The 142069-nt window shown below is 43.1% G+C and overlaps 9 protein-coding genes across 10 annotated transcripts; 7 read left to right on the forward strand and 2 right to left on the reverse strand.

Moving 5' to 3' along the window:
- The first annotated feature begins 1340 nt into the window (after positions 1–1340).
- On the forward strand, positions 1341–19566 carry atp7a (ATPase copper transporting alpha). The gene is made up of 23 exons (XM_056296486.1): positions 1341–1607; positions 4013–4143; positions 5439–5943; positions 6815–7597; positions 7811–8023; positions 8156–8319; positions 8625–8786; positions 8983–9059; positions 9201–9423; positions 9591–9824; positions 9939–10030; positions 11543–11670; positions 11908–12062; positions 13417–13551; positions 13817–14011; positions 14475–14657; positions 15085–15298; positions 15468–15614; positions 15757–15899; positions 16365–16568; positions 17036–17153; positions 17310–17412; positions 17744–19566. The coding sequence occupies exons 2-23, from the start codon at positions 4024–4026 to the stop codon at positions 18015–18017; spliced, it is 4572 nt and encodes a 1523-aa protein (XP_056152461.1). The 5' UTR covers positions 1341–1607; positions 4013–4023; the 3' UTR covers positions 18018–19566.
- A 3008-nt stretch (positions 19567–22574) lies between these two features.
- On the reverse strand, positions 22575–29226 carry sfxn1 (sideroflexin 1). The gene is made up of 11 exons (XM_056287930.1): positions 29192–29226; positions 26983–27152; positions 26614–26784; positions 26268–26366; positions 26088–26163; positions 25613–25698; positions 25047–25174; positions 24800–24849; positions 24436–24485; positions 23232–23279; positions 22575–23069 (listed from the first exon to the last, which is right to left on the reverse strand). The coding sequence occupies exons 2-11, from the start codon at positions 27144–27146 to the stop codon at positions 22973–22975; spliced, it is 969 nt and encodes a 322-aa protein (XP_056143905.1). The 5' UTR covers positions 27147–27152; positions 29192–29226; the 3' UTR covers positions 22575–22972.
- A 798-nt stretch (positions 29227–30024) lies between these two features.
- Positions 30025–34312, reverse strand: LOC130121657 (serine/threonine-protein phosphatase 2A catalytic subunit alpha isoform). Its single transcript, XM_056290497.1, has 7 exons — positions 33852–34312; positions 32766–32975; positions 32421–32594; positions 32227–32316; positions 31704–31865; positions 30947–31065; positions 30025–30813 (listed from the first exon to the last, which is right to left on the reverse strand). The coding sequence occupies exons 1-7, from the start codon at positions 33951–33953 to the stop codon at positions 30741–30743; spliced, it is 930 nt and encodes a 309-aa protein (XP_056146472.1). The 5' UTR covers positions 33954–34312; the 3' UTR covers positions 30025–30740.
- Positions 34313–35359: 1047 nt separating this feature from the next.
- Positions 35360–40607, forward strand: LOC130121664 (ATP synthase subunit O, mitochondrial-like). The gene is made up of 7 exons (XM_056290509.1): positions 35360–35431; positions 35719–35769; positions 35920–36030; positions 36184–36313; positions 38604–38716; positions 40151–40237; positions 40346–40607. The coding sequence occupies exons 1-7, from the start codon at positions 35405–35407 to the stop codon at positions 40454–40456; spliced, it is 630 nt and encodes a 209-aa protein (XP_056146484.1). The 5' UTR covers positions 35360–35404; the 3' UTR covers positions 40457–40607.
- A 321-nt stretch (positions 40608–40928) lies between these two features.
- Positions 40929–42921, forward strand: si:ch1073-44g3.1 (uncharacterized protein LOC797133 homolog). 2 transcript variants are annotated; one of them, XM_056291300.1, is made up of 2 exons: positions 40929–41138; positions 41418–42921. In XM_056291300.1, the coding sequence occupies exon 2, from the start codon at positions 41445–41447 to the stop codon at positions 42117–42119; it is 675 nt and encodes a 224-aa protein (XP_056147275.1). In that variant the 5' UTR covers positions 40929–41138; positions 41418–41444; the 3' UTR covers positions 42120–42921. The 2 variants fall into 2 exon arrangements, with proteins under 2 accessions (XP_056147275.1, XP_056147283.1); XM_056291308.1 differs by having other exon boundaries at positions 41442–42921.
- A 2176-nt stretch (positions 42922–45097) lies between these two features.
- On the forward strand, positions 45098–66439 carry nsd1a (nuclear receptor binding SET domain protein 1a). Its single transcript, XM_056276714.1, has 23 exons — positions 45098–45958; positions 46387–46528; positions 46746–46918; positions 47001–48945; positions 49039–49160; positions 49322–49583; positions 52546–52643; positions 52788–52847; positions 53501–53716; positions 54331–54423; positions 56419–56542; positions 56688–56888; positions 58324–58503; positions 58742–58898; positions 59014–59219; positions 59348–59460; positions 63184–63453; positions 63609–63725; positions 63842–63983; positions 64135–64241; positions 64360–64564; positions 65700–66169; positions 66221–66439. Exons 1-23 carry the CDS (start codon positions 45098–45100, stop codon positions 66437–66439), a joined length of 6483 nt encoding a protein of 2160 aa, XP_056132689.1.
- Positions 66440–70845: 4406 nt separating this feature from the next.
- slu7 (SLU7 homolog, splicing factor) lies at positions 70846–90267 on the forward strand. The gene is made up of 15 exons (XM_056284172.1): positions 70846–70958; positions 71750–71931; positions 77651–77804; positions 77895–77975; positions 78118–78282; positions 80505–80573; positions 80977–81108; positions 84322–84419; positions 84503–84570; positions 88585–88724; positions 88830–88991; positions 89115–89219; positions 89347–89424; positions 89662–89784; positions 89875–90267. The coding sequence occupies exons 2-15, from the start codon at positions 71759–71761 to the stop codon at positions 90052–90054; spliced, it is 1728 nt and encodes a 575-aa protein (XP_056140147.1). The 5' UTR covers positions 70846–70958; positions 71750–71758; the 3' UTR covers positions 90055–90267.
- Positions 90268–91814: 1547 nt separating this feature from the next.
- Positions 91815–93722, forward strand: c1qtnf2 (C1q and TNF related 2). Its single transcript, XM_056285560.1, has 3 exons — positions 91815–91957; positions 92277–92534; positions 93066–93722. Exons 2-3 carry the CDS (start codon positions 92285–92287, stop codon positions 93704–93706), a joined length of 891 nt encoding a protein of 296 aa, XP_056141535.1. The 5' UTR covers positions 91815–91957; positions 92277–92284; the 3' UTR covers positions 93707–93722.
- An 827-nt stretch (positions 93723–94549) lies between these two features.
- On the forward strand, positions 94550–114467 carry ccnjl (cyclin J-like). The gene is made up of 6 exons (XM_056285559.1): positions 94550–94602; positions 95400–95487; positions 98296–98506; positions 112735–113034; positions 113172–113331; positions 113861–114467. Exons 2-6 carry the CDS (start codon positions 95410–95412, stop codon positions 114378–114380), a joined length of 1269 nt encoding a protein of 422 aa, XP_056141534.1. The 5' UTR covers positions 94550–94602; positions 95400–95409; the 3' UTR covers positions 114381–114467.
- Positions 114468–142069: the final 27602 nt, after the last annotated feature.

The raw sequence follows: 142069 nt of genomic DNA on the forward strand, positions 1-142069 counted from the left end.
GTGAGCTCATATATATGATGTTGTTTAGTATTGTTAGTATTAATGTTAGGTTTAGTATTGTTCTGATCCATCTATCTATCTATCTATCTATCTATCTATCTATCTATCTATCTATCTATCTATCTATCTATCTATCTATCTATCTATCTATCTATCTATCTACCTTTGTTACTCTACCCCGTGGATGTCTTTTTTTACCCTCTTTGCTGCTATCTACACCTGAATTTCCCTTCAGGATGAATAAAGGTTATCTTATCTTACCCTAAATGTCATTTAAGGGTGTCTGATAGCATGAGGAAAAATATTCTCTGGTCTGAGAGACAAAAATTGAACTCTTTGGGCAGAACTCCAAGCACTAATGTCTAGCAAACACCAGGCACTGTTCATCACCTGACTAATGCCATGCCTGCGATGAATTACAGTAAAATATAGCGTCATGCTATGGGGGTGCTTCTCGGCGGCAGGGACAGGGATATGGGTCAGAATTGAGGGAAGGCTGAATGCAGCCAAATACAGAGAGGTCCTTGAAGAAAATCTGCTCCAGAGTGCACGCAGCCTCAGACTGGGCGACAGGTTCACCTTTCAAAACTAAAGTGACCTGAAACATACATCCAAGACAACGCTGGAGAGGCTTCGGGACAAGTATCTTGACTGTCCTTGAGAGGCCCAGCCAAAACCCAGATTTAAATCCCATAGAGCATCTGTAGAGAGATCTACCTGAAAATGACAGTTCACAGACGCTTCCTATCCAATCTGACGGAGCTTGAGAGGATCTGCCATGAGGAATGGGATAAACTGCCCAAATGCAGGTGTGCAAAGCTTGTTGAGACTTACCCAAAAAGACCCGGAGCTCTAATTGCTGCCAAATGGGATTGAAAATCCAAAACTGAAATCTCTCATTTATACAGGTATTCAGACCCTTAATTCAGTATTTGATTTTTAATAAATTTACAGAAATTTGTCATCATGGGTTATTGAGTGTAGGCTGAAGGGGGGGAAATGACAGTTTCGTCCATTTCAAATTATATCTACAGCTCAATAAAGTGTGCAAAAAGTGAAGTGATGTGAATACTTTTTGAAGCCACTGTGTAAGCTTGAAGTGAAGTGCAACCCAACTGGCTCAGTAGAGCAATTTTGGCATTTTCACTGATCGGGTTTTCTGGATGCCTTTCTGTTCTCATATTTGCAAAAACTGGAAAACACCTGTCTCGGGTTCAGGGATGGAGAGAGGTCGGGGGCGGGGGGGGGGTTACTGGCTCTGGCTCCGCCCCCGCCGTCTTTGTGCGTGTCGAAACGCACAGACTCTTGCTCAGTCTGGTCAGCAGCAGTGTGAGAGGGGTGCCACTCGTCCGCTCGTTCTCATATGGAAGTCAACAACTCGGCTCTTCAGAGCCACGAAACAACGATTCACATCCGTTTTAGTTAAGCGTCTTTCCGCTAATGATTACATGTATACAAGGGTGTCAGATGTTTGTTTACTTCGCTTCCTGCGACGTAGGGCTGCTCATAGCCAATGATAGTTAACGCTAGCTTGTTAGCCTAGCTTAGCCTAGTCAGCCTGCCAGCCTGTCTGCCGAACCTCAGCGAGACCAACCAGCGCCGAGAGGGTAAGAGTCGTTTGCTGCGAATGTGTCTTACGTTGTGCAGGAAGGAAACCTTTTTTTTTTTTATCGCTCTCACAGCATCTGTCTCTTGCGTTTTTCTTTTAGCTTGCTTTATGTTAAGCAAACGAAGAAAACTTACGTCATTCTGTCAAAGAAAAGATTACGTCAAGCAGCTAACGCAGCAGTGTTAGCACCTGACAGATTTAACGCTAACTAGTTAGCGACAGTGTGTTCTGATTTTAACATATTTAGCTGACAGCACTTGCACTGGTTAACCTCTTCCTATGTTAATTGACCAGGAGCTGCTTTTAAAGTTCTCCCTTATCGGCTAACGTACGCGAATAAAATCATTTGTGTTTCATCGACAGTCGTTTTTTTCTGTTTGTATACCTGGTATATTCGACTATCCAAATAAGCTAATTGGCGTTAGATGACGGATGGTGGCATGAAAAGTAACGAACTTTAACCATGAGGGTGTTTTTTTCTGAAATGCCGCAAGTTTTGGCCCATTGATTAGTCTCTTCCAGCAGATAATGGTTGGGTGAAGAGCTTTAAAAATAGACGGGCAAGATGTTAGATGGCGCTCTCTCAAAGTTTAAAACCAAGAAACTACCCAAGATCAAGAAAATTTGGAACTCATCTGCTTCGTTTTAAATTCTTATAACCATAAGACATACATTTGTGTTTCTAACTGGTATGGACATGAACGTGTACCAAAATCTAGCCATGGGCTTCTGACACTGTCAGAAAAGGGGACATTCTAAAACGCTAAACGTGGGGAAAAAAAGCTTAACGTGGCCTTTTCTCTGACACGCCTTTTGTTATAAACGTATCAAAAATTCAAACCCGAAATCTTATGAGTATGGACATTATCTTACATTAAGCGTTTCTTCTCCGTTGACTCGGAGATGACTATATTCTGATTCTGACGCCCATTATATGGAAAAAGTTAACATGGGTTAATGAACCTAAACATCGATCAGTGATCAAATTCCTCTCACACACATCTTGTCTTGCCCTAGCTTACTTGAATGAGTGATGATTTATTTCGAACATGTAAATAAGCCGGATATAACACACAGATAAACCATTGCCAATAATCTGAAGCGATCATCAAATCCACAAATCAAACTCAGAGAACACATCTCCGTATGCATCAGATTATTTGTTACATGTTCGAAAAGGAGTAGGAGGAAGTATACACTTAATTTTTTCCTACCCCTTCTCACCTACTCTTAAGTTAACTTAGCTACTATACATTTCAAACTCAATTCCCCCTGTATAGTTCAATTTCAATGCAAGTTGTGCTTTACAATAAAAATTCAACTGCTATGAACAATAAGAGGGAAAAAACATTAAAACACATGAGAGAAAAAAGAAAAACATCCTAATTTCCTATACCAAGAATAAACATTTTAATGTACATCCCAATGTACAACCCAAATATCCATTCGGTGTCATAGAAAGAAAAAAAATGTAATAAATTTTTAGAGATAAATAAAACTTACAGTTAACACAACTCTTTGTCATCTCTATATCTCTTGGTAATGAGTCCTTTGTACTTCTTGAACTGCGTAGTTTGTACTTTGTCAGAGTTACATGCTCAGACTGTTCTACAATTTTACCCCACAGATTACTTCCTCTCGCATTAAACATATAGAAGAACATATTATTATTATACACTATTATTATAATTTAGAAGAACATTAGATGATATAGAAAGTCTTTTTGCACATCAGTTAAACGTTTTAAGATAGGAGAAAGCTCATAACGAGATGTGTGAGCAATTTGGTGATCTTTGATCGTAGTTTTGGAACATTCAGCCACGTTGAGCTTTTTCCTTACAATGGGTGTCAATGGAGAGGAAAACGCTTAATGTAATATAATGTCCATACTCAAGCTTTCGGTTTTGATTTTCTGACAGGTGGAAGTGTTTATAATGAGATGTGTGAGAGAAGTTTTGTTGTCTTTGATTGATGTTTTGGTACATTAAGCCATGTTAAGCTTTTTTCATGTTAAGCGTTTTAGAATGCCCCACAGAAAATAGTTGTCTGCAATTCATTTGTGGCCAGTAGTGAATCTCTTTGTCTCTTTAACATCTGCAAGAGAGTGTTAGCACTCATGTTTCTCTCTGGAACAGGGTTTGTTATATAAATAATTGAAGACTGGGCAATTCAAGATCAAAAGAAAAGGACAGTTTAGATTAAACAGAAAAATTTATTTATGTAAATGCACTCCATGGAGTTGTTTGCATTATTGGTGTTCATTTGGCTATTCATAAGACATTAACATTTAACTTAGTGTGTGCGCGTGTGCGTGCGTGCGTGTGTTTTTTGAAAAGGGGTGTGTTAGTTGCCATGCTTGAATGTCAGAATAATACCTACTTAATTTTTTCCTTGTCATTGTAGAGTGACTAACTATGACACAGAAAGCCGAACTGTGCTCGGTGTCCCTGGGAGTGGAAGGCATGACCTGTGGTTCATGTGTTCAGTCTATAGAGCAACGTATTGGAGGTCTGCCTGGAGTTATACATGTAAAGGTAAATGGCTCCAAAGATCACTTTAAATTACATTCTATAGAAGTTTTTTTTTTTAATTGACTGAAGTGTGTAATTTTTACAGTTAACAATGTTTCTGCTTAACATAAGCAATAAAGAGGAATACTGCCAAGAAACTAAATGGCTCTTGGATTTCAGGTACAATATTTTGTCAAGAATGGAATATCTTTCACAACATTTCACCAAACATTGCTTGGTTTAAATTACTTTATCCTGAGAAATAACAGACTTTACCTTTTACACTGTCTGATGGGTTTCATTTTGAAGGAAGTAGAAAAACAAAGAGGATGTAAAATTACAAAATAAGCATTACATTGTAACAATGATGTCTTGGTAATATACATTTGGCAGATCTCCGTTAAAGTTGATATGTTAACCTTTTTTTAATTCAGAAAAATGTCTGACTATATGAGGAAAAAAGATTTTGATTCGTCCCAGGCTCTTACTCCCTCAGGGGTGGCTGGTCTAACTGACAACATCGTCATTTGTGGAGCCATGAGAGATTCACAGATTGCAATAACTATGGGCTGCCCTTTTCCTTATTGTGTGTTTACCCCCCAGGCTGGGGTCAAATAAGAAGATAATGCAATACTGTTTTCCTGATAGAGCTGTGCCCTTTGCAGGGCTGTGTCTTATTGGGTCAATGAGTGGTCTGCATGCACAGGAAACATTATTAAGAGTCTTTAAAACATTTATCACCTACATAATGCATGTTAATCTAAACTGGCTTGTTTTAGGAGCAGTGAATTGATTTTTCTTATTGCGACAGTCTGTTTTTCCCTTTTGAAGCTCTCCGCTTATTTCTTACACTAAGAAATAGATAATCCTTCTCCAACATGCAAGCATGCACACTTTCTCCCTCATAACTCCCTAAAGTGGTTTGTAACTTGTGGTTTAGTCAGGTGACCCCATCACAGAGTCACGTGTTCCTTGCTATGGAAGAGGGAAAGCAAAGGGCTTTTATTTGAAACGGGTTGTAATCTCACCAAAGCCAATGGACTCATCTATGCCCTTTTTATATTGATGAACAACATTGTCAAGCTAGGAAAGCCAGTGTGCAATAGGACAGCAGAATGTATTATGTCACAATGTTTGTCTTAAATTGAAAAAGGTTGTCTGTTTGATGTAGAATTTATGAAAGAATGAAGGTCTCAAAATTGGCAAGCATATTTTTTACAACTCTGCTAAAGGGCTTCATAAATGGTATTCAGAAAAATTATTAGCTATACACCATAAGATGTTTGTTGTGAAACCATAATGAAAATGTTGTGTTGTAGGTGTCTTTAGAACTGAAGACTGCCACTGTCATCTTTGACCAAAGCCTTCAAAGTTCAGAGTCTCTGTCAGAGGCCGTTGAGGACATGGGGTTTGAATCCAGTCTATCAGAGTCCACAGCAACCACCCCTGTCCCAACTGATACCCAGCTGGTCCCAACCTCAGAACTAACTCCTGACTTCCAACATGAGGCCTTACTTCGGCTATCCCAGGTTCAGGGAGTTCTGGATGTAAGGGAAAGTCAAGACCAAAGCGGTCTCTCTGTCACCTTTGTCCCCTCCCTGACCACTGCGCTCCAGCTTAGAGAGGTGGTTGCTAGTGTGTCACCTCTGGAGTTCCACACACCCAGCAGCCCCGCACAGAAAACTCCAAACTCAGTTTCGACTCAAAGTACCGGTGGAGGGGTGGCTCTATTGAAGTTACGCATTGAGGGAATGACCTGTCACTCCTGCACCACCACCATTGAAGGGAAGATTGGCAAACTTAAAGGGATCGAAAAAGTCAAAGGTGCTGTACTTTCCTTGTTCCACAACCTTGCAGTTAGAGATTGTGTTTTCTCAGTGTTATAGAGGTAACGGGGTAAATAATGTCGAAAGATGACTGCGCAGCCATGTAAGACGTATAGCATATGAATGTATTGTCATTCTGCGCGTCAGCATTTCAACAGACTCAATGCTGGCAGATTGCTCATCAGGATTTGCCTATGACTCATGAAATCCTTCTCCAACACTGTTCACTGTTATGGGAGTGTTACAGAGATAGGGTTATGTGACTGAGAGTGAAATACCCTAAATGACCTCATCTTTTTAGGGATATTCAGTATGTATATTCCAAAATGGACTTTGAAAAAAATCTTGAGACTTAAAAATCATCAGTAATTTCAAAACTTAAATGACTATCTTCATGACATAACCATTTTGTTTGGTTTACAGTACCTCAAGTTTGTAAACATGCATATAATTAACTCTCATGCCAGCAATATTTTCTCTCATATGATTAACTATCATGCTGGCAATATTTTCTCATAAAAAATTGTCAAGCCGTGTGATGGCCTGGCGGCCTGTCCAGGGTGTCTCCCTGCCTGCCGCCCAATGACTGCTGGGATAGGCTCCAGCATACCTGTGACCCTGAAACCAGGATTAGCGGTTTGGATAATGGATGGATGAAAAAAATTGTCAAAAGAAGTTGGTCTAATTCTGAAATTAGATTAGAAACTCTTCATATATACATTTTGTATCTTTTTTGTCAACTTTTATTGTAGACATTAGAATTGTGGGTGCAGCTATTTTCTGTGCTCTTTAACATGTATCTTGAGAGTTTTTTGTTTATTATTATTGTGCTTTGTTTTTATAACAAGTTTTCAATTCCTTCTCTACAGTTGTTTTAGAATCTCAGGAAGCTACGGTAGTCTATTTACCAAACCTCATCACTATCCAAACAATCATCGATCAGATTGCTGTGGCTGGCTACAAGGCTTTTGTCAAGTCCAAACCCCACCCCCTGCAGCTATGCCCCAGTGAACTGGAGCGGTTTGTTAGCGTTCATCAGTCCAGTGTTTCTTCCCCATCTGAGACATCTGAAGAAAAAGAGATCTTCATAGACTCAGTCCTTGCCACTCTCAGGGTGACAGGCATGCACTGCCGCTCTTGTGTGGTTAATATCCAGGACAACATCTCCATGTTGCCTGGAGTGTCTTCTGTGGAGGTCTCCCTGGAGAAGGAGAAAGCATCCATCTGTTACGATCCCTTGAAGATCACAGTGCCTCAGCTGCAGCAGGCTATTGAGGCACTGCCACCAGGGAACTTCAAGACTCAACCCTGCGACTCTTCTGGCATTCTCAGTCTTGGATCCACATCACCCCCCCCTGCTTTACTACCAACCCCACCGCCAGTAGCTGTAGCAGTCCCTACTCTGCTCACCACCCCACAGCCTTGTTTCAGCCAGCCCCTTGCAGCTGTAGTTCATATCCATATTGAGGGGATGACATGTGGCTCTTGTGTGCAATCTATCGAGGGCATGATCTCCCATAGGAAGGGGGTGAAGTCAGCACAGGTCTCTCTGGCTAATCACAGGGGGACGTTTGAGTTCGATCCCCTCCTGACCACCCCAGAAGAGCTGAGAGAGGCCATAGAGGACATGGGTTTCGATGCCTTTTTACCAGGTGAGAAATTGGATGGTTTGACTTTTCTTAAGTCTGGAGTATGGTAGATAAATTTCCCAAACTATGTTGCCATGCATCCATGTAATTTGTTAACATGACCAATTTACATGAAATGAAAAAGGGCCTTCTTTTAATTTTAATCCAGTTTTCTTTGATAATCTATTTGCAGTTCTGGAGAAAAATATGTAATAATAATCGATTTACTGTCTCCAGAGACCAACTCCCTTGTGTCTGACTTGGGTAACAATCACTCCTTGTCCCTGAGCCCAGCCCATGTGAAAGAAAAGGAGGTAGACAGTGACCCAGAGAGGGAGACTCTGCAGCAAAGTGAAGGGAGCATGCACTCAAAATGCTTCATCCAGATAGGAGGAATGACCTGTGCTTCCTGTGTGGCCAACATTGAGCGAAACCTCAAGAATGAATCTGGTTCGTCAAAAGTTTTGAATGTTCTGTTCCTCCACTCGTGGCGGCCCAACTGCATCACTTTCCTTTGACCTAAAGCAGTATTTTATTAGATTTTGTATTTTTTTTAGTTGCTATTCCTTTTTTGTTGTGTAGGTATCTACTCAGTTCTAGTGGCGTTAATGGCCAGTAAGGCTGAGGTGCGCTACAATCCTGAAGTCATCGATCCCCAGAAGGTTGCCGAGTGTGTGAGGGAGTTGGGCTTCACCGCATCAGTGATGGAGAACTATGAAGGTTCAGATGGCAGTCTAGAACTAGTGGTAAACAAACGGCTTTGCTGAAACATTTGATCTATATATATATATATACTATATAAATCAAGACAATTCTGTGAAGAGCTTTATCACACAAATGACTCAACGCATTTTATATCAAAATAAAAGAAACAATTAACAAGATACTCAGAGCCGCACCCAAATAGGTTACGGTTAGTTTATAGCTCAGCAGCCCCTGTCAGCGGCTCAAAAGGAAATTTGCCACATCTTAACTGCTTTCAGATGACTTGCATAGTTAATTTTAGACCCTTTTTAGCTATAATTTTGATTCTCTTTTCATCATCTTTCAGGTCAGGGGAATGACATGTGCCTCTTGTGTACACAAAATCGAATCAAGCCTTATGAAAGACAAGGGGATTATTTATGTCTCTGTTGCCCTGGCAACAAACAAAGCGCACATTAAGTATGACCCAGAGGTAACTGGACCACGAGATGTCATCAAGCTAATAGAGGTACTCATTGCCGTTCCTTTGTTTATCCATGCATTTCTTACGCATTCTTCACCTGAAACCACGCATTATATGTTGTGGGTAATTTATATCACACAGCATATATTATACCATGAATCAGAATTTTTAATCTATATTTTAATATAATACATCACCATCGGGACACATTAATTTTACTAAAAGTGTGACTTATTTGTAGAATCTGGGATTTGAAGCATCTCTTGTAAAGAGGGATCGGACCGGCAGTCACCTTGACCACAGCGTGGAGATAAAACAGTAAGAATCTTTTTGGTCAAGTGTGTTTGTCTGTATGTCTCTCACTCGCTCTCAGTTACAGTGCACACAATGCACCTGTCTACACTGTGTCTGTTGATCTGGATCCACTTCTTAAACACAAAGTACCTCCCTTTGTCTTAGGTGGAAGAAGTCCTTTCTGGTGAGTTTGATTTTCTGCGTCCCTGTGATGGGCATGATGATCTACATGATCATTGTGGACCACCAGATCAGCATGTCCCACCACCATAATGCCACAGCCGAAGACCGGGAACGCTACCACTCCACCATGTTTTTGGAGAGACAACTGCTCCCAGGCCTCTCCATCATGAATCTGCTCTCCTTTCTCTTCTGTGTGCCTGTGCAGGTAGATTAGGGAGATTAGGTGTACCCTCAGTGAACATTATATGTACAAGAAACAAGCATTTCTTTATCTAAAAGGAGGGAAGGGGTGGAGGGTGGCAAGTGAAACCTGAATCTAAATTGAAATGTGTGTGGTCCAGTGAATACAAGCCTTCATTTTCTTTTCTTCAGTTTATTGGAGGACGCTACTTCTACATTCAAGCCTACAAAGCAGTCAAGCACCGGTCAGCCAACATGGATGTGCTGATCGTGCTGGCCACTTCCATAGCTTTTACCTACTCGTTGATTATTCTAGTGGTGGCCATGGTGGAGAGGGCCAAAGTCAACCCCATCACCTTCTTCGACACCCCCCCAATGCTCTTTGTCTTCATCTCCCTGGGACGGTGGCTGGAACAGATAGCAAAAGTATATGAATAGATATTAGTAGTTATTTACTCATAGGACCTAACTGCATGGTACCTTTGGTAGACTTTGTGTTCATTAGCCTCAACCAACCATGTGTCTGTCTCTCCAATCCAGAGCAAGACATCCGAGGCTTTGTCCAAGCTGATGTCCTTACAAGCTACTGAGGCCACAGTGGTCACCCTTAACAGCAATATGTCTGTGCTCAGGTATTACCTGTCCCTTATAATTCATTTGTTTACAAACCCTAGTTGCAGTTAGGTTACAACGAATCTGAATGGTTAGCAGTTGAAAAATCACGTGTTACATTGATGAGGAAGGACTGTGAAGGAAGGGCACTGCATAAACAAGCTACTACTGTGAAACAAGTCTGAAGCTGTTTGTTTTAGGGTGAGATACAAGTGAAGCATTCTCATTACAATTTATCTTAAGATTTAACTGTAAATTATGTCTCCCTTCATTCTGACTTCCACTTTACTATAAACATACTGATGAGCCAAAACATCATGACCACTTGCCTAATATGCTGTCGACTGTCCATGTGCTGCCAAAACAGTGCTGACCCACTGAGGCAAGGATTTTACAAGACCCCTGAAAGTGTCCTGTGGTATCTGGCACCACAACATTAGCAGCAGATCCTTCAAGTCCTGTAAGTTGCGAGGTGGAGCCGCCATGGATTGGACTTGTCGATCCAGCACACCCACAGGTGCTCAATTGGTTTGAGATCTGGAGAATTTGGAGACCAGGGCAACACCTTAAACACTTCATCATGTTACTCAAGCCATTCCCGAACAACATGTGCAGTGTGGCAGGGTGTGTTATTCTGCTGAAAGAGCCCACTGCCATCAGGGAATACCATTGCCATGAAGGGGTGTACCTGGTCTGCAATGATGTTTAGGTAGGTGGCACATGTCAAATTGATGTCCACATGAATGGCTGGACCTAGGGTTTCCCAGCAGAACATTGCCAAGAGCATCACACTCCCTCCACTGGCTTGTGGTCTACCCACAGTGCATCCTGGTGCCATCCCTTCCCCAGGTAAACTGCACACACATACACGGCCATCCACGTGATCTAAAAGAAAATGGTACTCATCGGACCAGGCAACCTTCTTCCATTGCGCCAAGGTCCAGCTCTGATACTCGTGTACCTAGGCACTTTCGATGATGGACAGGGGTCATCATGGGCACTGACTGATCTGTGGCTATGCAGTTCCATACGCAGCAGGGTGCGATGCACTGTGTTGTGACATATTCCTTCCGTAACCATCATTAAAATTTTCTGTGACTTGTGCTACTGTAGACCTTCTGTCGGTTTGGACCATACAGGATAACCTTTATTGCCCTCGTGCATCAATGAGCCTTGGGCACCCAACACCCTGTTGACAGTTTGTGGTTTGTCCCTCTTCAGACCACTGTCGGTAGGTACTTGCCACTGCTGACCAGGAGCACCCCATAAGCCTTACCTTTTTATGCAATTCTCTGACCCAGTCATCTGGCCATAAAAATTTGGCCCTTGTCAAAGTCGCTCAGGTCTTTATTCCTGTCTATTTCTCCTGCGTTCAACACGTTGACTACGAGAACGGATTGTTCGCTTACCATCTAATCTACCCAGTCCTTGACATGTGCACTTATTTGGAGATGATCAATGTTATTCGGTTCACCTGTCAGTGGTCATAATGTTTTGGATCATTAGTGTATGTCCATCTGTGTTTATTTCAGTGAGGAACAGGTGGATGTTGAACTAGTGCAGAGGGGTGATGTGGTGAAGGTGGTGCCTGGAGGAAAGTTCCCTGTGGATGGAAGGGTCATCGAGGGACACTCCATGGCTGATGAGTCACTCATCACAGGTTGGTTACAGTGGCCCGAGGGTTCAGTTTAGTACTTGTTCTCACATTGCAATGCTGAAAATATAAAAGGATGGTGACACAAAGGAAATAAAGCTTTAGTACATGTATGTAGAAAGTACATATGTGTGTATGTACGTTATTGTCTGAACTGTGTTCTCAAAGGAGCTAATCGCCTTTCCCCACTGCCCTGGTCACTTGTTTTATACTGACTTGCTGTTTGATGCTTGGTATCCCAAGGTGAGGCTATGCCAGTGACTAAAAAGCCTGGCAGCACAGTGATTGCTGGGTCCATCAACCAGAACGGCTCGCTGCTGATCAGTGCTACACATGTTGGTATGGACACCACCCTGTCTCAGATTGTCAAACTGGTTGAGGAGGCTCAGACTTCAAAGGTTAGTTATGAGGTTTAGCGTGCTGATGTTGCTACTTATTATTTCTCGGTGAAGTGTCTTGAGGCATGCTCAATAATCCAGGAAAGAAAATCAAAGAAAGTTGGATCAGTTCATCTGGATACAACGTTTATTGACAGATATGTTTCGTCACTCATCAAAGAGACCTCTTCAGTCTCAACTGACTGCAGGTAATCCCTGCCCTTATAAACAATACAGTTGCATAACGACCAAAACCAGTGATCAGTTTCATATGCAAATATGGGCGTGGCCGTTATCAGTTGTCTCTAGGTAATGGTCACGCCCATATTTGCATATGAAACTGATCGTTGGTTTCGATCGTTATGCAATTGTATTGTTTATAATGGTGGGGATACCTGCTGTCAGTTTAGACTGAAGAGGTCACTTAGTAGATGAGTGATGAAATGTTGTGTCCAGATGAACTGATTCAACTTTCTTCGATTCTCTCAAGAATTTTCCACTCATTTTATACCCTGCTGTGCACCACAGATGCTTGTGACTTGTCGTCATGTATGTTTTATGCACTAGTCTTACACGATTGATTTACATTCATATTAATGGTTTTACACAGGGAATATTCATCGGTGCATTGAACCCATTTAAGCTGTCTGATTTAATATTTTATTAATCTCATCATGCCCTGCACTCAGGAAGATTGGTTATTTGCTTAAAACCAGCTGATATAAAGTTACAGAGAATTTTTTTGATTTTTTTTTTTTCAAAGCATAATTTATATAATCTAGATATTGCTCCTCTTTCCTACCTAAACCGGGGCAACTAAAACTGTCAGTCGGGCGAAACTTTTTTTGGGGGGGTAAGAGTTATTGCCATCTTCTCTTTCTCAGGGCCCCTATCTTCCTCCAAAGCGCCCCCATTTGTTGGCCCTGTGTCTTTTTTCTTTTTAAAGAACGGCATTTTGGACAACTTAATTACAATCACAAGGTTGCTAGGTTTGTTTGCTAGCTAAGATATATATAATTTTTTTGGCGTTTTCCAAATTTATTTCATAGCGATAGTCAAGAGAGACAGGAAAGGCAGGGGAGAGAGAGGAGATGACATGCAGCAAAGGGCCTGGGCCAGATTGGAACCCAGGGCGTTGCAGTAAGGACTTGGCCTTATGTGGTATGCACTCTACCAGGTCCGCCACCGGAGTGCCCAAGCAAGATATATTTTGAAACACATTGTCAAGGTGTAACCTTGGCACTTCACTCAACAGGACGGGGCGGGTGAAACAAGCAAAGGAGATAAGAATAGAATGCAGGAGTTATTTTTAGTTTGTTGTATTTCCAATTTTCTGTTTGTTATATTTTTAAGCATCTGGTCGTTTCAATTTTAGGCTCCCATCCAGCAGTATGCTGATAAGATCAGCGGCTACTTTGTGCCATTTATTGTTGGCATTTCTCTCCTCACCTTGTTCGCCTGGATCCTTATTGGCTTTTTGGATTTTTCTCTAGTTGAAAAGTACTTCCCTGTGAGTCTTCTTTCCCTCAATATCTTTATCTGTCAAAAAGTCTTGATTATTTTATTGAATAGCCTCAGTTCTTTTCAATTTCCTTTTACTATGAATGAAAGGTTGTTCTTTCAAAGTGATCAATAATAAAATCTATGATGATGACTTTTATTAATGCCTTGGATTAATTAGTCTTTATATGACAATTCAAGTTGTGCAAGTGAGGGTGAAAGTAAGTAATGTAAAAGCTAAGCTAAAGTAATACTTGTGAATTTGCTTCTTATAGGGTTATGATAAAAGCATTTCCAAGGCAGAGGCAGTGATTCGCTTTGCCTTTCAGGCCTCCATAACAGTGTTATGTATTGCCTGCCCCTGCTCCCTTGGCTTGGCAACCCCAACAGCTGTCATGGTGGGCACGGGGGTGGGTGCACAGAACGGCATCCTCATCAAGGGAGGGGAGCCACTTGAGATGGCCCATAAGGTGCGTGAGAGGGAGCTGTGATATCCTGGCATCCGTTTATGTTGCCATCATTTTATGTAATTCACCAACTGCCATAGTCATCTGTTGGGAAATCAGTTTATCAAAGTCATTTTTGCTTTTTGTTAGTATTTCCTTGTTTATAAAACCACACTAGTCCTTGTATCACTCTGAAATACCCTGAATTTTTTTTGTAATATATTATTTCTGTTTGATTTTTGATTTATGCTTTCTAACATGTTGCTGTAAATTGTGATTAATAAATGAGTAATTGTGCTCTTAAAAGCACTTATAACACACTAGTTCAGATTATCAAATGCTTGAAAATAATAACTTGTAATATTTAAATAATTGTTGATAATAGCATTGCAAGAAAAACTAGAAAATTTAATACCATTAAATTACAATTTAGACCTATTTAAAGCTGCTCATTTTAAAGCTCTACTGTTCATTTTTATGTCTGTAGGTCCAGTCTGTAGTGTTTGATAAGACTGGGACTATTACATACGGTGCACCCAAAGTTGTACAAGTCAAGATTGTAGTGGAAGGGAACAAGATGCCCCGTTCTCGACTGCTGGCCATAGTAGGGACAGCTGAAAATAACAGTGAACACCCACTGGGGGCGGCTATCACCAAGTACTGCAAACAGGTTTGTCCTTAGTCAAGTTATCACGCTGGAATTGTGAAGCTTGTAATCTCTACAGTAATCAACACTGGGGCTTCTATCATTTCTATACAACAGTAAAATATGGGTGGTTTTGGTGAAGGAGGCACAAATCTGGCGTTTTTTAGCAAAAAAAGTCAGTTTTGGTATTAAGCCAAGGCTTTTGGGATGGTGTGTCCTTGTGTTCTTTGTCATTGTGTCCCTTGTGTTAAGGCAGAGAGAGCCAGAGCACAAGAATGTCATTGTATTCTAGTACATGACAGTTAATCTGAAGTTGAATTTCTTGTTCAAGGACAGGACGGATTGAACATATTAAACATATACCAAATATCAGACTCAAGTCTTTTATACAAATTTTTCATAATTGTGGAGTGTGTTATCAAACATCTATCCCTATCCTACCTACACACAGGAGTTGGGCACAGAGTCTCTTGGTACATGTACAGACTTCCAGGCGGTTCCAGGCTGTGGCATCAAATGCCAGGTTAGCAACACAGAGACCCTTTTGAGGCAGGAGGACAGTGACAGCGAGGACAACAACCAACGCAACAGCATCCTGGTCCAAATTAGTGATTCCAGGACCTCAACTGGCTCCCATCCACTCATCATGGACCCGCAGCCACTCAGTATGTTTATTCCAAGGACTGTCATCCCATAGCATTGTAGTGGTTTATTCAGATTTAGTAAACCACACTACCTAAGACATTGCTGTGGGCTTGAATCAGAAGGTCTCTATATGTCTACAGCAGCTCTCTACTCATAGGCAAGTCTAACACCTGTCTTTCCTGAATTTAGCCCTGGTCCAGACGTCATCCTACGTCGTTCTGATTGGGAACAGGGAGTGGATGAGTAGGAATTGCCTCCAGATCAAACCCGATATAGATGAAGCCATGACTGAGCATGAGCGCAGGGGACGCACTGCCGTTCTGGTTGCTGTAGATGGTGAGTGCTCCTAGGGATTGGAATTGACTCTGGTAGCCATTACTACAAGGCTGTTTCCGTCATTTTAATTGTGTTCCTTAGTACGCACTGTTAAGAAAGAATACTTTTGTCTTCACTGTCAAACATTTCCATTTGTGTACAGGTCTTCTGTGTGCAATGATAGCTATAGCAGACACGGTGAAGCCGGAGGCTGAGCTGGCAGTCCATACTTTGACCAACATGGGTCTAGAGGTGGTGCTGATGACCGGAGACAATAGCAAGACTGCAAGGGCCATTGCTGCTCAGGTATTGGATGGTGCTCAGACATCAGACCATAGTTTTGAGTTAAGATTGTTCTGTTCAGGGATTGGAGCAGTTTTACCAAATTGCCAGTACAGCTGTGAGTAGAAGAGACATATAAACCATAGAAGTGGAGAGAGCTGGCTTCTGTGAATCACACCTTTGTGGCTATGATTAATGCTATATGTTCATTAACGCTGTAGTTTCGTCTGAGTGACATGATCTGCTAATGTACATTTTACATTTTGTGGGGCCTGATCAACTTGCAGCATACCGCCACCTACCGGTATGACTTAACTATGATCTTTTTAGTCAGTTGTCAGTAACCACCAAGTAGCTGTAATCTTCCAGCATTAGGGCATCAACCTGGCCTGGAAACAGACTGATTAGGACCAGTCCTTATAATCCTTATTTTTATTATGTTTGACCTCCTGAGTAGCTCCATGTCTATATCTCTGCCCCACAACACAGGTGGGGATCAGGAAGGTGTTTGCAGAAGTGCTGCCCTCCCACAAGGTGGCAAAGGTGGAACAACTGCAGCTGGCAGGAAAGAGGGTGGCCATGGTGGGTGACGGGGTCAACGACTCACCTGCTCTGGCCATGGCTGATGTGGGAATTGCCATAGGAACAGGCACAGATGTGGCCATAGAGGCAGCAGATGTGGTGTTGATCAGGGTAAGAATGTAGTCCAGGAGGAAAGGCTGACACTCTCTGTATGGATGAATTGATTAAATATGACACTGTCTCTCAAAGTATACTGGCTCTCTCCAAAACCGTTTTTGTTTTTAGTTATTGTTTTTTCCAAACCTTTAACTCTTTTTGTTGTTAAATAAGATTTGGACTTAACACTTTTAGTCTGTTCATGTCATCTATTCTTTTAATGTCACAAACATTGAACATGTAAATAACCATTTACACCCTCTGGAAAAGTTCAGGTTTGCACCTGCTGATCCTTTAGAGCTCTTCAATCAATTTGGGAATTCAAAATGTATCCAATTCATGTTTAGCTGTCCTATATTGCAGCCATTTTGTCTATTGTTGGATTACAGATTGAGGCTTTACAGAAATTAACCCAATTTCAATCTGATTTCTCAAAATGTTCTATTGCTTGCCTTTCATGTAGTCTTATGCTGTGTCTGTAGAATGACCTTTTGGATGTGGTGAGCAGTATTGACTTGTCCAAGAAGACAGTCAAGAGGATCAGGATTAATTTTGTCTTTGCCCTCATCTACAACCTTGTTGGCATTCCTATAGCTGCGGGTAAGTGATCACAGAAAATTAAGAGGATTTTGGCTAACTAACTAATATCTTTAGCTGTTGTCAATGGCATCACAACAAACAGAAGACGTCAAAAGCCTTCAGTACAGAGTTTTGTTAGCATTGACCCATTACTTGTATGACTGCCTTTATCCTTAGGTGTGTTTCTTCCCGTTGGTCTGGTTCTACAGCCTTGGATGGGCTCTGCTGCAATGGCTCTATCATCAGTCTCTGTTGTTATGTCCTCTCTTCTACTGAAATGGTAATTTGCTATTATTAGAAGATTGTAGAAGTGTTTATCTCATTGGGATAATATGCTGCTGTACAAAGGCAAACAACAGTAGCCATATGTTGTGTTCCAGTGCTCCTGCCAAAGTTTTAATTTGATTATACCCATAAATGACATTAATGGATAAACATTATTTTGTTGTTGCAGACAACAATAAGTTGTTTTTCAGTTTCACTGCTTAGCTTTGGCTCTTTGGCTTTGTAGGAAGTGAATATCACTGTATACAAGTTTATTTTGTGTTTCTGCCTCTCACCCCCTTTCCTTCCTTATTTTCTTCTTTCTTTCCCATTGCACCTGTCATTAGTTACACTAAGCCCAGTGCTGAGAAGCTGGAGGCCCAACTGGGCTACCACAGGAGGCAGGGTAGTTTGTCTGATGTCAGCGTCCACATTGGTATGGGTGACCTACGACGGCCCTCCCCAAAACTCAGCCTGCTGGACCGCATTGTTAACTACAGCCGCGCCTCTATCAACTCCCTGCGCTCCGATAAGAACTCCCTCAACAGCATGGCACTCAGCGAGCCTGACAAACACTCACTGCTGGTGGGGGAGGCCCTGTGTGAGGAGGAATTTGTCTGAGGCTAGGTTATTGAGGGTAGCTTGGGGCAGCAGAGGCTTTTGTATGCTGAAAAGGATGTACGGAATATGGAAGTCAATGCCAGGCTAACATAAACTAAAATGATCACATGGGTTTAATGGCCTGCCCCTCCATCAGCAGGTACCCCCAGGGCAGCACTGCTGATTGGGTGAAAAGAAAAGCATACATGCTCCTTTTCTCTGACGCTCCTCCAACCAACTACATGCACTTCAAAGGATGCTGGGAAGAGGTCCACTCTCACTGAGTTTTATGTTTATGAATATCCACAGCGAACAGTCAAGTAAAATAGAAACCTGGCTGACATTCTTTGTCCTTGAAGAATATAACACAGGAGCGTTGATGCAGGTGCCCACATCCACAGCGACTGGCGCACATCTGCCAAGACAATCTCAAAACGTCCATCCAAAGACATTTTAACCCCCCCCCTTTCCCCTTTGTAAGAGTGGACGTGTCAGAGTAAACTTAAGATGCACTTCTCTTTGGAGAATTATAACACTGCTGTATATTATAATTATGTTACAGAGTATTTATATCAGCCTTATTTATCACTGTTTTCATTTTATCAATTGAGTAAAATGAAGTAATGTTTTACAGTGAAAATGCCGTTACTGATTGTCAGGATTCCAAAATGTGTAATCGGCGAGAAATGTATAAACACCAATTCAAAAAAATCCTGAACTTTCAATTGAACTCATTCTCTACAGATAATGTGTGATGAGTTGTAAATGTTACCTAAGTGCCAATCTTTATGCCACATTGGCATAGTCCAAGTCCAACACATTCCAAAGATAGTGCAATACCGAACAGGAGAAGCAGGTTACCTGGAACTGAATGTGCACAGAGTGGAGAGAGTGATGGCATCAGTGACTGACAGATGCTGATATTCACATGTACATGGTAAGACAGCAAGCCCATAGGTTTCTCACAGTACTTTGAAAGCTTCATCTATATAGTGTCACAGGCCTTTACTTCCAGCAACTCAGTTTGGATCACTTAATTAATTTCTTTATTATCTTTGTGGGTTTAAAAAAAACCCATTTTACATCAATTTTTCATATAATCACAATACATTATGTGATCCATCAATGAATGTGAACATTATTCACTGTGAATAAAACAGTAGTTGTTACGTGTGAGGAAAATGAATGTGGTGACTTGTGTTTGGACAATGCTTACTATTTGCTTTTGGCTTTGTGGTTAAGTGTCTTATGAGAAAGCCTAACTATGAATGCATTCGTGTTTCTTTTCTGTTTGAATTGGCAAAATATTGTTGCATTTTCTGAGCATGCTACTCGCTGTTCATTTCTCCATTTTTCACAACAGTTAACCTTGTTGCACTTGAAGGAAGAAATGTCTTAAGCCAAGGAAAGCAAGAAATTTGTACCAAGGTCAATATATAAAGTATACAGCTGTATCCTTATTCTGACAGTTACACCAAACAATTAAGTGAAAGTCAAAACCTGTGTTAGCATTAACGGGTTGTTTGTTCATGTAATGGTATTTTGGAGTCATTAAAAAAAAACTCATTCTCGTGGCTTCAGTCTTCAGTTTTCTGTACCATTTTTGTTATTTGTTCTATAACAGCTACTTATATTCCATATGTATCTCCTGTCATGTGCATTTAAGTGCAGCTGACCTTTGGTTTGTGACGCCTGGATAGTTATTAAAAATCATATTCCTTTGCGTTGCTTTTCACGTCTATACTCAAATATTTTGTGGATTTGAACATGGCTGTTGTGTGGGCCTGGAAAAGTTTCACATTCGTGTATGTTTCCACTTGCAAACCTGTTGAGGATCGACTGCATTAGATACCTACTGGTTTTGTTTGTGATTTCAGAGGTGTGACGTTTGTCTTTGGAACTGTGTTTAGATGAATTATTCTTGTGTGCCTTGGAATAAACAGCTTCTACGGATTCATGTATTGAGTTCAGTCCACCAGAGGGTGGCGCTATAAGAGCCACTTTGCTCTGCAGGTACTTCAACACTGACAGTCTCGCCATCCATCCATCATCTTAACCGCTTATCCTGCTCTCAGGGTCATGGGGATGCTGGAGTCTATTCCAGCAGTCATTGGACGGCAGGCGGGGAGACACCCTGGACAGGCCATCACAGGGCCGACGCACACACTAACCCATTCATTCCTCGGGACAATTTAGTATGGCCAATTCACCTGACTTGCATGTTTTTGGACTGGGAGGAAACCGGAGCCCCCGGAGGAAACTCACGCAGACACGGGGAGAACATGCAAACTCCACACAGAGGATGACCCACCAAGTTAGAACTACCCCGGGGCTCGAACCCAGGACCTTCTTGCTGTGAAGCGGCTGCGCTATAACCACTGCGCCACCGTGCCGCCCCTGACAGTCTCCCATCATCAAAAAACCAGATGCTTGTTCCAAGAGTCCATCAACTTTATTTCATCCAGTTATTCTAAACATTACATCATCCCAAAGTACTGCAAAAGAAATACATTTTTTTCTTATTAAAAAAAAAATACTCGTTTCAATTAATGTAAACTGTAAATGATTTATTCCTCAATTTTTGTATCGCTTTGGCTAGAGTGATCTTTCGGGTGATTTGGCAGAGATCAAAGGCTTGTTATTTATTAAAGAGTTAGTTGTTCACCATTCATTTAACTAGGCTTATCAGGAACTAGTTGCGATTAGATGGAAGTCAAAAAAGATAAAAAGGACACCAGTAAATATAAGCCTGATGACAACAAAGGTCCAGTGTCCACTGAGAATAATTTCCTCTTCGGCCACTTTATCAAGGACGTACTTCAGAGCAATGTGCTTAAGAACACAAATAAAGCTGACATGAGATTTGAAAATGCGCAGTATTTGTTATTTGTCACGACATTGTGCTTTCATTGATGTACAGTCTAATACACGCTAGCATGAAAACAGCAGTGCTGTGTGTAGGAATAGTGATTCTGAATGAAAATGCTACATTCATTTTACCAATGACACTAGAATAACTTCACTTTAAACCATTTACTATACGGTAACAGATTCAATGCTGCGGGATCTCTGTGTGAGAGCACTGACGACCTAAAATCAAACTCACTTTTACAGCAATATATGTAGATAGATATATTAAACATTAAACACTTTACAAAAACCACAGACTGTGATAGGCAAAAGAAGCAATGCAATCAACGAAATGTTCACAAGTACCTTAACATATTTGTAATTCAAATTTAAACCTTGCATATTAATAGAATTGCAAATATTTTCCTCACCGATCTAAATCATTGAATTTACTTTCGAGGGCAGATCTGCCAGAGATTAGCAAAAAAAATTTAAATAATTTTTTTTTAACTTGTGGCTTTTATGGCTTGTGGTTTAGCTTTTACGTCATGGTCTACAAGTGTCCAAAATAGTTTAAGTGAACTCCTTGCCCATTCTTTATCAGCACGGGAGTAAGCCTGATTCCAAAGTTCTCTAAACAATAGGTGGCACAATTGTAACGCACCAACAGAGCAAGTGAATAGAAAAGATAAATCCGATGAGGTTGCACTCAGAAATATTGGAGTTCTGCTGTTGGCTGAAGTGCTTATTCTTTAACTGAAAAACACTTGACCTGTGCACCAAGAGTTCATATCTAAAAAAAACTAAAAAAACATGCATGATGCAGTATCTTTTACTTTAACTGGAAAAATACGGGGACCACCATGTGTGGATCCATAACTGCAATGGGCTTCCACTGCATATGGACATTTCCACTGTACCTTGAAAATGCAATGTTAAGTTCTGTAGTACTCTGTTGTGCTGTGCAGCCTCCGAGGCCTCTTCTCTACAGTGGGTGTGCTTTCAGAAGAAAGGATACCAGACAGCAGCCTGAGGTATCAACTCCTATTGAGTTGTTCAAAAACAGTACCAAAACGAAACAAGTGAAATCGCAAATTGCTAGATTAGCCATCTAATTCATGAAAACATGGTAGTGAGACAGGGTACTGAGGAAATCAACGCCAGACTGTTTTGTTGAACAAATAAATCCCCTGAAGCCTTAATGTGACACATGGAAATACAAAAAGATTTCCTAACTTTGAAACATAGATTTCCATGGGCCAAGCGCCATAATGTCATACCTATGAGTGGTTTGTTTGTTCATGCATGTTTGGCAAGCAGAATAAATAGCATGATGAACCATTTATTACAGTAAGGTATCAGAGAGCACCATGTTGGCCTACCACTAGTCCTCGCCATCATAATCTTGGTGGCACATCACGTCATCACATTTAAAGGGAGGATCCCTGGATATTTATCTATCTCTTTTCAGACTCATAGTAATCAGTAGTTAAAATATCTCAAGGCTTGTTGAGTGTCAGTCATTTGACAAAATGAAACTGTGCTTTTGTCTACAACAGTTCTACTGTGAGTAGGAGGTTTTAATCTATGAGCGGTCTCATAAAACCATTGTGGAAATTTGGCAGATATGTAAATTGCAGAGTAGACCATCTTTAAGAAATGAAGATTGACTGACTACCTCTGCAGCAATACTGGTCAGGAATAAAATAGCCACCAGTTTGTTCCCTATTGTGTGCAATACTATGTTGGAGAGTATAAACATGGTTTGGCAGCTACAAATGACTAAAAAGTCAATGTCTTAACAAATAATGCACGGAAAATAAAATCAATGTCCATGTAAGCGCTGACTTACATGGACCGCTATAACCGCTGTGATTAAACATTGCCATTTTCATCAGGTCCATGGAGAGAAGATCTTTAGCAATTGAAGTGAATCAACAATCACAGTGTGAAAGCAAACATCTCGTGGAGAGGAAATCCTGGGATGTCCATCTGAAGAGGAGAGATGAGGAGGAGAAAACTTAACTTTGGCACACTGGGCGAAGAGGATTGGTAGAGAGGCAGGATGGCGATGAGGCTACTGCGATGTGGTGGTATGGCGGCAGGTAGAGGACGGGGCTGGACACTCATAGCCCTTTGTTGAAGTAGACCCGCTCCACTCCTGGGTGGTTCACCCGGATTCTCTCCTGCAGCTCCGGCTCCAAACGGCTCACTGACATGGAGCTGTGTGAGGTGTAGAGAGAGGTATGGGAGGGGTATAGGGGAGGTGCATTCAGGCAGAAAGATCACACCAATACGGATTGGGAAAATATACGGGTTGTTTGTGGAGAGTTGCTACTTTTGGGCTGCAAAAATTGTTCATGTTCTTATAAGCCTTTCACTCACCTCTTTTGTGGGAACAATGCACAGCAGAGTGGAGTGGCAAACACAAGGCTGAAAAATAATCAAACGACAAGATGACACTTCCACACAGTTAATCCCCCCCCTTTTTCTCCCCAATTGTATCCGTCCAATTACCCCACTCTTCCGAGCGGTCCCGGTCGTTGCTCCACCCGCTCTGCCAATCCAGGGAGGATTGCAGACTACCACATGCCTCCTCTGATACATGTGAAGTCGCCAGCTGCTTCTTTTCACCTGACCGTGAGGAGTTTCACCGGGGGGACGTGGCACATGGGAGGATCACGCTATTCCCCCCACAGCCCCCCCCCCGAACAGGCGCCCCAACTGACCAGAGGAGGCGCTAGTGCAGCGACCAGGACACATATCCACATCCAGCTTCCCACCCGCAGACACGGCCAATTGTGTCTGTAGGGACGCACGACCAAGCCGGAGGTAACACGGGGATTCGAACTGGCGATCCCCGTGTTGGTAGGCAACGGAATAGACCGCTTCACTACCCGGACGCCCTTGAATATTACCTTTTTTGGCGGAATTGGCACGCACACAGAGAAAAACTATATTCAAAGATACATCCCGAAGCTGTTCAAACATCTACAATGATAGCCAAACGTCTTCAGCCTAATGGCTAATCTTGTTAGCATTCCAACTCCACCCAGTCAGATTTATCTTTCCTCAGACTTCTTCAACTCACCACATTCTTTTCATACATGTAAATTTATGTAATTTTGCAGGCATTAATATACATGCAAAATATAAAGCATAAAATTGCTGCAGATAAAAACACCTCTCCTCTTCCCTTTGTGTTATCCTAAAATCTAAGCTTGTAATTCACTGCAGTCATTTTTTTCCCTTTGCTGTAAAGCGTCTTTAATGATTCATCAAACAAAACTTAAGGCATTGCTATGAATGAAGTAATGCTCACATTTTATGAGCCCATGGCATGAATAACACACCATAAAAAGTACATTCAAAATCAAATCATATCACTAAAACAACAAATGGGTTTTCAATACGAAAGTAAAACTTGCAATTACATCGAGGACATCATTGTAGCTTGGATATGAAACTGAAAACTGATATCAGACTGGGATAACATGACTTTAATATGTGTGTCAAACAAAATTAACCCAAAAAGAGTCAAAAGAATTATAAATGGTGGCTTATCGGTGGACCATCTTTGACTACTCACCAAAATCCCACCAGGCTGACTTGAATGGGTGCACTCATCCATGGGAACTTCTGAAAGGCCCAGGAAGGAAAACCGATGAGGAACACAAAAGCAGGGGTGAATTCCAACAGCAGAGTGGCCTCACATCCTAGGGTCTATTCATTCATCTGATCTATGATCACTAAAAGTAGCTGCATGGTGCAAGCAGTACAGCACAACTAATAACTCGTTCGCTTTAGTTTGTCACCATCTCGCTTAAGCTGAGACGGTTACTGTTAATCGGCGAGAGTAAAGAAATGCATCAAGAGGTAACTGAGGACAATGCTGTCCTTATGGTCTCTTTATGGATTTGAGAGTTTTTTAAAAAAAAGAAAAAAAGGTTCACCTTCAGGAAGGCCTTCTTTTCCAAATGGTTCATTAAAAACGGAGGAATGGCTAAAACAGAGAATTACAAAAATACCGTTACACATGTGCACAACGCGAACATTTCCAACAAATGATATCTTGCTATCAAAATGGTAAAGTGGCAGTTCGAAGATTTTAATTAGCTGCTTTGGCTACTTCTATTAGCAAAAGTGGCATTTATATGAATCCGTCGCTAGGCAGAACTGGTCACACGGGATTATTTGTACCCATTCCAGGAGAGGCCATGAGGATTCTTGAGACCACCACCTGAGAGATGGCTTGTTGGGCTGCTTTTGTTGACTCTCCTAACCTGTTGTCGTTCTCGTCTGTTATGGGAATGCCATGTTTAAGTTCCCTGAAGAGAGGTGGAAAACAGAATTAAGTCAGGAAATAGAGGCACTGATCATTTATTCAGATAGATAGCTCGATTGATCAATCGATCAATAGATAGATAGAGAAAGAGAGAGCTAGACCGATAGGCTGATAGACCAACACACAGATGGACCGACAGACCAACAGACAGATAGATAGATAGATAGATAGATAGATAGATAGATAGATAGATAGATAGATAGATAGATAGATAGATAGATAGATAGATAGATAGATAGATAGATAGATAGATAGATAGATAGATAGATAGATAGATAGATAGATAGATAGATAGATAGATTGATCAATAGATAGATCGATCAATATCGGTTATAGATGGATGGATGTTTATTAGCCACATGACCAAGGCCGGTGGAATTAGTTTTAGTTGGCCGTGCCAAATGCTGTATGTTTAACTCACCTTTGTCTCATCAATGGGATGTTGATACAGTTGGCAGCAGCTACAGCAGCAAATGGAACAAATCGGCCAATCAGGGGCGAGACGTGCTGCAGCGGGAGAAAACAGATTTAGAAGCAGTGCGGCATCAGTGAAACAAAATCCATTCAGCTCTTTGAATACACCATTATCACGACAGCCCCAACATCTTTCAGACCGATGCGGTACTTGATGACCCCGTTCGTTAATTGTAAGGTGCTGGGATTTATTCAAAAAATATTTCATAGTAATAATTAGGGTATAAAACACAGAGCCAGCATGGAAGCAGCTAGGGCAGCTACTGTACGCCAGGCCCCTATGAATGACTCTTTTTTGATTAAATGGCCACAGTAATGACACAGAGGGCTGTTTATGCTTTGCTAATTTCACATCAGAAATCCCATGCAGCTGATGTCAATACATTAAATGAGAACGGGAATGGGGTTACATGAACTGATACCTTTGTTAGTGCATTTAGTCCTAGAGCAGTGGCAACTGCCCCTGTGGTGGCAGACACATAAGCTGTGCCAAGCTGACTGCAAACAAAAAAGTCATTGGTCACACAAACTGTCCACGCCACAACCGTTAGATTAAAGGGTTAATACATTCTGATGCTTTTGCCAAAATGTCCATCTCTTACCTCACTGTGATGGGGGCATCCCCACTCCTGTTTGTGTAATTAACTATTGCATTAAAGGACTGATTGATCCACTGCCAAAGCACTACTGCTGGGGTTGTTCTGCCAACGGGAAACATTGCACTTACAATGAGGGACAAGGTACAAGTGAGATATCACACAGGGGAAGGATTTCTGTTTTTTTGGGTGTTTTCCTTTTTTCGTTAGCGCTGTTATCCAAAAATAGAATCGTTACATAACCCCCATACAGACCATAGTATATGTGACCAACCCCCCCCAAAAAAGAAAAAATTATGGCATTTTGTTCAATCCCCGCCTTCATTATTGATGTTTGAGAAGAAAGACTTACTTGTAGAATGTCATCATGCATCCGGTGATAGTCATGTTCATAGGGACCTGAGCTGACATGCGGCCAATCAGGATCATCTTCTCCCCGGTATCTGGGTGGAACGCCGAGTCAAAAATATATTTGGCCCTCCACAGTTCATCCTCCGTCAGTCCTGGGGAGACAATGCCTTGTCTAGGAGAAAAGGAAGGCAACAATAAAAGGCAAAATAATTCGATGAATCGCTCAATCACAGCTATACATCGATCTATATATTCAGCATTTTTATACGCAGTTCCTAGTGAATTTTGGTCTACTATACAGTGACACATAAAAATATGGATACAGATGGAAGAATATCTTAGGGAATCCCCCCCTTATAGACCAGCTTACTTATAATCACTGATGATTTTGTGTGCGTTTTCAAGTTGTTCATTGGTTAGCAGGATGTTCCTGGGGTCTGTGACTGTAAAGAAGTGCTTCGCTCGACCCACAAAGGTGCTCTGGTCCCACCGAGGCTCCTTGATGTTTATGGAGGTGGATATCTCTGCTGCCATGTTTATCTGGGCAAAAAAATGTACCGGCAATGTTTGTCCCAGGTTTTCAAAAGTGCACGATAATTGTAGAAGTGACTTTTTCCGGGTGAGAGATATTCACCGCACCATCACCGATTCACAGGAATAGGAATCTGAGATAAATTTGTCCATGATTGCCTGAGTACCTGGTACTGTACCTCACGTTCTCTCTCTATTACTGAGGGATTAGCTATCTAGAACCAATGCCATTGTTCCATGAATAAAGATAAGGACACGCCTAGACAATTGCTTAAATTGCCTTGTTATAAACTCTGAATGAGAAGTCATAAAACAGGATTGAGTTAAAATAACTGTGACATTGTTTCTGCGACCACCAAGCCTTGGCACACACTACAATGGAGCTGCTACACAAACCAAAGTTACAGTTCTTCAGCTGCTTCTTTTCCTGTCTCAATCACTTGTAGGTGAAGAAGGACCCATGAAAGCAAACCTACCTATTCTGGATTGTCACGATACTGATTCAGCATAATGGTGCTATGGGAAAGGGCTGACGGATACAACACCTCTGAAGCATTAAATGCGCTATTATGGGAGCACACCAATCCCCTCCAAAACTGACTGCCAAAAAAAGAAACCCCACCTCTTTATTTCTAAGCTAGTGTATGTGCATGGACTATGAGTGACTGCTTGATAATATTATTTATGAAGACTATCAATATGCTACAAATAATAACGGTTATGGGTACAGGAGGCAAGTGCACTATATGGGCTGTTATCAGTGTTGCTGAATATTTCATGGATAAGCTTAAATGGGTATTACATGAACAAGATAAGAATGGGTAAATGGGTTGACAGAATGAAAAAAAGTCCGCAGCTGGACTATCAAGGGCTTCAACTGTGTGTAAGTGCATGCATGGTCCTTCTTATCAGTGGAAACAAGAAAAAGTGAAAGACTTTTTTTGTTAACCCAGTCACATGGCCCAGGCCATTCCATGTCCCATTCCCTGAAAAACGAACCCGGGGTGGGGGAGTGGGTACGCTGAGGAATTAGGGATGGGTCTCACTTAAAAGGAATCATTATATGATACGCTAATGTCTGCAGGATGATGAAATTCCCCCCCCGAAATTGCACCAAAGATGGCTGCTGGATTGACAATAAAAGCCAAAGTCTGTCCTCGGCTAGCGGCTGGAGCATGCGAGGGGGCGGTGCTGCCGCTCCTTTAAACCGAATTAAAGTCCATGAGGTTCTCACGGGACAGTCCTCTGTGCAGGCACCCCCCCCCCCCATCCCCACCGCGGATTCACCACGTTAGTGTATTTGGCACAAATTCGGTTGTTTGTTTTGAGTTTGCTGACCTACCCCCGGTGATCTTAAAGCCTTATTTTTTCTTTTTTTTTTCGTTGCATAATTCAATGTCAGTGCAGGTGGCATTAAAAGGAATGAACTTTGGACGTTGACGGCCTTTGATCTGGAGACCTTCAGCTGCTCCAGCCCCACTCTCAACCAATCAAAGACGGCCTGCGTGGCTGCACATTACCAGTGAATTCACACCGGTGCAATTCACAACTGTTTCCAACCACAGACGGCAAGCACATCAAACGCGTGTATTGTACTCCATCTGTGACCTATTAATGATATTCACCAGATAGGCAGCCGAGGTCACTGTCATTGAAAGACAACGAAATACAAGATGTGGCAAATGGTCGAACATTCACAGGCTGCCTTGTTAATTGCCCCCCCCCCCCGACGCAGACCAGTCAAATCTGGACCAAATCACTGCAACTGGAAGATGTCTCAGCATCAGGTTCGTAGGCAACCGGCGCAAACCTGCTCGCGTTTAAAGCATACGTAATACCGCTGTCAAATGACCAAGATAGGCTTGACATCTGTCCACCCCGTTTGCCCAGCTGTGCTCCCAAATTCAACTAGTATCAGCCAGCCACATACACAAATCCAGTTGGCAGCGGCTTTCTCCAGCAACCAGAATGCATCAAATGAATATCGCCGAGGCGGGAAGTGCATGTTCGTCAGTGTCACAATTTTCTGTTAAAAATCAGTCACTTACTGCACCGGGCTCTGTGCCTGCCACAGCTCTAGCGATCCGCCGATGGTGTTCCCCGACAGGTTCAACGAAGCTAATTTTACAGTCAGCGAGCGTCAGCACACAATCATTAAGCAAACACGGGGCACATCCTCCAGTTGAGGAACTTTCACTTTGAAAATAAAAGTCCTACCAGCAGCGCTTTTAAATGTTAAGATTGATTTTTTTTTCTTAAGCATACTGCAGCTCTATAGAAAATAAATCCTAACTAACTCGAGCTAAAAGTGGAAGTAGAGACGGAGACTATGTTAAATCTTAGTTGCTGAAGAGCCTTCGAGGCCGCTTTTATTTTGGAGAGTAGACAAGTTTTCATATCCGTTGGCGCTTTGGCATTATCGGTCACTTGATTTATAAGCAGCAGTAAATGAACAATAACTGGACGATCACGGTTTTCAGTTTGCTGGCATATATAAAACCCGAATATATATAGCACAGAAATTCCGTGTGAAAATCCAAACCACATAAAAGCTTTGCCTCATCTCGCTTGACGTTACACTTAGGCTGAAAGTTTGTTCCCAACAAAAAAAAATTTTGCGGGGAAAAAAAATAGCAATGCCCCATCTGGCCTACTGCAGGGGAAAAGGTAGTTTATTTTTTTGTCGTGCTAAAATCCATAACTATGATAAACATCAATTGATTCACAACATTGCACACAACCATGTGCAACATAGCCACCTCTTCAGTCTCTCATCTCTTATTCGTGACAGCGGTAATGCTCGTCTTGAGTGCACGTTGTTTTTACCAGTTAGACATTTGAAGAGATGGTGGAATGACTGGGACCACAAATTTGTCGAACCAAGTTCTATCTTTATTCCATATACGTGGGTCAGCAAAACATTAAGTTATTATACAATGGATATCTTTTTTGTACCAATATTGCCTATTGAAATGAAATACATTAATCCCATGAGACAGCGGAGCGAAAAGAGGGCTACTTATAAAAAGAATGCAGTTTGTCAGTGCCATGTGTTAAAAATCAAATACAAAAGTGCAAAGAGAACAAAGTCATTTCTGACATCTAACCCTATCATCTCACTTCACAAAATAAATCATTGCGCTTCAGTTACAAAAAAAGTTCACATTATATTTACTGCAACCTTTGATTTGAGGCCATGCCAAGTGAAAGATGCTGCTTATATACTTGTAGTATATGGCAACACGTTCCGGTCATCATTAACATCCTAACACAAAAGTTACTTACATTTAGGCATTAATCTCAGCATTTTTTGATTCATTGCAGATATTTTTTCCTGACAAAACCAGCAGGTGTTGTGACTGTAATTTTCATGACAATCATTTCCAGCAATAAAAACATCATGCAGAGAAGAAAAGGGTTGGAGGGATGGTGGTGGTCTTAGCTAGATGTAATATTTTCCATATCTTGTGATTATGGCACACATTTTTTTGGTCCATGGGGTAATGAATGCTTTATTTCTCAAACCTATGTATATCCTGTTGCCCTTATCCATTCCTCCACTTGACCTGCAACAACATTTTTCAGGCAACAAGATCTTTACAGGAAGTAGTCGGGAGTACGCCGGGTCACATGGGGTTCTCCTCTGCGCGGAGCTGGGTCAAACTGTAGGCTGAGAAGCAAAAACAGCGTTACTCAACTCAGATTTTGAGTTTTGAAGAATTACCTTCAAGATTCATGGCAACTGTGCATGATAGATGAACACATAATTTACCTCTGCATTTATATCATAGGACTTTACTTACAAGGAATACTTCAGCGTGTCATCAAGCTCCATGATTGCTGCCTGGTTTCCACAACGGTAACAATAGTTTGGTGCGCTGAAGATCGTAACTACATTACGGTCATGGCACCAATTATAACCCTGTGTAAAAGAGATTAAAGGCAAGCTTTGAAATACTGGCACATAAGTTTAAAAGCAAGAGACTCAAATGTAGCCTTGTGCCTCAAGAAAAAAATATGCATACTGTCCTAAAACAAAGACTGTTGAGCTTGCAATCCTTGTAGATTTACATGCAAACAAATGTCTTTTTAGGGATCATCTCTCTCGTATATGCAAGGCAAATCCATGAATTTCAAATCATGAACTCTTTTGTACTTGCTCAATTGAAGTTACTGTTGGTGATAGGACTTTCCTGGGAAAATCAATATGGTGCACATCATTTTACGTTTTCTCCACAGCAGACGAATGCAAAAAAATAAGCCATGCACTAGTAAGTTTGAAAAATATGCAAAGTTATTCTGAGTGGCTAACACGGAGATATGGCAGACAAAATTTGTAGAAAACGTTATCAATAGATACTACAACATCAATAGCCAAAATCCAAATTAACCATTTCTTTTTTGTTCGGCAGAGGAGAATACACTTGCACAACAGCACTGGCAACTCTTGTTTCAAATTAAATGAATCTGTTAATTGGAATGTTCAAACACCACTGCCATTGCCAGAATCAAAATAGATATCAGAACGTTTGAACAAAACGACGATCTTCAGGACTGTACCTCCATCACCAGCTGGTGGGCTCTTGAGACCAGAGTTAGGCCATTTGCATGGTTGAAGGTCTCAGAAATGTCTTGCCCGAAGGTGTAGCCTGCACCACGGGGAGAGATGCCCCAACCACCACGGTCATCTGGGTCTGACCATAACAAGTCACACATTGGGCCCTTACACATAGAGAAAACAGTTATATTAGTGTAATTACTATTGCTGTCATTCATAGTCACATATCACATTTGGGAGAGGTATCACAGTGGCATACCATAAAGACCTAGATCTTAGAAGAAACTCAGGAGGGTTCAACAAGCAGGCATAAAGAGCAGAATGTGTATTGATGGAAAATGTGTGATTGTTGGAATAATCTTGTAGACACATACAAATCAAATTATTTTAACAGCAATTAAATCAACAATGGCATTGAATTCATATCATGTTTTAAACAAAATGGCTACATAATAAGACAGTGGCGGTGAAACATCCAGTAATGCATAATAGCATTTGTGCTATTGTGCTTCTAATTGCATGTACCTCATGAGGAACTTCTTGCAAGCGATCCAGCGCTCTGATGTGTTCCAGTGTGTCTATTGAAGGAGACAGTCCTCCATGGAGGCAGAAAATCTAAAAAAGAAGAAAGGAAGAAGAAATGTGATGCCTGTGTTATCCATGAGCAGCAATGCATGCGTTCTATTGATGGAAAGCCACATTTGAATGCATCGCCTCACCTGGTTATCTACCAGCGCAGTAAGAGGCAGATAATCGAAAAGGTCTGTGAAGTACTTCCAAACATTGGCATTTCCATATTTCCTTAGGCACTCATCGTAGAAGCCATATACTTGTGTAATCTGTCTGCTTTCATGGTTCCCTCTCAGAATTGTGATTCGCTCACGATATCTTACCTGAAAATATATTTTCATTTATAAAAAATAAAATATGCAAGGGTAATGTGCCTGTGTTAACAACTTACCTATGCCTTCATTCAATGATCAAATTATGGACTTGCAGTTCTATCTGGTTCACTTAGAGCAAAATTTTAGCATTGGGAGTTTAAAAATGAAAATGTCTGTTACCTTCAGAGATACCAAGAGTGTAACTGTTTCCACAGAATAGTAGCCTCGGTCTACATAGTCTCCCATGAAGAGGTAGTTGGTGTCTGGAGACTTCCCCCCAATCTTGAACAGCTCCATTAGGTCGTGGAACTGACCATGGACATCTCCACACACAGTAACTGGACATCTCACCTCTTGCACATTGGACTCCTTTGTTAGGATTTCCTTAGCCTGAAGATGAGGACCAATAATAATATAAACACTGCATTTTGCCCTTTTCTAAAAAAAAAAATGTTTACAACGTTTCACTGTCAACAGTAACAAAAGACACAGACATAACATTAACCAAAAAAGGACTTTAACAATAACAGATCGAGCCATCATAGTTGGGTTGAGAACTTTCCCCTGTGCATAAGTGAAAATGTCAGATTGGGAGTGAGGTATGTATGGACACCGGATACAAGGGGGGGTACAAGGGAGGATAAGGATGAAGTTGAGATTCCCTACCAACATAACCAAGAATTCACAAGATGAAAGCACTCAGCAGGTAGGAGAGGTATAGCGGTGTCTGGATTTGTGCTGTTGGCAGGGCTGTTTCAAAGACGCAATAAATCGGAAAATCGCTGCTGTTTAAAAAAAAAAAGTTCATCTGCTCCAAGGTAATGCCAGGGCACTTAAGTGGCGCACACAGTGAAAAGGTACACGGAGTGGGCGTAGCTACTGACAGCATAATTGCTCCTTCATCTCCATCTTCGTGGCAAGTGGCTTCTTTAATTCATACAACGGCATTGCGTTCTAGGTAGAAATATGTCCTCCAAAGATTACGGTTTAACACCGATCTCACACAAGTGTTCAAACCAAATTAACAACCATCCCATTCAATTAGCATACATTGGCCGGTGTTCTGACGATTTGTCGAAAAATGCTAGCGTAGCGTGAACCGATAGCAGAGTCTAACCCTAACGTCGCCACCATGTGCAGAACCGCTATGTAGCACATCTCGATAGGTAGTACATATCGACGGAACACCGGCGTTAGGTAACCCTCGGACCGTGTGGCGTTAGCTTGCTAGCATTAGCCAACTAGGGATATCACGTTAACCCTTACCTTTTCACAGAGCACCTTCACTTGGTTTTCCGAGAGCTGCTTGCATTCGTTGAGTTGCTCGATCCATCCGTCCAGCTCCTTGGTGAATGATTTGTCGTCCATGCCCGGTTCGGCGTAAGCTAGCGAGCCAGCTTGCTATACAAACTCAACGGGAACCACTCGCAGGGCTTTACTTTACAGCACAGCACAGCACAGCACAGCACAGCACAGCACAGCTCAGCTCAGCTCAGCTCAGCGGGCGCTGGCTACGTGCTGGTCGCTGGCTCTTTGAATGCGTCAACCCCCTTGGACAAAATCCGTACCAGGGAAGAAAAAAAAAATATCGTCCGGAACCGAGTGCCTTAATTTACATGATACAGAAAGGATTCGCTTCTCGACTCCCCCCCCCCCCACGTCAGCTGATGTGTTTGTAAAGAAACGCCGAAGCCTAGAAAGTCCGCAGACCCTGCCCTGACGCTTCTCAGTCGAGCGACGAAGTGTGCTTACGTCATTTCATCTCCGTCAGGGTCCGGGAGCCTCTTGTGGAAAGCACGCGCTGGTGGAAAGGGCCCTGTGCTGCCGTCTGCCGGAATCGAAACGAGAGAAATGTTATTTGTGGATTCAAAAACAAAACAAGACTAGGTTAAAACCTAGGATATGGCTGGACCACGACTACATTTAGAAAGAGGCTGTTTTTGCGCGACTACGTTTAAACAGCGGCTGTGCTGGACAGCAATTTTCAAACCCTGATTATCTATCCAGTTGAATAGCGCGAATTTATTTTTTAATATGAAATAATTACCTGGCTACAATCACTGCTGCCATGATCACTGAAAAGTCTGGGCGCGACACTCCTTATAAATGCGCTTCAGTTACCACCAACTGTCTGAAGACGCAATCATTTTCAGTCTAACTGCGTGTGGCGCTGGTGTTTGTGATGCAGTATGCAAGTCATATTTTTTGTCCGTTTTTCAATTGTTTTTATTTTTTTTATCTAAAACAGTAAAAAGCACCAAAAGAGATAACGTAACAAATATGTAAAAATTGCATTGTTACTTGTGATATGACATAATGACACCAGAACAAATGTGCGAGGAGATTCTTCCATCATGAATGAATAAATAAATTGAAAAGCAAAATGAAAAATAATATTAATTCAATGAGAATACATTATTTCTCAAAATTAAGGATGCTTTAGCTGCCTTTTTTATTTGTACTTAGACTCTTCAAAGAATTGAAAAGTACCAGTCAATAGAACATCTAAAGCTTGGTTTGGTTCCAATTACAATGAACATTTATTAATATGGAATTTGTCATGAAGGCGTAAAAGTTTGATATCATCCAGAGAAAATGTGTCTGTGTCGCATTACAGAAGCAACACCATCTAATCAATTATTTCTTCTAACCTGCAGAATGCACTAAGAATGAACAGAGATTTGAAATGTCCAAAAGTGAAAACGGGATGTCTACAGAAGTGAACCAGTTCTCCCCCTGAAAACTACATTGCCCAGAACAGAAGATTCACACTTATGCACATGCGCATTATGCTCGCCCCTGTACAGCTGTAGGAGAAAATGGCAGCGTTCACGCTAGGACAGCAGGTAAAGACGTTCAATGATTTTTGTTATTTGATCACATGAAATGCCGTATGCTGTTATGTTTACGCTGTAAAAACTTGATTTTTATTGTTGGTATCAAGTTGAAGATAATATCGCGACGCTTGATGTCCACCTAAATGTCTACGAGGCTTTGCGCTTGAATGACATCTAGCTCCATAGCTAGCTAGGCTGATACGATAAACTTGACGGCGCACTCTCGGTAAATTATTCGCTATCTGAAGATCTGCTTTCTGTGCGTTGAAATTATACGTATTTATTCAACTTTCCAGGTCCGCCAGTTCAGCACTTCTGTGATCAGACCTGTATCAAAGTTGGTTAAAGTAAGTAAGCAAGTAGCATAGCTTTCACGTTTTGATAACAAGAGCAGAAAATAATTTCCTGTGTGTAACATGCGAACTACAGTTTGTAACAGTAGTCGTTTTTAAGCAGTAATTTAGTTGACTTCCCTCTCCACAACCCTTTTCTTTTAGCCACCAATACAGGTATATGGAGTGGAGGGCCGCTATGCAACTGCGCTGTTCTCAGCAGCTAGCAAGCAGAACAAATTGGATCAGGTGGAGCAAGAACTGGGAAAAGTGTTTGTAAGTCAAAAAGAATACGACACAACATAAGCTGTCAACATCTCTGCGAGTGGGCGTCAGGTTAAAATTGTAGATTTGATTGAACAAATGACAGATGCATTGTTTCCTTCAAGTTAAAAAATGATAGTAACAAGACTTAACCTTTCCCTTTAGGGCCTTATCAAGGATCCCAAGCTATCGGGCATTGTAATGAATCCCCATGTGAAGCGCAGCATCAAACAGAAGACCTTCACTGATGTTCTTATAAAGGCTAAGCTGTCCCCCATTACCATCAACCTCATCAGTGAGTCCACTTGTTGCTCATGGCTTAGCGCTCTCATTGTTGGTTTCTTGTGAATAATTGCTTTAACAAGTGGAGACTCTTGGTCTCCATTACTTCTGTATGGCCTTTTGGATGCCCACTTGAACTTATCTACAGGTATTCTATCACTGCATAGTATGGGTACATGTTTAAGTGTTTTGGTCCTGTGAAGATTGGGGTCTTAGTGGAATAGGAATAATATAAAATGTTCACTTAGGCTCAAAACAAATATTTTACACTAACACCACACATTCACAGAATCAGCCTAAAAATGTTGTTTATGTGGCACCTCTGGAGCAGGTAGGACTTGCAGTTTTTGACATACAAGATGTTCTTAGTCATCCTCAGTTTGGTGAAACCTGCATCCATCAAGTTTAACCCAGGTTTTCTTTTACAGTCAACAAACCTCCTGACACTTGGTCCTTATACGTAAATGAGATTTCTATTATTTGTGTACACCAAATGCCTATTCAAAGTGCAACATTTCCTAAAAATAGTTATTCGAATCAAGGTACCCTTTTTTAATAGTTCTTACTTATGTCATTCTTTCTAATGCTGGGCAATACATCACAATATCTGCTTTTGCTCACGAACAATTACCATATTCAAGAATCCAATGGAGGTTAATCAAATTAAAATTTCTGGTAATGTGAAGTACAGCTGTCAAACCAAAAATTGTTGTTTTTTTTCTGCCATTTTAAAATAATACCGCCTCAATCATTTCAGACATAATTTTATGAGGAAATTTAAGTTATATATTCTTGTTATTATTAACGTAGACAACAAAATTGTTTGTCACAATATATCTACTACTACTACTTTCGGCTGCTCCCATTAGGGGTCACCACAGCAGATCATCCATTTCCATTTCTTCCTGTCTTCTGCATCTTCCCTTGTCACACCAGCCACCTGCATGTCTTCCCTCACCACATCCATAAACCTCCTCTTTGGCCTTCCTCTTTTCCTCTCCCCTGGCAGCTCCATATTCAGCATCCTTCTCGGAGAAGGATTCAGCATCCCCATATTCTCCCCACATTCAGCATCCTTCTCCCAATACTGTTTGTCACAATATATAAATAGCCAAAGTTCACCTCGACACAATACCATTGAAAGACAATAAATAACAATATTAAGTCATTGCCCGGCCCTAATTCTTACTTCCTATGATGAGTCTGTGCTCCCCATCCCTGTTGGGGCTTTCTTGCCTCTGTCCAAAGCTGTCTCCTTAAACAGTCTGATCTGATTTTATTCATAATGCCAAACTGAAATCTAAACAAATGTTGGTATACCGACACTAGCTTACTGCAGGACAATACAGTTTTTGCAATGTTTTGGTAAGCTAGGTTGGTTTGTTGGTTTCTGAAGATTGCCTCGCGACTCAAGGGCCTGGGTTCAATCCCCAATGTGACCGTCCGTCCTCAAGTGACATACATAATTCCTTTCTGCCATTCCCTAGTAACAAGCAGTACAAAAAAAAAAAAATCTTGTTAAACAGAGTTTATGTAGACTGAAATGGCAAATACAAAGCCGGACTATACACCTATTCTACATGTCTAATAACAGGATTTTGCAATGCCTACATTTAAAAATTAACAAACAGAATAATGCCGGCACATACAACTGCCATAACCCACCAGTGGCGCCGGCAGCCGTAATCCTGTACGCACCATGCGCTATAAGCCAGTGACGTTAATACCAATCATTAGCCTTCAAATGTATTTGTGTCAAATGGCGTGAGTGGCAAAAAACGAACAAAATCGTAAAAACAAATGTACGCACGGTGCGAGCAAGATTACGGCTGCTGGCGCCACTGTAACCCACCATCAGAGATGTCAAAGTAGCAGAATGTTGATCTGAAATGTATTTTTTAACCAACAAGTGGTAGAGCTGGAGGAAATAACCATTTTAATTTTTGGTGGACTTTTCTTATGTTCTAGTGTGTCTAGTCCTTTATATGTTTGCTGTTAGACAAACAGCTGAGAAAAAAGTGTGTGGACCACTTGGAAACATTAATAAGAATTGACATTGCTGAAATTTATCTCCATTTACAGACAAAATACACATTTTGATTCTTTAAATGTGGTATCTTATGCAAGTTAAAACAATTTGTGAACAACTTTGCTATAAGAATGTGGAACAGTCTTCTACGAGTGCTTGTACACTTTGCTCCATTAGGCTACCGCTGCCAAAGATGTCTCCTGGACTAGTATACAACTTGTACCACCCCCAAACCCCTAACCTAAAAAAATTGTGCACATTTATTGTTCTGCAGATGTTTTGGCTGACAATGGTCGTCTGACTTTAACTGCCGATGTCATCACTGCCTTTGGCAAGATGATGAGTGCTCACCGTGGAGAGGTCATCTGCTCTGTCACTACTGCTAAGGTAGGAAGCAAATGGTTGTGGACAAACATACATACCACTATATACCAATCAGCCAAAACATCAAAACTACTGACAGGTAAGTGAATAACATTGATTATTTCATTATAATGGCACCTGTCAAGGGGTGGGATATAATTGCAGCAAGTGAACAGTCAGTTCTTGAAGTTAATGTGTCGGTAGCAGGAAAAATGGGCAAGTGTAAGGATCTGAGCGACTTTGACGAGGGCCCAATTGTGATTGGCTAGATGACTGGGTCAGAGCATCTTCAAAACAGCAGGTGTTGTGGGCTGTTCCTGGTATGCAGTTGTCAGTACCTACCAAAAGTGGCCCAAAGAAGGACAACCGATGAACCAGTGACAGGGTCATGGGCGCCCAAGGCTCACTGATAGGTGTGGGGAGTGAAGGCTAGCCCGTCTGGTCCAATCCCACAGAAGAGCAACTGTAGCTCAAATTGCTGAAAAAGTTAATGCTGGCTATGATAGACAGCTGTCAGGATGCACAGATTACTGCATACGGGGCTGCATAGCCACAGAGCAGTCAGAGTGCCCATAATGACCCCTGTCTACTGCCGAAGGCACCTACAATGGGCACATGAGCATCAGAACAGGACCATGGAGCAGTGGAAGAAGGTGGCTTGGTCTGATGAATCATGTTTTCTTTTGCATCAGGTAGATAGCCAGATGTGTGTGTGTGTGTGTGTGTGTGTGTGTGTGTGTGTGTGTGTGTGTGTGTGTGTGTGTGTGTGTGTGTGTGTGTGTGTGTGTTGTCTCATTTACCTGGGGAAGAGATGGCACCAGGATGCACTATGGGAAGAAGACAAGCCGGCAGAGCCAATTTGATGCTCTGGGCCATGTTCTGCTGGGAAACCCTGGGTCCTGGCACTCATGTGGATGTTACTTTGACACGTGCCACCTACCTAAACATTGTTGCAGACCAGGTACACCCCTTCATGACAGCAGTATCCCCAGTGGCTTCTTTCAGCAGGATAATGTGCCCTGCCACTGCAAAAAATTGTTCAGGAATGGTTTGAGGAACATGACAAAGAGTTCAAGGTGTTGCCTTGGCCTTCAGATTCCCCAGATCTCAATTTGATCGAGCATCTGTGGGATGTGCTGGAAAAACAAGTTCGATCCATGGTGGCCCCACCGCGCAACTTACAGGACTTGAAGGATCTGGTGCTAAAGTCTTGGTACCAGATACCATAGGACACCTTCAGAGGTCTTGTGAAGTTCATGTCTCAATGGGTCAGAGCTGTTTTGGCAGCACAAGGGGGACCTACACAATATTAGGCAGGTGGTTTCAGTGTTTTGGCTGATCGGTGTGTGATCATGTAGAAATGTTTTCGCACACTAAAGGGTAAGAGACACACTTGGATACATCAGCCTAGTTATTCACTTTATGTATTTTTCATCATTGTTATTTTGTCTTTTGCAGCCTTTGGATGAGGCCAATCTTGCTGAGCTGAAAGTTGCCCTCAAGGATTTCCTTCAAAGGGGTGAAACCATTAAGCTGGAAACAAAGGTAGATAAGTACAGGAATTTAGAAATGTGCACAAAAACTATTTTAAGTGTTTTTGCTGAAAGGTAATCATTTTAAATGTTTATGGTCTCAAATATTCTCTCTTTGCAGTCCGATCCCTCCATCCTCGGCGGCATGATCGTCAGTATCGGAGACAAGTATGTGGACATGTCCACAAAATCCAAGATTCAGAAGCTGACTAAACTCATTAGGGAAACCTAAGTCCTATGGACTTACAGATGGAATGGATCGGAGGAGAGCATGGGAACTTCTCATAAATGTACATTGCTTCCTATTCTAGCACTGCGATCACTAAAAAGCCAGTGTTGCTGTCAAGTTCATATTAATGTAATAAAAATACGAGAAAAATGGAGAGTGCCCCTCTTATTTACATTTTATTCGCGCACATCTTTTGTTTGAAACGACCAATGATTGTGGAATTGAGATAGACTTGCTTGAATCAAGACCCAAGGTCAAAATATGTTTGTGGTGAACGTTGCTATTGCCGTTATGTGGAGTTTGGGCAACGTTTTTCGAAAAGTGGGCTAAATTTGCCCATTGTTGGTTATTTGAGGTAACGCGTTGATCATAAAGGATGATTGTTCCCAAGGAGCTGCTACGTTTCCTCGAGGCCCTATGGCGCATGCGCGTCGCATGAATCTAGTTTACTAAAAAAAAAAATTCAGGAGAAAATGGCTGCCTCTCATCTAAAACCCCTCTGCCGAATTTAATAAGTAAACACCAAAAATCCATCGCGAATCGGAATCCTGCCTCGACACGACACTGAAGGGGCACCAGGCGTGGTTTGTATGCATTATTGCGAAGATGTTGTGGCTGCCAAAGGTGGAAAATGTATCGGATTCGAAATTAACCATTTCGACTCCACGATCCGCCTACAAATGAGGTACGAGCAATTCTCTTTTACGTCTTCAAAATAGCCTCACATATTTTGGAACAGACTTAATTACATTTGATAATTTGTGGTATCTCCGTGCAAACAATCGCTATTTTCTGCTTTGTTTTACTTGGTGTAGTGATTGTGTATTGTGCTATATAGGTTGCTTAGTTGTCTCACTGTAGGAGCCTAAGCAATTCAGATTACCCTTATTGTTGCCTTAGGTGCTTATTTGTGTATGTCTAGAGAGATTATTTACATTTGTTTTCCTCCTTACAATGTATATAGAAGTTTTCCTCTGCACCCCGACAGAAAATGATGCACCAAGTGACCAGCGCAAGCAGTGACTATTGTATGAGTGGATTGGCAGAGGACTGTCAGCGTCCTTCTAGCCACTTTGACTTATGCAGCGCACAATCCAACAAATTCTACCCCTCTCCTTCAAACCCCACTCTACAGCTGTCCATCCCCAACATAACCCCTTTGCCACAGGGCATGCATAAATCCATGGCATGTCAAGTTCAAGAGACCCAGAATGAGTTTCAGCCTCAAACAGTGAGAATCAGGAGCAACGAGGCTGCTGGGACTGATGGCTCCAAGAAAAAGAAAGGTATTGTAAAATCTGGCAGAAGAGGGAGACCATCGGGGACCACAAAATCAGCCGGTTATCGCACAAGTACTGGACGTCCACTGGGAACCACTAGAGCTGCTGGGTTCAAAACCAGCCCGGGAAGGCCCCTGGGCACCACCAGAGCAGCAGGATATAAAGTCAGTCCTGGCAGGCCCCCCGGCAGCATAAAGAGTCTAGCCCGGCTAAAGAAACTCGAGTATGCCAGTTGTGATGGTACCAAGAAAGTAGACTTCAGCAACTGCAGTGGCCCGAAGAAACTGGACTACACTAGCTGTGATGTTGCACCCTTTCCATACACCATGATGGAGAAAAGAGACCTCTGTGAACCCAGTGGGAAAGTAGAAGAAACAAATGAATAGCTATGCAGCTTGCTCCTAATTACCTTGGAACACATTTTGGTCCATGTACAAAAGGAGGTCCAGTTCAATATATCTCTTAAGAGGTTGAAAGACAGAACTTTTTGTCACTAAAAATCAGCAATGAATTACTTTTCACTGTACATTGTTAACATCACCGTCATGTTGTCATAAAAGACTGTGGTCATTCCTATTTACAAAGTATGTTATCCTGTTTGACAGAGATGCATGCATAGGAATACAATCAGATCAATGTAGGATTGAAAGTATGTATACTTCTTAATATGTGGTTCAATGCTCACTGGAGAGTGGATGTTTGTTGTTTTTTTTTTGTTTTTTTTTATGGATTCGAGATGCTACAAACTGTTACAAGGCTTTAACATAATGCTACTATGTACTTTCCATTGCCTGATTCACGTGGCATTTTATACGTTCCTAAAAATTGCATTTTACTAAAAACATAGACAATTCAGCATTTTCCTGAGTGTGTGTAGATATAGTTGTCCTTTTTGTATTGTCCAGTGCGATGTTTTACTTTGTATTTACAGCGGCATAAGGGAATGAGATGACAGTGATACAAGTTTTTGTTTCATTAGCTTTAAAAATTTTCAACACATAGTTATATCCTTTTTAACATAAATGTTCTTTCTACACTTTGTGACTATGGTTTTGACTGTATTGTAATAGCCTTTTTGTCCTCTCAAACTCACCTGAGAAGCTTGAGACCATGTTGAGATGTATGTTATTATGCTGTCCATGCAAAAACAAAAACAAAATAATAATAATGATTTCAACCACCAAACAACTGCTTCGTGGACTATGTAGTAAACGCCAATGTACTGTGTGTGAAACCAAAATAAAGACAAGAAATTGTCTGGGTCAATGATGTGGTCACTATCGCCTCAGCTCCAAGCATGTAATTCTTCCAGTTAACACAAGAGGTCCCGTGTCCCTAGACAATAATACCTTGTAATAATGTATTTACCCCACTTTTAAGCCTGCTGCAATGCACTTTATGCATATATTCACGTTGTGTCAAGTCGGTTACGCAAGTGCAATATTAATGAATCTGATAAGGGAATAAGTGGCAGCAAGGCAACTAGGGGTGATTAAGGAAATCCACGCATGTGTCGTCTTGGGTTAATGTGTTTGCCCGCCCGTGACGAAGGTTAGGACAAAATCCGAAGCAGGGAAGTCCGAGCCATTAGCCGCATACCTGCGTTTGCCGCACAGATTGCGGCACAGTGGAGGAGCGTTTTTCCTGTTGTCAGTGCGATCTAACCATTGCCTGGCGGGCTTTGTCTGATCGTCGAGGACCGGGCCACCCCTGCCCGTCTATTGTGTGCTGTGTGCGCCGCTGGAGGGATAAATTTGATTCATCATTTGCGCATGGTGTCACACGAGAACAGGGCGAAACGGAGACACTGGGTCATATTTCGGAACAAAAAAGGTCCCACTAACATTTTTTTGTTTTGTTACTTAAGTCTTTCAGATGAGCAGCCTAGCGGCCTGTTTCCTCATGTCAGGACGGTCAACATGGCGCATGAAGTTCTACCAGACAGACGGCTCTATGCGCATTGCCATCATATTGTTTGCGGACTCGCGTACCTAGGCCTAGTCTTCACTCACCGCGCTAAATTTACAGCTTTATGAAACGATGAACAAAACAAAAAAACAACATCGTGGAACTAATTTCTAAAATTGGCCGTTCAGTCAGTGGTCGCCACCTAAAGTTGAACATTGAGACTTAAAGATACACAGTATCTTATTTGGTGACTTTGTATCTACCTTGAATCGTCTCGGACTAAAAGCAGCGATTGTGTTGTGTGTGTGTGTGTGTGTGTGTATGTGTGTGTGTGTGCGCGCGCGCGCGCGTATGAGAGAGCGAGATAGAAAGAGAAAGAGGGAGGGAGAGAGAGAGGGGAGTGTGAGTGCCACGGCCCTCTGCAGACGGGGGGTTGGGTAGCCGTGCCGATTGGTTGCTGCTCACCAACATAGTCAGTCTAGGCTTGTTTTAACATAACCAGGGGCACTTCGATAGCAAGCTCAAAAAATCATGTAGTAAATGAGCTCAAGTCATCGTCAGGGACCAATCTGTGGCACACTGAATGACGGCGCGTTTGGTGTTACAACACAATGGACATATTGAATTCTCGTTTTCTGTTAAATGTGTCAGTTTTTGAAGGGCCGCCGCTGATGAGGCGATGAAGTGGAGAGAATGAGAGCTCTGCTTTGGCCTACTGCTGCTGCAGCTGGGATTGTGCAGATCCGCTTTCACAAATCGAGAAATTTACTCGCTTTGAGACAAATTATCAAACATTCGCTGTTGGTTTCATGGTGACCGACCACCAAATGGTAAGTTTTTCGCGGTTTTTAACATTTTGACATTTTTAAACTTGTTTCGCTCAGACCCCCCACCCCCCCTCCCCTTGTGAGTTGGTAGTAGCTTCCTATGTCGGTGTGCGGCTGTAGCTTATTTGTGTGGGACTATTTCTGATGGCACAGTGTCACCACCTCTCTTGCAGCCTGTGCACTCCTACATTGACTAGAATAATCGGCGATCGTTTTGACCCACTATTGACTAAGTGATACTTTTTCTGATAGTTAATGAATTAAGTTTGTAAGCGGAGGAGGTCAGTGTTGTGTGCTGTGTTTTGGTTTGTGGTGTCTGACGGCCTATAGAATCGAGGCCGGCAATGTCGGGTTATGAAGTGTGCCTTCAGTACATGGCTTGTAGGCTCCGTGATTGTCTTTCGTCGCAATAGACATGATTGACGATCTATTTTCAGCGATATTAGATCGGCCTTTTTCCTTATGTTGTTTGTCGGTTGTTTGGTTACATTGCCCAGTGCTTTAGCCGCAGCAGTAATTCCATGGTCACATTTGGTCGTTTGAAAATCTATCTCATTGCAACATTTTAATTGGCTTTACGTGCATCTTTTTTTTTCTTTTTTGACCTAACAGGAAAGAGCCATGACAACATGAATCGCTCATATAGACGGGCTGTTAGGGGAGGCTCAGGGTTTGGCTCAGGCCAGACAGATCTGAGGCCCCCCAATGGCCTGACCACCATTTCCTATGGAAACCAATGTGGCAGTGCAAAGCGTGGGTCAGACCAACCGTCAGCCACACAACTGCCATCCTCCAGTTTAAAACACACACCTGTCCAGGGGTACAATAAGCCTGAGCTGTCCCATTGTTACAGCCAGCTGAGGAGGCTACCAGACCTGAACACTCCTATCTGCAAGCCTGACCTGGGGAGCTACCAGAGGGACACTGATGCCAGGAACCGTTTGCACTCTTTGGACCCAATTAGCAATGATGATGATGAGTTTGATGCTTTGTCAATCCGATTGCCTTCCTCTCCAGGTAGTAATGAAATGGAGCATTTCAGACCTCTCCAGGACCTTAATAAAAATGGTTTTTCCCCCTGCAGTCCTGATAGCGTGGAACGCTGTTCCCCCATCCCCAATGGTTACCTGCATTTTGAGTCCACCTTGTTTGACAGTACAGATGTCAAAGAGGGAGCGAACAATAATAATGAACCCTTGACACCTTTTCACCACTCTTCGAAATTGAAACTGAGTCGGGACCGAACTTTGACAGACTGTAAGATGACCACTTCCAGTTCAAGAGTGAATAATCTGAGCACATACAAACCAGCTGTCTTTAATCTGATGGCTAAGACTATATCTGAACTCAACCCTACCCTAAGTCCAAGTGCGCTGCCTGAAATCAGTATGGGAGACGGTTGGAGTATGGGTGAGGAATCTGACAGTGATGGCGAACTCACCTCTACTCCTGATCACAGTCTCGTTTCACCAACAGGGACAAACTCTAATGTGAGTCTGATAATGCTGGAACACTTGAGTGAGATTTAATGAAACTAAATCTTGCTGTTGTGTGCTAGGAAGATTTAAACTTGCTTTTATTGTACTTCAAGATACTACCTGTACAACTTTCATAAATCACACAATTTATTGGAAGCAACAATGGCTGGAAAATATATTTCAATAGATAGCACTGTAGATGTATTGCTGAATAGAAGACAACATAATTGTTCAGAATCAGTGCTGTTTATAAAGCCCAGTTTCTGGAATTCATCATTATGGTATCATTCTATATAATATTATTCAGTACTTAACGTTTAAGTTCTGCAGAACATCTACACTGAGCTATACTATGTATTATATTATGTAAACAAACTTTTTTTAAGGTCTCGCATTTCCTCTGCATGTTGTAGTGATGAATTTTAATTTGTTCCGTTTAGTCCAACAGCCCAAAGAAAAAGACTCTACCAGCAGTGAAGTTCGTGGAGGGAGATTTAGTGTGGGCTAAATTCAACAGACGGCCGTGGTGGCCCTGCCAAATCACTTGTGACCTGCAGCAGGGGAGCCACACAAAGATGAAAGGTGAGACTGAAATCATGAAGAGTTGTGGTGGTAAGAGTTGTATTTGTATGATAAACCAATCATACAATTTGTCAAGTGACCTTTTCAATCATTTGCATATTGACTACTAAACTACATTTGTATTCTGTTTATAAGGACACAACATTTTTCAAGATCCTTACCTTCAAGTACTATACCTTTGTTTCAGCTTACCACTCTTATTGTGTTGTCGTTGCAGTGCCCAGTCAACGTCCTTGTCGTATGTATTTTCTGGAGACAATTGGGGAGATAGTGGAAAGTGCCTGGGTCCCAGGAAAGGTCATTCTTCCTTTCAAGGGCGGCCATCAGTTTGAAGAACTACCAGTGCTTAGACGAAGAGGGAAACAGAAGGAAAAAGACTACAAATACACTGTAAAATATTTTTATTTGATTTCAATGTCCTTAAAGTCTTATTTTTGTCATTTCTAAATTATGTGTGCTCTATTTTCTGCAGATACCCAAGAGTTTATTTACTGCATGGAAAGTCAGTGTGGCAGAAGCTGAGTATCTGATCCCAGATCGACAACGAAATACTGAAAGTACTCTCACTATATCTTTCAACGGGGAAGAAGAAATAGCCAATCCACTGCCTAGTGAAAAACCAGAAGAGGCCCCCTCTCTTTCTAAGGATGCTGGTAAAACTTCCTCACCTAGCACTGCTCCCAATGAAGATGAGCTCCACGTTAGCCCCATCTCCACTAACAATCAAGCCCACAAAAAGAATGCTTGCAAAAAGAGAAAAAAATGCTTGTCTGACATATTTGGTCATATAGTTGGTGGATCTGAGGATACATCTGCTGTTATGGATGTGGTCAGCCAGAGTCATACAACAGCTGATGCTTTGAAAGATGATCCCAAGGCCTCCCCTTACTCAGACCTGGATTCAGTACCGATGCTCCATCGCCCAAAACGGACAGTAAAACCACCAACGATAGAATCAAAAAAATTGGTCACAAAAGAGCAAGGTTCGAAAAATGCAAAGGGCAAGTGCAGTAAAAAATTGACTGCCTCTAAGAATTTAGATTCCGGTGTTCCCTCTGGTGTTTTGGGGAAAAAAACAGTTGCTAATTCTAAACATACAAGTAATACAACTTTTAAGAAGTCTTCAGGCTGCAGCAATGAATTACCAGACAGTTCTGTTGATAATCACTCTCTGCGTCTTCCTGCTAGCAGGCGTCTGATGACAAGGGCCCTGAAAACAGAGGAAGAGACAGATCTCAAAGATGCACTGGCCTCAAGCCAAAACTCTACAGATGACAGCATCAGTGATGATCATGATAATATCCTCAATAATACCACCAGAATAATATCCCCAGAGATCAAAACAGATATGTCCCCTAAGAGGGAATCACCAAGTAATATGTTATCTTCCTCAAGCCATAGTTCTCCAAAAAGGCATGCAAGAAAGCCTGATAAAACACAAATTCGCAGTGGTTCATCGATAAAGTCCAAGTCTCAGTCTTCGAGCTCTAGTTTTCCTGTTGTGGAACCTGTTAAAATCAAGACAGAGATTATTGTCTCAGACCTATCTCCCTGTTCCTCCTCTTCTGCCTCACTCTCTCCCATGGATGCTTTCCAGGATATCAAGGAGCTGACATTCAAATCCCTTGTGAAAGATGAGAGCAGTAATTCTGAGTTGAGTACATTCCGGCCCGACTCCAATTATAAGTTCAGCACCTTACTGATGCTACTGAAGGACATGCATGATACCAGAGAAAAAGAGGGTAAACCCCTTACTGTACCCCCTTCACCAGTCCTAATCAAAGAGGAGCCAATGGTCATCCCTAACTCTCTAGGAGATGACCAGCTTAAGGGTTCTGGCAATGGTCATACTCATGAGCAATGGACATCAGGTGTCAAAATAGAGAATGGTGGGCTAGGAAAACCCCCAACATTCAAAACAGTGGTCAAAGCCAAGAACAGAACAAAAGCTATAATGAAAAACAATACATACCAAATTGAAGGGATGCCCGTTCTTAGTCCTTTCTTTGACAAGCAGCGTAGAAAGCAACAGCTGCCTGCCAAACTGAAAGTTAGCATACCTGGCCTATCTCCTGAACTGGCTGACCTAGCCTATGGCAGGGAGTTTGTTAGTGGCCATGCTGACTTGGCAGAAGCTGGATCTTGCTGTCCTGTCACAACTGACCCCACGGCAAGCAACATCGACAAGAGCTCTGATTCTAAAGTGGCTCCAAAGAAGCGCTGGCAGGTGGTTGAGGAGGTCCCTGATAAGGTGGCAGTGGCTGGGGATGTGAGCGGGGTTTCTGCTGAAGTGAATGGGGCCTGTAGAGACACCCTGGAAGGAGCAGCAAATATTGCCAAATCTCCTGATCCAAACCTGCGAGCTGAGAGGCCAGGAGAGAGTTATTCAGCTCTCTCAGACAAGCGTGACACAGTCGGTAAGTGTCTGGTTACTATAGTTTACATCTAGTCAAATGTGATAACTGTAATTAAGGATTCAATTACACATTTTATGTGTTTTTGTCACACAGTACATTCAGAAAACAAACGTCTGCGGAAACCAAGTAAAAGGCTTCTGGAGTCAACTGAGGAGTATGAACAAATATTTGCCCCAAAGAAGAAGTCAAAGAAAAACACTGAACCCTCTAAGATGGTAAAATATACCTTTTCCCTCTTTCCCTAAATTTCAAACCATAAATCTGAAATGGTCGGTGCCTTTCAATTACTGTTTTTATTTCCATTGTAATTAATATCAGTATTCCTTGACCTTGTTTCTGTTTGCTTTTGTATGGCGTTTGCATGTTTGTTCCTCAGGGTGCTGATTCAACCAATGATAATCTCACACAGCAGACATCAGGGATGACATCGCCGCCCCATCCCAGCACCTCACCTGGGTTTGCTACCTCAACCTTAGCCTTGGCTTCTAAGGAGCCAGCCAAGGCTCCAGCAGCAGCACTGGAACAGCATCTGTCTCAGGATGGGCTCCCTCCTGTAGCACACTCCTTAACCCCAGCCCCAAATCAGCCCTCCCCTTCCACAGAGAAAGCAGAAGGCTTGAATCTACCTCTTGACCCTGGTAAATTGATGTTTGTTTATGTGCTTTTTTGGCCTTGCGAAATCAGCCTAAATCTCATGAGCTCAGTTATGTTAGCTATGAGATATTAGCCTGGAAAGGATCAATTGCAAGATCCATTTAGAAGTGATTGTGCCTGGCGGCTGGAAGCCGGACCAATTGGCAAACTATGGGACCAGTTTAGATGATGACAACAACGAACAGCACCATATTTTGAAAATAACCGCAGTGGCTGTGCTAGGAGAGGTTAGCATCAACGTTGCAATTGAATTAGTTTTATCAAAGACATTTACAAAGGCCGCAATAATTGAATGAATGGTTATTTATTTCAAACATGTAATAAGCATAATAATGTAATAAGCATAAGCAGGATATAACATACAGATAAACAATTGCCAATAATCTGAAGTCATCAACAAATCCACACATCAAACTCAGTGAACAAACCTCCATATACATCAGATTATATGGAGGAAGTATACACTTTTCCCTATACCTTCTTACCTACTCTTAAGTCAATTGAACTGCTATACATTTCAAACTCAATTCCCACTGTACTGTATGGTTCAACTTCAATGCAGGTTGTGCTGCACAATACAAACTCAACTACTGTGAACAATAAGAGAAAAGGGGGGGGGGGATGCATCAAAAACACAAAAGGAAAAAAAAGAAGAAAAACACATCCTAATGTCATGTACCAAGAATAAACATCTCAGTGCTACATACAACCCAAATATCCACTCCGGTGTCATAGAAAGAAAAATGATAAAATGTAATAAGAAATGTTTAGAGATAAATTAAACTTAGACAGTTAACACAACTCTCCATCGTCCCTATATCTCTTGATAACCAGTCCTTTGTTCTTCTAGAACTGCAGAATGTTTGTACTTTGTTTGAGTTCCATGCTCGGACTGTTCCACAATTTTACCCCACAGATTAAAATACCCATGCTCTTCAAAGTTGTATGAACACATAATTTCTTGAAGTTTAATTTCCCTCTCAAATTATATTCCCCTTCTTGGTAGTAGCTTGTGTCTTGCTTTGAACATTATTTGTGCTGTGGTAAATTCTATTAAATCACTGAACATCAAAGCTCTTGACTTTAAAAAAAATAGCTTGTTGGTGTGTTCACAATATCCTACATTATTAACTATCCTAATGGCTCTTTTTTGTAGTATACATAATGGCTGTAGGTTGGTTTTGTAGGTGTTACCCTATACCTCCACACAGTTGATCAGATATGGTCAAATACATGAACCATACAAAGTGTACGAGGATTTATGATGAATGTGACTTGCTTTTCTAATGACTTCAATGCTCCTTGCCAGCTTTGCTCACACATACTATGTTATGTGAGATTTCCAGCAGATTTTGTGGTCTAGTATCACACCGAGAAATTTATTTTCATATACTCTTTCTAGTTGGACATTGTCTATCACTACTTTTACTTTGGTGTTTATTTTGTAATTTCCAAACAACAAACTTTGTCCAGATTTAAGGATAATTTGTTTTTGTCAAATCACTGTTTTAATTTTTCCATTTCTATTGTGGTCACCACCACCAAAAGCTGCTGTAATTTCTCACCAGAAAAAAAAATATTCGTGTCATCCACAACCAACACAAACAAAACAAAGCAAATTTTAGTATTTTTGATATCTCATATATATGTCATTTAAGTACAGAATGAACAGTTTTGGACCTAAAACCGACCCCTGGGGTACACCACAAGTAATATCCATGCATGACGATTTATGTTCACCTATCTTTACAAACTGCCGCCTGTTAACTTAAATAAAATTAAATTGTGTACAGACATAACTGTCAACATGGACTGACTTACTACAGTTAGCGGCGTTTACTTCTGGCAGACTAGTGTGTGTACGTGTGTGGAAATGGGCTGCTCTGGTTCTGCATCATGGGGTTTGCGGCTCCGACTGATAAAAGGCAGATCCAGTCACCTGCAGAGTAATTTTTGTCCGCTCACAAATGATGCCCCTAACAAGCTAATGCCTTTTGAGCCTTGCCCAACCATGAGCAAGGTGAGATTTGTGGGCTGGCTTTGCAATGCTTACTTTCTACTTGGTAATACTATATCAGTTTGATACAGATATGGTGATATGAGACTAGATATCATCTGGGATTTTGGTTGTTATAATATCTTGATATAACTTAAATATGGCAATTTTTAGTCTTAAGGGCTGCATTACAGTAAAACAATACAATTTTCAAAACTTATTAGATTGTTTTAGCTGGGAGAAATGAACAATGAATGAACTCTGTTTGATCATCATTATCTGCATTATCTATGAAAATTTTTCAAAATTTTCTTGTGTTTAAATATCCTATGAAAGCACTGATGGTCAGCCCCAAAATATAATCACATTATTGATATTGAGGTATTCAGTCAAAAATATTGTGATATTTAGGCATTCGGGTAGCGTGGCGGTCTATTCCATTGCCTACCAACACGGGGATCGCCAGTTCGAATGCCCGTGTTTCCTCCGGCTTGGTCGGACGTCCCTACAGACACAATTGGCTGTGTCTGCAGGTGGGAAGCCGGATGTAGTTATGTGTCCTGGTCGCTGCACTAGCGCATCCTCTGGTCAGTCGGGGCTGGGGGGAATAGTGTGATCCTCCCACGTGCTACGTCCCCCTGGCGAAACTCCTCAATGTCAGGTGAAAAGAAGCGGCTGGCGACGCCACATGTATCGGAGGAGGCATGTGGTTGTCGGTGGCCCTCCCTGCATCGACAGAGGGGTTGGAGCAGCGACCGTGATGGCTCGGAAGAGTGGGGTAATTGGCCGGATACAACTTGGGAGAAAAAAGCAGGAAAAAATTAAAAAATTGTGATATTTGATTTTGTCGATGCTCTAGTCCTCAGTGTTGAAGATTACCTGTTTTTGTTATTTTGAGATATTTTTGTGAGTAAATAGAATTTTTTTTTTTTTTTTTACTTTTTCCAAAGCGTCAGCAAACCTTGAGAGAAAGAGGCCCAGGAAGTTGTCACACAAAGTCCTGGAATGCACCATAGAAGAAGTGTTTGTTAATGCCACAAAGAAGAAGGTATAATGGGAGTGAGAAGAAGCTGGTTTTGGAGAGCTACTTTTGTGAAAATATGAAAACCAAACAAACCGTAAAATACTTAATATATTTCACTGGGCTACTGTTGGGGTGCATTTTCTCATTTGTTCTTTCTCTTATTTTTAGGAGGCCAAGAAACACAGTGGGTCTACCTTAAATGTCAAGACTGCAGTCACAGATGCTCAGGTATTACCGAAGACAGTAACTTAATATCGGCACCCTCACACATCCTTAACAATACCAAGCTGCTGGCGTGTCCTATTAAATCAACCAGTCTGTTTATTATATGGACTAATGTACAAATGCAACATCCTACATTATGTTCTGGCTCAGGAACTATATTATATGTAAGCCCTTCTTTCTCCACCCTGATTGCGCGATCACTCTGATATTGTGTATCTAATATACCAAAAATGAAAATTTTAATCTCCGCAAGTACAGTTCTGAAGATTTACATGTTAACAATTGTCCTTTATTGCTGGCATATTTAGGCAAACACTAATGGATGAATATCCACATCATCTATGCTTTTGTAGTTGCTCTGTTGAATGATGATTCGGCACATAGGATTTTACATCTTACAGGGTAGCAGAGAAACGTGGAAGGTGGAGATAGCAAATTTGCGTGTTTATAGAAGAAGGGATGTTTTTTGTTTGTTTGCTGGTAGTGAAGGTGCTGACGTAACAGCATTGGCATCTTTCATGTTTGAAAAGATTCCTGGGATTTAGAGTGGTCAGCCACTTAAGTTGAACATGAACTGTTTTTAGGACTGTAACTTGAAGCAATGCAGTTCGACATAATTGACTGTTCTCAACCCAGTGTAATCTTGATTTGGGCAGGTTAAATCTGTGAAGAAAGAAATTCCCCTATCTGACGCATCTGCTGCCCCTGTCATGGCTACGTCGCCCTCAGGAAGGAGCAGCCTCCAGGGGGTCTTCACCCCCACCAAACCTCTCAATCCCCCAACATCTAAAATCCCCAAGCAGGATGCAGAAGGCAGCAGCCTTGGGGAGGGACAAAACCTTGCCAATGGAACACTAACACCCAAACCTGAGGTCAGCATTTTTTAAATTGTCAGTCAATTCAGTTCAACATGCATAAATACTTACATGGTGACGATCCATCCATAGAAAGATACTAACTTTAGTTTTAAACCTCACAACTAAACCTTCTGTAAAAACTTTTGGGCTAGGGGCATCCGGGTAGTGTAGCGGTCTCTATTCCGTTGCCTACCAACACAGGGATCACCGGTTCGAATCCCCGTGTTGCCGCCAGCTTGGTCGGGCGTCCCCTACAGACACAATTTGCCATGTCTGCGGGTGGGAAGCTGGATGTGGGTATGTGTCCTGGTCACTGCACTAGTGCCTCCTCTGGTCAGTCGGGTGCCTGTTCGGTAGGGAGGGCGAACTAGGGGGAAAAGCGTGATCCTCCCGCGCATTGCGTCCCCCTGGCGAAACTCCTCACTGTCAGGTGAAAAGAAGCGGCTGGCGACTCCATATGTATCGGAGGCATGTGGTAGTCTGCAGCCCTCCTCGGATTGGCAGAGGGGTTAGAGCAGCGACCGGAAAAGTTCGGAAGAGTGGGGCAATTGGCTGGGCACAATTTGGGGAAAAAAATCCACAAAAAAAATCACATTTGGGAATTAACTGCTCATTTCTTGTCTCTTCAGGTGTTCACTCCTAGTCCGAACGATAGCTTCTCCTCACAGGTGGAGGTAAAAGGGAAAATGGGGGCCACAACTTTGAAGGAGAATGTCTGTCAGGTAACACAATATGCTTAGCTTGAAGTTTTTCTTTCACTCACTCAAAGAACGTTTAATCAGTTCATCTGGACACAACTTTTATTGACAGATACGTTTCATCACTCAACTAAGTGACATCTTCAGTCTAAACTGACTGCAGGTATCCCCACCTTTATAAACAATGCAGTACCTAACGACAGAAACCAACGACCAGTTTCATATGCAAATATGGGTGTGATCATTGACCATGTGTACTATTCACGGAGGATTAGCGATTGTTGCAATCACATCATTGTAAAATGGCGACAGATGTATAACGACCGAAAGCAACGACCAGGAACGACAGGAACGCACTGTTGATGAAGCAGTCGGGGGTAGGCCATATGAAATTACAAAACGACCTCAACTTTAGCAGTAGGACCACGCTTAACACTGACCAAGTGCTAAGTGCTCCTGAAACTGTCTTCAGTCCATGTGCTTCACATACAGGGGCAGTACTACAGGCAGAGGCATGGGTGTGCTATGGGTTCCCCAATCTGATGTGTAGTGGCCAACTTGTATATGGAGGAAGTTGAAAAAAGAGCTCAGATGTCCTATCCAGGGACACCACCTAGCTATTGGGTCTGATTTTTGGATGACACCTGGGTTAAAATTAAATCTCAGGATGTACTACGTTTCACTGTCCACGTTAACTCTTTGGACAACCACATCAAGTTCACCAGGGAAGATGTGAAAAATGACTGTGAAATTGCAATTGATAACGGAGGACACTTGATTGTTGATTTTTACCACAAACCTACACATACTGGTCAGTACTTAGGGTTTGACTCTCATCATCCACTGGAGCACAAACTAGGAGTCATCAGGACGCTGTACCACCGAGCTGACAACTGACACAGCGGCCGGGGAAGGGGAGAAATCCCACATTAAACAGGCCCAGGTTAAGTGTAGTTATCCTAACTGCGCATTTGTCAAAGCCAGGAAGATGCCGAAACAGTGCACCAGCCAATCGAAGAGAGGAGAAAGACAACTGCTGCCTAAGCGTAAACCAGTGGTGATTCTATATGTGGCGGGAGTGTCGGAAAAGCTGAGACGTGTATTTTCAAAACACTGTCTCGGTGGCTTTCAAACCCCAAAACACGCTGTGCCAGAAGTTGGTCCACCCCAAGGATCAGGTCCCCTGGCACAAACAGAGTAATATATTGTCAGCTAAATGACTGTAATGTAAATGTAATGTGTACACTGCTAAGTGCCAGGAGGATTGCAGTGACTTATACATTGGGGAAACAAAACGAACGCTGGCCAAAAAAATGGGACAACACAGGAGAGCTAACACATCAGACCACAACTCCACAGTCTACACCCATCTATAGGCCAGTGACCATTCTTTCAGGGATGAGGATGTGCATGTCCTTGATAGAGAGGAACGATGGTTTGAACGGGGAGTCAAAGAGGCCATCTATGTTAAGAGGGAACGACCGTCCATGAACCGAGGGGGTGGTCTAAGAGTACATCTGTCGCCATCTTACAATGCTGTGATTGCAACTCTTCCTCAACCCACTGTGAATGGTACACATGGCCATCGAAACTCTAGTTAATGGGCACACCCATATTTGATCATGAAACTGGTCCTTGGTTTCGGTCGTTACACAACTGTCGCCATCTTACAATGCTGTGATTGCAACAATCCCTAATCCTGATCAATGGTCACACCCATATTTGCATATGAAACTGGTCGTGGGTTTCGGTCGTTAGGCACTGTATTGTACTGTATTGTTTATAAGGGGTGGGGACACCTGCAGTCAGTTTAGACAGAAGATGTCACTGAGTTGAATGATGAAATGTATCTGTCAATAAACGTTGTATCCTGATGAACTGATTCAACCTTCTTCGATTTTCTTACCTGGAGTATTGAGCATGCATCAAGACATTTTTCTTTCAATCTATGGGTAGGCATGGCAAGGCATTCTGACACTCTCCTCATTTAGGCCTTTCTTATATTCTGTCCTCCTGCAGGTGTGTGAGAGAACAGGGGACCTTCTGGTTTGTGAAGGGCAATGCTATGGAGCTTTTCACCCACAATGTATTGGACTGTCAGAGGCCCCCAAGGGGAAATTCCTCTGCCGCGAATGCACTACAGGTGGGTACATCTTGCACTTTTCATGGAGGTGTGAAAGTACTGCATATTATCAGGAATTATTTTATTTTAATTAGCAGTCTTACATAAAGCTGTACTAAAACATTAGAAATGGCATAAAGAGCTGTTTTTCTCCTATTATTTACAGGCGTTCACACATGCTTTGTGTGTAAACAGTCAGGTAATGGGGTGAAGCGTTGCATGATCCCTGTGTGTGGGAAGTTCTACCATACAGATTGCATTTCGGCCCACTCGGCCACCCAGCCACAGAACAAAGGTTTCCGCTGCTCCCTCCATGTCTGTTTGTCCTGCCACATCACCAACCCGCTCAACCTCGGCAGCTCCAAAGGTAACCCCTATGTTGCCCGCAGAGTTCAATAATTTGATCATTGTGGCTGATGATTGTTTTGTCCGTTTTTATATTCATTTCTTTCATTTTGTTGGTTTTAATCCCAAGTACAAGTACAAGATTGCGGCACGGTGGCCCAGTGGTTAGCACTGTTGTCTCACAGCAAGAAGGTCCTGGGTTTGAACCCCGGGGTTGTCCAACCTTGGAGGTCATCCCAGGTTGTCCTCTGTGTGGAGTTTGCATGTTCTTTCCATGTCTGCGGTGGGTTTTCTCTAGGTGCTGCAGTTTCCCCCACCATCAGAAAGACATGCATGTTAGGGTTAATACTTCTGTCTGTGCCCCTGACCGAGGCATGGCAAGACGAACTGGAGTTGGTCCCCGGGTGCTGCACAGCGGCTGCCCACTGCTCTTAGCTACACAGCTAGGTTAGGTTAAATGCAGAGCAGAATTTCCCCACGGGGATCAATAAAGTATCTCAAATCTCAAAGATGGTGTGGAGAGGTACAAGCCATGCAGGCTCTAAATAACACAGACATAACTTTGTCGAGTCTGTGGGGAGAGGGTTTTAGAGGGGGAGGTTCCAGGAAGCTGGAATAGATTGTTGAACCTTCTCGCGGTGTCGTGGGAAACAAAACAACACTAAAGGACGATGCCCATTTGTTGCAATGCCCACTCTTGTACACTCAGTCTTATAATAGACACTGTTGATTATTTAGCACATGATGCTGCCTGTGAGATGGGCCAGGAGGTTCAAAATGGAATACCCTGATGTCCACTACAGTTAACAGTAATAACTTAGAGCAGGGATATTAGCTTTTTGTCAGAATTTATCTTCTGTCTAAATGCTCTATATAGTGTGGCACAGGTCATATACTGTGTATAGGTAACTGCTCACAACTGAAAAAACAGGGTCTGTGGCGGTGTAGCGGTCTAAGCATCGGCTTTGTGTCAATGCAGTTGCCCACTGGGGACTGGGGTTCTCACCTTGGTCTCGTCAGATCCGACTATGGCCGGATTCGATGAAGCAGCGATAATTGGCAACGCTGTCTTCGGGAGGGGGGCGAAGTCGGCTTGTGTTCGTCACATGAATGCGTCTCTGTGTGTGACGGAAAAAGCAGTGGTTCGGCCTGGATTCGCCTTGTCATGAAAGTGGCGAGGCGTCTCCTTCGAGACTGCCAGCCGGAGAGATGCAGTTGGCGAACGCATGCAGTATAAGGGTGGGTGTTTGAACTAGAATAGGGAGCGATTGGCCACTAAATTGGGAGAAAAAAGGAAAAATCAGAAATAAACTTAGAAAACGAAAAAAAAACCCCACACAGAGTTGAAAAGTGTATGATTAAGCTAATAAAAAGGTCAACGCAAAGCTTAGACAAAATATCCAAATGGGAGTTTTTCAGCTGACAGCCTGGGTATCCTCTACTGTATTTTGGTGCAGGTCGACTGGCACGCTGTGTGCGCTGCCCTGTAGCCTATCATGCCAATGACAACTGTATGCCAGCTGGAAGCTTGGTGCTGGCTAACAACAGCTTCCTCTGTCCAAACCACTTCACCCCTCGCAAGGGGTGTAAGAACCACGAGCACATCAATGTCAGCTGGTGCTTCGTCTGCTCTGAAGGTCAGTCTGGTCCTGTTTCATAATTTCTGTATCTTGCCAAAATCATGGTAGCTGACCTTTCAGCATTAGTATACCCCAAGGAGCATCTACTAACAATTATGGATCTTAATACTTTTGTGTTTTGGAAAAAGTATTATGTTAAAATTATTTTTAAAAAAAAAAGATCTTGAACGTGGGAAGTTGTTTTAGAGATGTGGTTTGCAGTGTCTTAAGTGTGTGTGGCGTTGTGGCCCTGTAGGGGGCAGTCTGCTGTGCTGTGAGGCCTGTCCTGCTGCTTTCCATCGGGAGTGTCTGAACATTGAGATGCCTCAGGGCAGCTGGTTCTGCAATGACTGCAAAGCTGGAAAAAAGCCTCGCATCAAGGACATTCTGTGGGTCAAATGGGGCCGTTACAGGTGAGGCAATTAAAATAAAAAATGTATTCCTTGATAATGAAAGTGGTTTTCCAAAAACAAAATAAACCTTTCGTATCGAATGCATATTCTTATCTCCTTATGTTGTATTGTTTAGGTGGTGGCCTGCAGAGGTCTGTCTTGCCAGAGATGTCCCAACTAACATCTTGAGGATGAAGCATGAGGTGGGAGAGTTCCCAGTACAATTCTTTGGCTCCAAAGACTTTGTGTGGACATACCAGGCCAGAGTCTTCCCCTACATGGAAGGTGACACGCACAGCATAGAGAAGATGGGCAAGGGTGCTGACGCAATCTACAAGAAAGGTGTATTGCCTGTTGACTATCACTCATAGCCTGTGTATTACATTGTAAATGCTTTAATACATTTCTGCATTTGGGTCAATTTTGAATTTTGACAACAGTTTATGTAATGCATAATATCTGTGCATTAGCTCTGACAGAGGCAGCTGATCGGTTCAGGGAGTTGCAGGCAGAGAAGGAGATGAGGCAGCTTCAGGAGGACAGAAAGAATGACAAGAAACCTCCTCCATACAGACACATCAAGGTACTGCGCGCGCGCGCACACACACACACACACACACACACACACACACACATACACACACACACACACACACAAAAAGGGTCTTTTTAAAGGTTGATTCAGAAACAGATTAGTTTATTTGATTAAAAAACCTTGCATTGACTATTTACATGCGCACAATCCACCAATTAAGGTTGCTGCACTAAATAATGTTTACATTTCTTGATGCATGCACAATAATCCAGGTAAGGAAGTCCCAGAAAGTTGAATCAGTTCACCTTGGACACAAAGTTAGGTGGGAGAAACGTTTCATCACTCATCTTAAGTGACCTCGTCAGTTTCAGCTGACTGCAGGCGCCCCTAACCTTATAAACTGCATAGTTGCATAACAACTGAAACAAGTGATCAGTTTCATATGCAAATGCTGTGACCATTAATTAGAGCTACAATTGCCATGTGTACTATTCACAGAGGATTGAGGAATAGCAGCAATCACAGCATTGTAAAATGGCGAAAGACGTATTCTTAGTCCCCCTCGTCATTTCAGGGATGGTCGTTCCCTCTTCACATAGATGGTCTCTTTGACTCCCCATTCAAACTAGTGTTCCTCCCTATCAAGGATGTGCACATTCCCATCCTTGAAAGAGTGGCCACTGGCCTGTAGATGAGTGTAGACCACGGAGTCCTGGCCTGATGAGGTAGCTTACTGTGTTGAGCCATTTGCTTTGCCAGAGTCTGTTTGGTTTCCCCGATGTACAATTCATGGCAATCCTTCCAGTACTTAACAGAGTGTACAGGATATTGCTCTGTTTGTGCTGGGGAATCAAATCCTTGAGGTGGACCAATTTCTGGCACAGCATGTTTTGGGATTTGAAAGCAACCGAGACACGGTGTTTGGTTAATATACGTGTCAGCTCTTCTGACACTTCGGCCACATACAGAATCACCAGCGGTTTTCGCTTAGTTTTCCTTCTCTTCTCGAGACAGAGATGCAATCTCATCAGGGGGGGAAAAGGTGGCAAAAATGCGAACCCCTAGGGGGGTCTGGGGGCAGGCCACTTCTGTGAAGACAATTTTTTTAAACATCAGCTTTAAATTGTGGATTCACATTCGATTTTAGCATGAGGATATAGGTAAAATCTTGTCATAGAATTAATGTAATCTTACTGCTACAAAAGTAACGTAAGGGGGACATCAGTTCAGGGCACTTATGAAAAAGAACAATCAAGAAAGTGCAGAGCCAGGTCCAAAATTGTTTTTGGCCCGATCAGACAGAGTACTTTTTAGGAGCCTGGGGCAGCTTTTTGTAATTGTTTTCAATGAGCGAGAATCCTTTTGCTCGCTGCTTTTGTGTCGCTGAGTGCCTCATGTTTTTCTGCTCTGTGCACTTCGCATTTTTTGCAGGAGCACCCAGAATGCCTCGAGTTGAAAAACTTCAATTCAGAGCAGAAAAGTGCCCGACATCATTTGTATTTTTTCCTGTTGTCCAATCAAATTAATTGAGAGGTGGGCTTTCTGTGGTGGTGACAACAACAAGTAGAGACAACATGGAGGACAAATTAGTGGTAGCTCTTGCTGGATACCCGTAGTTACCATGATGTGGGAAGATGGTGGCGCGAGTTCAGATTTGCAGTGGCCTCACCCAGTACCAGTGTGGGAAGATGGCGGTGCAAACTTACGTTTGTGGCGGCCTCACCCAGTGCTGTCCATGCAGTGTCTTTGTCCATGTCTGCGTCTAAGTGTGTGTCTTTGTTTGATGGCTGGGAGAGTTAGCATTGGATCGGCTGGGAGAGCTTGGTCTGTTGCGTCCTGTGGGCCCAGGGCCCTGCCCGGAGTTGCGCCCGAAGAGGAAACACCGAGGGAGGTCTGACAGGACGTGGAAGCGGGGCAGGCTAAGCCCATGCAGACTAGCAGTTCTGATAACACCGAGGGCAGTCTGGCGGTGGCCTCACGTAGCATTGACTGTGTCTTTGGTGTCGTCATGTGGAGTGCGGGGAGGTGTGTCGAAGGTGTCTGGCTGGGAGAGCTGGTGTTGGATCGGCTGGGGAAGCCTGGTCTGCTGCGGCCGGTGGGCCCAGGGACCACGGCCCTGCCTGGATCTGTGCCCAAGGAGGAAACACCGAAGGCAGTCTGACAGGACACAGAAGTGGGGCAGGCTAAGCTAACTGCTAGCCCATGCAGATCGGCAGTTCTGACAGTCATCCTGGCATTCGTTCTCCTGGACAGTGATTTTTTTTTATATGCATGTTATATATGTTTGTTTCGATATATGTGTTCTTGTAGTTTTCAGATATGTGTTTTTGTCTTTGTGTTGCACTGCTGTGGGCTGGGGGAAATTTCATGTACGCAAATACATGAAATGAAAGGATAAAGTGTTCTTGATCTGAACAAAAAAACCTCTGAAGTTAACTACTTTTAGCTAGCCAAAATAAAAAGTACAGATGTGTGAGTTTACTTCACAGCAAAATAACGGTTAGACTACGGACAAGTGATTTGGTTGTTGTCTAGCAAAAAAAGGAAAATAAAATGCAGTGCGAGGCACACGGCATTGCCTTGTTTGTTTTTTAACAAAAAAAGTGCAGTGGGCCTTGCATTTTGCAACCTGCAAAAAGCATTCTGTCTAATTGGGGCCTTAAAGTGCATTGCATCCACTATACAATAAAGTTCATCAAAGAAAACAGCAACACAATATGCACAACTGAAAAATCAAATGGAAAATACAGCTTATTTTATATTTTGGTAGAGAGAGGGACAAGAATATTTGCATTGTGTGTGAGTTGTGTGGGGAAAAAAAATTCCACTTTTCATGTTGTCCCTTCTCACCTCAAAGCTCACCTCACTGCAGCTTTGGACACCAACAACCACACCAATCTGCCCCATAACGGATCCAAATCAAAGTCCTTCTCCTCACTCACAAAGCCCTCCATAACCAGGCCCCTCCTAACTCACTGACCTGCTCCACTACCATAGTCCTTCCCGCAGCCTTAGCTCCTCCAATGCCAACCTCCTGTCTCCACCACACAGGACCAAGCACTGGACCTGGGGTGACAGAGCCTTCTCGATAGCTGCCCCCTCCCTCTGGAACTCCCTCACCAAATACGCCAGAGACTGCACCCATCTAGCCACGTTCAAATTGTTAATTAAATCTCACTTTTTCAGAATTGCTTTTAAAATATGATTAATGTTGTGTTACATGTTTTGGTGTTGCTTTTTATGTTTATTTCATCTTATGTAAAGCGTCTTTGTGTACCGTGAAAAGCACTATACAAATGAAATGTATTATTTATTATTTTATTCCACCTTACGTGCAACAAAGCGCAGTCTGAATATTGATTATTCATGTCAAGCACCCCTTACACAATGTGTAATTTTCCACCTGTAAAGCCACAGCCAGGGTTTCCATTACAGCCACAACAAATTAAGTCAGAAAAAGCATGAGGACAATTTCAGACTTGCCCTAAAAATGCTGGGAGTTCTTTCTTGTTTCAATCATTTTCCTCCGTAAATGATAACGCTACACCAGATAAATGCTGTCTATCTGGCTCTTGTCACTTGTCATCAGATCAAGTGTTGCAAAGTGTCACAAAAACTCTTGATTGAGAGCAGTGTTGTACAAGGCTAAGTACTTCCTATTTTATTTGAAATTACTTCGATCAGCTAAGTTTGTGGCAACAGAAAAAAAAAGGTTGACATAGTTGCATCTTGATCAGAATATTTGATTCTTTTTCCTTTTTTTTCACTCAGGTAAACCGGCCAATAGGGAAGGTGCAGATCATCACGGCTGACCTGTCAGAAATCCCACGCTGCAACTGCAAGGCGACGGATGAGAACCCTTGTGGCATAGACTCGGAGTGCATCAATCGCATGCTGATGTATGAGTGCCACCCACAGGTTTGTGTGGCAAGGGAGCGCTGTCAGAACCAGGCCTTCACAAAACGTCAGTACACTCCCGTGGAGATCTTCAGGACACTGTCTCGGGGCTGGGGCTTACGCAGCGTCTGTGACATTAAGAAGGTAGGTGGTGTGTAAAAATTGGTGAGATGTTTTGGTAATTAATATATTTTTTTCTCTCCTCTCCCATGTATGATTACCATGTCTTCTCTACTCTATCTATTGCTTTCTCTGTCTGTGATTGTTTCTCTCTTTCTGATTGTTTCTCTTCATCTCAGGGGGCCTTTGTAAATGAGTATGTGGGAGAAGTGATAGATGAGGAGGAATGTCGAGCCAGGATTAGACATGCTCAGGAAAATGACATCTGCAACTTCTACATGCTTACTTTGGATAAGGTGATTCTTTGCCAATTTAGCATAACACAGATTCAATTTAAACAAAAAAAATTAACAAATTAGCAACACACTTTATTTATAATGCAAATAAGCATATCTATGTGTTATTGTATTAGGATCGGATCATTGATGCTGGGCCAAAGGGGAACCAGGCTCGTTTCATGAACCACAGTTGCAAGCCCAATTGTGAGACCCAGAAGTGGACAGTGAACGGGGATACTAGGGTTGGACTATTTGCTCTGCAAGACATCCCAAAAGGTCTGCAGGAATTAGAAAAAAATTTGACTTGGTGGTCTTTTTTGGGTTGTGTATGAAGAGGCCTCATCTGTATGTGATTGGTATATGGATGATGATTCTGTGAGGCTGAGTGGCTGAGTACAGTTTGGTGCTCGTTTTGTTTATTAAACAGGTATAGAGCTGACCTTTAACTACAACCTGGAGTGTCTTGGCAATGGAAAGACTGTCTGCAAATGTGGAGCGCCCAACTGTAGCGGTTTCTTGGGTGTCCGACCAAAGGTAGGATACTTTTATTTCAACAGTTTTGGGTTCAGAGCACACTCCACCAACTGTCTTTATCCAACTTTGGAACACAACAGCAGAGCTGGACCTATAATATCTCAACCATTTTTTCCAGAACCAGCCGTCAGCTGAGAAAGTGAAGCTGAAAGAAGGGAAGAAAAAGGTCCCTGTGAAGAAGAAGACCAAGCCACAGCTGACCAAGGAGCGAGAGGACGAGTGTTTCAGCTGTGGCGACGGAGGACAGATAGTGTCCTGTAAAAAGCCAGGGTGCCCCAAGGTCTACCATGCTGACTGTCTCAACCTTGCTAAGAGGCCTGCAGGCAAGTGAGGGGAGGGCATGATGTGTCCTTGTTTCTGAAATATAGCTTCATAAAGATCGCAGGCCCCAACATCCTGGTAATCTCAAAATGCCTAAGTCAGCATGCCTGGAATGAGTTGAATGGTTGTATACTCACTGTCCTGGGATCAATACCGCTAGAATTGTCTTTCTTGTGTCTCCTTTACTCTTGTCTCCTCTACTTTCCCATTGTCAAAAAAACAAAAAACAAATTGCACAATGTATCCACTGTCTAAATCACAAATAACACTATGAACAAATAACACCTTGAGACTAAATATACCTCAGTTGATTAAAGCTGCTGCAAGGAGTTTGGGATTTTTGCTGACTTTGTGGACAAAAGCGGTATTGTTTTATAGAAGCACAACCTCATTTCACATAAGCATTGCCTCTTGTTGCAAAGATCTTCATTCACCCTCTGGTAGTTCATGCATTTGTTTTGGAGAGAAATAGTGGTGTTTTGGAAAAACTGCTGTTTGCAAGATGTACAGTGATGAGGTAATGCATCTCTAATTGTGGCTTTGTATCCTGTCTGTGTGCCGTAAATCATAAGTCAGGTTTTGCAAGAAATCTGACCTGTGGATAAACATTCGGAATTGTTATATAGCAATATCTAACCTCCCTGATAGTCTCATTTGCTTATGTTGGTCATATAGAGGCATTAAAATTAAATTGACACTGAAAAATAATCATTGAAAAACTCATTGTAGCAGCTTTAAAGTGGCAATCTTGGAAGAGTCTGGTTGAGTTCTTTTTTGGCATACATTTCCCAGGATTCATTTTGGAGCTGTTAATTAGTTTGTCCACCGCAACACCAGATCCTCTCTTGTGGACCAACTGCTGCTAGGTGATATAAAACACGTCACTACCTTTGTGACGCTTAAGAGTTTTGGTGGGAATGTCCCCACAGACACATTTATATTTCTTCATATTACTACAGATGCAAGGGTTTCAGTCAGTGGCTGAAATGCTGAATGTCATTCTGTCATCTTGTTTGGCAAAATATAGTAAATTAATGAACATTTATTTAAGTGAGAATCTTTGAGATTGCCAATTTAAATAAAACGAGTAATTATACTGACAGAAGATTAGCATTAATAACAAATTTGTGTCCTCAGGGCGATGGGAGTGCCCCTGGCACCAATGTGACGTCTGTGGAAAGGAGGCAGCCTCCTTCTGTGAGATGTGCCCCAGCTCCTACTGCAAGGAGCATCGTGAAGGGATGCTCTTCATTTCCAAGCTGGATGGCAAGCTGTCATGCAGTGAACATGACCCATGTGGGCCTGACCCCCTAGAGCCAGGAGAGATTCGCGAATATGCCCCCACTGCGACCTCTGTGAAGGCTGGAGGCATGCTTCCCCCTCGTTCCCTGGTCCCAGATCCAGACTGTAGTACCCACTCCGCTGCTGCCCTGTCCTCTCCTCAGTTCAAGCACGAGGCCCCTCCCCGTCTCTACATCAACACAAAGACTGCCACCTCCAGCTTCATTCCCCCTAGGAGGTCCTGCCTCGAAAACAGAACAAGGGTGATCTCCCCTCCCAGCTCCTACAGTGATGAGAAGCAGGAGGGTGTAGGAGAGGATGGTGAGGTGGAGGATGAAGAGGCAGAGGATTTAGAAGTGGAGGAGGAGGAGGACGAGGAAGATGAGGACGAGGAGGAAGAGGAGATGGAAATAGTGGAAGAGGAGGACGATGAACAGGAGTATGGAGATGAACATGAGGGAGAGGAGGAGAATGATGCTGAAGGGGGGTGTGTATATGACACTTGGGGGGACTACGTTGATGAAGACGTTGAGGATGGAGAGGTAGAGGGGGATGATATAGAGGACTGGGGGAGAGTGGAGGATGATGACAAGTGAATCCCACCCTGGGATCTGCCCATCCATTCCTACAAAACTGTAAATACTTGGCAGAGAACTTTCAATAGACCAATAGGAAAAAATGTAGGAAAAGACATAAGAGTTTGACCATTTGGTACCTTGTTGAACGCAACACTGCCTTCATTTTTTGGTACTGCATTGCCTTCCCATCCCTAGGGCCATGTTCTGGTGATGGGGATGTGCACTGGTGCTAAGGCTCAAGGACTGATCCACTCGACTCTTTCTTTCTGTTGACATGTTTGTTTTTGTCTGGTGCTGTTATGTTATGTTTCTTTTTTTTCAAAATTGTTTACATTTTTGTTTTGTTTTATTATTTTTTTGTTGCCTTTTTTAATGTTTGGAATACTAAAAAAAAAAGTTTAAAAACCTCAGCTGGCCGCTGTCATCACATGGTCATTTTATCATGTTGTCATCATCTTAATCATGAATTTCTGATTACAGGAGTGATCAAAATAATGTTCTCACTGGTCATTATTGTAAAAGAGACAAATGACCACCACCTTGATGCTTCTAACGATGGCAACAATAAATCTTTTCAAATAACTGAAATTGCAGAGCCTCTCACAAAAGAAATGTTTGTGATTTCTGTTTCTTCTTAAAGGAAAACTGGTATTTTTTTTAATCGAAGCCCTATTTTCATGTCATTAGGAGTTAAACCAAGTAATGGGAAGCAGAATCTTCTGAAGTGATTCAGCATCAGCTGACTGCTATGCACAGAACTATGCAATCCCTATAATAGCAACAGCACAACATCAACTAAAAGCTTTTTTTTGCCACTAACAGGTTCAGAATGTCATGAGAGGAGTCTAAAGAGCCTTAGCCATTATATCAGTCATGGAATTTTGTAGAGATCAATAAATTTTTAACTTGGAGCATAAGTCTCGCTCTGTAATCCCTGTAAGGAGTCAGTAGTTGCAGGAAGACAACAGTGGAAGCATGAGGGAGTTAGAGATAAGTGCTAAAAAGAAAATGCAAAAAACAGTCATCACTGCGCTGGTTGACTATAATGGGACCGTCTTCATAATGGAAGGTGTTTCCAGATGTCTCCCAAAACATTGAGCCTGTTGGTGCCAAAACATAGCTTTTTTTCTTTTCCCCCTTTGTCTCCCCAATTTTATCCGGCCAATTTCCCCACTTTTTCGAGCCGTCCTGGTCACTGCTCCACCCCCTCTGCTGATCAGGGGAGGGCTACAGACTACCACATGTCTCCTCCGATACATGTGGAGTCGCCAGCCGCTTCTTTTCACCTGACAGTGAGGAGTTTCGTCAGGGGGACGTAGTGCGTGGGAGGATCACACTATCCCCCCCCCCGAACAGGTGCCCCGACCGACCAGAGGAGGCGCTAGTGCAGCGACCTGGACACATACCCACATCCGGCTTCCCACCCGTAGACACGGCCAATTGTGTCTGTAGGGACACCCGACCAAGCTGGCGGTTAACACGGAGATTGGAACAGGTGATCCCCGTGTTGGTAGGCAACGGAATAGACCACTACACTACCTGGATGCCCAAAGATAGCTCTTTTAATGGAAGTTATTGGGCCAAAGGATTATGTTACACCTTGGTGCAGCAGTCGGCTGACACTAGTTTGCTTAATGTTGAATAAATTTGAAAGATTATGCTACTCGTCACTTGGTTTGACTCCAAGCAATTAGAAAATAGGGCTTAAGTTATTAAGTGATACCAGAGTCCTCCTTTAAATCCTCTTCATGTCCACTTTACAGGTAGGTCAGAGCAAAGGGCCAGCCACAAAGCTTATGGCCCTGAAACTGGCAGGGAACAATTGTCTTGCACAAGCACACTTCCACCGGGTGGGTACGTGAAGTGATGGCCGCTGAAACCTGTGAACCTGCGGCTGTGAGAGTCTCTAAATTGCAAGGTTGTCCTGCTGTCTGGAAAAAAAAACTGAATTCATAGTATTATATGCAGTAACATTCCTCGACTTGGGAATGCGCCTTAGCTGTCCCAAACACTGTTTGCCCATACATGATCTGTGTTCTAGCCATCGAATTCGAGTAAAATCAAAATACTTGATTATTTGGATCCAACGTTTTGCTCCCCAGTAGGTCACATCTGGTAAAATGTCTGTGATAGAATTGGCATATTTGATCGCAAGGCCAGATTTAAAGTGAGCTATTTAGCATAATGCGTTCTCATGTTTTTTATATTTTAGTGCGTGTATCTGGTAAATAAATCAAGCAATACATGTCATATATTGATTTATGGCATTAAGAACAGTGCTTTTTAGAGTTTTCAGAAGTAGAGTTTTATACCGCCAAAATGAGTGTTGGGATTCTGTAATAATTCTGGCATATCCTCAATCCAGACAATTCAGTCTGAAGTTGCCATCTGCTTACACCAATGAAGTTTATTGTTGGTTACAGAAAAACAATCGAATGCAATGTCGGTGTTGTTAAATTATGTCAGGCAGCTTCTGAGCCAGTGGTTCTCATGTGAGCTGTCAAGTTCCAGGTTCCCCTCAATGTGAGTGTTCCCATGCAATGTAAAAATGACTTAAGTTCCCCTCCGTTGAGATCCTAACATGTTTTGATATTCTGTTTAATTGTGGTGGTTTGATTTGCCACTGTGATATTTCCTCAGTTTTGGAAATTCACTGTATGTCCTCTTACCAGTTTTATAGTCCTGTGTAAAACTGCACACCAATTCAGGTGGCAAGATTGACTATGTTTTGAGTATGGGCTGGTGATGTCTATGATGTAATTTCTTAATTCGCCTGCGATCTTTTCATATATTTCTATTCACACTGTTCACACAATTCTTGTGTGAATGTTGCATTGTCTAAGAAAGAATGGCATTTAACTAGCGAAATCATTTCTCAAATATCCTGTACGAATTAGAAAATATGCTATGAAATCAGCCGAGCATTTCTGTAACTGATTACTACAGGGGTCAAAGGAACATTAGGTAAAATGAATGTTTTCAAAAAAAGTAAGGATGACAGACAAGAATGTGTTCATTTTGCAGATAGGTTTGTGTGCCATTTTTTTTAATCGATGACTTACAGTTTGTGTGAAAAATATCTCAGTACTGTGTAGTGAGCCACTTCACTTAGGAAGTGAATCTTCGAGCCACTGTATTCTCAAACACTGAGCATTACCATTTTACAGTACACTGTCCACCTGTCCTTTCTCATTAGATATGTGCTGTTGATTATACGCCTTGATGCCTAATTTTGTATTTAAATGTTAAAAGAAACACTCAGCGGTAGGGAAAGTACTCAACAAATAAGGAGCAAAAATAATCCAGTGAGTCAAGTAAATTCTATATTTTTTTTAATAATTTTGTATTTAGCAATCTTTTAGACTATTACAGTGTCACGTTTTGTGTTTTTCAACTGGGTCTCGTACAGAACTCTGACTTGTCGGATTGGGAAAAACATTTTGACACTACGTTAAGTTCTGCTCCACAGCTGGGGACAAATTCAGTATCATTTATGGTCTTTCAGTGGTATTGTATCAGGATGAAATGCAGATATTGTCACACCGTGATACTCAATTTTGTTGTCTACATTAATATCGAAAATTTATTACCTAAAATTCCTCAAAAAAACTGAGGTTAGAGATATTTCAGGGAGTAGCGTTTAAAAACTACTTTTTTTATTTGATATCATGGGCCTACTTGAAATTCCCAAACAATTAAATTGTGATGAACCTCAGTTGGACTCTTAAGATATGGTGTTTTTACATATATGCAAGCCGATTGTGATGCGTATCGATATCGTTTAAAATCCCCGAATATCGTGGTATTATGTTCCATATTACCCAGCACTATTCATGTACAGTGAGTGCAGTTTTGCAAGCGGGGCATTCCCATTCCCAGGCCCTATTGCTCATCTACTGTCTCTGAATGATGTCTACACTTTAGAGATGTAAGATTAGATACAAATTATAGATTTGGTTTTTGTTGTGCTCGATCCAATACACCACAATTTTACCTGTAACCACTGAAATAAATGGATTGCATGTGTATAGCGCTTTTCTAGCTGTAACAGCCATTCAAAGCGCTTTAAAATGAATGAATGCCTCACACTCATGCACAAACACACTTATACACGGACGGCGGCGTCAGCCATGCAAGCTCACAATCAGCTCATCGGGAGCGGCTAGGGGTCAAGTATCTTGTTTAAGGACACATCGACATTTTTGCAAGGAGGAGCCGAGGATCGAACTGTCAACCCTCCAGTTACCAGCCGACCTGCTCTACCTCCACAGCCACAGTCACCCTACATTTTATCAAAGTAGTGACATCGAATGTCCGCACTTGAATATTGGGCCTTCGGCAGGCCCATCCGCTAGGTGTCGCACTAATACCAATCGTTCTAGCGACGGCGCTCTTTTACAACCACAAAAGAAGAAATCGTGTGACGCAGTAGTCAATGTAAAATGGCGACGGCTTCCGTGTATTGAAGAGGATAAAAAATTTGAGCGAATAAACGTTTTTACGAAGAAAACCAACGTTTTACTTTTGGTTTGACAAGGTAACTAAAAAATCATTAGTAGAGGTTCTATCTTGGCTCATGAAAATAAGGTTGATTTATAAATTCAAGGGTAATGTTAGCCTCTATTTTCAAACGTCACAGCTAGCGTAATTTTATTTCTAACAGAAACCGTACAGAATCACTTTTATTGACCATGGAAGTTTGCACATACCTTTGACTCCCGTTTCGTGGCTCTGTCAGTGTACTTCACATAGAATAACAACACGACAATCTTCAGATATTTACACAAGTATTGACTATAAACAGGCGAAATAAGAGGCGATAAAGTGCAGCGGTGCAGAGAATATATCAGAGTTGCTGAAATAGTTAACAGGTTACTTACATGCCTGAGGTAGATGGATATGACAGCGTACTAGTATACGTACAATGTACAGTACAGTATATACAAAATGATTGGATTTGCAGCTACACGGTATTAGCGTTCTCTTTACTTGCTATGAAAATCATGGCTTTTAATTATAAATATTTTCCCTGCTGTGAACTTCTGGTACGCTTCACGTCAATTTTTTGCATCAAAGCATCTGTCGCAGCAGTGGTGAGTGAGAACTCAATATAATAATAAAAGCAGCCATTTCCAGAATCCCGATAAAGCTTAAATGTGTGCGTTCTGTCAGAGCTAACGAAAGGCCAACGTGTTGTGGAAAGCACCGAGTAGGGTAACGAACAGGGAGAGAGAGAGAGAGAGAGAGAAAAACCCTTAAAACTCATTGTAACATCAATATTAACATATTGTTATATTGCTGCTATCAAGTAACAAGTCACCGTTTCAGATTAAGATAATGCCCGAGGAAGGGACGACGCAGGCTGGCTCCGAGGGAATAGTGGGCTCCGAGGGAATAGTGGGGCTTGATGAGCCCAAGAAGATGACCAGAGAGGACTGGAGGAAGAAGAAGGAGCTAGAGGAACAAAGAAAATTGGGAAATGCTCCAGCTGAGGTGGATGAGGAAGGAAAGTAAGTGTGAAACCATCATAGCATGTCTCAAAGCTAGTCCAATGTTGGGCAGAGTGGCTCAGATTTGGGCTGTGTATGGGTTGGTTAGTCTTACAAAAGGATGAAACTAGATACTGTAAGAGCCAAAATGGGAGGACACTCCCTTTAATAGTGAGTGACGTCATGTTCAGTGACTAAGTTAGAGAGAAAGCTGCGTTAGGCACAGGAGCATAAAGTTTTTCTACTGTGTGACACGATGTAATTGAAAACATTTTTAAACTGGATTACATCTGTCATTCGCATCAGACTGAAGTTGCTGTGCCTACAGCTTATTAGTGGCTTAACTTGACATCCAGAAGGAATGCCACTACATTTAGTAGAAAAACTGCTTGGAGGAAATTAACATGAACAAACTACGAAGGAGAGCTGGATGTTAGCTAATGCAACGCGTGGAAGACCTCAACGCAACGTGTGTAGTATGCCCTTGTTAAAAGAAAACTTCGGAAAGGTAAAAGAAAGGATTGAGAACCTTTAAAAGACTCACATTTCTGAAGATAGACGGCCAGACCCTCTGAAGTGATTGCTGAATGATGAAGCTAATTTGATTCAAGATCCTAGCCACTCAGTGGATACTCTTGAGTGCAAATACGAAAGCTTGTCTTCGTAAAAGCCATTGAAGTTTCTGCGTGTTTTAGAAGTTGTGCTGCACTTGTTTGATGAGAAAAGTGGAAATACCTTTTAATCATTTACAAACAATTTACACATTGCTTTGCTGATATGATGGCTGAAGATGAAGGATTTGACACTGTAGAGATGGAATCTAAAAGAAGGATCAAGCTAACTGAGAAAGCATTGGCGAATAAATTGCACAAACTCCTTGGAGCCAGAAGAGGGGTATTAGCTCGGATAACTGGTAAAAAGAAAGAAGTTGAAAGTTTGATGAGTGAGGCTGGCAGTTTGCAAAAAGTGCAAGAGTGCATGCACCATGACATATACACGCTTGTCATTAAGTTTGAAGAGCTCAGCCAGCAAGTAGCAGATCATCTGCCTGAAGATGAAAAGGCTGTTGATCTAAGCAATTGGTTTAAACCTAAGATGATGACTATCAGACAGTTTGCAGAAAAAAATGAAAATTGGGTAGATGCTTTGTGTGAAAGCAAAACAAACAAAGAAAGTGGAACAGCTGAGGATAATGAGGTATATAGTTTTCATAATAAAGACTAGGGGTGCAACGGTCCAGTTAGCCCACGGTTCGGTTCGTACCTCGGTTTTTGGGTCACGGTTTCGGTTCGGTTCGGTTTCGAATTACATGGTGAAATAAGTTCGGGAGGGAATAACGTAGCGCGGATCGAGCGTATGCATTAGCAGATGAAAGCCCACATCTCCAACCACCGAAAAGGGCTGCATGTCTTTAGCAATGAACACCCCCCGCTGCACGGGTTATTTTTTTGTGTTTCTCTGAGTTGGCGCGATAGGTTTGTTGGAAAGCATCTCTGATAGATGTTTGTTTTTTCACTGGTGCGGTTACCTGTGCGTCTGTCTTGCTTCCAGAGAGCGAGACATCTGGGTGGTGACGGCGGAGATGCTGGCTCATATTGGAAGTGTTTCCACTTGCGTAGTACGGGGCATGGGTCAAACAATGCTTGCAACACACAGTGTTATTTCTGTCCACTGTTTTGTCTCCCTCATCGTTGTATTCAATGATTCAGTGATTGGATATTTACTCGTGGGGCGGGGTTTTCTGCAGCAGGCTGTCTCAGCCTGCCTGCACACAGGCACACAGTGAAAAATCCATTCTCCGGCAGTAAGAAACGCCTGTCAACTATTCACGCACATTTTAACTGCAAAACCGAAAACCCACGGCCCATAAGGGCGGATTGAACCGTACAGGGTGGACCGCACGGTTCGGTTTTAAACCGAAAACCGTTGCAAGCCTAATAAAGACCTAGATAATGGTGTAGGCCCTGAAAATAGTGCACCACAAGTGACAGTTGGTAATATCACACCGGCACGAAAAAAGGGTTCATTTGTCGGACGCTGATCTGTGATGTCTGCCAGATCATCAACTTGTGCTAATGAAGAAACAAAGCTAGCTGGATTAGTTGCACGTGCTGCAGCTTTACAGGAAGAACAGAAGCTTGAATTGGAGGAAGCACGTGTTAAAGTCAAGATCGAAAGGCTGAATTTAGAGACAGCCACTGCAGAAAAGAGAGCTCAAGTGAGAGTACTGAAAGAGTATGAGAGATCAGAAGATGGCCTGAACAACTATGTCCGATCATACGTGGCAGGTGGAGTTCGAGTGAAAGAAGAAGAAAGAGATATAATCCGCTCACTAACATGCCTGTATCTGGAGGAACGAAAGCATCCAGGTCACTGCAATTTACAGAGCCACAGGTTGTGAGGCCAAGACACACAGACAACACTGACAGGCAACAGTGTGACAGAAGCAGTGATGGCATTCTTCAAGTAATTCTGAAGCAAAATATGATAACGGAGATGCTCGTTAATCAATAGAAACAGGCTCAGCTGCTAGTTAAAGACGTTGCAGTGTTCAAGGGGGATCCACTTACATATAGATCTTTTATCAGAGCTTTCAAACAAGCCATTGCACAGAGAGCTGATAGTAATCAGGACAAATTGTACTACTTGCAACAGTACACTGCAGGAGAACCGCAAGAATTTGTGCATAGCTGTGAACACATGCCACTGCACAGAGGATTCAAGGAAGCAAAACAACTGCTTCAGAAGCACTACAGAGATGAGCTAACGATAGCTAGCGCTTATATTGATAAAGCCCTGAAGTGGCCGCAAATAAAGTCCGAAGACGGAAAAACGCTGAATGCTTATGCCATATTTTTGACTGGCAATGGAAGATGTGGACTTCATGGAGGAAATGGATAACCCTTCAAATATGAGGATAGTGGTATCCAAATTGAGGGAATACAAAATCAGGGAAAGGTGGTGCAATGCAGCATTTGAAATCAAGGAAAGGGGAGGACACAGAGCAAGATTTGCTGACCTTGTTATCTGTTGACCATCAGGCAAAAATAGCTATGGATCCACTCTTTGGCGACCTCCAAGACAGCTGCACATCTGCAGCAGGGAAAAACAAAGAAAAGGGTAAACCCATCAAAAGTGGGCTGAAAGGAAGCAGCTTCGCAACCAGTGTGATGGTGGCGAGAAAAAGACCAGATGTAGCAGCAAAGCAGGCTAGCCAATTCAAAGTGTCTAATGCCTTCGAAACACTGTGTCTTTTCTGTCAAAAGAATCACACGCTGGAGTCTTGTTTCAAATTTAAAGAGGGCGTCTTGTTTCAAATTTAAAGAGCTGGCACAAGGAGCATATTGAAGTCCCAAAGACAAAGGGGATATTTTTTGGGTGTTTGACACAAGGCCATCTTAGCAAGATCTGCAAGAAGAGAATGGTGTGCAAAAATTGCTCACAGAGACACCCAGACATTCTTCATGAGGAGAAAGAAGCCAACAAGAAAACGCCTGTGTCGACGAATGATGACAGCACTCTAAATGAAAAGGTCACAGGTACTCGGAAGTCTTTTGCACAAGAAATAGTTGGCTACACTGGGGCCGGAGAGATAGAGTGTACATTATCAATTGTGCCAGTGAAAATTAGATCCCATAAGGGTGGGAGGCTTATAGAGACATATGCTTTTCTGGACCCTGGAAGTACAGCCACTTTCTAGTCAGAGGAGCTCTGAAAGAAACTGAATGTGAAAGGGAAGCCCACTCAGATCTTGTTAAGCACAGTGGGCCAAAAGGAGCCTGGTGAACAGAAGCTGATTAGCAGCTATATGCTCTCAGACCTGGAAGTGTGTAGCCTGGAGGACATGAAGTGCATTTAGTTACCAAAGGTCTTCACACACAGCAACATCCCTGTACAGAGAGAAAACATCCCCAGTCAACAACATCTGCAAAAGTGGCCATATCTAAGTGAAGTAAGTTTACCACACATTGATGCTGATGTGGGCCTTCTCATAGGTGCCAACAACTCAAAGGCAATGGAGCCGTGGCACATAATCAGTAGTGAAGATGATGGGCCCTACACTGTGAAGACCGTTCTGGGTTGGATGGTGTGCGGACCTGTAAAGAATGAGGGCGTACATTCCACGGATAAGAATTCATTACAGTGTCAACCGAATCTCAGTGGAGGAAATGGAACAGCTACTGGTTCAGCAGTACAACACAGACTTTCCGGAACATCATAATGATGGCAAGGAAGAGATGTCTCAGGAAGACAAACAGTTTATGCTGTCAGTGCAAAAGACAACAAGGTTCATGGATGGGCATTATTGTGTGGGGCTTCCGCTGAGATATGAAGCAGCTCAAATGCCAAACCACCGCTGTGTGGCTGAACAGCGAGCTGCTAGTCTGAAGAGAAAACTGAGAAAGAATGTGTTTCTTGATGCTTGCAAGGCCTTAATGGAGAGGCTATTTGATAAAGGCTATGCTATTGAAGTTCTTCAAGAACTGATTGACCCCGATGACAACAGGGTCTGGTACATCCCACATCATGGAGTATACCACTCAAAGAAAAAGAAAATCTGTGTCGTGTTTGACTGCACGGCTTCATATCAGGATGTGTCATTGAATGGTCAATTACTGCAGGGACCTGACCTCACCAATACGCTATTGGTGTCTTAGTTAGGTTTCGGGAAGATCTCAGGTGAGGTTGAAAATATAATTAATGACCGACCGATCACAAGCCCGTCAGGTGATCCACATGTAATTGAGCTTTTAACACCCAACCATTTGCTACTGATGAAAGTACAGCCCAACATGCCACCGGGAATCTTCAGCAAGGATGATCAGTATGCTAGGAGACAGTGGATGCAAGTCCAATAACTTGCGGCTTTATTCTGGACCAGATGGATTCGTGAATACTTGCCTCTTCTCCAGGAGCACCAGAAGTGGCCAAGACTGAAAAGAAACTTCAAGCCTGGAGACGTGGTGTTAGTAGTCGACAGTGTATCCCCATGAAACACATGGATAATGAGAAGAATAATCCAAACCATACCTGCCTCCAGTGGAATAGTATGCTGAGTGAAGCTGCAGACCAAAACCAGCACCCTGGAGAGACCTGTAAAGTATCTGTGCTTGCTGCAAGAAGCAGTGTGAACACAAAATGACCACATGATGAAAAAACATGAAGAAATAAAAAGGGACTTTAAAATAGTTAATTGCAGTCTATTGATGGCTGATGACTCTCTGCATTTGAGTTGAGTTTGATAATTGTTTTAAGTTTGACAGCTCTTACTATTTGAGTTAGTTTGTTAATGTTTCTTCCTGCTTAACCATTAGGGGCCAGATACGTAAGAGCCAAAATGTGAGGACGCTTCCTTTAATATTGAGTGACCTCATGTTCAGTGATTGAGTCAGAGAGAAAGCTGGGTTAGGCACAGGAGCATAAAGTTTTTCTACCGTGTGACACGATGTAATTGAAAACTTGTTCAGTAAACGTTTTTAAACAGGATTACATCTCCTGTCATTCGCGTCAGACTGAAGTTACTGTGCCTATAGCTCATTAGTGGCTTAACTTGACATCCAGAAGAAATGCCATTACAGATACCAAGTGAGAGCTCATTAGTCATGTTGGTGGGTTAAACCAGAAAACCACATTTACAACAGAAATATAAAGACAGAATGTGATTTCATCATTAAATCATAAATATACACTTGCTGTTGAACCTTACAGCTTTCTCGTGATTTCTATTTCCATTTTCCAGGGATATTAATCCTCATATACCACAGTATATTTCATCAGTGCCATGGTATATCGACCCTTCAAAGAGGCCTACACTAAAGCATCAGAGGCCACAGGACGAAAAACAACCGCAGTACTCTTTCATTGGAGAATGGTACAAGAGAGGGGTGCAAGACGTGAGTTTTCCAACATATATTAATCAGGATCAAATATGTAAACATAAACATGGAACTATTAATCCTTAGTCTTTTTTCCTTTATGAACAGACACCTTTGACTACAAAATTCCGTAAGGGAGCTTGTGAAAACTGTGGTGCCATGACACACAAGAAGAAAGACTGTTTGGAGGTACAACAAATGTAACATTTAAAACAATCTTTAATCTGCCATTTAAGAACACACATATCAATATTTTATGTTAAATTACCCTCTGCCGCATAATTTCATCTGTTACTGATAAACATTTGCCTAAAATCTCTGTCTCTTTCAGCGGCCCAGAAAGGTGGGGGCAAAGTTCACAGGCATAAGCATTGCACCAGATGAACACAGTCAGGTGCAGCTGTCATTGGACTATGATGGGAAGAGGGATCGCTGGAATGGGTATGATCCTGAAGATCACCAGCGCATCGTGGAGGAGTATGCCAAAGTCGATTTGGTAAGCACACGAGTCAAAATGTTGCAGTGCAAGTTATATGGTTAAAGCTACAACACCGAAGACCAAGAAACAAAATGTCTTTTTTGTGATACCTTCTATTTCTGGCATATTTAAGACACTAGCTAGTTCATAAATATCCAGTTCATTAATGCTTTTGGATTTTTTTTCTTTTTTTCTTTTTAATGGCTACTGTAGTAGACATTTTAATGGCTACTGTAGTAGACATTTGAATAAATGTAGTAGAACTTTTTATGGGCAATCTGACATGAAACCTAGCATTATACGTATGTCTTCACCATAGCAGCCACATGCAAAAGAAAAAGGCAGGAAGCAACAAATTTAAAGAGGTAAAGTTGCTACGGTTAAGAGGCAGATATGGCAGGCCGAGCTAATGGAGTTTTACACGCAGATACTATAGCATGGATAGCTTCAATAGGGTCAGCTGTGTGGTTTTTTTTTTTTTGGCTGGACCGGCTGGCGGGCCAGCCCTAAAAACGCGAATGTCACTGACTGACTGAGCGACCACGTTAGAGTGACAGAGTGATCAGTTTGACATGATTGGGCTGCTGGATCAGGTGACCAACAATGTCATTGAAGTTACACGATTGGTTGGCTGAGCGTCAAGAGGATTGAGGAAGAGTGCACAGTTAAAGCACCCCAAATAACAATCACTGACAAAACACTCAGTGGGGAATTCCCAAAAGGATTGTGCGGCTTTTGCGGCCTCTAAACCTGCACAAATGAGACAAAAAGAAACCGTGTAAGTCTCAAAGCACCCGCAAAGGGTGAAATGCACCCCTAACTGTGCTGCCAAGCAAATAGTGTCTCGGTGCTCTGGCGCTATTTGCACGTATTTCCATTAGGTAATATGCATATATTTGGTGTAAAATATGCCCCTTTCTGTGCAAATGAGCCTCATTGCAAAAAAAATGTCCAGTTCACAAACACCAGCACTAATAGCCACATGCAGTTAGAGTGAAAATTATTAGCGTCGCATTTATAAGGGTTGTCACGCCCAGACTTTCCACTGATCATGGCTGCAGTGATTGCCTCATTGCAAAAAAAAAATATCCAGTTCACAAACACCAGCACTAATAGCCACATGGAGTTAGAGTGAAAATTATTAGTGTCGCATTTATAAGGGGTGTCACGCCCAGACTTTCCAGGGATCATGGCTGCAGTGATTGTAGCCAGGTGAAGGCATCGTCATGCCAGTTGTGCTCATGAGCAGATATTTCGAAGGAGAATATCACTTTTTGATTTAACTGAGACCGAAATCATCCGCAGATACAGGTTGCCAGGTCAAACAATTCGTGCTATACTTGATGACATCAAGGATGATTTGAACCTGCACACTTTGTTCTTGGTGTAAAGCCATTATTTATACTTTGCCACATGGATAATTGAAATCGGATGCAAAACAAGGGCAAATTTCCCTTGGCTGCACAACTTTGTGGGTGTGTTCGCGCTGAAATATCATTAGCGCAATATCTTTTGTGAATTGAACCTTGAGACAGGACAGATAGCGGTTGCAAGTGATGTGCAATTCAAGGCGCTATGAGCGGCGGCAATCCATTCTTTGTGTATTTGCCTGTCAGTACAGAGTGAGTCTTAGAAAAATGAGAGACATCCGCAGATAGAAACAGATGCAAGAGGAGGGGGAATTAATAGATAATGAGAATAGTTATAATTACAGTTAAATTAAGTTCTCTTTCAAATCAAACATCCCAAGATATGAGTAGAAAGTATTGTTCTTGCAAATGCATTAATAGCTTTTTTTTTACGCGAACATCATTTAACCATGTCATGTCATATGCTACTTCAGTACGCTTTAACAACCAATATAACTGAGACTACTACAGAAAATTGCAGATGAACAATTAATATCCACGAATTCACATTATAGACACTACCACTGACTATCCCTCTAACAAATTGAATTTCAAACATTGACCATATACTGTCCAGCAATATACTAGGTTTTGACCTAATCTTATTTATTCAGCAGAGGGGACGGCGCTAACACTGGCACTGGTGACCGTTTTATTTTGAATGGAACTCTGGTAATTGGAGTGGTCAAACACCAATGCATTTGTCAGTATCACCACAGGTGTCAGTAAGATAAAAAAAAAAGGACATTTTTCAGGATTTTAGCTTTATGATGGCTTTATTAAAGATTTAATACACAACTCTTGACTTTGTGTTTCTATAACTCATGTCAGGCCAAGAGGACGCTGAAGGCCCAGAGGCTTCAGGATGAGTTGGCTTCAGGGAAACTGATGGACCAAGCTGTAAGTGCTCCCCAGTTCCAACTGTCAACATAATGAAAATATTTTTCTCATTTGAAATGAAAGCAGACAGTTGGGACATTTTCATTGTTTAGTTTTGATGTCAGCAAATCTTCAAAATAGATGGTAGGAATGGTTGAGTTGAATTTGAATTTGGATGTATGCAAAACAGCTTTTATTTTTTATTTTGAAATGCCCCCTGTATTTAGTAGGAGTCCTTTACAAATCAGTAGAGATAAGAGAATTATTTAATTTTGAGTGTTACTTAACTCATCGACAGTCTTTGACTACATCAGCCAAGATTGCGATATTTTTGTCCAGAAGACTTAGGTTTTTGTCCATCTAATAGGATCTTAAGCAACCAAAGACTTTTTGAATGTGCCCAGTAACGAGCCTCTCCATACAGGAGCGGGAACATGACAGTGAGGATGAGGATGAAGATAAATATGCTGATGACATCGACATGCCTGGTCAAAACTTCGACTCCAAAAGACGTATCACTGTCAGGAATCTGCGTATCAGAGAAGATATTGCAAAGGTAAGGGGGAAGGAGTTGTGCAGACAAGTTTTTTGTTTTTGTTTTTGGCGGGGTGGGGGTTCAGTGTTTGGTGCTTTTTATAGCATTGGTGCATTTGGGTCCAGATCTGTCCCCGTGTTGCACCCAGTCCATGATTCAGTTGCAGGGAGTTTTTAAGACAACTTTTTTTTACAGACCCAATCATAATGATAACATAATTTGTAAACATTTACACTGGAGTTATCAGTTTTTCAAGGAAGAATATTTAACTATTATTTTACTATATTACACATAAAGTATTATTTAACCAATATTTTACTACTTTTTTTTCAGTTACTCTCAAATGTGGGTCATTTTTATTGCTTACACTGAGTGCCATTCCTGAATGAACATTGGGAAAACACTGGTGGATCCATTCAAACTAGGGGTCGACAGATTGTCAGCCTGGCTTGGATCCGATTTTCATGATTATCAGAATTTTTTTTTTAATCCGATCGCCAATAAAATAAATTCATTTAAAAATGTGCTACTTTGGCTCTGATGCAGCCACCTCTGTAGTCACCACTGTGTGTTCTCGAGCAATGTCCCGCCCACAGTACTATCTGATTGGTTACACGTCACGAGTAATAGTCTATCAACACACATTTGCGGACTAGAGCAGCTCCAGTGAGCGACCGAAGCTGTTTCGAATTTAATGCAGCAGATATTGCCGAAGTTCCAATAAACATCACAATCATCTACACTGAAGTTGCAAAAACACCACAATCTTGTGATCTATTTCTATGAAAAGCATGCCCAGTTTCCCAGTTACACAACTGAAAATTCCCGAATAATGCACTTTCTTGCAGTGATGTACAGTTAACTATTATGAGATGAGAGTTCATTTATGTAGCGATAGCTTTATCTTAATGTTGACAATATAGCTTAACGAGTAACGTTGGTGCCAAGTTCAACTGGAACTTGTTTTAGCTACCATATTGCAAACATAACATTATTTGACCGTATGAGTTGGTGTTTTTACATGTTACTAGTGCAGTGCCCATTCATCCAAACGTCACACTCGACAATTGAAGGAATACAAATGTAATTTCCCCTCTGACCACAGTGTGGGTTTATAAGTTGTTTGCATATGACGTCACGAATTACAGATGGAGGGCAGGAAGTGATTTTCTACATAGGAAGCACTAGCAGAAACTTTCGAAATGCCTATGTTTGGCGTCATTAACTGAGAAACCACAAGGAGTTTTTATTGAGTACCAAAAGTTGTTGTTCATGAGGGGGGAAATTGACCGAAAACACCAGAAAAAATGGCTTGCGAACCGTTGTCTGCGGTCGGGAGGAGTGGAGTCGGATAATGCGCGTGTGTGCAGTGACCACTTCATCAAAAAAAAAAAATCACTCTTCATAACATAAGGATCATGTCCAACATATCTTAGTTTCTGTTTATACTTTTCTCTCATAATATCATCTAAACTAGCACAGTTCGGGCTAAACTAGCTCCATCTCCTCCATTCTGCTTTTCACTTCCTGCCCTCCATCTGAAACTTGCGCGTTATCAGAATCACGTGACTACAAACAAGCTATAGCAGAGGGGCGCTGTTTATGTTTGTGCTTTTTGACTCCACAGCAAGTGAAGAAGCAGAAGGACTACGGGTGTAATCCCCTCTCCGACCACAGCGGTACTTGCAAAGGCAGAGTGGCGCTGTTGATATTACCACTCGTTGACTTCACAGGAAGTGAAGAGGCAGAATTTATTCATGACTAACGTCATAATAAGTGTGTGTGTCGTCAGCCCTGTGATGGCCTGGCGGCCTGTCCAAAGTGTCTCCTCGCCTGCCGCCCAGTGACTACTGGGATAGGCTCCAGCATCCCCGCAACCCTGAGAGCAGGATAAGCGGTTTGAATAATGGTTGGAGGGATAACTCCCCTGAAAACTTTACTGCTTGCAGCTTTCTCGAGAACCACTCATCCTAACAATTTCACACTCGGCACTTCTCTTCCTTGGGTCCTCGGCAGTTCATCCACCAAGTGTGAAGTTGATCGGATTAATGGTTATCGAGAAAATCACGTCCTTTAATACGGAGTCCTCCTGTATTGGAAAATAAAGTGCTGTGTCCATATTGAGATAATAAGGGACACGATTTGTCCTGTATTTTCGTACGTGTATTTTTATATATACACTAGGTCTTCAGTGCTGATAATAACATAACATCAAGTAAAATGAAACTAGTTATACAAATGGAGTGGAGAAGTTTAATTTCAGTGGTGAGCTACAGACCGACAAGCTCTGTGTGCTGTGAGAGAATGCGCGTCAGTGTCATGCCGTCATTGTTGCCATTAGGCCTAACTCTGGTTGCCTTGCACAGTTAAAAATAGCACCGTCAGTTGCTTGCAGTTACTGATGGTTTACATTTGTTTGAGATGAAAACAATGTTATGTTTGATGTTTCAGTTTTGTTTGTGTCAAACCAATCAATATTACAAATTCAAAGTATAATGCAAATATTTTTGTCATGCTTATAATTCCGAGTTCCTTTGTTATTTTGTTCTGCATTAAAGCACTTCACACCATATGTATCGACGTATTGGATTCCCAATACATCTGTACGTTCGGGGGGGGGGGCTTTGGGGGATTCCCTTATTTCTCTACATAGAAGGTGGCAACCCTAGGACAGACATACATACAGACTCCTTCCATTTTAGTTAGGTAGCCGATGGTCATAATAACGTAACCTCATGTTGAGTCTCGTAAAGCTAACTTGAATGCGATAGTGAACGTCAAGTTCTTTTGTTGGTCCATAATTTAGCCAGCTGACTAGCAGAAAATTTGATGGGCTACAACATTATTTCTTGCTGCTTGGAGCTCCCTGCACTTTTTGTTTTAAGATAATGAAAAGTTCTCTTTTAATTAAACATATGCTTAAGGCATTTCAACGAAGTTTTGTGTTGGAGTTTGTGTTATTCTAAATATTGACACCAAGATTTTCATTTTTACAGCAAATGTATATCAGTTCCAAATATTGGTTATCATCTCCTTGATTACTAATAATCGGTATCGGCCCTGAAAAAAAAATCCTTTGACCCCCTAATTCAAATGCAGCACACCGTCAATCACCACAGTGTATGCCCACGATATGTACTGAGCTCAAGATGCTGGTAGAGTAGATGAGTACTGTTGTCATGTAGTGCAATATTGTGATGTCCAGTAATCTGAAGATTTACCTTCACTCCATAGTACTTGAGGAACTTGGATCCCAACTCGGCCTACTATGACCCCAAGACTCGCGCTATGAGGGAGAACCCATATTTCAACACTGGCATGAATCCTGATGAGTGAGTTATCGTTTTGTTTGTTTGGTTTTTCATACTTAACCCTGATCTTCTCTCTAAAACATTTGGCTATTAATTTTTTACAGGGTGGGATATGCTGGAGACAACTTTGTACGTTACACAGGGGACACCATAACCATGGCCCAAACACAGTGTAAGTTTCTGAGAGCTATTTCCTAGTTTCTGTTCCTTCACTTACTCACTTTCCACAGATTTGGAATTCATCATACTATTCCATAGTTGGAGTAATAGAACCTGTATTTGCTTTTTCAAATGGTAGAGCAGCATGGAAACCAGACAGGGCATTTGCACCTGTCATAATAAATAATGGGCACAATAGTGATGCATTTGGTATGAGGCACAATAAGGTAACACCAATCACAATAAAAAAACAACATGATATTGGCATTTTATAAAAGCCAGGTATGTTGTCAGTAGTTCTTTTTTATGTGGATTAGATATCTAAAATAGAACATTGCTTGCGAGTTCCCTAGTTATCACTATTGTTGGCATAGCTTTATTGAAATCATAAAGAATGCATCTTTTGCTACTCAGATTACTTTTCTTTAATCCCTCTGTTGTCTGGAGAGGTGATCTGCCCAAAGAGAAAATATCGGTGAAATTTATGAACACATGACAGGATTATGGAAATAGTTTTGCATAGCTAGATAAAAGAAGGTAAATGATCTGTTGATTTTTGTATTTTGTAAATATTTCTCAAGTCCATTGCTTTTAACGTTCAAGTTCAACTTTGTCATGTGTATTAGAATACAATGAAATTCTTGTGCTCTGGCTCTCTCTGCCTTAACACAAGGACAAAGGACACAAGGACACACCCACCCCCCCCCTCCAAAAAAAAAGACAACACTACAGACCTCCATAGACTGTACACGATGAATTCATACATTATATATACAGTACACGATAACACAATGTAAGGTACATATGGATGTGTCAGCTGTTCAGCAACCTGACTGCCTGTGGAAAGAAACTACTACTGAGATGGGTGGTGTGTGATTTGATGCTCCGGTAATGTTTTTTAGATGGAAGGTGCGAGATCAGAACATGAGCAGGGTGGCTGGTGTCCTTAATCTTATTTTGGGCTTTACTTTTGCAGCAAGTGGTGTAAATATTATGAGGTTGTGGTAGTTCCATGCCAATGATTTTTGCTGCTGTCTTTACAGTCCTTTGAAGCAGTCTGTAGTCCTGAGCAGTCAGATTGCTGTACCACACTGTGGTACAGCCTGTCAAGACACTCTTGATGGTACTGCAATAAAAATTCACAAGAATTTTGGTGCTCGTACCAAAACTCTTTAGACGCCTCAGAAAATACAGTCTCTGCTGTGCCTTGAGGATGCAATTGATGCTGAGGGACCGTGTGAGGGTGTCTGTGAAGTGCAAACTGAGAAATCTTACTCTTTTCACAATTTCAACAGATAACCCATTGATTGAAATAGGAATGTGATTTCCTCTGATCCTTCTAAAGTCAACAATGATTTCTTTTGTCTTATTGGCATTTAGAGATAGGGTGTTGTCATGGCACCATATGGTTAAATCTTCCACTTTCCTCCTATAGGGCCTCTCATCACTGTCGCTTATTAGTCCAGTCACTGTGGTGTCATCTGCGAATTTAATGATGCTGTTGTTGCCATATTTGGCAACACAGTTGTGTGTAAACAGACTGTGCAATAGGGGACTGAGTCAGCAGCCCTGAGGCACACCGGTCCTAAGAACTAAAGTAGATGAGTATGTTTTAACTATTCTCACAGTCTGGGGCCTGTCTGTCAGGAAATCAAATAGCCAATTACAGATAAAGTTGCCCAGACCAAGACCTCTGAGTTTCAACACCAGTTTGGATGGTACAATTGTATTACAAGCAGAGCTCTAATCAATAAACAACATTCTGACATTGGTATTTTTCTTTTCAAGGTGTACTAAAGCTGTATGCAGAGTAAGTGAGATGGCTTATCTACAGATCTGTTGGAACAAACTGTAATGGGCCAAGGGTAACAGGAGTGTTATATTTTATGTATGACATTACCAATCTTTCCAGGCACTTCATAATAACAGGTCAAAGCAATTGGTTGTTTATCATTTAGGCAAGAGACAGGTGTTTTCATCGGTACAGGCACAATGGTGGTTTTCTTAAAACACAGAGGAACCACACACAGTGACAGAGACAGTTAAAAATATGAGTAAAATCCTTAGATAGCTGAGTGCAACATGCCTGAGGACACAGGAAAGGATGCCATCTGGGCCAGCAGCTTTACGAGCCTTAACCCTTTTAAAAGTTTTACTGACATCAGCCTCTGTCACTTGTAGATTGACTTCATCATGTGGGCACTATGCTGCTGTCACTGGGTCCAAGTTGTGAGCTTCAAAGCAGGCATAAAAGTTGCTAAGCTCATCCGGGAGAGAGGCAGAGGTGTTGATAGCCACACTGGGTTTAGATTTATAGTCCATAATCGGCTGCAGCTCCCTCCACGTGTGCCGTGAGTCACCACCAGTGTAATAATTTTCCAGTTTGTCCCTATATTGTCTTGTAGCGGCTTTGATGGTTCTCCTTAAGTCATACCTGGGGTTTTTTTTGTAGCATTCCTTGTCCCCCAATTTAAAAGCAGTGGTATGCTCCCTCAACCTCAGGTGAATGTCATTGTTAATCCAGGGTTTCTGGTTGGGGTAGAAGCAAGTAGTCCGTGTTGGGATGGTTATCCACACAGAATCTAATATTGCCAGTGACCAATTCAGCATTCCCATCCTAACTTGAGTTTGAATCCTTTAAGACTGACCCGTCTGTTGATTCAAAACATCCCTGAAGTTTTGATTTGTGTTCTGTTGTCCAGCACTGTACTGTCCTCGCAGTGGGCTGCACGCACTTCACTTTCTGCTTGTAGGCAGGAAGCAAGAGCACTGACAGGTGGTCGGATTTCCCAAAGTGAGGTCGTGGGATAGACCTGTAAGCTGCTTTGATGGTGGAGTAACAGTGGTTGAGAGTCTTATTGCCTCTGGTTGGGCAGGTGACATGTTGGTAAAATTTTGGTAGCACAGATTTCAGGATACAGTGGTTAAAGTCCCCTGCCACAATTGAAATGGCCTCAGGGTACATGTTCTCCTGCCTGCTAAAGGCTCCATATAGTTAATCCAGCGCCACTGCAGCAGTAGCTTACGGCAATATATGGAGACAGCTGTTAAAAACACACGGGAATTCCCTTGGGAGATAGAATGGTCTGCACCTTATTGTTAGTTGTTCCAACACTGTCAAATAGGACTGAGAGGCTATTTCCACATCAGTGCACCATGAATTGTTAAGAAAGGAGCATACACCACCTCCCTTTACCTTGCCAGTAATCGTCATGGAACGGTCCATGTGGTGCACAGAAAAACCCTCCGATTGTATTAGGCCCTAGCCAAGTGTCTATAAAACAGAACATACAACAGTCCTTCATGCCCATTTGAGAGCTTGTTTGACAGTGACGTTCGTCCAGCTTGTTGTCAAGGGACTGGACTTTAGACCGTATGCTGGGAATCGGGGGGCCGGGTAGGACGCCATCGTAGCCTCACCAGGGTGCCACCTTGTTTACCTCGGATCCAGCAGCGCTGTCTGCAGCCATTACTCGATGGTGGTACCTGTTTATAGGTAATCTCTCTTGGCCAATCCCATGGCTTCCAGTAGTTCAGAAAGTCTAATTTCATGTTAGTAAAGTCTGGCAATCATAGGTAATTGTGCAAGATGTGTTTTGTGCAACAAAAGCGACATATAACATGAAAACAAACAACAAAGTGAGACCAGCTTGCAGCGAGTCACCATAGTATGGCACCATCTTCAATCTCATCACGTGATTACAGATAAGGGCCTTCAAGGAATCGATTAAAAAATTCCTTTCTCCTGAAAAAAACCCCAACACAAATGCAGTCAAGTGCACATGCCCTAGTATGTGTAGGTAAAAGCATGTGTTAAAAAAAATACACAATGTAATCACAGGATGTGAAAAGTTTGAAAAATTATGTCCACAATTCTCATACAAACCTACACCCATGAAACTAATATTTTGCATTTGCCATTACTACAATGGTTGCTCATCATAGATTATGTCAAGTCCCAAACAGCTGATCCAAACAGCTGATCATAATGTAGCATATATTTCCAATTTCTTTTTCTATCTGTCAGTGTTTGCCTGGGAGGCCTATGAGAAAGGCTCTGAGGTGCACCTGCAGGCTGATCCTACAAAGCTGGAGCTGCTGCACCAGTCCTTCAAGGTTAAGAAGGAGGATTTCAAAGAAAAACAGAAGGAGAGCATCCTAGAGAAGGTATGCAGATCTACTGTTCCTCTGCAGGCAGCACATTGATGAGTTTTATTTGAATTTGTTGATGGGCCCTCATTATGTTTGTGTGTTTCTGCATGCATCAAACAGTATGGAGGCCAGGAGCATCTAGATGCACCTCCTCGGGAGTTGCTGTTGGCCCAGACAGAGGACTACATGGAGTATTCCCGCCATGGTGCTGTACTAAAAGGACTTGAGAAGGCGGTGGCCAGGTCCAAGTATGAAGAAGATGTGCTTATCAACAATCACACAGTAAGGAATGCTCTAAAATAAGGAGTACGGAGTGGTTAACTTGTACTCACTAAGAAATCTTTATTTACTTTGTCAATGTTCTGATTTATTGTCAATCTTTAATTTTAATTGTTCTGTGTGTAGTGTATTTGGGGGTCTTACTGGAAGGATGGCTTCTGGGGTTTCAAGTGCTGCTATTCCATGGTCAAGCAGAGTTACTGCACTGGAAAGGCTGGAATCGAAACAGCTGTAAGTAGATCCAGATCCACTTATAATATTTAGAGAAACAGACCTTTTACTTTGTTTCAGCGCGTACCAGACCATTTATTGTCATTTTCATTGATGACCTACTTGTGTCTTTTCACTTTATTTATAGAGCAGTTCGGCCTGCGTCCCATTTGAAGAGGGATTAGAGGAGCCTAAGGAGGAAGAACAACCAAAGTCTTTACTGGAAGTAAGTGATGTTGGAGGGATAAAAACCTATATATTAAAATTATGTCTAAACCCAAATGGGGGTTTCACAATCAAAAATTCTTAGTCATGTCTGTCTGAAACATGGAAGACAATGTATATTTAGAAAGATCAATTAAAATTAATAATTAATATATACTGGAGGTGACCTTCAATCGTATTTTATTTTTTGGCATCTTAAATTATGTGCCTCATCCCTTCATTGTTTTTCAACAATCAGATGCACCAAGAGAAGATGAAAGAGAAAAAGAAGAAAAAGAAAAGCAAAAAGAACAAGAAGAAACACAGCTCTGATAGCAGTGAGTCAGAGGATGAAGAGAAAAAGAAAGAGAAACTGAGAAAGGTAACGTGTCTGACATGGCTGTGTGTCAGTTTCTGTTTATTCTCCTTTGGCCTTGCTAAAATGTCTCACCCCTCCTCCTCTTCCTTTCAGGCCCTAGATGCAGAGGACAAGCGTCTGAGGCAGGTGGAAGCGATAATGCAGCTGGATGAGAGAAAGAGGCCCTACAGCAGCCTGCAGGAGGTGAAGGAGCCCACTGAGGAGGAGATGGAGGCCTTCCGCATGAAGCGCAGCCGGCCAGATGACCCAATGGCCTCCTTCCTGGGACAGTGACCTCCTTCCAGCCCTGTAGACTTTAAGTCATTTGGTGCCGCAGCACACTATACTGATGTGTCTTTTGGCAATCACTGCCACAGGTTTTTTTTTTAGATATATATCTGTTGTAAATACTGAATAGATCTGCAGTAAAAAGCAAGCTTGGGACTAATGTAACATATTTACTTGGGTGTAATAAATGCCTTCATGGCTCAATACACTTTTTACACATTTGTGTGTGTGTGTACATTTTTTTTCTTTTCATCAACTACCTGTGTGGCATGCAGTAATGATAAAATGGCTTTAAAATACTCGAGTATGTGCAACAACCTTTCCTGTACCATGAACCTACAGAGGGAATGAGACATACTCCTCAAATTCCATTGCAGCATTTCAGGCTTTCTACTTAGTGGCTTATTGTCTATACCCACTTAATCCAATTCAGGGTGGCGGGGGGCTGGAGCCTATCTCAGCAGGCATTGGGCAGAAGGCACGGAAACACCCTGTATAGATTGCCAGTCCATTGCAGGGCCCATACACACAGTCACACAATTCATCTAAAGTCTTGTGCTGTGGAAGGAAACCTACACAAACAGGGAGAACATGCAAACTCCATAGGGACTGGAATTGAATTGCTGTTGGGTGACCACTAAGCCACTGCAACACCCCAATTTGGGGGTTGTTAGAAGGACAGGTTCCCCTTGTGTGTAAGAATGTATTTAGCCTCCAAGGTGGTGTGATTTACTTTCAATCATAACTTTTGATGGAGCATATAAGAGAACGTTTGCACACAACATTAAAGGTTTGCACAAAACATTAAATTATCTTAAAAGTTGGAATTCTGTCATGATATAGTTAAACTTGAAGAGGACAAAATATCAGCTCTTAATTGCTTTGAAATTATGAAAATATTTTTAAGGATTACCCCTCATTGGCTTTTGTGTGGCTTCATGTGTGCAGCATGTGTGCCGCACACATGAAGCTCCTCATTAAATCTCCATAAAGTGATCTCATTTTATATTTTATGAATTGGAATTGTTGTCCCTGACAGTGTGAGCAGTAATTTCACATACAGGGCACTCCCTAATCTTACAGCTGGGATATTTTTACTGGTTTTTGAGTTCTTGGCAGTGCATATCCGCACTATACAGAAACATCTGGTAACCCTCATACGCAGTTTTTCCATGATTAATTTCAAGGTCTTCATGCTATTTGGTTATATTTGTTTTTGAGATGTAGCTTGACAAATCTGTGGGACCTGAGTCCCGTCCTTGTATGTATTGTGTATATGTATTTATCGAGATATACCCTCTGTATACTACCCAGATATATATATATATTTTTCTTTTTAAATTTGTATTATATCTTTAGTTTATTCTCATTTTATTATTGTTGTTCCATTTCTCTTACTGCAGTTTTGGAGTTTGCAAAAAAAAAAATTTTTTTTTAAATCACTGCTTATTGTACTTGTACGTGAAGTATGTGAAAAACCCTAGAATCTTGAATCCTATCAGCTTAAAACCTAATCAGGCGAGCCACAAAATGTCACCTAGTATTTGTTATCTAAGTCTCATGATTATTTCATAGTATTATTCAATAGCCTTTTTCCTTCCTCACTATTATCTTGATTTTGTGGACAAATAATCATGTGTCACTGCTGTGATTGTGCAGCACCATTGCTCTGGGTTGAATTTAATGACATCACTGTTAAAGTATTTGTTGGCAGAGTGTGCTTGCTTGAGCAGGGTGGATGTTATGGATTGTGTGATTCCCTGCACTAGATTTCTTTGCTGTGCTTCTCGTCAAGAACACTGTCTTGTCTTGCAATCATAGAATCATGTTAACTAGTCCGTTTGCTCTTGTATAGAGAAAGGAGTTGAGTAGTACTGAAGAAAGCCCACTGGTCATAATTCATCAGCTGGTGAGTCCTTTTTTTTGTTGCATATCCAGCCTCCTCTTTTCAAGCACGTAGGCTGCCTTCTTTAGCTAGCTAGATAGCTCAGTAGGATGTTTCTAGTTTAAATATTGACACACGTGGATACATTTTATGTGATTTGTGTCTGGGCTGATACTTCAAAAGTGTTACTAAACTGTATACATAGCAGATTTTTTTGAATGTATATTTTTAACAGATATCTGAACAGTATTGTGACTTGCAAACTAAAGCCTAATCCATCGCCATCTATGAAGCAAGCAAATATTAATACCAGTCTGTCCTTTTTTCTCTCCTGACTTTCCAGTGGCCATCATGTTCCAGATTTGCCTTATGATCCATTTGTTGTCACTCATCTCTGCCCAGTCAACATATTCCTCATTCAAGAAAGGTCACAACATCACAATCCATTCCTCCCAGCTTGTCTGCAGTCTACCAGGGCCACAGGGGCCTGCAGGGAACCCTGGACATCCTGGATCACAAGGGACGATTGGATCCATGGGGCCTCCAGGGAAGGATGGCCTGGATGGGAAAGATGGAGAAAAGGGACAAAAGGGAGATAGAGGTAAACATCTGTGTCACCTCATGTACTCTTGTTTAAATTATGAACGTTACCTTGCATTGCCATTGCATTTGCACAGTCCAAAGACATGTAGGTCAGGTGAATCGGCCATACTAAATTGTCCCTAGGTATGAATGTGTATTTGTGCGTGTGTGTGCGTGGGGGGGGCTGTGTGATGGCCTGGCGGCCTGTCCAGGGTGTCTCCCTGCCTACCGCCCGATGACTGCTGGGATAGGCTCCAGCATCCCCACAACCCTGAGAGCAGGATAAGCGGTTCGGATAATGAATGGATGGATGGACCTTACATTGCTTGCATATGTTAATATGATTTCCCCTATAGACACTTACTGTATCAGAAGGCAACAGATTCTAATCAGAGGCAAATTACATCGAGCTGTTTATCAAACTAGACTTGCTATTAAGACTTTTTGGTTATAAGTATATGTGATAAGTACAATGTGTACAGCTTTAATATGGGATACCTTTTCTTGTATGTGCACTGCCATCCTGTAATCATCTTATCACTCTCATTAGGTGAGCCAGGGAGACCTGGGAACCCTGGAAAGCCAGGTATGAAAGGTCGCGAGGGGGTTATCGGGAAAGCAGGACCTAGGGGACTGAAAGGGCCACGTGGGCCAACAGGGCTGGCCGGAAAAAAGGGACAAAAGAGTGAGAAAGGTGACATAGGTGAGGAAGGAGCTGCAGGGCGCTGTAACTGCAATACAGCAGCCCGCTCAGCCTTCTCTGTGGCGATGACCAAGAGCTACCCTAAAGAACGTCTGCCCATCCGCTTCAGCCGCATTCTGCTGAACGAGGGAAATCACTACAACGCCAGCAGTGGAAAGTTTGTCTGTGCCATCCCTGGGGTCTACTTCTTTACTTATGACATCACCCTGTCCAACAAGCACCTGGCTATTGGACTGGTCCACAATGGGCAGTACAAGATCAAGACATTTGATGCGAACACAGGGAATCATGACGTCGCATCCGGTTCCACTGTTCTTCACCTGCAGCGTTCAGACCAGATCTGGCTGCAGATCTTCTACTCAGAACAGAACGGATTGTTTTTCGACCCCTTTTGGACGGACAGTATGTTCACTGGCTTCCTTATCTACGCTGATGAAGAACATCCCAATGAAGCTGACAAAAAAGCTAATACTGAAGCTGAAAGTTGATCCTTAAGTCCAGAAGTGTGCTCTTTTAACTTCTTGCAATGTACATAATAGGATGTGTGAACCGTCTTTGATGACACTTTGTATTTTGTGGGTGGTTTACTCAAATGTAGGCTAAAAACAAAAGTTTGAGGAATATAGAATTGTATATGTAAAATATGAGTATAAAATATAAAGTTCCGACACCAGGTGGCACTTAGTCGTCTCGTCTTGGGGACGAGTCTTTTCGATTTGCAAAACACTTTGAAGGTGAACTGAAATTATGATCTGATACGACCATAATTCACGTTTAAAAAAAACGTGCATTCGGAAAAAGAAAGAAGACAGAAAATGCTGTGTTTACACACTGCTAATTGCGCAAATAAAATAAAAATAGAGAGCTCTGTTCGGCTTACATGTAGACCCCTCAATTTATTTGTATGTATTTGTTAAATTTGTTCACTTACCGGCATCCTTTTCCAAAATGCGCTAATTAATCCAATTTGAGGATTTACAGAACAGATCGACGTTGGACCGACCCGCCTTCTCTTCCCCGCCCCTCGGCTCAAACGCACGTTTGTAGTCCTCGCCACGCGGGACTACAAGTCCCGAGCTCCCCGAGGTACTCACGTCTCGCGCACACCGCAACAGCAGCTGGTGCAGCCGAGGCGATTTTGTTAACGCGGTGTCTGCCGGAGGAAACGGCTGAGAGGGGGGTAAAAGTATGAACAGTTAAAATAAAGCGGGGAATCAAAAGTTGCGGCGGTGAAGTTATTTTGTCAAGCCGTCAGAGGATCGAATTATCTCGTTTAAGCGAAATCCTGAAAAGAGGGTAATTACAAACTTCCCCCGGAGAGGAATTCTCACGTTAAGGATGTCGGACTGAGACAAAGGGGTCCGGGGGCATTCCCGTTGGAGTGGTGAGTGGCACATGCAATAGCCATTGCAATGAAAAGTTTCTCAGATCATCCTTGTGTGAAAATAAAAATAAGTGCATCAGTGTAAATGCCGTGTTTGTTTTTCTGCCAGTGTTTTGTTTGTGTTTTGTTGTTTTTTTTAAAATTCTTATTCGATGCAAATGTTTCTGTAGTCTGGCTAGTCAACTTATGTCGCCTCGAAATGGTTAGCCGACTCGTGGTACAAGACGTTGCATGAATGAAAATCAATAGGTCAGTGTATTTATCGTTTACTATGTAAGGTTGTACTTGTAAAACGCCCTTAGTCAAACAGCGCTAACCTCCGTTGATGAAGCTAATCTTAATTTATCCGAGCCATCGTGCGCCGATATCATGGATGTCAGGGGGAAAGAGCCATTCGAGGCGAAGAGCAAAACGTAAACTTTCTCACAAGCAAACTTTTGATATCTTTCAGACGCTCTTCTTGAATAACTGCTCGCTCTTTCCGCTTTTGGTGTACAAGTCAAAACTTGGATGTGCATTCGTTTATATCTTACTCGTAATCAAGCTTGCCAATTCGAATTCAAGAGGGATTTTATAGAACATGCACGAGTTGATGTGCACCGACAGCTAATCCTGTTATCTTCGACTGGGGTAGCGAATGAATTTACTATTGGCATCCTCTGTTGGTTCATACTTTTTTTCCTTTTTTTTTAAACTAGCACTGAGCACCGTTTTGTTTTCTCTGCCATCACATAGCACATCACATAAGTGAAGGGACTCGAGCTTTCCTTAAATTGACCGCATCATTGTGTCTGTAGGAATAACTGGATGGGAAAGATGGAAAGGGAGTTGCAATGGTGGAAGGGCCAGCTAGCAGCAGATATCCATCAATCACTGCGCATCAAGGTGAGTCTATCCAGTCCTGTACTCAAGTCCTCATGGTCACCATGTGTCCAATCTCCAGCAGTGATACTACCACTGTGTTTGCATTCATTTTTTGATATCGAGATGGTAGGTTGTTATTCAGTTGACAGGGTGAACCCGCTGTCTCTTCACAGGGTCTCTTAATGACTGGAGATGCAAACGGTGATACCTGCTTAAAAGCTGAACTTGACACTTGATAAACAAGCTATTTCATCCATCACCATGTGTAAACTAATACCCTCAAGAGTTATTTCCAAGCAGCTCCCCAGCACATCGGTAGTACGGTGAAACGCTGTCTACGCTGGGAGGAAATTTTGATTACATAGTCGTCTTGTCTATTCCATAATGATTTAATCCAGATCACTCAGAAGGGATAAGGCTCATTAATTGCCTAGTGTCTTAATTAACCTTGGAGCTTGAGCATATTTCTTCCCCTGTGTCACTTTAATGGAGACATCTGTCACTTGACTGGCATTTTCGTGTTTGGAAGCCAGGATTCTTGTGCCAACATCACTCTGTCAGAGGAAAGAACAGAGAAGAAAAGGGATGAGGTTTAACATTCCAGCGGCTGCTCTATGTATAGAGGACTGAAGTAGAGCAGCTGCCCATGCCAGCCTTATTATGAGTCATTCACTTATATTATTTGATGTAGTTTATTCATGCTGGCCTATGCCTGACTCAGAATGAGCTGTCTGTCAGTTAGCCTTAAAGTCTGTATGCAGAGCTGGAAATTAAACAGTACCCCCCTCCCCCTTTTCGTTGCTTTTGTCTACTGCAGCTGGCACAATATGTTCCATGTCAGAACTAGCTTCTAAAAAGAGGATACTGAGTCAAGTCGAGAGTGCAGAAAAAAAAATCAGTTGTGTTTCGGAGAGAATAAATTATAACAGCATCCGGAGTTCTTAGTGAAAGAGCTCCATGTTAGGCCTCCCCACCGTTTTCACAGATTCCCTGCATGGTGCCCCCCACCCCACAGACATATCCAGCCTTAATGACGTTTGCTGCAGTGGTGATACCCTGATGTGGGCGATAGCGGTGGTGTGTAGCATGTGGCAAATTATCAGACATGCAAATCAGGGGGAGGCAGCTGTGGAATCCTTAATTACGGTCGGTGTGAGTCCCCACCCCCCATAGACTCCGACAGCGCCCTGCACCCCTTAGTTTCCTGCAGCCCTCCAACCCCTCGACAGACAGATGGACCAAAGGCCGAAGCTCCCAGGCAGTAGGCGGGGAGGAGAGATTGAGGAGGATTTGGTGGGATGGGTGGTTGCAGCACAGTGGGTGGGAGTGCTGTGTGAATTTGGAAGGGTGTGTGTTGGTGTGTATCTAACTGTTTGTATTTGAATTCCATTGAAGTGTCATTCTGGTGATCACCATTGTTTTTAGTTTCAGTCACAACAAACAGTTGGCTGTTTGTGTAAGCCAAACTGCAACAGTGCATTAAATAGTGTTGTACAAACCAATGACACAAGCATGCATGCAGCGCTCCAGATTTTTTTGTTATGACTTCGTCTTTTAAACACAGGACTTAAAAGCGAGGGCAGGGTTGTTTGATCTATCCTAAGGGCTGGAAATTTCCTAAACAACAGTCTTTACGTGATGCTGATGTTTTCTGTGCTTCTCATCTAATGTACAGACAGACCCTTTACTGGTTGAAACTAAGGAGATTATTTCGACAATCCTCAATCAGTTATGATTTAAATCAAAAGCCCTTGTTTTGATTCAGACTCTCAGAGAAAGAAAACCCACACACACATATATATATATAGGCAGTTGATGAGTGCTTGACACACGAAACAAGCTTGTACTGAAATGTATTAAAGTTTTTTTTCTTATATGTGTGTATGTGTGTATATATATATATATATATATATATATATATATATATATATATATAATATAAATTCAAATTGAAATGGCTTTATTGCCATGATGTAACAATGTACATATTGCCTCTATATACGTGTGTGTGTGTGTGTGTATATATATATATATATATATATATATATATATATATATATATATATACACACACATACACAGAATTCGGCCCCTACAGGATGACTAAATGGTCCTTGTTGCTGCAATGAACGAACAACATTTTTAATATATATATATATATATATATATATATATATATATATATATATATATATAATGATAAACAATCCATTGCTTTAGAGTTTAGAGCCTGTTAAAATCTTTGCAGCCCGGTGTTCCTCTATTTTCTCCAGTTGGCTAGGAAGAGATTTGGCTCATTCAATGGTAATGCCCTCCAGTGTCTTCCTCTCTCCTTTGAAACACTGGCAGCTAATTGAACATGAATAGGAGATGTGCTAGGGGCGAAACCTAATCCTATCTACCGCTCAACTGCTGTAGAGGGACCCCCCCCCCACTCCCTGAATCAGAGACCCATGCAGTGACCCAAATTAGCATGTCTTCTATGCAATGACCAAAAATTGAAATGGAAGTGAACTGAAGCTGAATCATGAATCCAGATTTGAAAATCGAGGTGTTTTTTCCCCCCCATTTACGATAAGAGCTTCTACACCCACAGCACCTTTCCTGACGCCAGCTAAAAACCCAGTCAGCAGGAGACACGGATGGCTGACTATTATTATGCATAGTCTTTACAACCCAATCTGTTTCTCTACTTCTTCCGGCCCACCCTTTTCCTCTCCTGCCACTTCACCCCCTTTCCTTTTCCTCCCCCTCTTCCCCAACGTCCCCATCACCCCTATTCAACACCCCCCACCTCCCATCCCCCACTGTCCTTCATTCCCTATGCAGGAGCTGAAGTTACCGGCGTACCGGGCCCACTCACCCCAGATTGGCATGCGTCGGTACTTTGCGGACTTATTGGCCATCCTGAGTAATCGCTACCAGCTGTGCCCCACGGCGCGTCACCTGGCAGTCTACCTGTTGGACCTGTTCATGGACCACTACGATGTGGCTGTCAAGCAGCTCTATGTCATCGCTCTGTCCTGTCTTCTGCTTGCCAGTGAGTCCGAATGGTGCCCGTCCACCATCCAGAGAGTCCTCTAAAGTGTTGTTGTCATGTCGGGGCTCTTGACTACGATCCGTTCAGGGTTTTTGGATCCTGTTTGCCAATCATTCTGTAAATTATATTAATATAAGTAAAAATGAAAGAAGAATCAGTTCATCTGGACACAACTTTTATTGACAGATACGTGTCATCACTCACCTAAGTGACCTTGTAAGTCAACTGACTGCAGGTATCCTCACCCTTATAAATAATACAGTTGCATAACGACCGAAACCAACAATCAGTTTCATATTCACAGAGGATCTGGCAATGTTTTGCAATCACTGCATTGTAAGATGGCGACAGATGTACTCTTAGCCCCCCCCCCCCCCCGGTTCAGGGATGGTCGTTCCCTCTTAACATAGATAGCCTCAAACGGGGGTTCCTCCCTATCAAGGATGTGCACATCCACATCCTTGAAAGAGTGGTCTGCATTAGCTCTCCTGTCTGTCTACACAGGAGAGTTATGCATCAGGTCAGGACTCCACAGTCTACACCCATTTACCAATGACCACTCTGTGAAGAATGAGGATGTGCACATCCTTGATAGGGAGGAATGCTGGTTTGAACAGGGGTAGTTAAAGAGGCCATCTATGTTAAGAGGGAACACCATATTTGCATATGAAACTGTTGTTGTTTTCGGTCGTTATGCTACTGTATTGTTTATACGGGTGGGGATATCTGCAGTCAGTTTAGACTGAAGAGGTCACTTAGATGAGTGGTGAAATGTATCAAATCAAATCAATTTTATTTGTATAGCCCAATATCACAAATTAAAAATTTGCCTCAGTGGGCTATCAGTAAACATTTTATCCAGATGAGCTGATTCAACCTCCTTTGATTTTCTTACCTGGATTATTTAGCATGTATGAAGACATAAGGTTTTTATGTTTTAACATGTTAATTAATTTTTATTGAGAATTATTTTGCTCACAACCATGATGCAGATGTTGCATCATCGGGCTATGAAGGATGCAGGGGCAAAAACTACTTATGCTAAGCTAACAATTGCTAGTGATCTTCTTAATGTAGCTTCAGAGCCGATCAAAATTCTCCTTATCCAATCTCGAAATGCATTAGAAAGCAGTTCTTTAGAGCAAAAAGAATCAACATTAGCTTTGGACATAGTCAAAGGGAACTATTTTACAACCCTATGTACTTTTTACATTGGACTGAAACAAGGCTGGATCTGGAATCCCTTGATTGGGTTTGAAATTTGAAAAACGTCAGGCTTTAGTGGTGTATAACCAGTCTAGTTTTGATGATTTGCATACATTAATTCTTGTTCAGGACAATACATGACAAGAGGTTCTCTTCATTACTCTTCCTTTGGGAGAGAAGGGTTGGATCTGGGGCCCAATTATGTTTGGATCGATGTATTGGACCCTGTTTTTGTGCCATCTTAAGTTAGAACTTAAACACCACTGATATCTGGAAGAGAGGTAGCTATTTAAAATCAACCAAGATGGGTTTTAGTCTTCCACACGTCAACAGCTGGTTTGTTGAGACTAGTAGTTTGTCCTGAACATGTTTATAGATAACTCTTTTATGCCAATAGACAGACTCCCAACGCTGTTGTTGGTAAGAAGACAGAAGGTGTGAGAGTCAAAGAAAAAGCCGAAACAAGTCTTTCAGTTATGGTTGGGAGACTGTGGCTTTTTTAATTCCTCCAAACTGGTGCTCTGATCCAGGCTATCTGATTGGTCTTTAATAACAGTTCACTTTTAGCTGGTGATGAAGACTGGAAAAACAAGGTTGCCATTATGGTACAATGACTGTGCCTTTGTTTGAGGAGAAACCTGGTCCGTCGATGGGGATCATGTCTATGTCTGCAGAATTTTATGCATGCATCTCAGATCTTGGTTTTGATAACAGACCTGGGCTGGTCGTCACTGTTCAGATCTCACAAAGTCGTTCTAGTAGGCCAACCACACACCTGCCGAGGTCAAAAGGTCTGATCTTTTTTTTAGTTTTAGTTTATATTTTTCCCTTGCTATTCATACCATGCACCAGAGTAAAAAGGCCAATCCTACCTGTGCCTTTGGGTTAGTTCTCCAACTGAGGCAATGTCTTTACTTTCGGCCTGACCTTTTCTGCTCCGAAGAGTATTTGCATGAAGAAAGAAACATACACAGAGGGTGGCTGTGTGCATACAAAGAAAAAAACCACAACAAAAAACCTTAGAATTCAATTCTTAAATAACCTCTGTGTCTCCAGCCTGACTGCCCGGAGATGTTATCATAGCTTGCAGTCACTGCTGTTCTCAAGTTGTCTGTGTTTGTGTAGGGGTGAGTTGGATAATGTACTATTAGCCTGGGAACTAGAAGCCAGTAATTTTTCTCTACTGTGTAATGTAAAACTGAATGTGCAGTATATGTGTGCAGTATATGTGTATCTATTTAAGGTTTATCTGATATGAGTCTCTTATTATAGCGCCCCCACTGATCTATGATGCACGTAAGGCTATGTGGTAGTTATTAGTGTCGTTGTGTCTGTCTGATGATTAACAGACTGTGAGACTCCTATACATTAATGCAGCCCGTGGCTTTATGGGTAATTAGACTAATGATGCTGTCAAAGAAGGAGTCTGCAGTGGGGCCTGCACACTTGGGAGGGATGTGTGTGTGTGTGTGTGTGTGTGTGTGTGTGTGTGTGTGTTCACATACGAACTGACTGCAAGTGGACTAGCCTTTGTGGTTGGATACATTTGAATAAGATACATGAAAGAGTTCCTGTTTTAATAGCAATGTGATGAGATTTTGAGAATTCACTTATCGAGTGATGAAAATATTATCAGTGCAACTCAACCGTCAGACGATCCTCTTGTAAATGAACGGAGTCTTTTGTTGAATCCGTCTGCTGTGACTTTGCGTTAGAGAAAAGTCGGGCTTCTCTCTTCTACTGCTCCAGCATCTGACTCCTTCAGGACTCAAGGGAGTCTCTGCCATGATTGATGAAGGCTTGAAAGGGCATTTGATTCAAAGTTGTCCTGGGTTTTTATCTGTCCTGAGGTGCTTTGGAACCTGGCCTAGTTATTGAACTACCTCCCCGGCTCCCACCGCCCGCTCTTCGACAGACGCATTCTTTGTCTTTGTTTAGATTCGCCTCGCCTGGCTTCTGCGCACCGTTAATTAATCTCTGCCTCTGTTGTGCCTCGCCACAGTCACTGCCTAATCCCGTTAACTCATTGCCGTGTTTGTGTGTGTTTGTATTTATGGCTCGATTTACCTTTTATTCACTGGGGTCAAGGATGACAGCAGGCCTTTTGAAAACCCACAGGGATTGATTGTTGGTCACTCGCTCACACTTAAACCTCATCCCGGTAAAGCCGTGCTCGCAAAGTGACTGCTGTCCTTGGAAATGTAATGTCATCCCAGTGACGATTTGTTCATGTATAAACAACATATTTTCATTAGGAAATCGGCCCTTGTCACAGAGTTTCCATTGTGTTGCTTTCCATGGAGTCCTATAGTGGCTGCATCAGTCACCCTGGCAGATCTCTGTCCCTGAAGTCAGGGCTCCGTGCATAGCGGCTATTTGTCATGGTTAATGACATCATGGATGTGTGTGACTCATTGTGTGTCTCCAGTCTACGCTCGCTGTAATCAGCCTCTTATACATGAGGGGGGCTCATTGGTGTGTCTGCCTAAACATAAACTCACAGTCCTACGATCAGGCTTTGCACTGAGCCAGAATGTTATCATTTTCTTACTGTCATGATAGCTTTTTTTCTGTATCATGATATGTTTCCTGGATCTCTGATACCTGTTGTATACATTTTAGCATTTTTTTTGTCCTAGAAGTTGTTTTATTAGGCTGTGGGTTGTTGTGGTGTTTTGTTTTGTTTGTTTGTTTGTTTTTTTAATTCAGCACAGAAAGTTATGGTTGAAGCTTCAGTATCTATTGTAGCCAGTGGATGTGTAATGGTAAAAGGTTTATTTGTAAAAAAAAAAAAAAAAACATCCAGGGAAAAACGCATGCTCACTCGTATTGACTTCACAGTGCACTCACATAGGCCTGGAAGCCCGGGGGTGGGGAGGGACTGTGTGCTGAGGGGCACCTGCCATATGCTCTCCAAGTCAGGCCTCAAACAAAAGCCCCCACAGCAGCGAGCAGGACAGCCAGCCAGCCAGCACCAGAGTGGGGGAGGGGAGCAAAGACAAGGGATGGAGGTTACTGTGTGTGTGTGTGTGTGTGTGTGTGTGTGTGTGTGTGTGTGTGTGTGTGTGTGTGTGTGTGTGTGTGTGCATGCGCACGTGCGCCCGCCCGCTTGTGCTTTTGGCAGACTTGCTACAAGCCATGATTGCTAACTGAGGACATTGGGGCTTTGAAGACAACCCCGTCACAGGCTTGTGTATTTTTTTTTTCTGGCCAAAGCAAACACAACCTGCTGTAGAGCATTTCACATTGAAGTTCGGTTTATTGGCAGATGTTAAAAAAGAAAAAAACAACCCAACAAACAAGTGTGTATGTTTCACCCATGCGGCCTTCAACATGCCATAGTTTTGTGCCTGGACTTCAGTGGCAGGGTGTCAAATTGGGCACTCTCCCCTCCACTGCACTGCCAGCTCTGTTTCCTCTGCATCCCTCTCACCTTGTCAGAGCCAGGCAGGCTCAACCAGCTCTGAGTGGGGGGTGATGGGGCAGGGCAGTAAAAGCAGCCTTACATCCCTGGGGGTTTGGGAAACGAATGGAGCGGTGCTTCAAAGGCAGGTTGGCGGCTGATGTTAAACAGGGTAGAAGTGGGTGGGTGGGGGGGCGGCAATGTTGGGAAGTAGGGGTAGGCGAAATGGGACATGCTCAAACTGAACCCCTCAGCAGGGTGCCCTTATATGTAAGATAAATAGGGGCCCCTGTCTTTTGGGAGATTTGATGATAATTCTGATGGAGTAATCATGCAAGGGTTCCATAATTAAAGAGATGATGTGTGGGATGCATAGATGACTCCGGAGTGATCCTAAGTGATTAATGAAATTCATTTCTTCAAATTAAGTCTAAAGTTTTTCCAGATGTCACCGCAGCACCAGTTCCTATGTGTGTTCACTAAATAATAGTTTTTAGATACAAAGCACCATGTGAACCTGGCCTCTCACTTGCTCACTCAAACTGACAATTTAGTTTCACATATAACTGTACCATCTGTGTTGTAAGAGGTTAAAAATTTAGCCTTTTTTTTGTAATTAATATAATCCTTACTGGTAAGACAATTGACCACGTATATTTTTCGTCACCCCCACCACTATTCTCTCTTAGTCTCTCCCTTGTATTGCATCACTTATTATTGTCCATGTGGTTTCATTCGAGGTAGGATTTCACTGAAATGCCATCAACAGAGATGCAAGTAAGATGTGCGCCATCACCTTTAACATGCTTAAACAAATCAATCAATCTTTTTTTTTCTCCCCTTTTCTCCCCAATTGAATTCGGCCAGTTACCCCACTCTTGCGAGCCATCCCGGTCGCTGCGCCACCCCCCTCTACCGATCCGGGGAGGGCTGCAGACTACCACATGCCTCCTCTGATGCATGTGGAGTCGCAAGCTACTTCTTTTCACCTGACAGTGAGAAGTTTCGCCAGGGGGACGTAGCGTATGGGAGGATTATGCTATTCCCCTCAGTTCCCCCTGCCCCCCGAACAGGCGCCCCAACCGACCAGAGGAGGCGCCCGTGCAGCGACCAGGACATATACCCACATCCAACGTCCCACCCGCAGACACGGCCAATTGTGTCTGTAGGGATGCTTGACCAAACCGGAGGTAACACAGGGATTCGAACTGGCAATCCCTGTATTGGTAAGCAACGGAATAGACTGCTACGCTACCCGGACGCCCACAAATCAATCTTTGATAAAACTTTTGCTTCTCTGGGTTGTTGGTTAGCTAAAAACATGATTCAAATGAGCAAACCTAAGTTCGGTTGAACTAGTGCAAAAGCATCTATTTTACGATGTTGATGTTAAGCATCCAATCGGGATTTTGTGTAAATGATAAGTATGGTTAAGCTACTCAATTTAAAAATGTGCGCTTAATACTGGGTCTACTTCCATTTGCCAACTCAAGACAATGTGGTATTGTTCTGTTCACATAGAAGTCACACAACAGTTGTGCTTTGCATCTGTGACACTTGTTCTTGTTTTGTCTTTATGCAATGCTATGAGATATAAATTGTATATGAATGGTGTATTAGCATTTGACTCTTGAGGGGGACAGACAGGTTCTATGAAGGGGGGTAATTTTCTCCCTCATTCCTTCTCCCTTGTCACCCATAAGACTCTCCACAACCTGAGGCCCCAGTCAGGCAATGCCCCCACCCCCCAGCAGAAAAAGGCTCAGGATTCAAGGATTCTCCCTGGTCATCCAAGCATAAGCATCAAGGGTCAAGGGTCAGTTCAGGCCTACATTATCTGAGGCGATAGGGCCAGGGGTGGCAACATAGAGGAGATCCTGTGTTTGAGCTGTGACCAATTTCACACTCCCAATGAAAGACGAGCCAGCAAATTAAAGGAGTTTAGAGAGCAAAGGAAATTCCTCCACAGCTGTCAACCCAGGAGAGACTCGGACAGGAATGAGGAGAGATGGAGTTAAAGAGAAAGTCACCATTTCCTCATAAAGGGATTTGTTGGTTCCGGGGCAGCATTTTTGTCTTTATATAATTAAAATGGTCTGAAACCTGAAATTCACAATATTCACCTGGTGAGTTTCTCGGGTTCTTACAGGAGAGATGAGCAGATTTCAACTGAGGGATGTGGTGTAGAATTACATGATGTCTACAAAATGGAGACCAACAGAAACGGTGCATTCTCCTCATGTGAGAATGTTCATCTCAGGTTTCCTAAATGTCCCCCTATCAGTCCACCCAGCTGCACACCTGGGTGGAGGCCCTGCATCTTGGTCTTACCTCTGCCTGACCCTTGATGTCTAACCCCTCTCTGAGTGCACACTCGACCTCTCTCATCACCAAATGGTACTCATTTCCACAAAGTCATTGCTTCTCTTTGCTTGGCGCCATTAGTTGCTCTGTAGTTTTTAGTGCAGGCATTGTAGCTATGCTCAGTTGTGATAGCAAGACGGGTCTCTCTGTGTCTCTTGCTTGCTCACTGGCTCAAAAGGGGATCATTTAGCCACCTGCATTCCAGGTAGGCTGAACTCACAGCAGAGGAATGTGCCCTCTCTCACTCAGTCACAGGAGAGCCATATAGACAGTATTATATTTAGGAGATAGTCCTTTCAAGGGAAAACAGCTTGGCTAAATCACATTTTTTCCTATAGTGGCTTTATTGATGTGTTTAAAGCAGGTCTTTTGTGCATCCTATGTCTAACATGTGCCCAGTCGCCAACAGTAGTTAGCTTAAAGAGTAATCACAGAACACAATGAGGTGATTGACTCAAACTGTGTCACTCTTTAGATCAAAGCGGCTGGGACTATGTAGAGATTGGGGGTATTGATGGCCATTTATGGCTTTGTCTGTGTGGACATAGTAGTCTAGCAGCAGACCGTATTAGGCCTCGAGGATACGAGGGTGAGAGAATGGGGCAAGTGTGGACTGGGCCCTGGAACCGACCCTGGGTGGGGTAAACAGCCCCATTTCCCACTGCTTCCTGCTCTGGTGTGTAGATGCTATTACTGACTGTGTGCTAATTACCCCTGTGGCATGTTGGGCTGCATATCCCCCACACCCCCACCCCTCTCAGTCATTCCCGCTCTCTTCCCCTGCTTTACGGTGGGCTGCATCATCAGCAGTAAAATCCACACTCAGTGTGGTCCCGCCTCAGACATGCACCTACTGATAAAGGTTGAATGAAGGCTAATGTCCACTGGCTCCGTGGTGCATGTGTCACGTCTGGTTCACGGTTGTTATCTTTAACAGCAGCATGGGACTGACATGAGACAACAATGAGATTTTATGTTTATTCCCAATGTTTTTATACTCCGGTTAGATTGGATAGTGAGCCACAAGAATATTGTGTTAATGAAGGAATAGTGCCACATATTTTCCTCCGTAGAAGAATAGACAAAAGCTGACAAGACAAGACAAACTAGGCAACAGAGAAATTCTCCAGACAGGGAAAAAAACTTATGGCAATCATTTGTTTTTATGTAAAACATCTTTATAGTGGATAGTATGATTGATAACACTCACAAGTGTATCTCAGGGCATCCGGGTAGCGTAGTGGTCCATTTCATTACCTACCAACACGGGGATCACCAGTTTGAATCCCTGTGTTATCTCCAGCTTGGTTGGGCATCCCTACAGACACAACTGACTGTGTCTGCGGGTGGGGAGCCAGATGTGGGTATGTGTCCTGGTTGCTGCACTAGCACCTCCTCTGGTCGGTCAGGGTGCCTGTTCAGGGGGGAAGCGGAACTGGTGGGAATAGCGTGATCCTCCCATGTGCTACGTCCCCCTGGCGAAACTCCTCACTGCCAGGTGAAAAGAAGCGGTGGAAAAGAGGAGGTATGTGGTAATCTGCAACCGTCCCTGGATTGGCAGAGGGGGTGGAGAAGCAACCGGGATAGCTCAGAAGAGTGGGACAATTGGCTGGATACAATTAGGTGAAAGGGGGGGGTGTATCTCGACACCTCACTGGGCCATGCTGCTCCCGGTGAAGAGACTTGGAGAGAAAAGAGAGCAGACTATCAGAAATGTTTTATGTGCCCTGTCCTTCTCCTGTACCTCAGCTGCCCCCGGTGGACATGGCGATGCTGTGGCTCAGACCCACAGACTGTCAACAACTCTTGCCATGGACATCAGCCTTATAAGTCAAGCAATGCTGATGCATGCAAATGCTGTGAAAGCTGGCATACAAACCTGGTTGGGTGGAGTATACAGTGATGAGAATACCAAAAAGTAGATTAAACTCGTCACCCGTACTACCATCCCAAATTGTAGATTAGAAGAGTTGTTTTGACCTAAAGAGGGTTACTCAAATTCCCAGAGATTGATAAAGCCTTTCCATAAACTATTAATCCTAACTGATGGATTTAATACTGAGTAATTCTACAACTGCGACCAAGTGACAGATTTCGTTGTGGGGCAGGCAGTGGTGTGTGTGTATGTGTGTGTTTAGTGTATCTGATTGTTTGCACATGTTTATATGATTTGTGTGGGAGTTGAAGAGGCTGGCATAGGCCCATCTGTGCTCCTGCTAATGTGTTTATCTAAGCAGTTCTACTTTCCTATAGAGGCCATCATTTCCTGTATCCGTTTCTGTTCTTTTTTTTGAGTGGACATCATTTTCCTGAATCTACTTGCTCCTCTACACTGCTCATACTTTCTCAAGGGTAGCAATCCATGGCTGCATTCAGCTGCCAAATTAGTTTAATTTAACTCTACCATATGTGCCCACATTTTCCCGCTAAAAGCTGATTGTAGTCACAGGCAGGGGTTTTGCAAGTTTTTTTTAGTTTTTTTTTTAGGAAGCATGTGCCAGTGTAACCCGACTCCTTTTCGCCCTCTCTCTTAAAGTGTGAGCAAAGGGAGCCTGTTGGACCCGTGGATTAAAGTCACCCCTATTCATTGGTCACATGGGCCCATAAGGCCTCGGGGCTGTTGCTATGGAAAGTAGATTGTCTTGGAGTAGGGAGGGGGCTTGTGGTAATAGTAATGCAGTGATGTCTCTGTCTGGGATCTGAAATGAGTCAGTGGACCAGAGATATCAGGGAATCAGTATGATTGGCTTTGTCTTTGAAAGTGTTAGGCTCGTGTGAGCCATACACCCTTTTACGCCCATATAGCAACTCTATCCAGGCCTTTATATTCCTGTAGTTTAGCATTGGCCAGATGGCATCATCTACTTAATTAATAATGCCTAAGGAGCAGTGCCCATTCAGACGCTGGCCACATGCAATTAAACCTAAACAACATTTTGCTGCCCCAGCCCACGAACAACCTTTTAAAAATGTCTTTCACACATTTTTAATGTGTAGTCATGCAGTTGGATGTCTGTGACCTTCTTGCTGTTGTCCTCTGGATTGTTACAGGTGCTGGCCAGGGAGGCAGTATTCACTGCTTTGGCATCAGCTGTGATGAGAAGGATTTGAACTCTCAGCAGGTTGACAAAGGAAGATGTTGGGGATGCAGCAAGCAAATCCTTGACTCGGGTAGCAACAAAAGGACTTGCGAATTAAACCGACTGCAGCTATTCGGGAAGCTAAACTTTTTTAAATTTGAGTAGTTCTTGATTCCTGAGTGCTTTATAACATCTGAACTTTTCCTTCCACATCTTGAAAAGCATTTAGTCCTCTGTGAGTTGTCTCAGTTTGAGAAATTTTGTGGTTGTGAGGAGAACAACGTCTATCATTGACTGTTAAACACCATCTTGTCCTTAGAAAAGTGGAACCTAGGATTCTAAGGCAGTCTTAGCTTGAATTTTCTTTTAATCTTCGGGATAGTCCACCATTATGATCCAGCTGGCACGGTGAGCCTTTGGAGAGAGAGAGCCTGTGGAGCAGAAGCCCCCTCATCCTTGTGGATTGCTCCATTAATACTGCCCATATCATACCAATACTATGTCATGCTGATATCATCTCATACTAATGGCCATGCCATTTAGCAAAGCAAACTCGTCCCTCGGGGGGGGGGGGGCTGTGCTGGGCTGTGCAGGCAATGTCCATCACCATAAGCCTAAAGATGACCTGCTGATCCTTGTCATGGATGTTAGTTATCCAAGGGAAGGATATTAAAAGAAAGCTATCAATATAAATACCTCAGTTAACATAGATTTCACACAAAAATTTAAAACAGGCTTTTATGATTCTGCATTTTTTGGCACGTTCAGAGCTCCCCATAGTAAAAGGAGGCTCCCTATATTTTCATTTCATGCCTGGCTCAGCTCCCACACAAACAAGTTCTGATTTATTAAACATTATAACTTCTGAGCTTTGCAATGATATTTTAATTATGTTAAGCTGTGCTGTACAGTTCTGTAATGGGTGGATTTAGGGATGTCTCTGCTGTGTCTGCACCATGAGGAATTTTCTTTGGGGATGTTCTCAACAGCTTATTTAGATTTTTTTTTTAAATAAGTTTATTTTCTTACATACAGATTCAAAGGAAGGTAAAAAAAAATCCTCGTACTTTTCTAATGGGCTTACTAACTATATTGTGTTTGACTGGGATTCCCAAAACCATTTTAGCAATACCATCTTATCCAAATGTTTTTTTTTTGGATTCTCCCCCTCCCCTCTTTTCTCCCCAATTGTACCTGGCCAATCACCCCGCTCTCTGAGCCGTCCCGGTCGCTGTTCCACCCGCTCTGCCAATCCAGGGAGGGCTGCAGACTACCACATGCCTCCTCCGATACATGTGGAGTCGCCAGCCGCTGCTTTTCACCTGCCAGTGAGGAGTTTTGCCAGGGGGACATAGCACATGGGAGGATCACGCTGTTCCCCCCAGTTCCCCCTCCCCCTCAAACAGGCGCCCTGACCGACCAGAGGAGGTGCTAATGCAGCGACCAGGACACATACCCACATACAGCTTTCCACCCGCAGACATGGCCAAATGTGTCTGTAGAGACGGACGCCCAACCAAGCCGGAGGTAATACAGGGATTTGAACCGGTGAGCCCTGTGTTGGTAGGCAATGGAATAGACCGCTATGCTACCCAGGCACCCATCTTATTCAGGTTCATTTTTTGTTTGCTTTTTAAATATCCTCATCAACAAATTCATAAATTTGAAAAAAAAAACTAGAAAATATACACAGGCTTGTGAAATATTAATATCTATCCACACATGACTCATGTTTTGCCAGCTTCAAAAGCTAGGTACTAGCCCAGTATATTAAAGAGAGGCTTTGGGTATTTTTTTTCTTCCTTACTAAAGTTAGATCTTTCATAGACCTTTACTTGCTTGTAATCCTGAAAATAAATCGAACAGTCCGATTCACTGATTGTTTCAGTCAGTCAATTCCTTCTGTAGGAGTCTGTACAGTCAGTTTGTAGGAGTTCATATTACTATTGGTGAGTGTCTGATACAATTAGGTCTGGCTGTAGTTTTAGGATGTAATGCTGCAAGTTATCTTCAGTAGCTACTAAAGCTACAATCCTGAAGATTGTCATTTTTTAACTTGGACACATACGGTGATGTGTGGTAACTGCAGTTGTGTTCGAGCCCTCTGAATGCTAGAGATCCATTCAACATGAAACAGAGTTGTCAGAGTTGTTGTGTCAGCGTCTTCCCCACCTCCAAACAAAATATGGTTGAACCTGCGTTTTAGCTTTTGAAGGTGTAGTGTCTGTTGGTAAAGGTCTTTTAAGGACACGGTCTGCCATATCTTAAACTTTGCCTCTTCTCACACTAATTACAGTGCTGCTTGAAATTTTGTGAGCCCTTTAGAATTTTCTACATTTCTGCTTACATATGACCTAAAACGTCATTAGATTTTCACACAAGTCCTAAAAGTAGATAAAGAGAACCCAGTTAAACAAATGAGACAAAAATATTATACTTGATCATTTATTTATTGAGGAAAAGGCTCCAATATTACATATCTGTGAGTGGCAAAAGTATGTGAACCGTTGCTTTCAGTATCTGGTGTGACCCCCCTTGTGCAGCAATAACTGCAACTAAACATTTCTGGTAACCGTTGATCAGTCCTGCACATCAGCTTGGAGGAATTTTAGCCCATTCCTCCATACAGAACAGCGTTAACTCTGGGATGTTGGTGTGTTTCCTCACATGAACTACTCGCTTCAGGTCCTTCCACAACATTTTGATTGGATTAAGGTCAGTAATTTGACTTGGCCATTCCAAAACGTTATCTTTATTCTTCTTTAACCATTCTTTGGTAGAATGACTTTTGTGCTTAGGTTGACTCGTTGTCTTGCTGCATGATCCACATTCTTTTGAGATTCAGTTCACGGACAGATGTCCTGTCACATTTTCCTTAAGAATTTGCTGGTGTAATTCAGAATTTATTGTTCTATTAATGATGGCAAGCCGTCCTGGCCCAGATGCAGCAAAACAGGCCCAGACCATGATACCACCACCACCACCACCATGTTTCACAAATGGGATAAGGTTCTTATGCTGGAATGCAGTGTTTTCCTTTCTCCAAACATAACGCTTCTCATTTAAACCAAAAAGTTCTATTTTGGTCTCATCTGTCCACAAAACATTTTTCCAATAGCCCTCTGGCTTGTCCACGTGATCTTTAATCTTTAGCAAACTGCAGATGGGCAGCAATGTTCTTTTTGGAGAGCAGTGGCTTTCTCCTTGCAACCCTGCCATGCACACCATTGTTGTTCAGTGTTCTGATGGTGAACTCATGAACATTAACATTAGCCAATGTGAGAGAGGCCTTTAGTTGCTTAGAAGTTACCCTGAGTTCCTTTGTGACCTGGCTGACTATTACATGCTTTGCTCTTGGAGTGATCTTTGATGGTCAACCACTCCTGGGGAGGGTAACAATGGTCTTGAATTTCCCCCGTCTGTACACAATCTGTCTGACTGTGGATTGGTGGAGTCCAAACTCTTTAGAGATGGTTTTGTAACCTTTTCCAGCCTGATGAGCATCAACCAACGTCTTTTCTGAGGTCCTCAGAAATCTCCTTTGTTCTTGCCATGATACACTTCCACAAACGTGTTGTGAAGATCAGACTTTGTTAGATCCCTGTTCTTTAAATAAAACAGGGCACCCACTCACACCTGATTGTCATCCCATTGATTGAAAACACCTGACTCTAATTTCACCTTCAAATTAACTGCTTATCCTAGAGGTTCACATACTTTTTGCCACTCACAGATATGTAATATTGGACCATTTTCCTCAATAAATAAATAAATGACAAAGTATAATATTTTTGTCTCATTTGTTTAATTCGGTTCTCTTTATCTACTTTTAGGACTTGTGTGAAAATCTGATGATGTTTTAGGTCATATTTATGCAGAAATATAGAAAATTCTAAAGGGTTCACAAACTTTCAAGCACCACTGTACTCCTCTGTTTTGTAGCTTATGGTGATGGCATAAAACGTCATATGGCATAACATTTTTCCTGAGAAGGTCATACCCCAGAGTAAGCCATGAAATAAGCAAGTACAGCAGCTTTCATGATTTGGATAGTCATAGGTTAGCTAGTCTTGGATATACCATTGATAAAAAAAAGTAACAACAGGGCCTCTATTCGCATGTAGATCTTCAGGCTTGTAGCTTTAACCTCCTTATCGCTCCTTCTGTTGCTCAAGGTAAGTTTGAGGAAAAGGAGGACCGGGTGCCCAAACTGGAACAACTCAACTCACTGGGCTTCATGTGCAGCCTGAACCTAGTGCTCAACAAGAAGGATCTGATCAAGATGGAGCTACTGTTGCTGGAGACCTTTGGTTGGAATCTGTGCATGCCCACGCCAGCCCACTTTATTGACTACTACCTCCATGCCTCAGTGCAGGAGGGTGATCTCTACAATGGTTGGCCCCTCTCTTCCCTCTCGAAGACCAAGGCTTTCATGGACAAGTACACCCACTATTTTCTGGAGGTCTCACTTCAAGGTGGGTGGAGGACGCAGAAAAATAAAGGGGTCCTTGTCTCTGGTTTTCTGATTGCATGTGCTGCAAAGAATAAAGAAATGGATTGATTTTTGTAGCATGTTTTTGAAACAGCCCTCATCTGCCTATGTGTATTCCAGATCATGCCTTCCTAAGTTTCCGGCCATCTCAAGTTGCTGCAGCATGTGTGGCTGCATCTCGTATTTGCCTCCAGATTTCCCCTAGCTGGACCACAGCTCTCCACCTACTAACAGGTTACACCTGGGATCACCTCACCCAGTGCATTGAACTCATGCTGCTGTAAGGGACACGCACACACACACACACACATACACATACACAAAAGTGTACCGTATGGGATATTCAGAGTTAAACATATGACAGCCTGGTATGCTAGCATGTAAACCTGCCACACTGAGATGTGGATAGAGCTCAGTTATTCAACCAGCAGTGTGTTAAGTTTGACAAAGCAAGCTATTGATCTATTTATCCTAACCAGTGGATAATGTGGTGAGTAATTCAACAATTGTGACTGAGTGACGCATGTCTCGATCATCAGACAGTGGTGTGTATGTGTACACATGTAAATTTGATAGTATGCATGTGTTCATATGATATGTGTGGGAGTTGAAGAGGCTGGTACAGCCCATTTGTGTTGCAGTCAAAGGATGTAAATAAACTGTTTTGGTTACTTGATTAGTAAACTTCACTCTTGTATACTTGTATGTAAACACACACTTCTTTGTGTCTGTCATTGGATTGGCATGCATCATTGCCTGTTTTTTTCCATGTTATAATGACAGGAATCCTCTGTCTCTGCTTTCCACAGTGCGCATGACAACGATGTTAAGGAGGCCAACAAAACCAAATCCACCCCTCCACACCGGCCCTCCTCTCTCCAGTCTCAGCCCCAACCCAGTCACCTCTCCCCAGTTTCAGCCATCCAGAGACCATCCTCTTCCTCTTCCACCTCTACACCACAGCAGCTGCTCTTTCAGACAGACAGCTTCCCTCATCTATCTCAGCATTCCCCCTCCTTGTCTCAGCTACAAGTAATAGCTGATTCCCAGGCTTTGGGGCCTGTGGTGAACATGTCCCAGGACTTCATCCAGAGCCACAGAATGGGTTTGCTAACTGGAGCCTCCTCCTTGACCCCAGGGGGGGCATTCCCGTCCTACCCAAGCCTGACCTCTGGTCTCCAACCTGGAGCCAGAGCGCTGCCACTCCAGGGCCCCATTTCTGTACAGATGGCCCTGGCTGCGGAGCCCCGCCACTGTCTAAGTATGGCCTACAGTGGGGGCTACCTGGGGGCCCACCACACTTTCGCAGCTGGCTGCTTTGACAGGTGACGCCAGGAAATGGAGAGGGAGGATAAACACCAGCGGGAGTGCACTGCTATTCTTCATTCCCATCTTCCTCCAACCCTCAGAACCGTCACGGGCCTCCCCTCTCTCTCCATCAGCACCATGCCACCTGTAGTGTGCCCAACCTCCCCCTCCCTCTCAAAGAGACACCTCAAGCGCAAGCAGAGGTCCAAAGCCAACATAGACCCAGTGGAAGTCATCACACTGACGTGACAAAGACGTCACTGGTTGAGGAAAACACTGTGTTTTAATCAAACCACCAAGGGCAGAACATTCAAGCTCTGATAAGATGATCTTGTCCGGTTTATATGATTGGGTGAATAAACTGTTATCACTGTGAATGAAATGAAAGCAGCGCAGCCTGATCCAGCACCCCACCTCCATCTGTGCCTCTTCTCAGCCGTGTGATAACTGAATCAGGCAGATGAGTACATTGACTATAGAAGTATCCGAGACATCTTGCTGCTTGACATCTCACACTGTAATCCAAAAATATGAACACATATGGGGAGGTGAAATAGGCCAGTCAGATTTCTTAAGCCTCTTCTTGAAATGGGCAAAAGTTGGAATGGAGGTTTGTGGCTGACATGCAAGGGAAAGACAAGGTTGTGTCACTTAAATGCTAGTGGATAAGAAGCTATGCCACCTTCATGTCAGCAAACATGGATCTAATGCCTCTTGCCTTTGTTACAACTGCAGGGGCCCTGTGGGAATTCCTTCACTACATAAGCCCTCAGAGGGGGGCAAAGAATTCATTGTTCTGTGCACAGCAGGAGAAATCCACAATTCTGGAATACCTGCCATGTTTTGGCTCTGTTTTTTATCTCCACCCTCTTTCCCCTTCCCTATTGCCTCTCCATTTTTCTCCCCCCATCTCCAAAGTACAGCCTCGTGGGTGGAGCCTTGCAATGCTCCCATCGAGTGAGTATTCAGTGCTCTCCAGCCAAAGGCTTTATCAAACAAAAGCTTTTTTTCCCCAAACATCTCTTTAAAATGAATTGATATGACAGGTTGTGATTGGACACCAGCGGTGAAGAAGTCTTTGGTTGTGTAGTGTACATATGAATTGCTGCTGCCTTCTTATGAACTGTTTGGTTCTGTATCTGTGTTGATGACTCAAATGTTTACATGAGCCACAAAGTATCAGGGACTTTAACAAGATTACTTGAATATGATGCCATTGAACCATAACCTAGCTTTTATTTATGACGCCATGCTTTTTCTTCTCGATTTTATTCCTTTTTTGTTTATATAGTGTAGTTTTTATACCAGTATAGGAACGCAACATGAAACTAATAGTTTACTTTTTAACATTGTATAGCAACTGTCTAGTCATACTCAGGTTTTTAAAGGCTAAAATGAAACAACCCAGCTCTCCTATTACTATGTCATATTGAGTGTGCTTTAAGTTGATAATAATAAGGCACCCATGTGGTTTCCTATACCCCAACTCAACAAGAGGACCATACGCTGCTTAGAAGTCAACGACTGACTGCTGGGCGAGTCTTAATTTTTTTTTCCATAAACGAATAGTCTATATTTGCATCCTTTTGGAACAACCTTGTGAAATACACCGACATCTGTAGCCAGTCTTCAGTAATTGCTTCCCAGATTTCTAAAGCTGCAATTCCCAGTCTTCCACTTCCTGTTAGAGTGTAAACACATCCAGATTCCCAGTGCCGGTTACGAGGGGTGGCCACTGGTTATCATGGCTTAGAATCACAGTGAAGCCTTCTGCCCAGGGTGTGAGTTACTCCTGACTGGAAAGACACCGATGGCAGCTCACAGTTGTGATGACGGGGAAAAAAGCTGTCATATTTTCACTGATTACATGGTACCACTTCTTGCCCCGACTGTGATCTGCTGGAAATTTGATTGTTTCAGCTTTATCCCTCGAACAGATGAGGTAGCTGCGGACATCCTGCCATGTTTAGTGCCTTGTCCTCAGCATTTGCCAGGCTCGAGCTGTGCTGTGAACTATGAAGTGATTGAGTCCGAGACTTACGTTTGCCAGTTAACACACTGTATGAATCCTGCTGTAACCTTTACATTTAACACTCTGACTAATGTGGCCTCTCAGGCCTTATCTACTCATGAATCACCAAATCTATTCCAGCCTGACCTCTGTATGTTTATCTACCACTGTAAAAGATATTTCTTTGTCCTTTTTTCATTCTATAATTTAAGATGCGATGAGTTTTTTTTCCTTTGCTGATTATGTTTGTACAGTTTTGTCTATACATTCCCCTTTTTTGAGTGTGTTTGTTAGATTAAAGCCTTTTGTGTTTAAATTTTTTAGATTTAGATTTTTTTATTTTCTTGAGTTCAACTTGCTCTTCCCTCAATACTCATTGGAGCAACTTCTCAAAGGTGCAATATGTTGTTTTCCTATTTTTTTTATAATGATTTCTCACAGCCATCACTGTCTTGTGTACACCACTGATTCATCTTTTGTAACTTATTTTCGATAAACTGTCTGATTTGATTTGCTGTAGCATGACTACCCGCAGAGGGCACTGGGGCTCTGATCTCATTGACTATGTTGCATATTGCAGCCCTTCCATGAAGCAATAGATCTATTGAATACCGGTGTTCAAGCGAGAGTTATTCTGTTGATTTTCCCCTCTGTGAAAGAACAGAAAACACGCGTCTAATACAACAGCTAGGGCAACGACACAGCAAACTTCTGATTTCTATTTTTGTATAACTTTTTAATTGTCTGTAGGCTCGGTTTTTTTGACACTGAACAATAAAGGGATTTTTTTTTAATCAAATGTGCCATGGAAAATAAAAACGCAAGCAAACATAATCCTGGGGTTTGTGGTGTGTTCTTATACAGATGCATGAATGAAGCGCCTGAAGCACTGAGGAAATGATGGGTTCCACTGCATTGATCCGGTCTGTTCGCTGGGGGAGGCAGCGGAGCAGCTCCATAGATAAGCCCTGCAGGAATTCCACAGGTCCCTCCAGCCGTGACCGCATGCTGTCCGCGCGACAACGCAGCGAGTCACTCACTGAAACGAGTGCAGGGGGCTCTGCGCCGCTTTTCGCTCCAGTTTCATATCGAGCACAGATCCTCGCATCTCTACTTTGCACATCCATAACTTAACTTGGGCTCGTAAAATGCACGACAGTACGCACAGTTATGATCCAGCGTTTGTGGGGGAGACAAGTTCACCCTCTCTTCTGCCCTCCAGCTCCGCCCCTGTAGCACAGTAAGAGCATTATGTGTTTAATGACATTTTGATATATAGAGATCTATTCATCACCACCCCCTACACGCACACAACCCGTACAGTGATATCTCACTGGACATCATGCTTTTATCCTTTATACCATGCCTACACGCTAGATCTTCAGAGGGTTTTGACCCTCAGCGCCGCATTACAACAAGAAGTGTAAAATATTAACTTTACCTCAGAACTGTAAAGTTGAATGTGGGACTGGATGTTTTCCTGACAGTTTACCACGCTTCAAAAATAGCCGCAAAGCCCAACCATGTGCAAATGCTTACTAAATAAGCTTGCAAAATCATTTGAACACAAAGGTTGCATAACTTGTCTCATGTAGGTCTGATGTAAGCCAGCAATCAGTATTTTAGCAGCGCTCACACAATAACCCCCCCCCCATGTTATTTCTGCTCTGTTTGGGTTATTTCAGAGTTGTCATTTTCGCAAGACACTTGCTGAAAACTCGATTTTACTGGAGCCTTGGTTTAGTCGAGGTCTAGAGAAGTTAAGGACATTTCGTGTCACGCTGCCCTATAAGGGGTCGGGGGAGGTTGGAGGGGAGGGAGCAGTGCAGAACTTAAGGCCATCAGTTTGATAATGGATCACTCACATTCTCCCTGCAGTCTTTGTTTGTGGAGCTGAAGAGGCAGGGTGCTGCTGGCTTCCACTTAAATTTCTTTCTGCAGGGAGGGTTGAGAGATGAGAAGGAGGGTGAGGGGTGGAAAGGAGCATTCATCCAGGGCTTTATACTATACCATTATCTTTTTGTGGGGGGCCGTCTGTATACAAGGGGAGCTTTACGTCGTGTTCTTCAGCGAAGTTAATGGAGGACTAGCAGTTCCGAGAGACCATAGACATGAGAAGCTAGCTTAGCTTAGCTGCTTCACCAAAGATTATGTCGTGTATACTTGAAAATAGTTGCACTGAAATAACATTGTTCTTGGATAATATGTCCCTCTTTCTGAAATGAGTAAAGACAGACAGAATGACACTGAGAGGAACCCAATAGAGACTGTTGTTATCTTGTGTTAAATTGTGCTAGGAAGAGAGCAGTTCTTTGCAACGGCTATAGTGAGCATATACACACATGTTCACAATATATGGATGCTTGGTATGTTACGTGCAGTTTGTTTCACGTTCATACGTATGTGTAAGTAAGCTTGTCTCCCCCCCATCTTCTCAGAAATCCTGTATGTGATGGACAAGGGTGATATCCTAACACTACGCTCCACAATAAGGTGTCTGGAAGTATTCATGAAAATCATTTTGTATGGAAAATAATAGCGAATGAAAACCCGTCTATTATTTGAGGCGATGAAATAGATGAGAGCAAATACTGAAGGAAAACTGCATTATTTCTGTTGCTCCTGAACTATGTGTACTTCAGTGCCGTACACGCTTAACAAATCAAGTAGCGACACCGTGCGGTGAATTTGTGCCATTGTATAACGACCAGAGAGCGTTTTCCTGTCATGTAAATCTCAAGGCACCCAATATGACCAACAAAAATCGATCGTTAGACCACATTACTGTTGTGGTCGACTCATGTTCAAAAGAGGAAAAAGGACACAGTCAAATCATCATGAGATACATTTGCTTATATTAGTTTTTACCAAACTGCTGAAATATTATTTTCATCCTGTTACTCATAGTTTTCCCTGTCAAAGGTAAGATAGATAGATAGATAGATAGATAGATAGATAGATAGATAGAAATGTTATAGATCCCGGGAGAACATTATTGTTTTGCACCACATGCAAAACAAGCTCAATGCAATGCAAGCTCAATAATCCAGGTAGGAGATTCAATGAAAGTTGAATCAGTTCATCTGGACGTTTATTGACAAACAATATTGGGCAGGGGATCAAATAAAGTTGAATCAGTTCATCTGGACACAAAGTTCATTGACAGATACGTTTCATCACTCATCTAAATGACCTCTTCAGTCTCAACTGACTGCAGGTATCCCCACCCTTATAAACAATACAGTTGCATAACGACCGAAAACAACCATTAGTTTCATAAACAAATAGGTGTGACCATTAATTAGAGTTTCAATGACCATGAGTACTATTCACAGAGGATTTGGGGATGTTGGCAATCACAGCATTGTAAGATGGTGACAGAGTCAAAGAGGCCATCGATGTGAAGAGGGAACGACCATCCCTGAACCGAGGGGGGCTGAGTACATGTGTCACCATCCAACAATGCTGTGACTGCAACTATTCCCAAATCCTCTGTGAAGAGTACTCATGGCCATTGAAACTCTAATTAAAGGTCACACCTATTTGCATATGAAACTAATCGTTGTTTTCGGTCGTTATGCAACTGTATTGTTTATAAGGGTTGGGATACCTGCAGTCAGTTGAGACTGAAGAGGTCACCTAGATGAGTGATGAAACGTTTCTGTTAATAAACGTTGTGTCCAGATGAATTTATTCAACTTTATTTGATCCCCTGCCTAATATTGTGTAGGTCCCCCTCGTCCCATCAAAACAGCTCTAACCCGTCGAGGCATGGACTCCACAAGACCTCTGAAGGCGTCCTCTGGTATCAGGCACCAAGATGTTAGTAGCAGATACTTTAAGTTCTGTAAGTTGTGAGGTGGGGCCTCCATGGATCGGACTTGTTTTTCCAGCACAACCCACAGATGCTCGATCGGATTGAGATCTGGAGAATTTGGAGGCCAAAGCAACACCTTCAACCAGGCATGGCTCCAGGATTTCAGTTTTGGGTGGGCCAGGACAATTATGTATGGGCCTGGAATTCCCCAAGGGGGTCCAGGGGCATGCTCCCCCGGAAGTAAAAATTTTCAATATTGATAATTTAAATGCATTAATTTGGTGCATCTTGAGACCAAAATCAAGCTAGATAGAATAACAAATGTAATCACAAAAAACCCTCATAATTCACGCAACATTGACAAAATGAGCCAAAATGTTACAAATTACTCAGTGCAAAATATATATTGCTTGAACAGCAGCAGTACCATCACTTGCCAACGTTGAAAGCCAGTGAGTGACCATTTTGAACCATAATTCTATCACTGACCGACCAATAGAGGGCGCAACAGGTCTGTGACCAAGCAACCACAGCCCAATCAAAGGCCCTGTCCCAATACCCGCCCTACGCGCTACCTAGTGGTGCAGTTTGGTATTACAGCGTTGCGTAGGGCATGCAAAGTCCCCTTTGGGAAGGAGGTTTAAATGAATTGAATTGGGACGCCTGAGTAACGCGAGCAGAGCAGCGTGCCAGTATTCAGAACTCGCTCATAACGTCATCTGTGATGTAAAGACATGCTACTAGAGTTCATTATCAATCACTATCAATCACAGTCTACAAATCTCTATGATCACAAGACAATGGGCTAGGCTAGATGATTTCATTAACACCGGGTTTTTTTCGATTTCATAAAGGCACATAGAGAAGATGCATTAAACAATGTATTGTCGTCACAGAGTAGGCATCCTGTAGTAATGAACATCGGCCTTTCTTTTTTACATGGCTCAGCCTCAGACCATCTAGCAACAAAGTCGGTTGCATTGCAAAGGCATTTCAAGTCATTGGCCTATAATAGGCTGACTGTATAACAACTGCACAATATAAAACAATATTTTTGTCCCAACATTTATCTTGGTCATTCATTTTATCTAACAACAGGCTTAAGAAACACAAACGTTAGCCTACGAGAAGAAAAACATAATATTCCTTTGCAAATCGGGACAGGTACAGACCAGTTAGGAAAACGTTATGCCCAGCCTACTTATTCATCACCCCTTTCATTCTCTCTATGGAGATTGTATGGACATAGGCTATTTACAGGAGTAGTCGGCGGGGTTTGCTCTTGAAAATGTTAATGATTTCGTCGAAGTCGAGAGTTACTGTAAGTTCTCTCTCAAATGACAACAGACAGAGCGACTTAAGGCGAGAAGTAAGCATGGCGCTCCTATTGGGCGTTTTAATACGGTTGACACTGGAAAAGACGCGTTCAACTGAACATGACGTCATCGGTAGAGTTATTAGAGCTTTCAAGAAAGCATGGATATTCGGGAAAACGTCCTCATTGCAAATGTCCATCATTTCAACAAGACTTTTAAGCTGTTCTCCTCTTATTTTCTTCCTCCCCATGAGTTGCACAAACACTGCGAGCTCTGGCTCTGTTATGGATATGTGGAAACGCTTCCCTGCATCATTGAGAGTTTGCTACATCGGTCAAGGTGCGGTCATTTTTATCTGGGGACAGCAAACTTGCTGCAGATGCCATAAGACCATACGTGTCACTGTGGAACCGGGTGTTCAGTTCATTAAACTGACAGTCGATCAGTGCGTTGGAAATGGATCGCAGGTCACTGTCACTCCTCACCCTCGTCGATTTCCCCCAATGAGCTTGTGACAACACTCCCTTCAAAACGACCAGGAAGCTTTCTTGAGCGGGGGGGGGGGGGCAGACTGAGTACATCCCAGTTCTCAACGTCATTATCTGCCATCATCTCTTTCGTTGTCGCCAACATCTTTGAGAACGCACTGTCACCGGAGCGAATGTCCGTCAGTACTTGTTTAAAGTCTTCTATCAAATCAACAGTGTCCGTCACTGATGTGCTGATGGACTGGAGACTTTTTGACACAAAGTCTGATTTGCTAAACAACTCCTTAAAAAGTACAAGCAGGAATATGAACTTTTTGGTTCTCATCTGCTGCAGTAGCGAATGGGCTTCGATCTGACTTTGTCCTCCATCCTCTGCATATTGCGCCAGTACTTCTACGATGACGTCATACAGAGTGAACGCTTCACTCACCGCATCCCATCTCGTGTCACATCCACGCTCCAACTCCAGTGGCCTCTGATCGGGCCGCTTCTCTCTCTGCACGTTAAGGAAACGAGCGTGACGTTCGGTGCCAGACATGAAGGTGTGCAAAGTGTTCAGAGAATCGAAAAAAGTTGTGGCATCCGTCGACGTCAGTGCCACAGCTGACAGGACGAGATTAAGTCGGTGACAGTGACAGTGTACGTACACGGCATTTTTGAAGGTGCCCTTTAGGATAGCTTGAACACCCCCCTTATGCCCAGACATTACGGAGGCACCATCAAATCCAAAACCGACGCACATGTTGGGGTCCAGCTCAAAAGGTGCGACAACTTCCATTATTTTCTTTGCTATCGCGTCAGCTGTCATGTTGTCTGTGTCTACAAGGCCAACAGCGCGTTCTCTCACATTCCCCTTGCAAACATACCTCAAGCAAACGGCCACTAGCTCCTTCTTGGAAACATCCTCACACTCGTTTGCAAGAATTGCGTAGTAAAATGAAGATCCCTCATGCAGTTCGTGTTTTATCCGTCGCAACAGGAGAGTGCATGCAGCATCTAGCAGGTCATTCTGAATTTCGTGACTGAGCATCTTTGCATTGCCAGGGATCGCATCGAGTCGCTCTTGGGTCGCTTTGTCATGCCTGCAGATAAATTTATGAAGTTCAAGAAAATTGCCTGCATTTTTGGTCTCATTCTCCCGGTTACCACGCAGGGGTATTTCTTGTTTGGCACAAGTGAGCAGAATGTCAATGATGACCTTTATATGCTCCCGACTCCTCTCTATGATTTCACCCTGTCTCCCAAGTGATCGCTTGTAGTTGTTGAATTTCTCGAGCGCAAATGTGTGCGCCTTGCTGTTTTGGTGCTTAAAACAAGCGTGTTTTAAATGCTTCCAGTCCCTGTATCCGGCGGCAGCGTGACTGAACTTCTCTTCTTTCCCCCTCTCTCCGAAGTGTCGGCACATCTTACAAAAGACTGCATCCTTCTGAATACTGTATTCCAGGAAATGGTACTTGGTATACCAGTGTGCGGCGAAACTCCTCTTCTTGTCCCGTATCGTTGTGACTGGGTACTGTTTCAGTATTGGCTGCGTCGCTGGGGTATCTGCAGCCGACAAATCCACTGCTGCAAAGTTACCTGCAGGGGTGCAATCCATGAGGGGAAAAGTTGACAAAGATCCAATACACGAATAAAATAAACAACATATTTTGGATTAAAATGGATAAAGGTGACATGTTTGCAACACATACCTGGGGCTGAATCCCCCACTCGCGACGAGGTGGAGGAGGATGCACTAGCATCCATGCTGCTTGTGCTAGCATGATCCATACTGTTGCTGCTAGCATAATCCGTGCTGCTGCTGGTGCTAGCATCCTGAGGTGGCGGAGGGGAAGGGCGTGGAGTTGTGGATACCAACTCTTGGTCATCTCCTGGTTGCAGTGACGACTCCGAGTCTGACACCGTTCGTGCACGTTTAAAGAACTTAAACAAAGTTGGTTGCGCCATAGCCTACACCCACATACGGTAGCATAGCCGACCGCTTATATGTGTTCGTGAAAAAAGCAACGCTTGGGCAGTTGAAACTAACCTAGCCTATCCCGCCGGCGTTGAACGTCACATCACGTGTCTCACGAACTTGCTTGCGCATCAACATATAAAATAATGTTTATAAAAAACTATGTTTAGCACAAAATCATGCGATTATTGGCTGATTTCGAATCATTTATGACTAAATGAAAATTTGTAAAAAATAAAAAAAAATTTGGGTAGGAAAATTGTAGGGTGGGCCTGCTGAAAAGTGGGCGGGCCTAAGACCGTCAGGCCCACCCATAACGCCGTGCCTGCAACTCTTTGTCAAACCGTTCCTGAATAATGTGTGCAGTGTTGCAGGACACATTATCCTGCTGAAAGAGGCCATTGCCATATGGGAATACCGTTGCCATGAAGGGGTGTACTTGGTCTGCAACGATGTTTAGGTAGGTGGTGCAAATCAAAGTAACATCCATTTGAATGCCAGCACCCAAAGATTCCCAGCAGAACATTGCCCAGAGTATCACACTGCCTCCGTCGGCTTGCCTTCTTCCCATAGTGCATCCTGGTGCCATCTCTTCCCCAGGTAAACTATGCACACATACCCAACTGTCCACATGATGTAAAAGAAAACGTGATTCATCAGACCAGGCCACCTTCTTCACTGCTCCATGGTCCAGTTCTGATGCTCACGTGCCCATTGTAGTTGCTTTAGGTGGACGACAGGGGTCAGCATGGGCACTCTGACTAGTGTGCGGCTATGCAGCCCCATACAGAGCAAGCTGTGATGCACTGTGTTCTGACACCTGTCTATCATAGCCAGCATTAACTTCTTCAGCAATTTGAGCTACAGTAGCTCTTCTATTGGATCGGACCAGACAGGCTAAACTTTGCTCCCCACATGTCTCAATCACCCTTGGGCGCCAATGACCCCGTCACCATTTCACCGGGTGTTCTTCCTTGGACCACTTTTGGTAGATAATGACCACTGCATACCAGGAACACCCCACAAGACCTGCTATTTTGGAGATGCTCTGACCCAGTTGTCTAGCCATCACAAGTTGGCCCTTGTCAAAGTTGCTCAGATCCTTACACTTGCCCATGTTTCCTGCTTTCAACACATCACCTTCAAGAACTGACTGTTCACTTGCTGCCTACTATATCCCACCCCTTGACAGGTGCCATTGCAAGGAGATAATGTTATTTACTTATCTGTCAGTAATTTTAATGTTTTGGCTGATCGGTGTACACAGTAAGAGAGCCATTTAGAATGATATGGCAACATCAAACACTCCTGAAAATCATATAAAAAATGTAACATTATAGACAACGGTGATTTGGTCAACAGGCACTTTGTTGCATGGTGGCAGAATGTAATGAATAGGAAGCACAGTCGTGCAAAAGAGCCAACATTACTAACATAAGAAATGCGCACGGGTAAAAAACAGGGGAAAGTTACATGACGTAACAGGTCATTCAGTAAAACTTCATGATTTAATATTTTTTATGGTACTTCAATCTTCAGTCTACATTTTAGGTGAATTAAGAAAACTTTCAAACTAAGCAACATATAAGAGATGAGGAGAGATTCCACTGATTAAGTTTACCAAAGTATATTTTTGTTAAGTGCGTCTTTTGGTGTAGTGCAAGTGAAATGTTTGTGGCTGTAGGAGTCAGTACCTTCCAGGCTCTTCTAAGAAATCTCATATATAAATTTATTTGCCGGCCCAATGACTCTGATAATGTAATTGTCATGTACATAAATGACAGGCAAGGGAGTCGCAATTAACAACGTGCTTTATTCAGCCATCTGCTTCCAGTCCCCGACCCGGACAATCCCCCGAATGCCCCAGTACAGAACCGCGCTAAAACATATAGTTGCGTGCCCCTCCTCTTACGTACACAGCATGCTGGGCACTGTAGTTCTCATCACATCTCCCTCCTTTTAAAGAACATATATGTTCCAATGGAAACAATAAAATTGCTAGATTATAAAACATAGCAACAGCAATACCATATTAGCAATTTGCTAATTAACAGCATAACCAGCTAACAATGAAGACATGCACTTCAAAATTCAAAAATTAACCTGAAGGGTGGGGTAGACTGCCCAGCCCTTCGACTGAGTGTGGGGATTATTCTGCCCCATTGCTCACTCAGTATCTAAACATCATACCGCTTTGGGGGTTTTACAACTCTGCCACTGGAGGTGATGGTGAACCCAGAGGGCCTTGCTGGCACGTCCGGCTCCGTGGGAGTGCCCGATGAGGTGGCGACCGGTGGGCTGAGTTGTTCCTGCTGCAAGTCATTGCTGTCTCTGGCTGGTTGGGTTGCAACAGTTGCAGGGGCAGGCACGGATTGCAGGTGCCTGCGGTTCCATCTGAAGACAGCCCCGTCTTCCGTACGCACCGTGTAGGAGCATGGTTCCCCTGAGGGATTCACCACGACTGCGGGCATGTTCCACCCCTTTTGCCCATCTAGTTTGACTCGTACCCTCTCACCTGAGTGCAGTTCAGTTATGGCACGTGCAGTGTCTCCTGTCGAAGAAAAACTTATAAGCCTCTTTTGCCCTTCTGTCATTCTTCTCCACCTCCTTGTGGTTGAAGAGCTGTGGCTGGAGTTTCCTCTCCAGCACAGGCATGTTGGCCCGGATCTGGCGGCCGGTCATGAGCTGCGCGGGGCTCGCACCTGTGGCAGCGATTGGTGTGGCGCGGTAGCACATCAGCGCTAGGTGAGGGTCAGGCTGCCGCAAAATTCTTTTGGCCGTCCCGACGGCCCTTTTGGCAGCTCCATTTGCCTGGGGGAAGTGGGGACTGCAAGTTGTGTGGCGGAAATCACAGTTCCTACAAAACTGCCTAAATTCGGCTGACGTAAACTGTGTGGCATTGTCACTAATGAGTTCCCCAGGGACGCCCCATCATGCGAACATACCTTTCAGCTGCTCAGTCACCTGTAGACTGGAGGTGGTCCGTAGCTGGGCGATCTCAATGTCCCTGGAATAATCATCAACCACCACCAGGTAGTTTTTTCCATCCTGCTCGCAAAGGTCTGCCCCAATCTTGTGCCATGGGCCGGGTGGCAGTGGTGTTGTACGTAGGGGCTCTTTGTACTGTGAGGGCTTATTGATTTGGCAGAATGTGCACTGTGTAACTTTCCGGTAAATGTCCGATCCGATGCTGGGCCACCAGACAGACATCCTGGCTCTTTCACGACACTTTGTAAGGCCTTGGTGCCCTTCGTGAATCCTGTGTAGGATGTCTTCCTGATACATGGGGGGAATTACAATCCTGTCTTGGTACAGGAGCAGCCCGTCTGCCTCGGACAGCGATGCCCTCGCAGCGTGGTAGCCATGCAGATAAAAGGGCACGTGCCTCGGCCATCCCTCTCTGGTGTACCCGATCACTCTCTGCATTGTGTCATCCTGACGCGTGGCCTGCTTTAACATGTCCAGCTTCGTGCTCGACACCGGTTTGGTTTTGATCACAGCTTCGACATGCGCACGCATATCCCCATCTGTGTCTGCCCCGCGGCCGTCCTGGAGTGGGTTCCTGGAAAGGGCATCAGCCACCACCAGCTGTGAACCCGGAACATACCCTGCTCTGGGGTTAAAACGCATTAGACGAATTAGAAGCCGCTGGCATCTCGGCGGCACTTTGTCCAGATCATATGCATTAATGAGGGGGGCCAGGGGCTTGTGGTCTGTCTGTAAGCTAAACTCAGCTAAGCATAACAGATAACGGGAAAACCGCTCACAGGCCCACACCCCTGCAAGGCATTCCCTCTCTAACTGAGAGTATCTCTTCTCTGCATCTGTGAGAGTTCTGGAGCAGAAGGCAACAGGCTGAACTTTGTCCCCCTGAACCTGCAACAGTGCTGCCCCCAGCCCGTAACTACTAGCGTCCGCGCTCACAATGGTTGGCCTTGCTACATCATAGTATGCCAGGGCAGGAGTGGAAGACAACATTGCTTTTACCTTGGTGAAGGCTTGCTGTTGGGGCTCCCCCCACTGCCACTCTGCGTCTTTCTTCAGCAGCTCACTCACCGGGTGTAGCACTGATGACAGTTCGGGTAGAAACCTCCCCAGATAATTTACCATACCCAGCCACTGTCTCACCTGAGGGTCATTTTCGGGGCTCTGCATGTCTGAGATGGCCTTCACCTTGCCTGGATCTGGTTTGATGCCGTTTTTGCTGATGATGTGCCTGAAATATTGCAACTCACTCCTGCTGAAACGGTATTTCTCCTGGTTGAGCTTCAGCCCCGATGTTTTGATTGTCTGCAGTACCGCCTCCAAGTTTCTATCGTGCTCGTCCTGGTCCTTGCCGTACACGAGTATGTCATCCATGACGACGACCGTGCCCTTGTGGTCTCTCAGCAGAATGCACATTTTCCTCTGGAAGATCTCCGGTGCCGATGTGATGCCGAACAGGAGCCATGGAAACAGAACCGGCCTCTGGGAGTAATGAAAGTGGTTAGTTTTACACATCTGGGATCTAGCGGAATTTGCCAGAAGCCAGACGATGTGTCTAGCGTTGTAAAAACCCCTGCCCCTGCTAACTTGGGCATAATGTCCTCCAGCGTGGGAAGCATAAACCGCTCGCGCTTAACAGCCTGGTTTAACCGCTTTAGGTCCACACAGATCCGTATCTTGCCGTTCTTTTTGACTACAGGCACCATGGGTGCGCACCACTCTGTGGGCTCGGTCACTTCTGTGATGATCCCCAAGGACTGCATGCGTTGCAGCTCGTCGTCCACCTTTGGCATGAGAGGGAAAGGGATCCTGCGTGGCGTGCTGAGGGCATAAGGCTGTATATTGGGCTTAAGCTCAATCATGACAGTGCAGTGGTTATGGGGCTACATAATTCTCCTTATTGAGCTAGTAGGAACGTTAGTTTACAGCTGCTGTTTCCTTGGTTCGGGTTTACAGTGACACACTTCCGCTGCGCGGGTTTTTTGTGGTTGTTGTAGTGGTGGAAGGTATAAATGGTGCACGTTGTGTAGCCGAAAGAGAAAGTTGTCACGACTCCTGCTTGAGCTCCTCTACACTGGTGACCCCGACGTGATGGCCAGAGGCCGTCCCGCTTTCGTCCACGACAGCGCCTGAGGTTGCCCGAGCGTTCATCGGACCCTGGGTCGCCCGCTTTGGCACCCCATCTGACCTCTCCTCGGACAGAGGGCCGCAATTCACGTCAGCGCTGTGGGAGGAGATCGCCGCGGGTTTAGGGGTGAGGCTCCATCGCACCACAGCATATCACCCTCAGGCGAATGGATTGGTCGAGAGGTTCCATCGCTCGATGAAGGCCGCATTGTGGGCTACCCTCAAGGACGACTGCTGGGTCGACAAACTGCCTTGGGTCATGCTTGGGCTCAGGACGGCTCCCAAGGAGGACCTCCAGTCCTCATCCGCCGAACTGGTCTACGGACAGCCACTTCGGGTCCCAGGGGATTTCCTTCCCACCGCCACAGCTCCCTGGTCCGCCAGATGCCAACGGACTGCGCTGCAGGAGGAAGCCAGGGCTTTTGCACCGGTCCCCACTTCTCAGCATGGCGGCTCTCAGTCCTATGTCCCCACGGAGCTGCGGTCGGCGGAGTATGTTTTCATCCGTCACGACGCGCACCGCGGTCCCCTGCAGCCACCCTACGACGGCCCATTTCGGGTATGGGACACTGGAGATAAGCACTTTGTGGTGGAGGTTGGCAGCAGGCTGGAGCGGGTTTATGTGGATCGCCTCAAGCCTGCTCACCTGGACTTAGACCACCCTGTTGGTCTTGCCCTGCCCCCACGGCGCAGGGCAAGACCCCCCGGCGAGCCGCCCCCTGCTTCCCCAGCTCCTGTTCAGCGGAGCCGTTGGGGCAGAGAGATCCGCCCCCCTCGCCACACTGACTTTTCGTATTAAGGCGAATTCTGGGAGGACATGTGTAGTGGTTATGGGGCTACATAATTCCCCTTATTGAGCTAGTAGGAACGTTAGTTTACAGCTGCTGTTTCCTCGGTTCGGGTTTACAGTGACACACTTCCGCTGCGCGGGTTTTTTTGTGGTTGTTGTTATGGTGGAAGGAATAAATGGTGCACGTTGTGTAGCCGAAAGAGAAAGTTGTCACGACTCCTGCTTGAGCTCCTCTACAACAGGTTCACAATTAAGCAATCCAATGTCCCCGAAAACATCTTCGCTAACCTGATCTGTTCTAAAAACTAGGCCTATTTCACATGCAGCTCTGCGACTCAATAGATTGTTGGCATTTGGCCCTTTTATCACAAAAATCCCAATTTTGTGCATCTTCCCCCGTCTCTCCGTGCACGCCACAAATTTCCCCGCACACTGCAGTGCTCCCCCTGGGCTTCTCAGGTCGATTGATGTTTTAACCAGCTGTGGCCGTTCAGGCAGTGACCTATATGCAGTCTGTGACGTGGTAGTGATGTCCGCCCCCGTGTCGATTTTAAAATTAACCAACTTGCCGCAGATCGGTAACTCCACTTGCCACTTTTTCTCAAAATCCATCCCCTCTATACAACCGAGGAAGTAGGGGCGGCTTTCACTTTCCGCTTCGCCCTCATACGCGTCATCCTGGTAAACGACCTCCCTCACGTCTCTGGTTTTGCATACGGCAGCAAAATGTCCCAGCTTGTCGCATTTCCTGCAACGCCTGTTGCGTGCAGGGCATTCCTGCTGCTGCCCGTGCACGCGATTACATCGGGGGCAGGCTGTTTTGGGCCGCTGTGCGTTTCCGTTGCCCTTATTGTAGTGGTTGCTAGCGTTACTGCGGTCGCGGTTGGTATTGGCGCCCTGTGCTTTGCTAACTGCACTCAGTTCAGCTGTAATTCCTTCCGCATTTTGCTGTTTAACCGGTTCGAACTGACGGGGGGCCATTTGCACCGCTTTTCCTAGCGTGAGCTCATCTTCCATCTGCAACTTCTGTGACACGTCTCGGTCAGCAACTCCGATCACAACTCTATCACGAATATGCACTTCCTTTAATGCCCCGAACTCGCAGTGTTCTGCCAACTCATAAACTCCTCCTCACCAAGGCCTCGACAGTCTCTCCAGCTCTCTGCGAGCGCTGGTGAAAACGTGCACGTTCGTGGATGACATTTCTCTGTGGTACGAAATGCTCGTTGAACTTACTGACCACCCTGTCATCATCGTTAGCGTGAGAAGCCTCTTCGAACGTAAATGAATTAAAAATAGCTTCTGCATCTTTCCCCATTGCCTATATCAAGGAATTGACTTGGATCTCACCGTCCTCCGCATTTAACTTGGTTGCTAGTCGAAACCGGGAAAACCTCTGAATCCAAATTGGCCATGCCGCCGGCTGCGTGAAATCAAATGCCTCGGGGGGATTAAATTTTGCCATTCCTCGTCTCACCGGACCAACTCCGTTCCCGATTATAGAGGTAAGTGGATTCGAAGATCTTCTGACACCATGTCATGTGCATAAACGACAGGCAAGGGAGTCGCGATTAATAACGTGCTTTATTCAGCCATCTGCTTCCCGTCCCCGACCCGGACAATCCCCAGAATGCCACAGTACAGAACCGCGCTAAAACATATGGTTGCGGGCCCCTCCTCATACGTACACAGCATGCTGGGCACAGTAGTTCTCATCACAGTAATCATCATGGGTTCAACTAATATAAGACTCCGTGCCACATGCTACCAATCCCGGCAGTGGGACCACTGGTAGAGCTGCCTTCTTATAAGACACTAATTTGTTCCATTTATGTTATTTTATTGTGTTTACTCTGTGTGTTGTCTGGGGTTTGTCTTTTACTTATTTGTCTTTGTCTGTTATGGACACTGAATCTGCAATAATGTTTTGAATTGAAATTGAATTGAAATTTTTGGTTCCAGTTCGGCGTGTGCATGTTCTTACCCTTCTAAACCCCCGATATTGCACATGTGCAATGCGTATGGCGACTGATGAACGCTATGCGGAAGGTGATATTATGAACCCTACATAGGCCTCGCCAAAATCCCGTTTCTGGCTTTGTCACGTGTGCGCCACCGTAGCAACGCGAAAATATGTTGTTATGGGGTTAGCGCTCATCAAGGAAACGCTGTACACCCACAATTTAACCTGTCTAAGTTATCCACAATCAACATTAACGTTTTTAACTCAATCTTTGCTTGCTCGTACACCCACAATTTAACCTGTCTAAGTTATCCACAATCAACATTAACGTTTTTAACTCAATCTTTGCTTGCTCCACGTTTGAGCATAGGATACTTCACCCCTTATCATGACTACAAACAAAACGAGCTCCTATATTGTAGTAATATGACTTTTACAAGTCTTACACATTAGCGCCACCTTCAGCTCTTGCACATTAGCGCCACCCTCAGGAAGATGACATATTTGACTCTGTCGTGATGTAATACTCAATGTAAGCTTTCTTAAATGTGAGAAAGTCTATTTATTAGATATATGTTAATTTTCAGACAACTAACGTTACTTACCTCCGTTCTGTTGTTGACAGCCAGCAGTCCAAAATTACAAAAGCAGCCAGCTGTCCAAAATTGCGAAAAATACAAAATTACAAAATTGAAGGTAGCTAACGTTAGCTTTGCTTCGCACCGAGTTGATAGTTGATTGTTTCCTTAGCAACGCAGCGGAAATCCGGCGTCCGTTCGCGAGATTTGGGACAGGGTACGGGATTTTGGCGAGGGCTATGTAGGGTTCATAATATCGCATGCGGAAGCTCCACTTTCCACACTTATACTCACAGCGGTGCTGTAGCCCCAGACCCTTGCAATAGTTTTTCTTTCCCGAATCGAGTTACCCCCTTCAATGTGAAGCGCTTTGGGTGTCTAGAAAAGCGCTATGTAAATGTAATGATGATGATGATGATTATTATTATTAATACACTTTATCTAAAGAAATACAACAGTGCACACACACACACACACACACACACACACACACACACACACACACACACAGTCTGAACTGTTATGTACCTTCATGGGTTAAACTTTTACTTGATCGCCGCCTAGCGGGGATCAGGCGCCTTAGGTTGAAGTGTGCTATAGTTTGTGAGTTGAGTGTGTTCTCATAGTAAAAAGCCACTACTTGCATATATTCTCTGTTTCCATCTTTATATTGTAGCACAGATAACATTCTTGCTGTTATTGGGCTATACAACGCAAATTGACTTGACACAGCAAGAAAGTTCTGGGTTCGAGCCCCGGGGTAGTCCAACCCCGGGGGTCATCCCAGGTCGTCCTCTGTGTGGAGGACCATTCCTGAACCGAGGGGGGCCTAAGAGTACTTGTCACCATCTAACATTGCTGTGATTGCAAACATTCCCAAATCCTCTGTGAATACTACTCATGGCCATTGAAACTCTAATTAATGGTCATGCCTATTTGCATATGAAACTAATCGTTGTTTTCGGTCGTTATGCAACTGTATCGTTTGTAAGGGTGGGGATACCTGCAGTCAGTTTAGACTGAAGAGGTCACTTAGATGAATGATGGAACGTATCTGTCAATGGACTTTGTGTCCAGATGACCTGATTCAACTTTATTTGATCCCCTGCCTAATGTTGTGTAGGTCCCACTCATCCCACCAAAACAGCTCTGACCCATCGAGGCATGGACTCCACAAGACCTCTGAAGGCGTCCTCTGGTATCGGGCACCAAGATGTTAGCAGCAGATACTTTAAGTTCTATAAGTTACGAGGTGGGGCCTCCATGGATTGGACTTGTTTTTCCAGCACAACCCACAGATGCTTGATTGGATTGAGATCTGGAGAATTTGGAGGCCAAAGTAACACCTTCAACTCTTTGTCAAACCATTCATAAATAATGTTTGTAGTGTTGCAGGGCGCATTATCCTGCTGAAAGAGGCCACTGCCATCAGGGAATACTGTTGCCATGAAGGGGTGTACTTGGTCTGCAACGATGTTTAGGTAGGTGGTGCATGTCAAAATAACACCCACATGAATGCCAGGACCCAGGGTTTCCCAGCAGAACAGTGCTCAGAGTATCACACTGCCTCCGCTGGCTTGCCTTCTTCCCATAGTGCATCCTGGTGCCATCTCTTCCCCAGGTAAACTATGCACACATACCCAACTGTCCACATGATGTAAAAGAAAACGTGATTCCTCAGACCAGGCCACCTTCTTCACTGCTCCATGGCCCAGTTCTGACACTCACGTGCCCACCATAGGTGCTTTAGGTGGAGGACAGGGGTCAGCATGGGCACTCTGACCGGTGTGCGGCTATGCAGCCCCACACACAGCAAGCTGTGATGCACTGTGTTCTGACACCTGTCTATCATAGCCAGCATTAACTTTTTCAGCAAATTTGAGCTACAGTAGCTCTTCTATGGGATCGGACCAGACAGGCTAAACTTTGCTCCCCACATGCCTCAATGAGCCTTGGGCGCCAATGACCCCGTCAGCATTTCACCGGGTGTTCTTCCTTAGACCACTTTTGGTAGATATTGACCACTGCATACCGGGAACACCCCACAAGACCTGCTGTTTTGGAGATGCTCTGACCCAGTTGTCTAGCCATCACAATTTGGCCCTTGTCAAAGTCACTCAGATCCTTACACTTGCCCATTTTTCCTGCTTTCAACACCTCACTGTGTTGCCACTGCCCTCTTGTATCTGTTTAAGTCGGAGAGTACTGCTGGCGTCGTGTGTGGCTGCCACTTCTCCCTCTCGTAGCCCCCCTTCCCATCCACCCCTGTATGTCTGTTATGTTTATCTGTTATCTTGTTTCACCCTGTTTATTGTAAAGCGACTTTGAGTGTTAGAAAAGTACTATATAATATTTATTATTATTATCACCTTCAAGAACTGACTGTTCACTTGCTGCCTACTATATCCCACCCCTTGACAGGTGTCATTGTAAAAAGAGAATCAATGTTATTTAATTTCCTGTCAGTGGTTTTAATGTTTTGGCTGATCGGTGTACACAGTAAGAGAGCCATTTAGAATGATATGGCAACATCAAACACTCCTGGAAATCACATAAAAAATGCAACATTATAGACAACGGTGATTTGGTCAACAGGCACTTTGTTGCATGGTGGCAGAATGTAATGAATAGGAAGTACAGTCATGCAAAAGAGCCAACATTACTAACATAAGAAATGTGCATGGGTAAAAAACAGGGGAAAGTGACACGACGTAACAGTTCATTCAGCAAAACTTCATGACTTAATATTTTTTATGATACTTAAGACTTCAGTCTACATTTTAGGTGAATTAAGAAAACTTTCAAACTAAACAACATATAACAGATGAGGAGAGATTCCACTGATTAAGTTTACCAAAGTATTTTTGTTAAGTGCGTTTTTTGGTTCCAGTTTGGCGTGTGCACTTTCTTACCCTTCTAAACCCCCTATAGTCCCCATACTGCACATGTGCAATGCGTTGGGCGAGTGACGAACGCCATGCGGAAACTTCGCTTTCCAGTAGTGCTGTAATACAATGTTGCGCGCGCACGCACGCACGCACGCACACACGCACGCACGCACGCACACACACACACACACACACACACACACACACACACACACACACACACACACACACACACACACACACACACACACACACAAAACAGAGAAACAGGGAACCCAGGCACACAGCACCACTACTTTCAGCAACATTGTTATTCATGGCCACACCAATAATGCTAGGATGAAGCAATCAGAAATCACAAAAGCTAGTCTAGTCAGGATGCTTGAGTTGGCCAAAAAGATTTGTCAGCATCGATTAATTGTCTCTGGTCCCTTACCTGTGAGGGGTAATGATGAGATGTACAGTCGGCTCACCTCAGCGAACCACTGGCTGGCTTGTTACTGAAATGAGCAGGGATTCGGCTTTATAGATAACTGGCCTTCTTTCTGGGGCCACCCTTACCTGCTGAAAGCAGATGGCATTCACCCTACTGGGGACGGTGCCGCTCTTTTTTTCTGATTATGTTTAGTTTGACACCAGGTACTTATTCAGCAGGTCGCAGGGGATTAGAGCGCCTGCTAGGTTTAATATATATATATATGATTATAACATTCTTTTTCCGAAACCGTCAATGGTGTTGTTATAAGTGCTCAACTAATGAGGAGCGGAATATCAATACAGATGCAGGAAAAAAAGTTTTAATATATAGCAGTACAGGCCTGTTTCGTGTGTCGTGCACTCATCAGCTGCTAATGTTTTTTTCCCTGCATCTGTATATATATACACTACCGTTCAAAAGTTTGGGATCACCCAAACAATTTTGTGTTTTCCATGAAAAGTCACACTTATTCACCACCATATGTTGTGAAATGAATAGAAAATAGAGTCAAGACATTGACAAGGTTAGAAATAATGATTTGTATTTGAAATAAGATTTTTTTTACATCAAACTTTGCTTTCGTCAAAGAATCCTCCATTTGCAGCAATTACAGCATTGCAGACCTTTGGCATTCTAGCTGTTAATTTGTTGAGGTAATCTGGAGAAATTGCACCCCACGCTTCCAGAAGCAGCTCCCACAAGTTGGATTGGTTGGATGGGCACTTCTTTGAGCAGATTGAGTTTCTGGAGCATCACATTTGTGGGGTCAATTAAACGCTCAAAATGGCCAGAAAAAGAGAACTTTCATCTGAAACTCGACAGTCTATTCTTGTTCTTAGAAATGAAGGCTATTCCATAAGAGAAATTGCTAAGAAATTGAAGATTTCCTACACCGGTGTGTACTACTCCCTTCAGAGGACAGCACAAACAGGCTCTAACCAGAGTAGAAAAAGAAGTGGGAGGCCGCGTTGCACAACTGAGCAAGAAGATAAGTACATTAGAGTCTCTAGTTTGAGAAACAGACGCCTCACAGGTCCCCAACTGGCATCTTCATTAAATAGTACCTGTTAGAGCCTGTTTGTGCTGTCCTCTGAAGGGAGTAGTACACACCGGTGTAGGAAATCTTCAATTTCTTAGCAATTTCTCGCATGGAATAGCCTTCATTTCTAAGAACAAGAATAGACTGTCGAGTTTCAGATGAAAGTTCTCTTTTTCTGGCCATTTTGAGCGTTTAATTGACCCCACAAATGTGATGCTCCAGAAACTCAATCTGCTCAAAGAAGTGCCCATCCAACCAATCCAACTTGTGGGAGCTGCTTCTGGAAGTGTGGGGTGCAATTTCTCCAGATTACCTCAACAAATTAACAGCTAGAATGCCAAAGGTCTGCAATGCTGTAATTGCTGCAAATGGAGGATTCTTTGACGAAAGCAAAGTTTGATGTAAAAAAAATCTTATTTCAAATACAAATCATTATTTCTAACCTTGTCAATGTCTTGACTCTATTTTCTATTCATTTCACAACATATGGTGGTGAATAAGTGTGACTTTTCATGGAAAACACGAAATTGTTTGGGTGATCCCAAACTTTTGAACGGTAGTGTATATATATATATATATATATATATATATATATATATAGTATATATATGTATAAATATAAAACCTTGAGACCATCTCCCTACCCTGTTGTATTGCTCCCTAGCTCTCCTCCCCTGAATGTGTGAATCACAATAATCTAATAATCATTCCTGCCACTGGTGGTGGTGAAATGTGCAACAAAGTACATAATAAAATACAGAATCAAACATCTAATGTTATCAAAAGTGTGACCACATATTGTCCAAAGCATAGGTCTTCAAACTTGTCCACTAATAATACTACTACTACTTTCGGCTGCTCCCGTTAGGGGTCGCCACAGCGGATCATCCGTTTCCATTTCTTCCTGTCTTCTGCGTCTTCCTCTGTCACACCAGCCACCTGCATGTCTTCCCTCACCACATCCATAAACCTCCTCTTTGGCCTTCCTCTTCTCCTCTTCCCTGGCAGCTCCATATTCAGCATCCTTCTCCCAATATACTCAGCATCTCTCCTCCACACATGTCCAAGCCATCTCAATCTTGCCTCTCTTGCTTTGTCTCCAAACCGTCCAACCTGAGCGGTCCCTCTAATATAATCGTTCCTAATCCTGTCCTTCTTCGTTACTCCCAGTGAAAATCTTAGCATCTTCAACTCTGCCACCTCCAGCTCCGCCTCCTGTCTTTTCGTCAGTGCCACTGTCTCCAAACCATATAACATAGCTGGTCTCACAACCATCTTGTAAACTTTCCCTTTAACTCTTGCTGATACCCTTCTGTCGCAAATCACTCCTGACACACTTCTCCACCCACTCCACCCTGCCTGCACTCTCTTTTTCACCTCTCTACTGCACTCCCCGTTACTTTGGACAGTTGACCCCAAGTATTTAAACTCAAATGCCTTTGTCACCTCCACTCCTTGCATCCTGACCATTCCACTGTCCTCTCTCTCATTCACGCATAGGTATTCCGTCTTGCTCCTACTGACTTTCATTCCTCTTCTCTCCAGTGCATACCTCCACCTCTCCAGGCTCTCCTCAACCTGCACCCTACTCTCGCTACAGATCACATGTCATCCGCGAACATCATCGTCCATGGAGACTCCTGCCTGATCTTGTCCGTCAACCTGTCCATCACCATTGCAAACAAGAAAGGGCTAAGAGCCGATCCTTGATGTAATCCCACCTCCACCTTGAACCCATCTGTCATTCCAACCGCACATCTCACCATTGTCACACTTCCCTCATACATATTCTGCACCACTCCTACATACTTCTCTGCGACTCCTGACTTCCTCATACAATACCACACCTCCTCTCTCGGCACTCTGTCATAAGCTTTCTCTAAATCTACAAAGACACAATGCAACTCTTTCTGGCCTTCTCTATACTTCTCAATCAACATTCTCAAAGCAAACATCGCATCTGTGGTGCTCTTTCGTGGCATGAAACCATACTGCTGCTCGCTGATCGTCACCTCTCCTCTTAACCTAGCTTCTATTACTCTTTCCCAAATCTTCATGCTGTGGCTGATCAACTTTATACCTCTGTAGTTGTTACAGTTTTGCACATCGCCCTTGTTCTTGAAAATCGGTACCAGTATGCTTCTTCTCCACTCCTCAGGCATCCTCTCACTTTCCAGGATTGTGTTAAACAATCTAGTTAAAAACTCCACTGCCATCTCTCCTAAACATCTCCATGCCTCCACAGGTATGTCATCAGGACCAACTGTCTTTCCACTCTTCATCCTCTTCATAGCTGCCCTCACTTCCTCCTTGCTAATCCGCTGAACTTCCTGATTCACTATCCCTACATCATCCAACCTTCTCTCTCTCTCATTTTCTTCATTCATCAGCCCCTCAAAGTATTCCTTCCACCTTCTTAGCACACTCTCCTCGCTTGTCAGCACATTTCCATCTCTATCCTTGATCGCCCTAACTTGCTGCACATCCTTTGCAGCTTGGTCCCTCTGTCTAGCCAATCGGTACAAGTCCTTTTCTCCTTCCTTAGTGTCTAATCTGTCATACAACTCACCATACGCCTTTTCCTTTGCCTTTGCCACCTCTCTCATTGCTTTACGCTGCATCTCCTTGTACTCCTGTCTACTTTCTTCATCTCTCTGACTATCCCACTTCTTCTTTGCCAACCTTTTCCTCTGTATACTTTGCTGTACTTCCTCATTCCACCACCAAGTCTCCTTGTCTTCCTTCCTCTGTCCTGATGACACACCAAGTACCTTCCTAGCTGTCTCCCTCACTACTTCTGCAGTGGTTTTCCAGCCATCTGGCAACTCTTCACTACCACCCAGTGCCTGTCTTAACTCCTGCCTGAACTCCACACAACAGTCTTCCTTCTTCAACTTCCACCATTTGATCTTCGGCTGTGTCTTCACTCGCTTCCTCTTCTTGGTCTCCAAAGTCATCCTACAGACCACCATCCGATGCTGCCTAGCTACGTTCTCCCCTGTCACCACCTTGCAGTCTCCAATCCCTTTTAGATGGCGCCTTCTACATAAGATATAGTCCACCTGTGTGCACTTTCCTCCACTCTTGTACGTCACCCTGTGTTCCTCCCTCTTCTTGAAATATGTATTCACCACAGCCATTTCCATCCTTTTCGCAAAATCGACCACCATCTGTCCTTCCACATGTCTCTTCTTGACTCCATACCTTCCCATCACCTCCTCATCACCTCTGTTCCCTTCACCAACATGTCCATTGAAGTCCGCTCCAATCACCACTCTCTCCTCCTTGGGTACCCTCTCCACCATGTCGTCCAACTCACTCCAGAATTCTTCTTTTTCATCCATCTCACACCCAACTTGCGGGGCATATGCGCTGATAACATTTAGCAATAAACCTTCAATTTCCAGCTTCATACTCATCACTCTGTCTGACACTCTCTTCACCTCCAGCACGCTCTTGACATACTCTTCCTTCAGAATTACTGCTACCCCATTACTCCTCCCATTCACACCATGGTAGAAGAGTTTGAACCCACCTCCGATACTCCTGGCCTTACTCCCCTTCCACCTGGTCTCTTGCACACACAGTATGCCTACCTTTCTTCTTTCCATCATGTCAGCCAGCTCTCTCCCTTTACCAGTCATAGTGCCAACATTCAAAGTTCCAACTCTCACCTCCACATGCCTACCCTTCCTCCTCTCTAGCTGCCTCTGGACATGCTTTCCCCTTCTCCTTCCCCTTCGCCCAACAGTAGCATAGTTTCCACCGACACCCTGCTGGTTAACAGTACCGGTGGCGGTCGTTGGTAACCCGGGCCTCGACCGATCCAGTATGTAAGTCTTATTTATGATCCGCATATTTGATTTGGCAAAGATTTTATGCCGGATGCCCTTCCTGACGCAACCCTCCCCATTTGCCCGGGCTTGGGACCGGCACTAAGGATGCACTGGCTTGTGCATCCTCAGTGGCTGGGTTTGTCCACTAATAATACAAGGTGTCTAATTTTAATTAACATTTCATCTGTTGGTAGCTCTAAAGTTCTTCCTACTACTGATCACTTCAACAAAACATTTAAATTTGGTTTCATAAATATCAGATCACTGTCTACCAAAGCCTTACTAATAAATGATCTGATTGTTGAACATAGTTCTTGAACATAGTTTTGATATGATTGGGTTATGTGAAACATGACTGAAACCAAATGTTTTTCTTCCCTTAAATAAAGCTTCCCCACCTGGCTATGCCCATGTAGCTCAGGCAAATAAAAAAGGTGGTGTGTTGCCTTGATATTTAAGTCTATTTTCAATTTTACTTCTAAACTTGAATCTAAATTCCAATCTTTTGAGGCTCCTATTTTAAGTCCATCTTCCTCAGCCATGAACAGACTCTGCTTAGTGCACATTGCGATACTCTGTTGATCTCCTGGTTCTTACTATTTCTTGAAGAATTTGGTAACTTTGTCTCAGGTCTTGTTACCATTCTTAGGAAATTCTAATTCTTGGTGATTTCAATATTCATCTGAATAAGGCTGCTGATCCTCTAAGTAAAGCCTTTCTGATGCTTGTTGATACTTTTGGGTTTGCTCAGTTTGTTCAAGAGTCGACTCACTGCAGTGGTAACACCCTTGATTTGGTTTTATCTAAAGGGATAGCTGTTTCTGATCTGAATGTCTTGCCAACCACATCTGCTGTGTCAGATCATTTTCTCATCAAATTTGAAGCATTATTGGCCTGTCCAGTTAATGTCGGCACAGATGTAATTGCTACTTGCCACATTGGTCCCTCTACTTTAGCTGCATTTGGTCAGCAGCTGCCTGAAGTCTTGGCTCCTTTCACTGTAGAGACTGACTCTCAAAAATTTCACTAATGATTTGAATGTGGTCCTCTCTAGTCTCCTTGATTCAGTTGCACCTCTCACTACCAGAGCTAAGCGACTAAAGAGGTCTACACTCTGGTTTAAAGATGAGACACGGGCTCTTAAGCGGGCCCACAGGAGAATGGAACATAAACGGTAAAAATCAAAACTGGAAGTTTTCTACCTATCTTGGTATGAGTGTTTATTGAAATACAAGCATTCTTTTTGCTGCTACGAAAGCAGCGTATCTCTCTTGCTTAATCAATAGTAATAAACATAACCCCAGATTTCTCTTTGACACTGTATCTAAACTTACTAAAAAGCAGCTGTCTATTAGCTGCTCACCATTCACGGTCCATGAGTTTCAGACTTTTTCTGCAATAAGGTTGATGAAATCATAAACAAAATTAGTTCTTCAA

The sequence above is a fragment of the Lampris incognitus genome, chromosome 1, assembly GCF_029633865.1.
Source record: "Lampris incognitus isolate fLamInc1 chromosome 1, fLamInc1.hap2, whole genome shotgun sequence".
NCBI lineage: Eukaryota > Metazoa > Chordata > Actinopteri > Lampriformes > Lampridae > Lampris > Lampris incognitus.

Excerpts from the sequence above, each read along its gene's own strand:
- LOC130121657 (XM_056290497.1), bottom strand. The coding sequence starts at position 33,953 with ATGGACGACAAATCATTCACCAAGGAGCTGGACGGATGGATCGAGCAA. Across the intron at positions 32,595-32,765 it reads CACTCTTGGTATCTCTGAAG|GTAAGATATCGTGAGCGAAT; the intron begins GTAACAGACATT and ends ATATATTTTCAG. Across the intron at positions 30,814-30,946 it reads GACACGCTGAAGTATTCCTT|CCTACAGTTTGACCCAGCTC; the intron begins GTAAGTAAAGTC and ends TTTGCTTCTCAG.
- atp7a (XM_056296486.1), top strand. The coding sequence starts at position 4,024 with ATGACACAGAAAGCCGAACTGTGCTCGGTGTCCCTGGGAGTGGAAGGC. Across the intron at positions 8,024-8,155 it reads AAACCTCAAGAATGAATCTG|GTATCTACTCAGTTCTAGTG; the intron begins GTTCGTCAAAAG and ends TTTGTTGTGTAG. Across the intron at positions 16,569-17,035 it reads CAGATGTGGTGTTGATCAGG|AATGACCTTTTGGATGTGGT; the intron begins GTAAGAATGTAG and ends CTGTGTCTGTAG.
- c1qtnf2 (XM_056285560.1), top strand. The coding sequence starts at position 92,285 with ATGTTCCAGATTTGCCTTATGATCCATTTGTTGTCACTCATCTCTGCC. Across the intron at positions 92,535-93,065 it reads GGGACAAAAGGGAGATAGAG|GTGAGCCAGGGAGACCTGGG; the intron begins GTAAACATCTGT and ends CACTCTCATTAG.
- ccnjl (XM_056285559.1), top strand. The coding sequence starts at position 95,410 with ATGGGAAAGATGGAAAGGGAGTTGCAATGGTGGAAGGGCCAGCTAGCA. Across the intron at positions 95,488-98,295 it reads ATCAATCACTGCGCATCAAG|GAGCTGAAGTTACCGGCGTA; the intron begins GTGAGTCTATCC and ends TTCCCTATGCAG. Across the intron at positions 113,332-113,860 it reads TGCATTGAACTCATGCTGCT|TGCGCATGACAACGATGTTA; the intron begins GTAAGGGACACG and ends TGCTTTCCACAG.
- LOC130121664 (XM_056290509.1), top strand. The coding sequence starts at position 35,405 with ATGGCAGCGTTCACGCTAGGACAGCAG. Across the intron at positions 35,770-35,919 it reads CTGTATCAAAGTTGGTTAAA|CCACCAATACAGGTATATGG; the intron begins GTAAGTAAGCAA and ends CTTTTCTTTTAG. Across the intron at positions 40,238-40,345 it reads CCATTAAGCTGGAAACAAAG|TCCGATCCCTCCATCCTCGG; the intron begins GTAGATAAGTAC and ends CTCTCTTTGCAG.
- sfxn1 (XM_056287930.1), bottom strand. The coding sequence starts at position 27,146 with ATGGCAGCAGAGATATCCACCTCCATAAACATCAAGGAGCCTCGGTGG. Across the intron at positions 26,367-26,613 it reads TGCATGATGACATTCTACAA|AACAACCCCAGCAGTAGTGC; the intron begins GTAAGTCTTTCT and ends TCCCGTTGGCAG. Across the intron at positions 25,699-26,087 it reads GACTAAATGCACTAACAAAG|CACGTCTCGCCCCTGATTGG; the intron begins GTATCAGTTCAT and ends CTCCCGCTGCAG.
- slu7 (XM_056284172.1), top strand. The coding sequence starts at position 71,759 with ATGCCCGAGGAAGGGACGACGCAGGCTGGCTCCGAGGGAATAGTGGGC. Across the intron at positions 84,420-84,502 it reads ACTGGCATGAATCCTGATGA|GGTGGGATATGCTGGAGACA; the intron begins GTGAGTTATCGT and ends AATTTTTTACAG. Across the intron at positions 88,725-88,829 it reads AGGAGAGCATCCTAGAGAAG|TATGGAGGCCAGGAGCATCT; the intron begins GTATGCAGATCT and ends TGCATCAAACAG.
- si:ch1073-44g3.1 (XM_056291300.1), top strand. The coding sequence starts at position 41,445 with ATGATGCACCAAGTGACCAGCGCAAGCAGTGACTATTGTATGAGTGGA.
- nsd1a (XM_056276714.1), top strand. The coding sequence starts at position 45,098 with ATGAATCGCTCATATAGACGGGCTGTTAGGGGAGGCTCAGGGTTTGGC. Across the intron at positions 53,717-54,330 it reads CACTAACACCCAAACCTGAG|GTGTTCACTCCTAGTCCGAA; the intron begins GTCAGCATTTTT and ends TTGTCTCTTCAG. Across the intron at positions 58,504-58,741 it reads GTGCTTCGTCTGCTCTGAAG|GGGGCAGTCTGCTGTGCTGT; the intron begins GTCAGTCTGGTC and ends GTGGCCCTGTAG.